Consider the following 127391-nt stretch of genomic DNA (forward strand, 5'->3'; position numbering starts at 1 on the left):
TAATGCATTCTAGATTCATTCCTATGATAGTTTTTAACTATGATCTACTGTTCTTTCTTTCCTAAAGTGAATTCTCATTTTCTCTAGTCTTTCCGTAGAATCCACGGATTTGATTTCGATAGAAGCCTAGTTTATGATTAAATTAGAATTCTATTCCAATGACCATTGTTGATGCTTAGACTATGCTAGATAATCTTAGTTTACTATTTTAGAATTTCCATTAAAAATTCGGAGTGTTTCGAATCCCGGAAGATGAGTTTCGGATAAAAAACTAGAGGTTCTATCCATACAGAACTGCCTTGGTCGATCACCCTTGGTCGATCAGAGCGACCAAACCTGACTGACCAACAGAGTCAGCAACAGCAAGGTTGCTCTGTTTTTATTTGTTTCACTTTCAATCTTTGGGGATTTGTTCCTAATGCCTAATCTATGTTTGTTTAGGGTTTCTTTGGTAACTTTGGACCTATCCTCATACTTTTCTCCGGAGTTTTATGAAGTTAACTAAGGTAAGGACGTTTGTTCTCAAATAACCTAAAATACATGAAAGCTTATATTGAAATTGAATTGCATGATCATACTACTATTTTAGGGACTTGCTTATAATTATATTGCTACTGTAACTATAGTAGAACATTGCTCATGTGATTCACTTATTTATCTTGAATATGATGATTGATTATTACTCATGTGAATGGTTTGTCATTTATGATTGTGAATGACTAAATTGAGATGTGTTTGCCTAAGTTGTAACTGGGGAATGGAGAATGTCCTTTTGACATTTCTGTCGTTAGACACCAGTGGAGGTGGTATAGGACGCTTTCCAATGGTGCCCCTTGACTCTTTCCCTAATTACTGGTTGACATACTTAGGGCTTGTCTAGCAGTGTTTGGCTAGGTTACCCTGTTTTATCATACCCGATTCGGAAGGGAATTGAGACCAAGTGACCCGTGGCAACAATGGAAATATGTGGGCACTCAAGACCGATAACCAACCTATGAGAGGACATGAATCACATTGTGAGCGGCCATTCATTGGTAGGGTTGCATTTAGTAGACTTGGACTCATGGGGGCTCAAGATCGGTTACCAACCCATGAGAGGACATGAGAGCTTCCCGATTACTATTTGTGGATGGCCAATAGGGTTAATAAGTTCGTAGTCCGAGTTGGTCAGTGCCATAGGATACGATGACTCTAGTGGGAAGGATAACGGAAAGGATCGGGAGAGGCAATGAATGAAAGTATCTAACCCTGACTTGATATAACTAAGTAGATGACTTGCATTGAGCTAAGACTTACCCTGACATGCGCCAATACTCAGACCAATGGTGGTGAGCGATAGTGTTGACCTAAACCCTAGCCATGGAATGTCCGAGAGGGATGCATGACCCAATTACCACCGGAGAACCCAAGATACCGAGATGGCTGAGGGAGAGTGATTTGAGACCTACCCAAAGGAGTATATTGCTATGACTTAAAGCATGTCTGCCACTAGAGACTAGCATACATAGAGTTAGAAGCATATTTGCATATCTGTTTCATATCAAAATACATCATGTATGTCATGTTATCATGTTATATGTGTTATTATGGAATAAATTGCCTTGCTAAGTTCTTTTGAACTCATCATTTTTGAACAACTTTGTTAGATCTTTCTGCAGGTACATATGACTATGAGAACCAATACTATGAAATCCCGACAGATGACTCATACGGTACCCAAAGTACTGGCGGTTATGACTAAGACTATGAAGACTACTAGTATGAAGATGGAACTTATCAAGATTAGTCAGACTTTGGTGCTGGTGTGTCGGCGATGGGATATTGAAGCCTTTACCTTTAAACATACTATTTATAGATTTGAAGAGACTTATGTTTAGACTTAGTTTATTCCTTTTCTTATACTTTTAAGATGGTTGTAATTTCAATTATGTTTTGATCTACTTTTCCGCTGCTATTATAGAGTGATTTTCCGCTACACTCTATATTTGATTTATTCTTTTGGTATCATTTTTCACACTCTGATTGGATTGTAATCCTACCATGAATCTTTCCTTGATATTTCATATATAATATTATAAATGTGGGAGGTTGATTTCCACGAACTGATCTTTGGGGCTGTGGATCACACACCTGGGTATTGCGGTTAGGGTACGGGTTGAGTGGATGTGATAGAAAGTAAAGGGGAAACCTTAGTTTCCACGTGAACTAAAATATCAAGGTTTATTCGGAATACAAGAGAGAGGACATACTTTTAACTGAGGCAAGATCGAGAGATGAACATAGAACAGGAATAGGTAAGTGATATTGACTAACCTATGTATGTTATAAGTGGGTGATTCCACTTAGTAAACAGGTAGCGTTCACATGTTAATATAAAATTTACCTTATTTGTGAAATCCAGCCCAAACCCTAACCCTAACCCGGAAACCCATTTGTTTGTAGGTACGAAGACCCGAAGTGAAGGTAGAAGGCAATTGTGGGCCATCTCAGTGGAAGACATGGTGTTTGACCCAAAACCCATGGAGATTGATGATAGAGTTCCCTACTTGAAACCTTGTCTGATTTGGAGAAGAAACTACATCTTGATGTTGTAGAACTTGGTTGATGGACTTGAGGCCTAGTTGGACATATTTTGGAAGGTCCCTCAATGCTAGATAAATCACTTGTTGAGTTGGGAGGAACCCCATCAAAAATTTTGAGGTTTAGAGCTTGAATTCCTTGTTTTTGGGCTTGCTGTCAGCCTAGGTCGATCAAGCAGAGCTACCCAACTGAGTGACCCACAGTGATAGGGGCTTATGTGTAAATTGTTGGATTTTAGGTTTTTGAAGCTCTATTTAATAGAACTTCGTGGTAATCAGCCCCACATTGTTCTAAAGCCTCTAGAGAACATGGGAAGCCTCTCTTAAGCATTCACATTGGAGTTTTGGAAGATCCTCATCGAATCCTCAAAGCTTTTCGGCGATTCTTCTTCTTTAAGATTGGCATTCACTACCACCCACACTTCATCTTCTATTTCTTTTGATTTCTTCTATTCTCTATGATTAGGAGGATGATCATATGTCATTCCCATGATTGATCCTCCAATCCTTTCTATTCTAGAGTGGATCTCCATACACTCTATAACCTTGTGAATCTCCATATGATGATTTCGAAGGGAAATCAAGTGTGATCTTCATGATTGAGTATCCTTTCTATGTTTTTGATTTCTAAGAATGCTAGAATCATTCACATGATTATTTCTATCTAATATCTACTATTCTTTTCTTTCTAGAGTGAATTCTCATTCTCTCTAGCCTCTCCGTAGAATTCATAGATTGATTTAGGTAAAATCTAGCTTTTGATTAATTTAGAATTCTACTCTTTTGATCATTGTTGATGCCTAATCTATGCTAGATAGTCTTAATATACTATTCTAGAGTTTCCCTTAAAATTTCGAAGTGTTTTGAGTCCCGAAAGTTGAGTTTCGGATCAAATTTAGGGTTTTTGTCCATACAAAACCTAGGGTTCAATTAGCTAGGTCGATCAGACTGAGCTACCTAGTTGAGCTGCCCATAGTGTCAGTAACAGCAAGTTTGGTCTATTTTGGTCTATTTCACTTCCAATCTTTGAGGGTTTGTTCCTAATGCTTAGCCTATGTTTGTTTAGGGTGTATTTGCTAACTTTGGACCTATCCTCTTTCTTTTCTCTGGAATTCTTCTAAGTTAGATAAGGTAAGGATGTTTGTTCCCTAATAACCTAAATTACATGTTTTCTTGTATTTGATTTGGATTGCATGATCATACTACTGTTCTTATAATTTTCTTATAGTTATATCGCTGCTGTAATTACTTTAACTATAGTAGTACTTGCTCATGTAATTAAATTGTTATTTTGATCATGTATGATTGGTTATTTCCCTACATAGTGATTCTTCAGTTATGCTTCTGAATGATTGATTTGGAATGCGATTGCTTAAGTGAAATTGGGGAATGGGGAATGTCCTTTTGACATTTCTGTCTTTGGACATTAATGGAGGTGATATGGGACACTTTCTTATGGTGCCCCATGACTCTTTCCCTAGTTATTGGTTGACATACCTAGGGCTTGTCTAACAGTGTTTGGCAAAGATTACCTTGTTATATCAGACCCGATTCAGAAGGGAATTAAGACCAAGTAACCAGTGGCAGCAATGGGGATTTGTGGGCGCTTAAGACCAGTAACCAAATCCTGAGATGACATGAATCACATTGTGGGGGCCATTCATTGGTAGGGTTGCAGTAGTAGACTTAGGCTCATGGGGAAGACCAGTAACCAACCCGTGAGAGGACATGAGAGCTTCATGTTTACTATTTGTGGATGACCAATAGGGTTAATGAGTCTGTAGTCCGAGTTGGTTGTAGCCATAGGATATGCTAACTCTAGTGGGAAGGATACATGAAAGGATCGCGCGAGGCGAGGAATGGAAGTATCTAACCCTGACTTGATATAACTAAGTATGTGAAATCTAGCCCTATCCAAACTCTGACCCGACCCAGATCCCTTGTCTTTTGTAGGTTTGAAGACCCGGAGTAGTGGAAGAAGAGACTTGTGGACCCTCATAGTTGAAGATTTAGTGTATGACTCAGAACCTATGGATATTGACAGTGATGCCCCTTACTTGGATGCACTGTCAGTGTTCAGTGAGAAACTGCACCTAGAAACGGGGAAGCTTAGTTGAAGTGCGTGATGCGTTTCCGATCTCGTTCCGAAGGTAATTCTATAATCTAGACTTGTTGATTGACTTGTAGGAGACAACCCAACTCAATTTGGATCTATTTGGCCTTCTAATTCCCTATCTAAAGTTGTTGTTCAAGCTTGGCCAACTGACCAGTCGACCAGCCAGTCGACCAACAGATTAATAAATGCGAAAATCATAAAGTTCTTTATTGTTTTAAGCCTACTTATTGAAACCTCGTGAATAGAATCCTATTATAATCATTGGGACTCCAGAGAACGAGGAGTGACCTTCCCAAAGCCCTTCCTTGAAGTTGGTAAAGATTCTTGGTCTCAATCATTGCATTCCATCTCCATTACTTCCTCAAGGTATGATTTCTCTCTCTCATTCTCTATTCTACTCATTCCTCTACAATTTCTTGCTATTGAGACCATGGCTAAAGTGCTACAACCTTGCAAACACTTGGTCATGTGTTTCCCCTTTCATTTCCATTGTTTTCCTCTCATTCTTGCTATGCTATGCTTCCATTACAATGACTAGCATTGCATTTCCTTGATTCCTTTCATTTCAACTTATTCTTTGATCTAAACTGATGTGTAGATGTATGCTAGGTCTGATTTACTATTGGTTTATGATTCTAATCTAGTTCTTATCACTTCCTTAGCTAATTCCCCATCATTCCTTGCTATTGCAACAATTTTCAATTTCCAATTCAATTATTAATGTTTAGCATATAGAGCATAGGGTTTCAATTTGGGTATTCCTAATTGGACCATTAGATCATGTTAATACTTGTTGTATAGTGTCCTTATACTGTTACAATCATTTCCTCCAAGTTTCGGATCGATCCAACCTCCGGAAGATCGGATTCGGGCCAAATTCACTATTCAGCCCATTACTGTTTACCTTGGTCGATTGAGTCAGTCAACCAGCCAGTCGACCAGATGAGGACAGCAACTCTATACTTGCTCATTTTGCTCTATTTGATCTCCGACTTGATTGTTTCCTTCTCTAATGTTGCATATATGTTGTCTAGGGTTCAAGCACTAAGTTGGGGGCTATTCTAAGTGGTACTTGCTATTATTTTCGATTCGATTAAGGTAAGGATGGTTATGGTCATAATTACATGAATTATGTGAATCTCGCCGCTATGTTTGAAATGTGGTAGATTTACTTTCCTAGTAATATGTTAGACATCATATGACTATTGTATACCTTTCGTAATAGTAGTACCATGCTATATATCATTTTGAGATACCATGCTTACTTATTTTGATAATAACATATGTGATCAATCGTGTTACATTGTATCTCTTTGTATATGATGATATGTCAATCATGTATGATGTGATGAAATTGAGCATGTGATTGCTTAAGTATGATTTGGGATTAGGAATGTCCTATTGACGTTTCTGTCCTTGGACATCGGAGGGAATAGTATGGGATGTTCTCCGAAGGTGTCCATCGACGCTTTCCTGAATTTTTTTTTTTCCCCCCCCCCCCCCCCCCCCCCCCCCGGGGGTTGTTTGGGCCCCCCCCCCCCCCCCCCCCCCCCCCCCCCCCCCCCCCCCCCCCCCCCCCCCCCCCCCGGGCCGCGATCAACCTCCCACATAAACAATAACATAATCATGAACAACCATAACAAGAGTGCGGAAGATAAGTCATTGATTCAATAAAGAAAGAATGAATCATAAACGAATCGGAATAATAGATATAATCAGAGTGTCAAACAGATAAGTAAAGTGAAGCAAAAATCCCACTTTACAACCAGCGGAAAAGTAGCTCGAAAGAATAAACTAGATAAAAGCTAATCCCAAAGAGCAAGTACATTGGGTAACTAAATTATTCTCCACTTTGTAGACGACATCCTTGTAGGTGTAGATCTCATAGATAGCACAAGGACGCTTCCACTCAATGGTCGGACTAAGCATCGTACGGAGCATAACCACCCGTGGAATCTTCAGAGTAATTGTGGTAACCGCAATCACCTTCCTGGAGATATGCCTCTTCGCCTTGCGCTTCTTCATAGGGACCGTCATAGTATTCCGTACTGCAGGATAGTCTAACAACATTGTACAATAAAGGAATGAGTTTCAAAGAAACTCAAGTAAGGCGATTAAAATCCATAATAACATAAATGGCAGGATTCCGTAACAAACATAAATGCAATATGATATGAGACAAACAATGAATGAATGATTCTAACTCTATGTATGCTGGTCTCTATTGGCGGACATGCTTTAAGTCATAGCACCGTACTTCTTTAGGAAAGTCCACTCACATCCTCAACCATTTAAGATATCTTGGATTCCCTCCAACCATTTAAGATATCTCGGGCGACCGATTGGTAATGGGTCCTTCATCCCTCAGGACAAACCTTGGCAGGGGTTAAGTCAACACACTCTCTCACAACCATTTGGTATAAGTATCGGCGCATGTCGGGTAATACCTAGCCAAATGCAAGTCTTCTACTTGGTTACATCAAGTCGATCCAGATACTTCCATTCCTCGTCCCCGACGATCCTTTCCGGTATCCTTCACACTAGAGTCCTCATAGTCCCCGACTACGGACTCACCAACCCTATTGATCATCCACATATGGTAAACGGGAAGCTCTCACGTCCTCTCACGGGTTGGTTACCGGTCTTAAGCGCCCGTGAGCCCAAGTCTAACCATATGCAACCCTACCAATAAATGGCCCCCACAATGTGATTCCTGTCCTCTCACGGGTTGGTTACCGGTCTTGAGCGCCCATGAATCCCCATTGCTACCACGGGTCGTTCGGTCTCAATACCCCTCCGATTAGGGTCTGACATAACAGGACATCCTAGCCAAACACTACTAGACAATCCTATATATGTCATCCAACAGTTTAGGAAGGTGTCCAGAGGGCATCTCCGGAAACATCCCATAATATTCCCGTAGTAGTCCAAGGACAGAAATGTCAAAAGGACACCTCTCCTTTCCAAACCATACGTAAGCATACACATGCATCAATTCATATCATCACATATATGGTAACTCCATATATGGAAAGAAATCAATAATTACAATCACTTGTATAACATTGGTAAGTAAATCATACATGAATCAATTTAATATGAATAAGTAATGCTACCGTAATCAAAGTTATGCAACAGTAGTATATCATTGTAAGAATCTAATTTAAGAAACATATTAATGATATTCAAATATAGAAACTAGATTCATGCTATCTATGTAATTAAGGAAATAACCATCCTTACCTTTTATAACTCGCAAAGAATCCTAAGAAATCAAGTAAGATCTTGGCAAACTTGAGAAGAAGGTCCTAAACAAGTATATACAACATATTAGGAAAGATCCCTAACAGAAAATATAGCAAAACATCCGAAACGACCAATTCTGAGTTGCTGTACTCATTGGTCGAGTGGATTGGTCGAGTGGTCCAGTCGACCAATCAGTCGACCAATGCAGACGATAGCTTAGAAAATCGAGTTTTGAGATATGAAATCCGAATTTGGTGGTTCAAAAGGGTACTAATCAAGGGGTAGACTACATCAGTAGTATTCTAGCATATAGGGGACCTCAAAACACTAATCAAATCAAGGTATCAAGATCCAAATTAGGAAACAAAAAGTTACCATAAATAAATCAAACATGGATCTTGATGAATTTTGAAATAGAAAACAAGGACAAGAACAATAGGAGGATGGATCATTGCTTTCGGTAATGAAAACATGAAAACATGCATAGGTCTTCATAGAATAAGGCTTAGAAGCATAAATCTAAATAAGGAAATAAAACCTACCATATATGTACTATCATGCATCATGAAGAACACATAGTAAGGTAGAAGAGAACAACTAGAATTCTATGGATTATGGATCATAGAAAGAAAACACAACCATTAACCACTAACATGATCAATGAAAGAAGATCCAAAGAGATCGGAATTCAGATTAGGAAATTAACAGAGATTAAATCATGGTTTGATCATGAATCCTTCAAAAGCTTGCAATGATCATGGTTAAGATCATTGTTCTAGCCTTAAATCCTTAGGATGATCATGAGAACATGTTCGTAGATGTTTGCAACAGAGGATGCAGCATCTCTTCTACCTGCCTCAACTCAAAAAGGAAAGAAAAACAAAGATGTAGGAGAAGAAGAGAGAGTAGACATACCTTTTGATGCAAAAAGAAGAGTTCCGACGAAGATCCGCCAAGAAAACTCCAAGGATGCAAGAGAGATGACTTGCAGAGGTCTTTGGTCCGCTCCAGAGGGTTTGGAGGCAGCAAATACGAAGTGGACTCGAGGTTAGACTTAAATAGAGCAAGAATCAACCTAATTGCCAAAGACAAGACACTCATTGGTCGAGTGGATTGGTCGACCGCCCAGTCGACCAATCAGCCGACCAATGCAGACAAAGAAGGCCAAAACAGGGAATTGAAGGCCCGGATCAAATCCAAACCTAAAGGGGTTTTGCACACAAGTCAAGTGACTTACCTAGTAGGTAGAAATGCCTTCAAACCAAGATAGAGAGCACTCCAAGTCCATCAACTAATTAGATCTTCATCAGATTCTGTTTCCATAAATAGAACCTCATCATCAACCTTCATGGATTCAAAGCCGACACCAAGTCCTCTACTGGGATGGCCCAAAGCTGACTTCTTACTTTACTTCGGGTCATCGGACCTACAAATAACAAGGTTTCCGGGTCAAGGTTAGGGCTGGGTTTCACATTCTCCCCCCTTAAAGAAATTTCGTCCCCGAAATTGAAAGCGTACCTGCTTCCAAAGAGGTAAGGAAACTTCTCCTTCATGTCTTCTTCCTTCTCCCAAGAAGCTTCTTCAGGGGTATGGTTCTTCCACCGAATCTTCACCAAAGGAATGGCGCGATTCCGCAGCTGCTTGTCCTTCCTATCCAGGATTTCGGCCGGTTCTTCATCATAGGTCAAATCAGCACTAAGTCCTTCAGTGCTTGCTGCAAAATGTGTTCCGGATTCTCTATGTATTTTCGGAGCATCGAAATATGAAACACATTGTGCACACCAGCAAGAGGCGGAGGTAATGCTAATCGATACGCAACAGTCCAACCTTTTCCAAAATCTCGAAAGGTCCAATGTAACGAGGGCTAAGCTTACCCTTAACATTGAATCTCATCACACCCTTCATTGGTGAGACCTTCAGAAAAACTTTCTCTCCAACTTGAAATTCCAAATCGGTCCTTCTCTTATCAAGCATAAGATTTCCTCTCGATCAAGCGGACTTAATCCTTTCTCTTATCATATCTACCATAGCACTTGTAGCTTCAATCATCTCAGACCTAAGACTTTTCTTTCACCTGCCTCACCCAAGACAAAGGTGTCCTACAAGTACTACCATACAAAGCCCCGAATGGAGCCATGCCTATTGTTGCTTGATAACCGTTGTTATAGGCAAACTCAACCAAAGCTAGGTGTTCATCCCAATTACCACCCATATCCACCACGCAAGATCCGAGCATGTCTTCCAATGTCCGAATTGTCCGCTCGATTGTCCATCGACCGTGGATGATGAGCTGTACTCAAGTTCAATTGGGTTCCCAAGGCCTTCCGCAAACTGTTCCAAAACCTTGAGGTGAACCTAGGATCACGATCCGAAACAATACTCAAAGGCACACCATGCAGACGAACCACATTATCCACATAAAGCCCGGCTAGCTTATCCGAGTATGAGTGATCTTCATAGGAATGAAATGGGCTGATTTGGTCAACCTATCAACAATCACCCACACAGGGTCATTGCCTTTACTTGTCCGAGGCAAGCTAGTCACAAAGTCCATGGAGATATCTTCCCACTTCCAACTAGGAATAGGAAGGGGTTGAAGTAATCCAGATGGAGGTTGTCGGACGGCTTTCACACGTTGGCAAGTCTCACACTTGGCAACAAAATCGTCAACATCCGCCTTTAGACCAATCCACCAAAAATGTTCCTTCAAGTCCTTGTACATCTTGGTGCTTCCCGGTGTACAAGAAAGACCGACCGGTGTGCTTCCTTCAATATTTCATTCTTAACTTCATCGTTTGCAGGCACACACACCTTCCTCTAAACAACAAAGCACCATCCATGGATATACCAAAGTCGGGGTCCGACTCAGATTCGAAGAAATCTTCTCAACTTTGGTCAAAAACTCTTGGTCGTAACTCTCAGAGCAACAATCCTATCTCTAAGACCAGATCTTGCCGTCATGGCGTAAAGAATAAAATCAGAATTCTCAGGACGATTTCCAAATCAAAATTCTCAATAGAAGACCACAATGGTAAACTCAAAGCATTCAAATCCAAAGTCTTCTTCGGTTCTTCCTACTAAGAGCATCGCAACAACATTTGCTTTCCCAGATGATACCGAATATCACAATCATAATCGGAGACGAGTTCCAACCATCTCCTTTGTCTCATGTTCAACTCCTTTTGGGTAAAGAAGTATTTCAAACTCTTATGATCCGTGAAAATGGCAATCTTCTCACCGTAAAGATAATGTCTCCAAATCTTCAAAGCAAAGACAACGGGGCAAGTTCTAGATCGTGAGTGGGGTAATTCCGCTCATAATCCTTCAATTGCCGAGAAGCATAGGCTACGACCTTGCCATGTTGCATCAAGACACAACCCAAACCAATCTTTGACGATCGGTATAAACCGTCATACCACCGGAACTATCGTATAGTCAAAACCGGGCACTTGTCAATCTATCCTTCAACTCCTGAAAATTCTTCTCACAAAGGCCGACCAAACAAACTTCTCTTCTTTCCCGGTCAACTTAGTCATAGGAGCAGCCAACCGAGAAAAGTTCTCAATAAACCTTCGGTAGTAACCCGCCAATCCAAGAAAACTTCTTATTTCCGTATCGACTTCGGTCTCTCCCAATCAGCCACAGCTTGGACCTTTTCAGATCGACACGAATACCTTCGGCTGAAACTACATGACCAAGGAAAACCACTCTCTTAAGCCGGAAATCACACTTGCTAAACTTAGCAAACAACTTCTTTTCCCGCAACCTTTGCAAAGTGAAACTTAGATGACTCGCATGCTCTTCTTCGCTCTTCGAATAGATCAAGATGTCATCAATGAAAACAATCACAAACTTATCAAGCACATCATGAAATACTCGGTTCATGAGGTCCATGAACACCGCAGAGCATTGGTCAATCCGAAAGGCATGACTCTAAACTCGTAGTGACCATACCGCGGTTCGGAAAGCTGTCTTGAAGATATCACTAGACTTCACTTTCAATTGGTGATATCCGGACCTTAAGTCAATCTTCGAGAACACAACCGCACCCTTCAACCGATCGAAGAGATCATCGATTCTGGGCAGTGGATATCTATTCTTGATAGTCAACTTATTCAACTCACGGTAGTCGATGCACAAGCGCATACTACCGCTTTCTTCTTGACGAACAAGACCGGAGCTCCCCAAGGTGAAACTCCCTTCTCTTCTTTAACTTTTCCCACCTAGTGTGTCACCTTGGTTTCCAAATCATAAGCAAGATATCCAAGAACATCATCAACAACTTGCTTCCACTCTTTACTTAAAATCATCAAAAATCCACTTGACCAAATGATTGGAAATCTTAAATCATGCTTAAATATATCCATATAGTCATCAAACAATATTCCATAAGGCAAAAATCACATTTTCCAAAAATTCAACAGCAAATGAGGTCACTGTGACCATTGGTCGAGTGGTTGGTCGAGGACCCATCGACCAATCGTCGACCATGGTATACGAAAATTCGCATTATAAGCCTCATTTCCACATTCCAACCTCATTCTAACTTCTTCCAAAGGTGAGAGAGCTCTAGGGAAAATATCCAAGAGTTCCCACAAGTGTTCTTGAGGTGATTTAGTGCTTCAACAACAACAACACAACACACCATCTTCACAAACAAGGTAAATCTCTCATTCTTTCTTCCATTTTCATCTTCTCATGCTTGCATTTCAATAAAACCATGCTTTACTTGTATCCAATGCTAGAAATCATGCTTAGGAATGCTTAGAAACATATTCCCTAGGTTTTAAACACAATGACATGCATAGACAACAAGTTTTAACACATTTGGTGCTCATCTCGCAAAGTTTTATACCGAAATCGATATCTTTAGAAAAATTTCGTTTTCTCTCAAACCGCTTGAAATTTTCGCACGAGATCAAATGCTACATGCTCAAGATGACATTGTAGATAGGTCCATATAATTTGATTTAACCAATTTCAACTTTTCAAAAATCCAATTTTGACCTAAATTGCAAAATCCCCAAATTTCTTCTTGCTGAATTTTTCGCTTTAATCCAAGTTTTCGACGATTTTCATCAAAACAACTTCATAGACATGAAATTCCAAGTATTGTGCACATGCTAGTATGTTCAAATCAAATTTCCCCCAAATTTGAAATTTTCCGAAAAATTACGAAAATACCCTTTTGGCTCAAATCTTGAAATAGCACTAATTGGAATTGTCTCTTGTCTCTTCCACGATACATCATGCAGAGGGGAGGACGAGGAGGAGGTAGAGGTCGAGGTCGCATCGTAGGTGCTCTCGGGCGGAGGTCGGTTCCTTTCGAGCCCGGAGAGGAGGTTAGGAGACCGGACCTATTTGACACACCTCAGCCGAGTTTCGTACGAGGCCTACTTCAGCTATTGTAACATCGAGATGGGGCGTCTACTTCACTTACGCCAGCTCGTAGCCTTCAGATCCGGCAGAGGTTCGACACTTTACAAAGGACTCACCTCTTCACCGAGGATTTGCCGGTATACCCGGAGCTAGTGAGGTTGTTCTTCAGCAACCTTACTTACACAGAGGAGGCTCGGGGCCGTGGACATCCACTCGACTTGTCCTCGGGAGCAGGGTCCTTCGACTCGGATTCGCTTCTCTACCCGGACACCGGCCGAGATCTTGCAGTCCCCTTACTACCCACAGCAGGTGTGTGGATACCGCAGGAGCAGACCGGACAGCCATCCGATGCCGTACGAGCTTCGCAGATATGCTCTACGCTATGGGATAGCCGCCGATGCTTCACACCGTGGACTAGCGGACGGATGACGGGTTCTGCACGTATTATCGGTCGCATAGTCGGCCGGAACATCATGCCGAAAGCCGGACATCACCATCGGGTCACGTGATGGAGGCCTTGGTCATTTACCGCATCTACATGGGCTTCGAGATCGATCTCTCCTACATCATTCAGCAGGTCATGCCGGACTTAGTTCTGCGGCCTAGCATGCGGAACCTTTGCTATGGGAGGCTTCGACTTTGATCTTCAGGCATTTCGGGGTGAGTTTCGAGGATACTCCGATGGACACTAGATCACGGGATACCCCATTGGGACTCGGACCATTCGACGCGATGAGACTACATCGCTAGAGAGATCTCCCTGGTCCGAGGGGGTGAGGATGATGATGAATCGAGGATGAGGATGAGGGATCGAGGATGGAGGAGAGGATATCGGTCCCGATAGTGATGATCAGGCCGGAGATGATACAGATATGCGCGAGGCCGAGCCCGTGCATCACGAGTTTCCTTCATCACACTTCGAGGCAGGTGGCCCTTCACATGCGGTTCCGGAGACTTCAGATCTTGGTGCACAGATGAGATCGATGACTTCCATGCTAGAGAGGATGGAGGTCGGACAGAGCAGATGTACGAGAGGATGGAGTCTCGACAGACAGGATAGAGCATCGGTGACTCAGCTAGCGAGGAGTTCGAGCATATAGAGATCGAGTAGATCACCTAGATAGACCGTACCTTAGGATTTCCCATTTATGCATTTCAGATGTAATCATTGTAAAAACTTTTGAAATTAATGAAGTTCATTTTGTTTCTCTTTAATTATTGTATGTTATGCACTTTTCTTTTCCTTGCATTAGTGTCATTTGTTCAAGTATAATTATGGTATGTTATTCGAAATGTTCGTTATGCCTCAAAGTTCAAGTTTCTAATTCAAGTGTTCTATTATTCACTTCTAAGAGTAGAAGAGTCACTTCAGATCAATGACTCAGAATGTTCAGTTGTTGCCTTTTGTGGTTAGGATCTCCTCGAACCTTGGGCTCGATACCAATCATCACGCCCTCCCAGCCGGTACCCTATCCGGCATACCCGAGAGTGTGATCCACAGCCCAAGATCGGTATCGAGTGATCAACCTCCCACATAAACAATAACATAATCATGAACAACCATAACAAGAGTGCGGAAGATAAATCATTGATTCAATAAAGAAAGAATGAATCATAAACGAATCGGAATAATAGATATAATCGAGTGTCAAACAGATAAGTAAAGTGAAGCAAAAATCCCACTTTACAACCAATGGAAAAGTAGCTCAAAGAATAAACTAGATAAAAGCTAATCCCAGAGCAAGTACATTGGGTAACTAAATTATTCTCCACTTTGTAGACGACATCCTTGTAGGTGTAGATCTCATAGATAGCACAAGGACGCTTCCACTCAATGGTCGGACTAAGCATCGTACGGAGCATAACCACCCGTGGAATCTTCAGAGTAATTGTGGTAACCGCAATCACCTTCCCCGGAGATATGCCTCTTCGCCTTGCGCTTCTTCATAGGGACCGTCATAGTATTCCGCACCTGCAGGATAGTCTAACAACATTGTACAATAAAGGAATGAGTTTCAAAGAAACTCAAGAAGGCGCTTAAAATCCATAATAACATAAATGGCAGGATTCCGAACAAACATAAATGCAATATGATATGAGACAAACAATGAATGAATGATTCTAACTCTATGTATGCTGGTCTCTATTGGCAGACATGCTTTAAGTCATAGCACCGTACTTCTTTAGGAAAGTCCACTCACATCCTCAACCATTTAAGATATCTTGGATTCCCTCCAACCATTTAAGATATCTCGGGCGACCGATTGGTAATGGGTCCTTCATCCCTCAGGACAAACCTTGGCAGGGGGTTAAGTCAACACACTCTCTCACAACCATTTGGTATAAGTACTGGCGCATGTCAGGGTAATACCTAGCCAAATGCAAGTCTTCTACTTGGTTACATCAAGTCAGATCCAGATACTTCCATTCCTCGTCCCTGACGATCCTTTCCGGTATCCTTCACACTAGAGTCCTCATAGTCCCTGACTACGGACTCACCAACCCTATTGATCATCCACATATGGTAAACGGGAAGCTCTCACGTCCTTTCACGGGTTGGTTACCGGTCTTAAGCGCCCGTGAGCCCAAGTCTAACCATATGCAACCCTACCAATAAATGGCCCCCACAATGTGATTCCCTGTCCTCTCACGGGTTGGTTACCGGTCTTGAGCGCCCATGAATCCCCATTGCTACCACGGGTCGTTCGGTCTCAATACCCCTCCGATTAGGGTCTGACATAACAGGACATCCTAGCCAAACACTACTAGACAATCCTATATATGTCATCCAACAGTTTAGGAAGGTGTCCAGAGGGCATCTCCGGAAACATCCCATAATATTCCCGTAGTAGTCCAAGGACAGAAATGTCAAAAGGACACCTCTCCTTTCCAAACCATACGTAAGCATACACATGCATCAATTCATATCATCACATATATGGTAACTTCATATATGGAAAGAAATCAGTAATTACAATCACTTGTATAACATTGGTAAGTAAATCATACATGAATCAATTCAATATGAATAAGTAATGCTACCGTAATCAAAGTTATGCAACAAGTAGTATATCATTGTAAGAATCTAATTTAAGAAACATATTAATGATATTCAAATATAGAAACTAGATTCATGCTATCTATGTAATTAAGGAAATAACCATCCTTACCTTTTATAACTCGCAAAGAATCCTAAGAAATCAAGTAAGATCTTGGCAAACTTGAGAAGAAGGTCCTAAACAAGTATATACAACATATTAGGAAAGATCCCTAACAGAAAATATAGAAAAACATCCGAAACGACCAATTCGGAGTTGCCGTACTCATTGGTCGAGTGGATTGGTCGAGTGGTCCATCGACCAATCAGCGACCAATGCAGACGAGAGCTTAGAAAATCAGAGTTTTGAGATATGAAATCCGAATTTGGTGGTTCAAAAGGGTACTAATCAAGGGGTAGACTACATCAGTAGTATTCTAGCATATAGGGGACCTCAAAACACTAATCAAATCAAGGTATCAAGATCCAAATTAGGAAACAAAAAGTTACCATAAATAAATCAAACATGGATCTTGATGAATTTTGAAATAGAAAACAAGGACAAGAACAATAGGAGGATGGATCATTGCTTTCGTAATGAAAACATGAAAACATGCATAGGTCTTCATAGAATAAGGCTTAGAAGCATAAATCTAAATAAGGAAATAAAACCTACCATATATGTACTATCATGCATCATGAAGAACACATAGTAAGGTAGAAGAGAACAACTAGAATTCTATGGATTATGGATCATAGAAAGAAAACACAACCATTAACCACTAACATGATCAATGAAAGAAGATCCAAAGAGATCAGAATTCAGATTAGGAAATTAACAGAGATTAAATCATGGTTTGATCATGAATCCTTCAAAAGCTTGCAATGATCATGGTTAAGATCATTGTTCTAGCCTTAAATCCTTAGGATGATCATGAGAACATGTTCGAGAGATGTTTGCAACAGAGGATGCAGCATCTCTTCTACTGTCTCAACTCAAAAAGGAAAGAAAAACAAAGATGTAGGAGAAGAAGAGAGAGTAGACATACCTTTTGATGCAAAAAGAAGAGTTCCGACGAAGATCCGCCAAGAAAACTCCAAGGATGCAAGAGAGATGACTTGCGAGAGGTCTTTGGTTCGCTCCGAGAGGGTTTGGAGGCAGCAAATACGAAGTGGACTCGAGGTTAGACTTAAATAGAGCAAGAATCAACCTAATTGCCAAAGACAGCACTCATTGGTCGAGTGGATTGGTCGACTGGCCCGGTCGACCAATCAGTCGACCAATGCGACAAGAAGGCCAAAACAGGGAATTGAAGGCCCGGATCAAATCCAAACCTAAAGGGGTTTTGCACACAAGTCAAGTGACTTACCTAGTAGGTAGAAATGCCTTCAAACCAAGATAGAGAGCACTCCAAGTCCATCAACTAATTAGATCTTCATCAGGATTCTGTTTCCATAAATAGAACCTCATCATCAACCTTCATGGATTCAAAGCCAGACACCAAGTCCTCTACTGGGATGGCCCAAAGCTGACTTCTTACTTTACTTCGGGTCATCGGACCTACAAATAACAAGGTTTCCGGGTCAAGGTTAGGGCTGGGTTTCACATTACTATTGGTAGGGTTGCAAATAGCTAGACTCGGGCACATGAGTGCTCGAGACCAGTGAGTCATATCCGTGAGAGGACATGAGTGCTTCCCGCCTACTATTTGTGGATGACCAATGGGGTTGATGAGTCCAGTGAGTAATATCCGTGACTCTAGTGTGAAGGATCCCGGGATGGGAGGAATGGACGTATCTGGATTTGACATGATATGACTAAGTAGATGACTTGCATTGGGCTAGGCTTTACCGTGACATGCGCCAATACTTATACCAATGGTGATGTGAGAGACTGGTGACCTAAACCCCAGCCATGGATTGTCCCGAGAGATGCAGGACCCAATTCCCACCGGAGAACCCAAGATACTGAGATGGTTGAGGGAAGAGTGATTTGAGACCTACCCAAGGAAGTATGGTGCTATGACTTAAAGCATGTCTACCCTAGAAACTAGCATATGTAGAGTTAGAATCATATTTGCATCATCTGTCTCATATCATTTCGCATCATGTTATGACTTGTATCATATGGTTTATGTATTATGGATTAACTGTCTTGCTGAGTTCTTTTGAACTCATTCCTTTTTGTGCAATTGTTTTGTTAGACTATTCCACAAGTTTTGAAAAGACTGATGGCACGTCCTTCGAGGCGCCCTACGATGAGTCATACTACCCTCAGGGTAGTGGCTACTACGAAGATCTCGATGAGGGTACCGAAGAGGATTATGCTCCACATCAGGATTAGCCCGACATTGGTGTGGGAGCAGCTATGGTGGACTTCTGATATTTTTAGTTATGAGGACATACTATATGTGACCGAAGAAACATTTATTTAATGTTACATTTTGAATTCTTATTAATACCGGATCTGTAATTTAACCTTCTTGATATACTCTTTAGAAGTTGGTTTTGTAACCTTAACTTGAATGATCTACTTTCCGCTGCCATTGAGGAAGTGACTTCTGATCACTCTCTCTCTCATTGTGAATTATCTTTATACACTTGGTATCATCTTTATTCCGCACTCTGATTATCTGTTTTATCTTATTCATGATTCCTTTATTATATGCTTTTACCTTGTTTATCTTTGTTCATGATTGTGTTATCGCGTATGTGGGGGGCATGGTTGCTCGATACTTGATCCTTGGGGCTGTAGATCACATACCGGGTATGCCCGATGGGGTACCGGCTGGGTGGATGTGACAGAGTGGTATCAGAGCCCAAGTTCAAGTGAAACCCCAACCATAGAAACGATAACGGAACATTCCCGAGTCATAGATCCAGAAATGACTCCTGTATTCTTAGAGTGAGTATAGATAACTCGGACTAGAAACTTAATTAATGAAGCATAAGTGATTGTTGAATAATATACAATAATTATAAATTAACAAACACCACATAATGAAATAAAAAGGAAGGTGAATAATGCACAATAATAAAGTGAAACAAAGTCGAATTTCATTAACTTAAGAAAGTTTTACATCGAGTTACATATGAAAAGCATAACTGAAATCCTAGTACAATAAGTCTATCTGGGAGACCGCCTCTGATCTCAAAATGCCCCGACGTCATCTGAAATCTGGGTGAGCTGAGACTGTATAAGCCCATGTCTAGACTCTATTTGTGCATGCCTCACCTCTTACCTCTCATACATCTGTGTAAGCTTCACATCCATCCTCTCATACATCTGTGTCTGCCTCGACATTATCCTCTCATACGCCTGCTCCTACCTGACCTCCATCCTCTCTAGCATGGAAGTCATGGAAAGCATCAGTGCATGTAAGTCGGATGTCTCTAGAGCGGCATGTGATGGGCCCCCTACCTCAAAGTGAGGTGCAAGAATCCTCTGATCATCCTGACCGGCATCACGCATCTTTGTATCCTCGTCATCATGATCATCAGAATCTACAGCATCATGTCCCTCATCTACTGGTGTCACCTCATCCTCCGGACCTGGTGACCTCACAGCATCATCCAGCTGCATGAGTCCAATGGTCCTCGTGCCAATCAGGTATCCCATGTTTCGGTCTATCACATCCTCACCATCGAACCCCACCCCGAAGTGCCTAAAGATGCATGTCAGTAGGCGTCCAAAACAAAGATTCCTAGTACTCCGGCGCTCTACAATATCGATCATGACATTCTGTACAATATATGCCAAATCGATCTCAAACCCCAAATAGATCCGATAGATGAGAAAGGCATCCATCACAGTGACCACGTGGTGATGTCCTGGTCTCGGTATGATGTTCCTCCCTACGATCTGTCCGATGACTCTAGCTGATGGAATCATCTCACCACTGATCCTAGGACGATGGCAGGGATGATCAGCCCATAGCGTAGTACAAATCTCATGCAACTCATATGGAAGCAAGTGTCTGCTGACTCCTCACCTCCTGATATCCACACACATGCATGTGGGTAATGAGGTACCTCAAAGATCTCTGCCAATGTGCTCGTGGAAAATCTTATCTAAGTCCCTGTGACTTGACTCACTATCACTAACTCCATCTGACCACCCTGACCCTCCTTGAATGAAGTCAGATTGCTGTAAAACAGCCAAACTAACTCCGAGTACACTAGTAGATCCTCCGTGAATAGGTGTGTCCATCTCAAAGTATCGAATCTCTGTCCAATCCGAAATGTCCTCAACTCTTGTGTTTGTAATAACCGTCCGTACTCGATGCAGCAATGCCCGAAGTATACCTCATAAAGAAACTCGGCCAATGGAGTGACAAAGCGGTGTCGATCTATCACCTCCGCTCGTGGCTGCAAAGGTACCTAACCACCACCTCTCTTGGCTCCAACCAATCTACCTCGACCACGACCACCTCGTCCTCGTCTCTCCATGATATCTATACCTATAGAAAAAAAAGAAAAAAAGAAAAAAGATCAACAAGGCAATGTTAGAAAATTACCAAAAGACTAGACAAGAAGGGCATTTTCGTAAATTTTTGGAAATTTTCGATTTTGGGGAAAATTAAAATTGAACATACTAGCATGTGCGTATTACCTTGAATTTCATGCTTATGAAGTTTAATTGAAGAAAACCTCTCGAAATCGCGGCCTAAAGCAAAAAATTCAGCAAGCCTTTTCTTTTTTTTTTTTGGTAAAGAAAAATTTTTGGAAATGGGATTTTGGCTTCTTAGGTCAAAATTGGGGATTTTTGGAAACGTTGAAATTGGTTGAGACAAATTGCTTGAGTACCTCTAGCATATCATTCCTAGCATGTGACAACTGATTTCATGTTAAAATTCAAAGCGGTTTAGGAGTAATCAAAATTTTTCTAAATTTGGGAATTTCGGCTGCGTTAGCGAAAGCAAGTTTGTGTTTTTGTGTTTGCTTGATGTTTAAGGATTTTTTTTGCATGGAAACTAAGGGATTATGTTACTAAGCATGCATGAACATGTTTCTAATCTAGAACAACAAGTTAAACATGGATTTTCGTGAAATCTAAGCAAAGAAACCAACTTGAGAAGACGATGAATAGTGTTTACCTTGCTTTTATGTGCAATGTATGTTGTCTTGATGTTGTTGAAGCTTGAACTCACTTGGAATCTCTGTGGAAACACTTGCAAGAATGTTCTCCAGAGCCCTCCCACAAGAGAAATGAGTTAGAGTGAGGTTTGAAGTGAAAATTGAAGCTTAAAAGCCAATTTTTGCATGTTGTTGAGCTTGGTCAACTGCTTGGTCGCCGCATACCAAGTTGATGGAGAGTTTTCTAAAACTGCAAGTGACATCTTTCACCAGTGTATCAAAGGATGCTTTATTCCCTAACAAATGGCTAAGGGAATTAGAGAAGGCTTTCCAGCACTTACAGTGTACAAATGCCCAGAAAGTACTTTTCGCCTAGCAGAAGCTTCAGCATGAAGCGGATGCATGGTGGACTTCATCTCGCCCTATTCTTGAAGCCCTCCATGCTGGTGTTGTCTCGTGGGAAGTATTTAAGGAAGCCTTCTATAAGAATTACTTTCCTGAAGCGGTAAAAGATGCCAAAGAAGCAAAGTTTATGGCATTGGTTCAAGGTTCCTTATCTGTGCTGGACTACCAGCAGAAATTTGAAGAACTTCACTTTTTCGCCCCTGATTTGATCAAGCCTGACAATGCAAAGGCGAAGAAGTTTTTCAAAGGACTGCGGCCATCTATAAAGACATATCTCACCATTCTCCCTCCCGAGAGCTATGCCCAAGTAGTTCTGAATGTGAAGAAGTTGGAAGAGACAGAAAGAGAAAATGTGCGTGTCCAGAGGCCTTAGTAGCCAAGGAGCCCTGGTTATGTCGATCGCCCTTATCGTCGATTTGTGAGACCTACTCCGTATCCACTCCTACTTTTCAGCCAAGGAGTGTTGGACAGAGTTTAGGTGTTAGACCTACGGGCCAGCATAGTCATCCTGGTGGAGTTAGACCTGCGGGAGCTGTTTATCCTTCTCGACCTGGGATTGCTAATCCTAGACCTGCATTCCAGAGACCTCCCACTGTAGCGACTCCCGTTGGATAAAAAGATTCTACTTGTTTCTTTTGCAAGCAAACAGGCCATTTTGCTCGCTTTTGTCCGAAGAAACCTACTCAACCTTATGCCCCAGTTGTGAAAAGTGCTCCTGTCCCTCCCTCTGGCAGAGTATTCAGCATATCTGGTGTTGAACAGGACCCTTGTCATGAAGTTGTCACAAGTACATTGTTAGTTGCTTCATTCCCAGCATTTGTTTTGTTTGATACGGGTGCATCTCATTCATTCATCTCATCTACTTTTGCTTTGAAGACTAACCTAACACCCAGGTGTTTATCTAGTTGTTTGTCAATTAATACCCTTGTTGGGTCTGTTGTAAAGCTAGATAGAGTGTTAGAAAAATGTCCTGTGTTGGTTTGTGGAAAGAATTTGAAGGCGAACTCAGTGTTGTTTGATATGAAGGATTTTGATTTAATTTTGGGAATTGACTGAATGACATCTCACAATGTTGTGATCTTGTGTTCTTCAAAGAGAATTCAGTTTCAAGTTAGTGAGAATTCAGTTTTTGAGTTCCAAGGTGAGAAGGGAAGGATTTGTAAGAAGACTTTGACCGCATTAATGCAAGTCCGTGCATTAGTGGAAAGTGCTTTACCTGGAAGCAAGGTCAAGGAAGGAAAGAAGCTTGAAGATGTCATGGTTGCTTGTGATTTTGCTGATGTGTTTCCAATGGATCTGTTAGGATTGCCCCCTAATAGAGAAGTTGAGTTTTCCATAGATTTAACTCCTGGAGCTGCTCCGGTATCTAAAGCTCCGTATAGAATGGCACCTACAAAGTTAGAAGAGTTGCAAACACAAGTGAATGAGCTCTTGGAGAGAGGTTTTGTACAGCCAAGTGTATCACCTTGGGGAGCCCCAATCTTGTTTGTGAAGAAGAAAGACGATAGCATGCGTCTATGCATTGACTACCGGGAGTTGAACAAGTTGTCCGTTAAGAACAAATATCCGCTGCCCCGGATTGATGATCTTTTCAATCAGTTGAAAGGTGCAGCCGTGTTCTCGAAGACTGGTCTGAGGTCTGGATATCATCAGTTGAAAGTGAAGTCAGGTGATATCTTCAAGACAACGGTTAGGACAAGATAGGAACATTATGTGTCACATCCCCCCAGCCGGTACCCTAACTAGCATACCCGGGAGTGTGATCCACAGCCCCGAAGATCAAGTATCGAGGAAATCATCCTCCCACATATACAATAACATAATCATAAACAGGAAATAATCAAGGTTTAAACATTATAAACAAAGATTCAAATCAAGAAATGAATAAACAATATAATCAGAGTGCGGAAAATGATTCCAGATATCCGAAGATATCAAAAGAAGTAGAGCGAGGCGGAAACTCACTCCACGAATACAGCGGAACGTAGTATGTAAGTCTAAAAGGAATTACAACTAAATCAAAGGAAATAAGAAAGATAAACTAAACTTAAGAGTCTTCTATCCTATAGATGACATCTTCAAAATAGTGGACTTCATCAATCCAACAGAGATGTTCCAATTCCACGTTGCCTCTAATCGTAGTACGAAATGTGATCGCCTGAGGGATCATCAGAGTAATTTTGATTGTCGCCAACACCTTGCGTGTAGTACGCTTTATCGGCTTGCGCTTCATTGTACTGTTCTTCATAGTAGTCAGTACCTGTAGAATAGTCTAACAAGAGATTGTACAAAAAAAGGAATGAGTTTCGAAGAAACTCAGTAAGGTAGTTAATCCATAACAACATAAATAACATGTGGCAGAACATAACAAGATGCAATGCAATATGAAACAGATAATATATGTATGCATCTACTCTAAGTATGTTGGTCTCTATTGGCAGATATGCTTTAAGTCATAGCACCATACTTCTTTGGGTAGGTCACGCGTACGGCTCCTGTTGGTAGTGGGTCTGGCATCCCTCGAGACAATCCATGGCTGGGGGTTAAGTCACCTCTCTCTCACATCACCGTTTGGTCTAAGTACTGGCGCATGTCATGGTAAAGCCTAGCCCAATGCAAGTCATCTACTCAGTTACATCAACTCAGGTCCAGATACCTCCATTCCTCACCCCGGGCGATCCTTTCCGGTATCCTTTCCACTAAAGTCCTAATAGTCCCGGACTACGGACTCATCAACCCTATTGGTTATCCACATATGGTAAACGGGAAGCTCTTATGTCCTCTCACGGGTTGGTTACCGGTCTTAAGCGACCATGAGCCCAAGTCTAGCCATATGCAACCCTCCAATAAATGGCCCCCACAATATGATTCCCGTCCTCTCACGGGTTTGTTACTGGTCTTAAGCGCCCGTGAATCACACTGCTACCACGGGTCATTCGGTCTCAATACCCTTCTGATTTGGGTCTGATATAACAGGGACATCCTAGCCAAACACTGCTAGACAGCCCTAGGTATGACAACCAATGATTCTGGAAAGCGTCAATGGGCAACCCCGGAAACATCCCATACTATTTTCGATAATGTCTGTCACGCCCTCCCAGCCGGTACCCTATCCCCCATACCCGGGTGTGATCCACGCCCGAGATCGGGTTCGGTGTCAACCTCCCACTAAACATAACATAATCATGCACCTACAGAGTCGGGTAATCATAGATCCATAATGTGATCTCGTGGATAATAGTATTCGTGTCCGTGTGTGGCTCCCACTTTCATCCGCGGGTGCTCGGTCTAGTGCTTCCCGTCGTCTTGGGTCTTTATTCTCCACTTTGTGCGCATCCTTGTGGTGTGTCTCATTAGCACAGGTGCTTCCACTCTGGTCGCTAGCATCGTCGGGCTCCCCCGTGGTCTTGGTTTGTGGTACCCAATCACCTTCCGGGTTGCCTCTTCGCCTTGCGCTTCCTCTGGGCCGTCTGTTTCCGTCTGCGGATAGTCTAACAACTTGTACATGGTGGTTTCGCTCGTGCGTTAATCCATATAACATATGGCGTTCCGACAAACATTGCTTGATATGAGACAAACATGTGTGTTTCTAACTCTTGTTCTGGTCTCTGTTGCGCATGCTTTGTCATGCCCGTCTTCTTTGGGTCCACTCACTCCTCACCATTTAGATATCTTGGATTCTCTCACGGATCATTTCACCGGTCTTGGCGCCGTTGGTTGGGTCCTTCATCCCTCGGACAAACCTTGGCGGGGGTTGTCACACCTCTCTCACAACCATTTGGTTGTCGGCGCTGTCGGGGTTACCTAGCCAAATGCGTCTTCTACTTGGTTACATCGTCGGATCCGGTCTTCCATTCCTCGTCCCCGCGATCCTTTCCGTATCCTTCACCTGAGTCCTCTGTCCCCGCTCGGACTCACCAACCCTATTGATCATCCACATATGGTCGGGCTCTCCGTCCTCTCCGGGTTGGTTCCGGTCTTGCGCCCGTGAGCCCAAGTCTAACCATTGCAACCCTACCAATATGGCCCCCACATGTGATTCTGTCCTCTCACGGGTTGGTTCCGGTCTTGGCGCCCATGATCCCCTTGCTACCCGGGTCGTTCGGTCTCATCCCCTCCGTTGGGTCGACATCGGACATCCTAGCCAACACTACTAGCAATCCTATATATGTCATCCACGGTTTAGGGGTGTCCGGAGGGCATCTCCGGAACATCCCATTATTCCCGTAGTAGTCCAGGCGATGTCAAGGCCCTCTCCTTTCCAAACCATACGTAGCTACACATGCATCAATTCATATCATCACATATTGGTACTCCATATATGGAAAGAAATCAATATTTACAATCATTTGTATAACATTGGTAAGTAATCATACATGAATCAATTCAATATGATGTAATGCTCGTAATCAAGTTATGCCGTAGAATATCATTGTAAGATCTAATTTAGGAAACATATTAATGATATTCAATATAGAACTAGATTCATGCTATCTATGTAATTAGGAAATAACCATCCTTACCTTTTATAACTCGCAAAGAATCCTAAGAAATCAGTAAGATCTTGGCAAACTTGAGGAGGTCCTAAACAAGTATATACAACATATTAGGAAAGATCCCTACGATATGCAAGCATCCGAAGCAGCCATTCGGGTTGTCTCATTGGTCGAGTGGTTGGTCGGTGGTCCGTCGCCACCGTCGACCAATGCGGCTGCTTAGAAATCGAGTTTTGGATATGAATCCGTTTGGTGGTTCAAAGGGTACTAATCAGGGGTAGACTACATCGTGTATTCTAGCATATGGGGACCTCAAACACTAATCAATCAAGGTATCAAGATCCAAATTAGGAAACAAGTTACCATAAATAAATCAAACATGGATCTTGATGATTTTGAAATGAACAAGGACAAGAACAATAGGAGGATGGATCATTGCTTTCGGTAATGAAACATGAAAACATGCATAGGTCTTCATAGAATAAGGCTTGAAGCATAAATCTAAATAAGGAATAAACCTACCATTTGTACTATCATGCATCATGAAGAACACATAGTGGTGAGAGAACAACTAGAATTCTTGGATTATGGATCATAGAAGACACAACCATTAACCACTAACATGATCAATGAAAGAGATCCAAAGAGATCGAATTCGATTAGGAATTCGAGATTAAATCATGGTTTGATCATGATCCTTCAAAGCTTGCTGTCTGGTTAAGATCATTGTTCTAGCCTTAAATCCTTAGGATGATCATGAGAACATGTTCGGGATGTTTGCCGAGGATGCGCATCTCTTCTCTGTCTCAACTCAAAAGGAGACAGTGTAGGAGGAGAGAGGTAGACATACCTTTTGATGCAAAGAAGAGTTCCGCGAAGATCCGCCGAAACTCCAAGGATGCAAGGAGTGACTTGCGAGGTCTTTGGTTCGTTCCGGGGTTTGGAGGCGCAATCGGGTGGACTCGAGGTTAGACTTAAATAGAGCAAGAATCAACCTAATTGCCAAAGCAGCACCCATTGGTCGGTGGATTGGTCGCGGCCCGGGCCGCCAATCGGTCGACCAATGCGTCCGGGCCAAACGGGAATTGAAGGCCCGATCACATCCAAACCTAAAGGGGTTTTGCACACAAGTCAGTGACTTACCTAGTAGGTAGAATGCCTTCAAACCAAGATAGAGAGCACTCCAAGTCCATCAACTAATTAGATCTTCATCGGATTCTGTTTCCATAAATAGAACCTCATCATCAACCTTCATGGTTCAAAGCCGACACCAAGTCCTCTCTCGGGTGGCCCAGCTGACTTCTTACTTTACTTCGGGTCATCGGACCTACACATAACAAGGTTTCCGGGTCAAGGTTAGGGCTGGGTTTCACAATGTCCAAGGACAGAAGTGTCAAAAGGACACCTCTCAATCCCAAACCATACTTAATCAAACACATTCTCAGATCAATCATGACATACACAACCAACAATTCATCATATAAAAGAGAATGTAAAAGCATAAGCTAATCGTGATTCAATATAGTAATAAGCAATTCATATAAGCTTAAATAATAAAAAGAAAACATAAGTGAAGTGCTACTGTAGTTACAGTAGTACATCAGAAGTATAAAGTACAACAACAGTAAACAAACTCATAGTTTCATAAGGTAGAAACCAGAGAGTATGCAATCTATGTAATTAAGGAATAACTGTCCTTACCTTATAACTCGCAAAGGAATCTTAGGGAATCAACTAAGACCTTGACTAAACCTGAGAAGAAAGTCCTAAACAAGTGTATACAACATATTAGGAAAGATACCTAGAAGGAAAGATATCAAAACAATCAAAACAGACCAAAAATGAGGTTGTTGTACTCATTGGTCGATTGGATTGGTCTACTGCCCCAGTCGACCAATGAGTCGACCAACCGAGACAGTAGCTTTCAAGAATCCAAATTTTGGGAAAATAGAACCGAATTTGGTGGTTCAAAAGGGTACAAAATCATGGGAAAACTACAATGGCAGCATACTAGTATATAGAGGACATCAAAACACCAATCGAATCAAGTTTTCAAGTTACTAATAAGGAACCAAAAAGTTATCCTAATTAGGTTAATCATGGATTATGAAGAAAGTAATGGTATGATCAAGGATAAAGAACTAGAGGATGATAGGTTACAAATCTTATAAAGAAAACACATTGATTGGATATTAACATGATCAAAATATGGGTTCTTGATTTGACCCAAGAAACTAGGGTTTCAACCTTTATGGCTCTCATGAAAAGGTTGTGATCACAGGATGAAAGGGAATAATTTGTTTGGTAAAAAACAACAAGAAAATCATTCAATGATCAAGTTTAGATTAACATAAATATTGCCCATGAGGTTTCCCTCGCATGGGAGGTTACCAAAGGTTTCCAGAAAGATCATACAAGGGTTAGGGTTTCAAGAATTAATTCAGCTAGGGTTGAGATCATGACGATGATCATAGATCTCAAAGAATAGAATGAGATCATGGAATAGATGGTTGCAAGAATGCAGCATCTCCTTCCTGATCTCAATCAAGAACAATATTAAATAAAAGAAATTCAGAGATGTAGAAGAAAAGAGAGCGTAGACATACCTTTGTTGCAGGAGGAAGGAAATTACTTGAGTTCTTGCGAGATATCAACCAAGGATGCAAGGAAATTGATTAGAATGAAGTTCTAACTTGTTCCAGAGGCTTAGGAGGCAGATGAGGCGGAGTAATCCCGAGATTAAACTTAAATAGAGTAGCCACAACCTAATTAGCAAAAACAGAACCAATTGGTCGATTGATTGGTCGACTGGTCCAGTCGACCAATGAGTCGACCAATCAAGACAGCAAGTTCAAACAGTGGATTTGAAGGCTCAGATCAAGTCCAAACATAGCGAGGTTTTGCACACACCTAAAATGACTTACCTAGTAGGTAGAAATGCCTTCGAACCAATATAGAGAGCACTCCAAGTCCATCAACTAATCCGATCTTCAATAGGATGCAATTTCCATAAATGGAACACTGACATCAACACTCATGGATTTCAATCCAACCACCAAGTCTTCTACAGAAATGGCCCAAAGCTGACTTTTTGCCTTACTTCGGGTTGTCGGACCTACAAACAACAAGGTTTCCGGGTCAAGGTTAGGGCTGGGTTTCACATTATGAGTTTAGAGTTATGGCTTTTGGTTTAACTAATGCTCCTGCCGTGTTCATGGATCTCATGAACCAAGTATTTCATGACGTGCTCGATAAGTTTGTGATTGTCTTCATTGATGACATCTTGATCTATTCGAAGAGTGAACAAGAACATGTGAAACACCTAAATTTCACATTGCAAAGGTTGAGAGAAAAAAAGCTCTATGCTAAGTTTAGCAAGTGTGACTTTTGGCTCTCAAGGGTAGTATTTTTCGGCCATGTTGTTTCAGCCGAAGGTATTCATGTTGATCCTAAAAAGGTGCAAACTGTTGCCAATTGGGAAAGACCGAAGACTGTGACTGAGATAAGAAGTTTCCTTGGATTGGCAGGATACTAGAAAAGGTTTATTGAGAACTTTTCTAGGTTGGCTGCTCCTATGACTAAGCTAACTAGAAAGGAAGAGAAGTTTGTGTGGACCGAAGCTTGTGAGAAGAATTTCGAAGAGCTGAAAGTTAGATTGACAAGTGCTCCGGTTTTGACTATACCTGATAGTTCCAGTGGTTTGACAGTCTACACTGATGCTTCCAAGATTGGTTTGGGTTGCGTGTTGATGCAACATGGTAAGGTAGTGGCGTATGCCTCTCGGCAATTGAAGAATTATGAGCGGAACTACCCCACTCATGATTTAAAGCTTGTCGCCGTTGTCTTTGCTTTGAAGATTTGGAGACATTACCTGTATGGTGAGAAGATCGCTATCTTCACAGATCATAAGAGTTTGAAGTACTTCTTCACCCAGAAGGAGTTGAATATAAGACAAAGGAGATGGTTAGAATTGGTCTCTGATTATGACTGTGACATCCAGTATCACCCACGTAAGGCTAATGTTGTTGCCGATGCTCTTAGCAAGAAAAAGTCGAAGAAAGTGTTGGACTAGAATGCTTTGAGTCAACCTTTGTTGTCTTCAATTGTGGGTTTTGGCTTAGAAGTTGTTTCTGAAGGTTCGGATTTTGTTCTCTCTACTATGATAGCAAGATCCACCCTTAGAGACAGAATTGTTGCTTTGCAGAGTTCCGATCAAGAGTTGAAAGAGAAGATTGAGAAGATTGTTTTGAATCCCGAGATGGACCCTGATTTTAGTATGAATGCGGATGGTACCTTATTGTTTAGAGGTAGACTTTGTGTGCCGGCTGTTGAAGAAATCAAGAAGGAAATATTGAAAGAAGCACACCAATCAGTCTTTACAATACACCCTGGAAGTGCCAAGATGTACAAGGACTTAAGGGAACATTTTTGGTGGAATGGTTTGATGGCTGACGTTGAAGATTTTGTTGCCAAGTGTGAGTCTTGTCAGCGTGTGAAAGCCGTTCGTCAACCTCCGTCTGGATTGCTTCAACCCCTTCCTATTCCTAGTTGGAAGTGGGAAGATATCTCCATGGACTTCGTGACTAGCTTGCCTTGGACAAGTAAAGGTAATGACACTGTATGGGTGATTGTTGATAGGCTGACCAAATCAGCCCATTTTATCCCTATGAAGATCACTTATACTTTGGATAAGCTAGCTAGGCTTTATGTGGACAATGTGGTTCATCTGCACGGAGTGCCCGTGAGTATTGTTTCTGATCGTGATCCTAGGTTCACCTCAAGGTTTTGGAATGGTTTGGAGAAAGCCTTGGGAACCCAATTAAATCTGAGTATAGCTCATCATCCATAGTCTGATGGACAATCTGAGCGGACAATTCAAATCTTGGAAGATATGCTTAGATCTTGTGCAGTGGATATGGGTGGAAATTGGGATGAACACTTAGCTTTGGTTGAGTTTGCCTATAACAACAGTTATCAAGCAACAATAGGCATGGCTCCATTTAGAGCTTTGTATGGTAACACTTGTAGGACACCTTTGTATTGGACTGAGACTGGTGAAAAAAGAGTCTTAGGTCCATAAATGATTAAAGTTACAAGTGTTATGGTTGACATGATAAGAGAAAGGATCAAGTCTACCCAGTCTAGACAGAAATCTTATGCCGACAAGAGAAAAACCGATTTAGAATTTCCGATCGGAGAGAAAGTTTTCCTCAAAGTATCACCTATGAAAGGGGTGACGAGATTCAATGTGAAAGGAAGGCTTAGCCCTCGTTTCATTGGACCTTATGAGGTTTTGGAAAAGGTTGGACTTGTCACATACCGTTTGGCCTTGCCCCCATCTCTTGCTAGAGTTCATTAATGTGTTTCATGTTTCGATGCTTCAAAAGTACATAGAGAACCCGGAACACATACCATAGCAAGCACCTGAAAGACTTAGTGCCGATATTTCTTACGATGAAAGACCAGTTGAGATCCTAGACAAAAAGGACAAGCAATTGCGAAATCGCACCATCCATTTGGTGAAGATTCAGTGGAAAAATCACACCCCGGAAGAAGCTTCATGGGAAACAGAAGAAGACATGAGGGAGAAGTTTCCTCATCTTTTTGGAAGCACAGGTACGCTTTCAATTTCGAGGACGAAATTTATTTTAAGGGGGGAGAATGTGAAATCCAGCCCTATCCTAACCCTGACCCGACCCGGATCCCTTGTTGTTTGTAGGTCCGAAGTCCCAGAGTAGTGGAAGAAGAGACTTGTGGGCCCTCATAGTTGAAGATTCGGTGTATGACTCAGAGCCTATGGATATTGACAGTGATGCCCCTTACTTGGATGCACTGTTAGTGTTCAGTGAGAAACTGCACCTAGAAAGGGGGAAGCTTTGTTGAAGTGAGTGATGCGTTTCCGATCTCATTCCGAAGGTAATTCTATAATCTAGACTTGTTGATTGACTTGTAGGAGAAAACCCAACTCAATTTGGATCTGTCTGGCCTTCCAATTCCCTATCTGAAGTTGTTGTTCAGGCTTGGTCGACTGGTCAATCGACTGCTTGGTAGACTGACCAGTCGACCAGCCAGTCGACCAGCAGATTAATAAATGCGAAAATCACAAAATTATTTATTATTTTAAGCCTACTTATTGGGACCTCGTGAATAGAACCTTATTCTAATCATTGGGACTCCAGAGAACGAGGAGTGACCTTTCCAAAGCCCTTCCTTGAAGTTGGTGAAGATTCTTGGTCTCAATCATTGCATTCCATCTCCATTACTTCCTCAAGGTATGATTTCTCTCTCTCATCCTCTATTCTACTCATTCCTCTACTCTTTCTTGCTATTGAGACCATGGCTAAAGTGCGGCATCTGTTTACCTTGGTCGATTGAGTCTGTCGACCAGATGAGGACAACAACTCTATACTTGCTCGTTTTGCTCCGTTTGATCTCCGACTTGATTGTTTCCTTCTCTAATGTTGCATATATGTTGTCTAGGGTTCAAGCACTAAGTTGGGGACTATTCTAAGTGGTACTTGCTATTATTTTTGATTCAATTAAGGTAAGGACGGTTATGGTCATAATTACATGAATTATGTGAATCTCGCCACTATGTTTGAAATGTGGTAGATTTACTTTCCTAGTAATATGTTAGACATCATATGACTGTTTTATACCTTTCATAACAGTAGTACCATGCTATATATCATTTTGAGTTACCATGCTTACTTATTTTGATAATGACGTATGTGATCAATCGTGTTACATTGTATCTCTTTGTATATGATGATATGTCAATCATGTATGATGTGATGAAATTGAGCATGGGATTGGTTAAGTATGATTTGGGATTGAGGAATTTCCTATTGACGTTTTTGTCCTTGGACATCGGAGGGAATAGTATGGGATGTTCTCCGAAGGTGTCCATTGACGCTTTCCCTAATTATTGGATGACATACATAGGACTTGTCTAGATGTATGGCTAGGATGTCTCTGTCGTATCAGACCCGAATCGGAAGGGTATTGAGACCAAACGACCCGTGGTAGTGGTATGGTTAGATGGGTCTCAAGACCGGTAACCAACCCGTGATAGGACATAAATCATATCACGGATACCTAAAAAGGGCCACTATTGGTAGGGTTGCAAATAGCTAGACTTGGGCTCACGGGCGCTCGAGACCAGTGAGTCATATCCATGAGAGGACGTGAGTGCTTCCCGTCTACTATTTTTGGATGACCAATGGGATTGATGAGTCCGGTGAGTAATATCCGTGACTCTAGTGTGAAGGATACCGGGATGGGAGGAATGGACGTATCTGGATCTAACATGATATGACTGAGTAGATGACTTGCATTGGGCTAGGCTTTACCGTGACATGCGCCAACACTTATACCAATGGTGATGTGAGAGACTGGTGACCTAAACCCCAGCCATGGATTGTCCCGAGGCATGCAGAACCCAATTCCCACCGGAGAACCCAAGATACCGAGATGGTTGAGGGAAGAGTGATTTGAAACCTACCCAAGGAAGTATGGTGTATGACTTAAAGCGTGTCTACCCTAGAGACAAGCATATGTAGAGTTAGAATCATATTTGCATCATCTGTCTCATATCATTTCGCATCATGTTATGACTTGTATCATATGGTTTATGTATTATGGATTAACTGCCTTGCTAAGTTCTTTTGAACTCATTCTTTTTTGTGCAATTGTTTTGTTAGACTATTCCACAAGTTTTGAAGAGACTGATGGCACGTCCTTCGATGCTCCCTACGATGAGTCACACTACCCTCAGGGTAGTGGCTACTACGAATGTGAAATCCAGCCCAAACCTAGCCAGGACACCCTATTTGTTTTGGGATAAAGAAAGACTCGTTTGATGTTAGACCTTAAAGTTGGACCTTGATTTCACTGTTATTATCTTTGAAAGCCTTAGGAAGTCATGCCAGGCCTTTCCCTTAGGGTAGATTTGTAATATCCGGCCTTATCCTAACCTTGACCTGGCCCAGAATCTGTTATGTTTGTAGGTCCAAAGACCCGAAGGGGGGGACAAAGAGACTTGTGGACCCTTTTGGTTGATGATTTGGTGTCGGAGCCCAAGACCATGGACATTGACGATGATGCCCCTCACTTGAGAGCATTGTCAGTGTTAGTTTTGAATCCGCAGCCTGAAGAAGGTGAGCTTAGTTGGTGGACCTACTGAACTCCCATGCTTGATCAGAAGATATTTCCCGAAACTAGACTTCTTGATTGACTTGTAGCAGAAAACCCCACTCAATTTGACCTCGTATAGCCTTCCAAATCCCTATCCGAAGTTGTTGAACTATGTCTGGCAAATCCTGCTTGCGCATCGAAGAGGGATGAGTTATTTGAAGTACCTAATGAAATTCCATGCTTGATCCAAATGTATTTATAGAAACTAGACTTCTTGATTGACTTGTAGAAGAAAACCTCACTCAATTTGACCCCGTATAGCCCTCTGAATCTCTGTCCGAAGTTGCTGAAGTATTTCTGGATTTTCTGCTGAAACCTGTCTTGGTCGATCCTCTTTGGTTGATGCCATCAACAAACAAGCCCAAATTCGAGAAGAAAAAAAAGATGCTTTTTGGATATTATTTCCTCTTTTTAAGTGAAACCTAGAACCATATTTTACTCATTTCAACACCTGAGAACATGGGAAGGCTCCTCTTAGGCTCCTCCTTGGCTTGGGTGATGATCTTCTACAAGAATCATTGTCTCTCTTCTCTAATCTCTTCTCCAAGGTATGTGTTCTCTCACTTTCTCTCTATTCTACTCCTATCTACTATTGTTCTTGCTACTGAGTTCGTGAAGAAGGTGCTGCAACCTTGCAACCACCTCTTCTACAAGCTCTTTTGCTTTGATTAAACCTCTCTTCATTCTTTCCATGCTATGTTTCTTATACTTGATGTTCTTGCTTTCTTATTTTGATTCCTCTTCATGGCAACATGAGTCATCTTTTTAATCTGATTTTCTTTAGCAAATAGGGCTGATTATATGTTAGTATGTATCTCTAATCTATTGCCCATCACTCCCTTAATTGAATTCCTAAGTTCTCTTGCAATTGCAATTGATTTCATTGAGGAACATGATTCTTGCAAGTTTGAACCTAAGGTTTCAAATTAGGGGTTTTTCAATTCATCCATTGGATTAGGCTAATTCTTGTTATGTAGTGTTCTTATACTGTTATTAACAATCCCTCCAAGTTTTGGATCGATCCGAGCCCCGGAAGACCGATTTCGAACCAAAAACCCCAAAATCCACTATGTAGCCCCGAGACTATCTTGCTCGATGCCATCAACCAATAACATCAACCAAACATACTGCTGAACTATATTCTTGTCCGATTTGACCAGTTCCACCTCCGATTTTTCCGATTTCTTTTCTTATCTTTCATTTATGTTTGTCTAGGGTCTTAGGGTTTTAATACCATCTTTGGATCATTCTTTTGAGATTATTGGATTATTTCATCGCGACTTAAGGTAAGGACGGTTGTTACCATAACTACATAGATGTGATTCTTGCTTCTATGTTAGAAATTTAGTAGATTTACCTTCTTTATCGTATTTCCTACAGTATATGACTGTTATAAGTACTTCAACTATAGTAGTGCCATGTTTACATATTCTTTTGTTATCATGATTATGTATTCTTAATAATTTCATATGTAATTGATCATGTTATGGTATGTATCTTTCTATATGATGAAATGTCATTTATGTATGATATGATGGGATTGAGAATGTGATTGAATAGGTATGATTTGGGATTGGGGAATGTCCTATTGACATTTCTGTACTTGGACATTGGAGGGAATAGTATGGGATGTTCTCCGAAGATGCCCATCGACGCTTTTCCGAATTATTGGATGACATACATAGGACTTGTCTAGATGTATGGCTAGGATGTCCTGTCGAATCAGACCCGAATCGAAAGGGCATTGAGACCGAACGACCCATGGTAGTAGTGTGGATTTGTGGGCGCTCAAAACCGGTATCCATCCCGTGAGAGGACATAAATTGCATTGCGGATACCCTAAAGGGGCCATTTATTGGTAGGGTTGCAAATGGCTAGACTTGGGCTCACGGGCACTCGACGATCGGTGAGTCATATCCGTGAGAGGACGTGAGAGCTTCTCGTCTACTATTTGTGGATGACCAATAGGGTTGATGAGTTCGGTGAGTAATATCCATGACTCTAGTGTGAAGGATACAGGAAAGGATGGCCCGGGGCAAGGAATGGACGTATTTGGATCTGACATGATATGACTAAGTAGATGACTTGCATTGGGCTAGGCTTTACCATGATATGCGTCAATACTTATACCAATGGTGATGTGAGAGAGCGGTGACCTAAACCCCAACCATAGATTGTCCAAGAGGGACGCAGGACCCAAGTACCACCGGAGAACCCAAGATACCGAGATGGTTAAGGGAAGAGTGATTTGAGACCTACCCAAAGAAGTATGGTGCTATAACTTAAAGCATGTCTACCATAGAAACTAGCATACATAGAGTTAGTTTCATACTTGCATTGTTTGTCTCATATCATCTTGCATCATGTTATGTTTTGGATCATGTATCTATGTTATTATGGAATAACTGCCTTGTTGAGTTCTTTTGAACTCACTCCTTTTTGCAATATCTTCTGTTAGACTTTTCTATAGGTACTACTACTATTGACTATGATGGTCAACACTATGAAGACCAAATTGATGACTCATACACTACTGATCATGGTGACTACGTCGATGAAGACTACCAGTTCAAGACTGATATTTGTCAGGAGCAGTTTTCGGCCTGGTCTAGTTCTTATGATTATCTTATTGAGGAAACATTGTATAAGTTAGAAGAAACTGTAACTTAGTTGCTTACCTTTTCTTTCCCTTCTTTCAAGAACTGGTTGTAACCTTAACTTTACTTCGATCTACCTTTCGTTGTTATTGTAGAGTGTGTTTCCGCCTTATTCCACATTTTGATTATGTATTTTATTGGTCTCTTTTCCGCACTCTGATGTTCTTTTGTGATCTTTCTAAGATCCTTTATTGACTTTTATTATTAAATTATTTGAATACAAAGATTTGTTCTTGCTTCTAATTATATTATTGTGCTAAGTGGCTATGATCGTTCCTAAACTTGATTGGCGGGACCGTGAATCACTCCCCTAGTAATCCAGATAGGGAACCCCCTAGGTGGATTTAGGGCGGATGTGACAACGAAGATCTCGGTGAAGGTACCAAAGAGGATTATGCTCCACATCAGGATTAGCCCGACATTGGTGTGGGAGCAGCTGTGTTGGACTTTTGATATTCTTAGTTATGAGGACATACTATATGTGACCGAAGAAACATTTATTTAATGTTACATTTTGAATTCTTATTAATACCGGATTTGTAATTTAACCTTCGATATACTCTTTAGAAGTTGGTTTTGTAACCTTAACTTGAATGATCCACTTTCCACTGCCATTGAGGAAGTGACTTCTATCACTCTCTCTCTCTCTCTCTCATTGTGAATTATCTTTATACATTTGGTATCATCTTTATTCCGCACTCTGATTATCTGTTTTATCTTATTTCATGATTCCTTTATTATATGCTTTTACCTTGTTTATCTTTGTTCATGATTGTGTTATCGCGTATGTGGGGGGCATGGTTGCTCGATACTTGATCCTTGGGGCTGTGGATCACATACTCGGGTATGCCCGATGGGGTACCGGCTGGGTGGATGTGACAAAGTAGAAGACTTGCATTGGGCTAAGTTTAACCCTGACATGCGCCAATACTTAGACCAATGGTGATGTGAGAGAGAGGTGACCTAAACCCCAGCCATGGAATGTCCGAGAGGGATGCAGGACCCAAGTACCACCAGAGAACGAACCCAAGATACTGAGATGGTTGAGGGAGAGTGATTTGAGACTTACCCATAGGAGTATGGTGTTATGACTTAAAGCATGTCTGCCACTAGAGACCACATATGTAGAGTTAGAAGCATACTTGCATGATTGTTTCATATCATATTGCATCCTTTATGTTTTTCTATCATGTGATATATGTTATTGTGGAATAAATTGCCTTGCTGGGTTCTTTTGAACTCACTCCTTTTTGCAACAACTTTGTTAGATCTATCTACAAGTACATATGACTATGAGGGCCAATACTATGATGCCCAAGCGGATGACTCATACGGTACCCAAAGTACTGGCTACTGTGACTACAACTGTCACATCCCGCCCAATATCCACCCAGGGGGTACCCTATCTGGGTTACTCGGGAGTGATCCATAGCCCAACAGATCCAGTTTAGGAACGATCATATCCAATTAGCACAATAATATAATCAAAAGCAAGAACAAATTATGGTATTCAAGTAATCTAATAATAAAAGTTAAGAAATGATCACAGAAGGATCACAAAGAACATCAAAGTGCGGAATAACAAGTACCAAATCAAAAGACAACTATAGAGTATAGCGGAAATATACTCTACAAACGTGTGCGGAAAGTAGATCGAAATAAGGTAAAGGTTACAACCAGATCTCCAAAGAAGGGAAATAAAAAGGTAAGCAACTAAGTTACAGTTTCTTCTAACTTATACAATGTCTCCTCAATAACATAATCATAAGAAACTAAGTCAGGCCGGATCTACTCCTGACAAATATGAGTCTTGAGCTAATAGCCTTCACAGATATAGTCACCGTAGCAAAAGTGGTATGAGTCACCAACTTAGTCTTCAAAGTGTTGACCGTCACAGTCAACAGTAGTAGTACCTGCAGAAAAGTCTAACAAAATATGTTGCAAAAAGGAGTGAGTTCAAAAGAACTCAGCAAGGAAAGTTATTCCATAATAACATAAATCATATGATGCACAGCATAGCATGATGCAATATGATATGAGACAATGATGATATATGATTCTAACCCTAAGTATGCTAGTCTCTAAGGTAGACATGCTTTAAGTTGTAGCACCATACTTCTTTAGGTAGTCTCAGTCACTCATCACCGGGGGGAATTGGGTCCTGCATCCCTCTCGGACAAATCCATGGTTGGGGGTTTCGGTCACCACTCTCTCACATCACCATTTGGTCTAAGTATTGGCGCATGTCACGGTAAAGCCTAGCCCAATGCAAGTCATTTACTTAGTCATATCATGTTAGTTCTAGATACGTCCATTCCTCCCCTCTCGGGATCCTTTCCGGTATCCTTCACACTAGAGTCACGGATATTACCCATCGGACTCATCAACCCTATTGGTCATCCACAAATAGTATACGGGAAGCTCTCACGTCCCCTCACCGGTCTTGAGTGCCCGTGAGCCCAAGTCTATCCATTTGCAACCCTACCAATAAATGGCCCCTTTCGGATATCCGCAATGCGATTTATGCCCTCTCATGGGATGGTTACCGATCTTGAGCGCCCACAAATCCACACTACTACCACGGGTCGTTCAGTCTCAATGCCCTTCCGATTCGGGTCTGATACGAAAGGGACATCCTAGCCATACATCTAGACAAGTCCTATGTATGTCATCCAATAATCCAGGAAAGCGTCGATGGGCATCTTCGGAGAACATCCCATACTATTCCCTCCGATGTCCAAGGACAGAAGTACCAATAGGGCACTCCCCAGTCCCAAATCATACCTAAGCAATCACATGCTTATTTCCATCCATTACATATCAACAATACATTATCATATTGAAAACATGTCATAACATCTCATAATACAATGTATAAATAAATGACAAGAATAAGTAAACATGATAAGCCAAGTAATTAAGCATGGTGCTACTGTCATAAGGTAACTACAGTAGTCATATGATGTCTAAAATCAATTAATAAGTTAAGTCTACTAAGTTACCAACAACAGTGTAAAAGTCATACAGTCTATGTTATATGGCAATAACCGTCCTTACCTCAAATTGTGAAGAAGATGATCCGAAGTTACAAGAGAATGGTCCAATTATAGTCTTAAAGCCCTAAACAAACATACATGAAGGATTAGAGAAGAAATCAAAACAATCGGAGATCGAATGGATCAAAACTGGGCAAAAGTTTCTGACAGCAACCTTGTTGGTCGATACCTTGGGTCGATGGTATCGACCCACTGTATCAACCCAAAGGGTCTCGAACAGCAAGTTGGGTTTTTGGCTCAAAGTTGGTCTCGGATCGATACAAAACTTGGGGAGCAGCTTAAACACAATATAGAGACACTAATTATCAAAGAATTAACATCATCCAATGGTCAAATTAGAAATCCCCAAATTGGCATATCAAGTTCAAGAGTTGGAATTCATGGTCTTCAATGGAATCAATTGCAAATGCAAGAGAGCTTAGGAATTTAATCAATAGAATGATGAGCAACATAATATAGATAATTACTAACATATAATCAGACCTCATTGCTAAAGAAAATCAGATTAAGAAAATGAACTCATGTTGCCATGAAGAGGAATCGAAGTAAGAGAGCAAAAACATCAAGTTTCATAATGAAATCAATGCAATTGCAAGGGAGATCAGGGATTCAATCAAGAGAATGATAAGCAATAGATTAGGAATGATTATTAACATATAATCAAACTTAGCATACTATAGGAATCAGTTTAGGAGATGAAATCATGTTGCTATGGAGGAATTTCATAAGAAAGACAAGGTTAAGAATCGATATGAGATACATACCATTGATAGAAAGAATGGGGGTTTATAGGAATCACAAGAGACATTAGAAGAAGTGGTTGCAAGGTTGCAACACCTCCTTCATAGCCCCAACAGCAAGAATAAGGTGAGGTAGAAGTAGATTAGAGAGAAAGTGAGAGATTCCATACCTTGTAGAAGAGATTAGAGAAGAGAGACAAAGGATTCTTGAAGAAGATCAACACCCAAGCCAAGGAGGAGGCTTAGAGGGGCTTTCCCACGTTCTCAGATGTTGAAATGAGTGAAATAATGTTTTAGGTTCGAGGTTTCACCTAAAAGGAGGAAGGAATATCCAAAAAGCACCTTTTTATTCGAATCTGGGCTTGTTGGGTCGATGCTCTTGGTTGATGGTATCAACCCAAAGTAGTTTCAACAGAATTTTCAGGAATAGTTCAGCAACTTTGGATGTGGATTCGGACGGCTATAAAAGGTCAAATTGAGTGAGGTTTTCTCCTACAAGTCAATCAAGAAGTCTATTTTCCAGAAATACATTCGGATCAAGCATGAGAGTTCATTAGGTCCACCAACTAAGCTCACCTTATTCGATGCGCAAGCAGGATTTGCCAGACATAGTTCAGCAACTTCGGACAGGGATTTGGAGGGCTATATGGGGTCAAATTGAGTGGGGTTTTCTCCTACAAGTCAATCAAGAAGTCTAGTTTCGGGAAATACTTTTGGATTGAGCACAAGAGTTCATTAGGTATTTCAACTAATTCACCCCTCTTCGGTGCGCAGATTCAAAACTAACACTGACAATGCTCTCAAGTGAGGGGCATCATCGTCAATGTCCAAGGGCTTGGGCTCCAACACCAAATCATCAACCAAAAGGATCTACAGGTCTCTATTCCCCCCCACTTTGGGTCTTTGGAGCTACAAACATAACAGATTCTGGGTCGGGTCAAGGTTAGGATAAGGTCAGATATTACAAATCTACCCTAAGGGAAGGGTCTGGCATGACTTCCTAATGCTTTCAAAGATAGCAACATTGAAATCAAGGTCCGACTTCAAGGTCTAACATTAAACTAGTCTTTCTTTGTCCCAAAACAAAAGGGGTGACCAGGCTAGGTTTGGGCTGGATTTCACATTCTCCCCCCCCCCTTAAAATAATTTCGTCCTCGAAATTGGGAGAGTACTAGGCTTTCGGAAGAGATGGAGATTCATCGCTTTTACCTTGACTTTTCTTCTCCCAAAATCTACGGGAAACAAATAACAATAAGTCTTTATTAAGAAAACAAGGAATAAATCTAACATGCTTTGAAATCAAATGGAAAGTATGATCATGGCTTCATGAAGACTTCACAAGGATCATGGCAAAGATCAATATGAAGATCATAAAACCTTAAGAGTGACAGGAGATTATAGAAGAGATGGTTGCAAGGATGCAGCATCTTCCTCTAAATCTCAATCACAAAGGATAAAACATAGTAAGAGTAGATCAATACAATACAAGAGAGATTACTAACCTTTGATTGAAGAACAGGAGATGAAAAGCTTGAAGTCTTGAAACAATTAGAAGGAATAACAAATCATAAAGATCACACTTGATTTCCCTTCAAAATCATCATGTGGAGAAATCACAAGGTTATAGAGTGTATGGAGATTCACTCTAGAACAACAGGGATAGAAGGATCAGTCATGGGAATGACTTAAGATCACCCTCCTATCAAAGGGAATAGAAGGCACAAGAAGAAATAGAAGGGAGAAAATATCAGCTTCGAGGTAAACTTCTACCAATTGAAACTAGGTAACTCGTACGACAGAGAATAAATCGAACAATGTATATGGTAGGTATGCATTTGGCACAACAGCAAGGTTAGGATTAGGTGGGATTTCACAACAACTGTGAAGACTACTAGTATGAAGTTGGAACTTATCAAGATTAATCCTACTCTAGTGCTTGTGTGTTGGCGATTGGACATTGAAGGTTTTACTTATGGATACATTATTTATAGATTTGAAGAGACATTAGTTTAGATTTAGTTAACTTATTTTCTTTTCATTTTTGGAATCGGTTGTAATCTTAGTTTAGTTTTTGAGCTACTTTTTCGCTGCTATTGTAGAGTGATTTTTAGCTATACTCTATGTTGATTTATTGTATTGGTATCATTTTCTGCACTCTGATTTTACTATAAACTCTCTTTGAATCTTATCTTGATTATTCAGTTACAATAGTTAAACATTGATTTAGTCTTGTTCGTAATTGTATTATTGTAAATGTGGGAGGTTGATTTTCTTGAACTAATATTTGGGGTTGTGGATCACACACTCGGGTATGCTAGATAGGGTACCGGCTGGGTGGATGTGAAAAAGTGGTATCAGAGCCCACAGTTCAAAGACAATCCTAACCACAAGAGACAATAATGGAACATCTTTGAGTCATAGATCCAAAAGTGACTCAAGTTTTCTTAAAAGCGAATAATAGAGAACTTTGGACTAGAAACATAAATAATGAAGCATAATATGTTTATTGAATAATGTACAATAATTATGATTGAACAAACATAACTTAATGAAATAAAAGAAAGGCATAATACACAATAAGAAAGTGAAATAGAATAGAACTTCATTAATTTTTAGGAAGTTTTTACAAAGAGTTACATCAACGAAAGTATAAAAGGAAATCCTAGTACAATCTATCTAGGAGACTGTCTCTGATCTCTGAGGGCTATAACATCCTCCACGACCAAAGGCAAGCTGTCGTTCCTTTGCCCGATTCCCTTCCAACTGATGTTTGCAGAGCCTGCGTCTTCAAGTATTTACACAGTAAGCCATTTGTTGATATGCTGAATGCTTATAACTTGCAAGCGTACCGGGATGGTGAGAACAAAGTATGGGAATCAATATTAAGGAAGGATCCTCATTTTGATACGACTCCCTACAGTGCTGTTTGCCATCCTGAAGTATTTACCAACCTGGGCCTTCCTCCTCCTGACTAGACCAAAAATAAGATTGATCCTCCAAATGATGCGTCCAAAATCTGCTCAGCCCTTAGATCTTCTCGTGATGACCTGCAAAACGAAAGCGTCAGATGTGGCCCGACCACGGGGGTCGGGAGTCCACCTCCGAAGGCTAAGTCAGTTGATGAACTTAATCACAAAAGGCTCTACTAGAAGCACAGAGCTAAGGAATGAAGAACTGGGAAAGGTGATCTAGATTGTGAGCCCCTGATAGTTTACTTCTACTAGTGTGTATAAGAATCTCTGTCCTTCACCTCATATAGTAGTGAGGTTTATATAGAGTGTACCTTCAAATCTCCTTCGTCGGATGCACTTGAGCCTTCTTCGGGTAGTCATTGGATCTTAACAGTTAGATCCGTTGAGTGATAGACTTCTACTAGTTTGGACTAGTAGAGGACTCCTGAGATAACTTCTAGGTTATGCGATGATTATCCCTTCGATAATGATTAGCCGCAGCCGTCAATTTGAGTCTGTCATCATTAGGGTAATTAACCTAATCCATAAATTGGATTAGGGCGTGCTTGTGGCTGAATAAATTTTCTTCCTCAGCAAGCTATCTTCTGGATCCGGTTCGCTCGGGAGCGAGTCGATTCCCTCTGCCTCGACCGAGGGTCGAGGGTCGAACCAAGTATGAACCCGGTTCGATCATATTTTCTCCATATCAGAGACCAACATAGGCAAATGGTTGATTCTTCTTGTGGTGGGACCTTCATGCACAAGAATGAGAAAGAGGCATGGGAACTTTTTGAGACCCTTAGTGAAAATTCCCAATACCATGCTTCAGCAGCTTAGACTGAGATTCCATCCATTGGGCAACCAAAGAGGAACGATCTCTATGAGATAAATCCTACTATTGAGATGAGCACCAAGGTTGACTTGCTATCAAAGAAATTGGACTATCTCTTGTCATTAGGACAACAAACCCCATTCCACTTCCTACAAGTTTCTCTCCAACTAATCGGGTTGAAGCATGTGCTTTATGTTCTAGCCTATCCCATCATGTCAGTGATTGCTATTTGGCTACACAATACCCTGAGTTTGTTAAGGAGCATGCACATTTGGCCCAAAGAGTTTCTAAATTGAGCAATGACCCATTTTCCACTACCTACAACCTAGGATGGAGAGACCACCCCAATTTTTCATGGCGAAACTCAATGCCCAATCCCTCTAATCAAATACCTTATAGGCCACCTCCATTTAATATGCACCAAAATGCCTATAGGAATGAGAAACCATCATCTCCACAACCCTCACATAATTCATCATTTGAGGATAAGGTACTCAAAGCACTTAGTGGATTAGAGCACAACACTCAATTGTTACATTCTCATTCTTAGTCTATCAACAAATTAGAAACCCAACTTGGTCAACTAGATTAGATGATGCCATTAGTAGGAGGGAGGCGAGCCAATTACCTAGTCAACCAATAGGTAACCCTAATCATCAAATTGGGTCTAGGAAAGAACAAGTCCAACCAGTTTCTGTTGTGACACGTAGTGGGAAGGAATATTATTCACCTTTGTCCATGCCTAAGCCATTGCCCATCGATCCTGAGAGTCGAGAAGAGGTTGATTTGACCCATGAGACTGGTGATGATGCACACAAGCCTAGTAAAGAGACACCACCTATGAGTATTACCCATCAATTTCCTTGTAAGGGGTTGCACATTCCGATTGTAGATGGTCCTACTCCTAAATCTTACACTCCCAGAGCCCCTTTCCCTGAAGTTCTTGAGTCCTCAATTCCAAATCCTAGAAAGAATGCTAAGATGCAAGAAATGATTGATTTATTCCAACAAGTTCATATCAATCTCCCACTATTGAATGCTATCAAGCAAGTCCTAACTTATGCTAAATTCTTAAAAGATCTATGCACCCAAATGCATAAGTTGAGAACTCAGACTCTTAAAATTGTGCACCTAACTGAACAAGTTAGCTCTATAATTTCCAACCAACTGCCCCCTAAACTTAAAGATCCAGGTACACCTTTAATTTCATGTGTCATTGGAGATCTATCCATAAGCAAAGCATTGCTTGATTTGGGAGCCAATGTGAATATTTTACCCGGTTCAGTTTATGATAGGTTTGGCCTAGGAGATTTAAAATCCACTGATGTGATACTACAATTAGCAGATTGCTCAATCAAACGACCTCGTGGGCTACTTGAAAATGTTTTGGTAAAGGTTGATGATCTATATTTTCCTATAGATTTTTTGATCCTAGATATGGATAATCCAACTACCAATAAGTTACCACTAGTCATTCTTGGACGACCCTTTTTAGCCACTGCAAATGCTTGTATCAATTGTAGATCGGGTGTCATGGATATATCATTTGGAAATAAGAAGCTTAGAGTCAACATCTTCAATGCATCCTTAAGCCCAAATAGAGATAAAGAGTGCTTTGCGAATAACCTTATTGATGAGGTAGTGGCGGATTATACTCCAAACATGCTTATTGATGATCCCCTACAACATTACTTGACATCTGGAGAATCTGACCTGAATGTTGAGGAAGTCAACACATTGTTGGACTCTTCCACTCCTTTGGAGCAGCCACCATTTACAAATAGATTTGAGCCTCTACCTCCATTAGCTGCATCTCCCCAACCCTCATCCCTCATTTCTCCCCCTAAGTTGGAACTTAAACCTCTCCCTTCCAATCTAAAGTATGCATTCTTAGGGGAAAATGAAACATGGCCTGTCATTATTTCTTCTGATCTATCACATAGGCAAGAAGACCACCTTCTAGGAGTGCTTTTTGAATTCAAGTCAACCATTGGTTGGTCCTTAGCTGATCTTAAGGGCATAGACCCTTCCATATGTATGCATAGGATATATTGTGAGGATGGAGAGAAACCCCATAGGGATTCTCAGCCCTAATATGAGAGAGGTGGTGAAAAATGAGGTGATTAAGTGGTTAGATGCCGGAATTATTTACCCAATCTCTCTGATAGTGAATGGGTCATTCCTACCCAGGTTGTCCCTAAGAAATCCGGCATTACTGTGGTTCCGAATGACAATGGTGATCTCGTCCCAACTCGTACCACTACAGGTTGGCATGTCTGCACCGATTACCGAAAGTTGAACACAGTCACCAAAAAGGATCACTTCCCCTTGCCATTTATTGATCAGATTCTAGAGAGACTAGCCGGGCAAAGCCACTATTGTTTTCTCGATGGTTACTCTGGTTACAACCAAGTTCCCATTTGCCCTATTGACCAAGAGAAAACAACCTTCACTTGCCCCTTTGGTACATTTGCATTTAGACGCATGCCTTTTGGATTATGTAATGCTCCAACCACCTTTCAAAGGTGCATGATGGCCATCTTTTCTGATATGGTTGGCCAATCCTTAGAGGTTTTCATGGATGATTTCTCCGTCTTTGGATCTTCCTTTGACGAGTGTCTCAACCGGTTATCACAGGTTCTAAAAGATGTGTAGAGACCAACCTTGTTTTAAGTTGGGAGAAGAGCCATTTTATGGTTCAAGAAGGATTTGTCCTTGGACACATAGTGTCTGCACATGGTATTGAGGTTGATCCGGCCAAGGTTGAGGATTATTGCCAAACTACCCCCTCCCACTTCTGTTAAGCAAGTCCGATCGTTCTTAGGCCATGCTGGATTCTATAGGCGTTTCATTAAGAACTTTAGCTTGATTTCTAGACCCTTATGCAATTTACTTGTAAAGGATGCCCCTTTTACCTTTGATGAGAAATGCCTTCATGCTTTCCATACCCTTCGAGATTTATTGTCTAAAGCACCTATCTTGAAATCACCTTATTGGTATCTGCCTTTCAAGATTATGTGTGATGCATCTGATTTTGCTCTTGGTGCTATTTTGGGTCAAAAGGTAGATGGGAAGCCAGTCGTTCTTTACTATGCTAGTAAGACCCTCTCAGATGCTCAGATGCATTATACAACTACTGAGAAGGAATTACTAGCAGTGGTTTTTGCCCTTGTTAAGTTTTGTTCATATCTTTTGGGCTAAAAGGTGATTATCTATTCAGATCATACAGCTCTTCAGCACCTTCTCTATAAGCCTGATGCCAAGCCTAGGCTCATCCGTTGGATTCTACTCCTTCAAGAGTTTGACCTAGAGATTAGAGATAAGAAAGGCTCGGAGAATGTTGTAGCAGATCATTTATCTTGGATTCCTCTTGATTCTATCCCCTCTAAGTTGATTAGTGAGACATTTTCTGATGAGCAATTATTAGCTGTATCCTCTACATCTACGCCTTGGTATTCTCATATTGTTAATTATTTTGTTAGGGGAGGATTCCTTCGGATTGGGATAAGGCTGCTAAAGACCGCTTCTTCTCCTCACTTAAGTACTATTACTGGGAAGATCCTGAGCTCTTTCGTTATTGTTTAGACCAAGTCATTCGTCGTTGTGTCCCTGAGAGTGATATTCAGAGTATTTTATCCTTTTGTCATACTCTCGCCTGTGGGGGACACTTTAGTGGTAATAAGACCGCAGCAAAGGTGTTGCAGAGTGGTTTTTTTTTTTTTTTGCCTACATTGTTTACAGATGCCCATTCTTTTTGTAGAGCATGTCTTAGATGCCAATAGGTTGGCAATATTTCCCGCAGAAACATGATGCCCCTTAGCCCCATTGTTGTTGTTGAAGTTTTTTATGTATGGGGTATTGATTTTATGGGACCTTTTCCTAAATCATTTGGTCATGAATACATACTTGTAGCAGTTGACTATGTCTCTAAATGGGTAGAAGCTAAAGCTACAAGGACCAATGATCATAAGGTAGTGATGTCCTTCATCCAGAGCCATATTTTTAGCCGCTTTGGCTTTCCTAGAGCTATTATTAGTGACGGCAATTGTCACTTCCGTCATTGGCGGGTTGGATCTTTGCTGAAGAAATACTCCATTACCCATAAGGTTGCCACTCCTTACCATCCTCAGACATCTGGTCAAGTGGAGGTTTCTAATTGTGAGATCAAGCGCATCTTAGAAAAGACCGTTAGACCTGACCGCGAAGATTGGTCTGTTAGATTAGAATATGCATTATGGGCTTATCAAACTGCTTATAAAACTCTTATTGGTATGTCACCATAACGTTTAGTCTTCGGTAAAGCTTGTCATCTTCCTGTTGAGTTAGAGCATAAGGCATTTTGGGCGATTAAGACATTTAATTTTGATATGTCTGACGCTAGTTCTACTAGCCGTCTTCAATTATTTGAATTAGAAGAATTGCGTAATGATGCTTATGATAATTCTCGCATTTATAAGTGTCACATCCACCCAGCCAGTACCTCATTTGGAATACCCGGGAATGTGATCCACAGTCCAAGGATCAAGATTCATAGGTCCATGCCTCCCACATACACAATGACATAATCATGAACAATGATAATCAAGGTAAAAACAACTAATACTAAGTATCATGAATAAGGTAAGATTAAATAACTCAGAGTGCGGAAGACAGATAATATTAAAGTGTGAACATAATCATAAATGTGAGAGAAGGTATGATAACTACCCTCTCAGAGCAGCAGAAAAGAAGTAAGATAAAGTTAATTACATGTCCAAGTATTTAAAGATAATCCAAAGGTAAGGTAATTACAGTCCAAGTATTTAAAGATAATCCAAAGGTAAGTTAATTACAGGTCCAAGTACTCCAAAAATACACCAGGGAAATGGGGCACTAAGCTAGGGTTTCCTCTACTCTAATAACAGTCTCCTCAATGGTACGGATGAAGTAAACCCAGCTTTGCCGCTCTCTCACAACCGTGGGGCTAACCCTGGTGCAAATAGTAATCCTCCTCGGCACCAACACTCGGATCTTCACAAATGCCACTACCCGAAGGGTAGTATGTGGAATCATAGTCCGTCTCAAAGGGGGTGCCATCATAATCTTCCGTACCTGTAGGATAGTCTAAAAAAACATTTGTACAAAAGGAATGAGTTCGAAGAACTCAGCAAGGCAGTTATTCCATAATTAGAAACCACACACATACAGAACATACATAATGCAATGTGATATGGAACATATGATGTAGTATGATTCTAACTCTATGAATGCTAGTCTCTAGGGTAGACATGCTTTAAGTCATAGCACCATACTTCTTTGGGTGGTCAGTCACTCCCCCTCAATCATACAAGATATCTTGGGTCTGCCGGGGAGTTCGATAAAGTCATCTCAAAAACCATGGTAAGGGAATAGGTCACCGCTCTCTCACATCACCATTTGGTACAAGTACTGGCGCATGTCACGGAAGCCTAGCCCAATGCAAGTCATCTACTCACGGTCAAGTTAGGTCCGGATCGTCCATTCCTCGCCGGCGATCCTTTCCGGTATCCTTCACACTAGAGTCAACGAAATCCCGGTTTCGGACTCATCAACCCTATTGGTCATCCACAAATAGTAAACGGGGCTCTCATGTCCTCTCACGGATTGGTTACCGGTCTTGGCGCCCGTGGCCCAAGTCTAGCCATTTGCAACCCTACCAATAAATGGCCCCTTTCGGGTATCCGTAGTATGGTTTATGTCCCCTACCGGATTGGTTACCGGCCTAGAGCGCCCATCCAACCATACACTACCATGGGTTGTTCGGTCTTAATGCCCTTCCGATTCGGGTCTGACACGACAAGGATAAACCTAGCCAACCAACTAGACAGTCCTATTTATGTCATCCAATAACCCGGGAGAGTGTCGATAGGCACCATCGGAGAACATCCCATATTATTCCCTCCGATGCCTAAGGACAAAAGTGTCAATAGAACACTCCCCAATCCCAAGTCATACGTAAGCAATCACATATTCAAGTTCATCATCTTTCATGCATCCAATGCATCTTATCATAAAAGTTAAATCATGATATTGAAATGAATCATCATAGACATAAATAAACAAGAATAGTGATGTAACATGACAAAAGTATGAAGATGTCAATACTACTGTTCTAACACATATATATAACAGTCTTATAAAGATTTAAAAGTAATCAAAAGGTTCTATTCATAATCAAGAACATAAATCATAAGTTGGTGATCTATATGTTTATGGAGATAACCATCCTTACCTTGGGTTGAATTGATGATGAATTGAGAATACCAAGAAATAGTCCAAAATAATTGTTAAGGCCCTAGACAAACATCAATAATAAGTTAGAGAAGAAATTAGGAAGATTGGATATTAATTGGATCACAACTGGCCAAGGTTGCTTTCAGCAACAACTTTGGTCGATGTTTTTGGTCGATGGTATCGACCAAAAGGATCGACCAAAATTTCCTTCGGGACAGAATGGTGGATTTTGGGTGTTTTCACCCGAAATTGGTTTTCCGGTGTTCGGATCAATCTGAAACTTGGAGGAATACTTAACAACAGTAGTAGAACACTATAAGTCAAGAAATTTACCCAATCCAATGGTCCAAACAAAAAGCCCCAAATTGAGCTAACAAGTTCAAGTGACAAACATCATGGCATGAGTTGGGATTGATTGCATTGTCATGGAAATGGAATGTAATAGCTAGAGGAACTAATAGAATTTCGATTGGAATCATATAATAGTGATAAACATGAACATAGCATGCCCTACAACTCAGTTTGGTACAAAATAACATGATGTTAATAGAAAAATTAAGGAATACATATGCTAGGCATGAGATGGAGGCATATCATCAATGGATGGCTAAGAAGATCATAGGTTAATCATGTGTAGACACTTGGAGTGGTGGTTGCAAGGTTGCAGCACCATTTCCAATGTCTCACCAGCAATATGGGAATAGAAAAGAATAGAAAATGGTAGGATAGAGAGTGGAATGGTGATTCATACCTTGGTGTGGAAGATGTAGACAAGAATCAATAGTAAACAATGAGCTTTTGATGAGGTGCCCTTCACATTAGCCAAGGAGATGCTTTGGGAAGCTCTCCCCACGATTTCAGGTGAGAAAATGATTGCAAAAGGGCTCAAGGCTCGAGGTCATAATAAATAGAATGGGAATATTCCATGGAATCATTAACTTGGCAGACTGGGAAACTTTGGTCGATGGTTTTGGTCGATGGCATCGACAAAAATGTTTCTCAGCAGAAAAACAAGTTTAGTTCAGCAACTTCAAGTAGGGATTTGAAAGGCTATACAAGGTCAATTTGAGTGAGGTTTTCTTCCACAATTAAATCAAGAAGTCTAGTTTCGGGGAATACCTTCAGATTGTGCACAGGAGGTCATTAGGTACATCAACTAGATTAATCTTCTCCGATGCGCAGACTTTCCTTAAACACTGATAATGCATTTAAGCAAGGGGTATCATCATCAATGTCCATAGGCTCAGTCTCCGAATCATGATCATCAATCAGAATGGTCCATAGGTCTCTTCTACCACTGCTTCGGGTCTTCAGACCTAAATACAACAGTGGATCCAGGTTAGGGTCAGGGTTAGAATAGAGCTGGATATTACAATAAGGACCAAGCCAAAGCTTTTCATGATAAACATATTACTCGGAAGTCCTTTGTGCCTGATCAGCGAGTGTGGTTGTTTAATTCTAAATTGCGTTTATTTCCTAGTAAGCTTCAATCTCAATGGGATGGTCCTTATGTGATTGTTCAAGTATTCCCCATGGTGCGATAAAGATCCGTAACCCACTAAATGGGCAAACCTTTAAGGTTAATGGCCAACGACTAAAGCCCTATATTGATAGCCTTGCTGATGGTCAACTTATTGAGGAGTTGGACCTAGAAGACTTGCCTCAAGACTCTTCATGAGTCTCTCACTGAGTCTGACTGAAGACTCTAAACTTAGCGCTTTATGGGAGGCAACCCATTTGTTTAGATGTTATTTCTTTATCTTTTTCTTCTCTTTTCTTTGTTTGTTGTTAGGTTTTATTGTTGCATGCTCTATCATGATTTCAAACATCGGGTACACTCTTTCCTCTATTTGCTTCTATCATGTTTTTTTATATATATATATCTTGCATGCACTGAGGTCATTGCATAATTTAAGTGTGTGGTGGGGGGGGGTGTCAACTCGAGTAAGACTTGTTGATAGTTGGTAGAGCATTGTCACAAAGATAAAAAGTGCCCAATTTTTTCTGGCTTTGGTAAGATAAATGTTTTAATTCCTTGCTTAGATACAAAATGAGAGTTTAAGTGTTTTAGAAATCCCATCTGATGTAATGAGCACCCTCTTGAGAGAATAGTCATGGGTTTTACATTTTGAGACTAAGGTTGAATTGGAAAATAGGAACTCCAGGTAGTCCAAAAGGTTTGACCATCTAGTTGTATTGTATTGCCTTGTGCTTATGATGACAAGTTGAGACCGATTTTAGACTATTTAAATATGAAGTGAATTGAAGTATAATATGAAAAAAAAAAATGCTGAAGTTTAAAGGTTAGACCTCCTTCTTAGTACCAACGGGGGTTGGTCCAAGTGGTAAGCAGCTTGGTTCACTTAAGCAAGGTTCCGGAATCGAATCCTTATGGATGCAAAAAATCCCCGCTAGGAGACTCACCCACCACAGCCAGGTGTGCGACGTGGGTTGAACCATCGGTTTATAAATCGGGGTTGGCAAACAAAAAAAAAAGACCTCCTTCTTAGTTTTTTTTTTTGTTGGTAAACCTCCTTCTTAGTAACCGGGTCTCGGTGTCACCAACATCGTGCTTCGCGTCAAACAGTTGGGGTGTCTTTGGTCTAGTCTTGGCCTGTAGCCTAGTTGGCTTGAGTAAGTAAGTTCGAGGGGTATTCTACACCTAGACCCTTAAGGCCATCTGGCTTGAGAGTGGCTGACCCAACACTCGTTACATAGGCCATCTAGAAAGCTTAAGAGGCAAGACATTGCACGGACTAGAACTGTGACCATTAAAGAAAGAAGTGAATTAATGTGATTATAAAGGTGAAATGTCTAAGAAGGTCAATATTGCTTAGATCTTGAGTTCTTGGTATTATTTGGTACCTAGTTTAGTCTTATCTGAGGGTGAACTGGTAGACTGAAGATAAGAGGAGACTTCTCGATTGAATTGTTTTCCTAGAGCTAGACTCAAGAGAGGGTGTAAAGAGCTTAAGTGTGGGGGTGCCTATATTCCCTTCAATCTTTAATGGAGTGTCTTTGTCTTGGAATCTGTCTTTTTACTCTTATTATTGCCAGAATAATTAGAAGAGCACTTAAGAATTTTGTGTGTATATTCTCTGCAAACACTCACGAGACACAACTCGTCCACTAGGGTAACCTAGGGGTTTAAAGGCTTGTTGCACATGCTAAGTGCAACCGTGATTCCTACGAAAGTGAGTTAGATTTTTCTTTCTTTATTTTCCGTATTACTTTTAGTGTTTTGTTTTGCTCGAGGACTAGCAAACACTCAAGTGTGGGGGTATTTGATAAGCATGCATTTACCATTATTTATTTGATTTAATTCCCCATACTTATTTAATTAAAGAGAGCTAATCGAGTATTTTTGTGTATTTTTCAGGAATAAGGTGATTTTGGTTATTATAGATAATATGGAGTAAAGTTGGAAAATATTTTAGATATTGGTGGATTTTAAATCATGGCATTCAATCTTGCTGCCCAAGAAATCATGAAAAGTGAGATCTTAGTCAAATTGGAAACATGTGGAGGTCTAAGGAACAAAATTGGTCATAAATCTGAAAATTGGGTAAACAGACCTACCTTCAGTATTTTGAGCATATCTCTCTCGTATGAGCTTGGATTTCAGTGATTCAAGATTCTATGGAACAATATTCAAAATATCTACAACTTTTCAGTTTTGAGTTTTTCCAAAATCCGAAACAATAAAGGTCAAATCGACAGGTAAAGAGAAGGGATTCATTGTGTGTGGGAGACATAAAAGAGAAGCTAGCCACAGAGAAGAAAAGAAGATGGCGAATGCGGCTCTCATCTCTCATTGCTGAATAAGAAGACCACATCTCTCTCTCTCTCTCTCCCCCTATGTTTCATCTTTATTTTTTTTATGAACTTTGTGATAATGAGTAGCTAGTTCCTTTTATTTGGGATGTAGATGAACCATGCTTATTTCATTAATTTGATTGTTCTATATCTTCTAGTTGATTGTGTTTGAATTTGGCCAAAGATGTTTTATAGCTTAGCGAACTAAGCGTGCCAAGCTTCGGCGAAGGACTATAGTCTTGCGAAGATAGGGCATATCTAGGAAGACCATCTCTAATTTACTTTGAAGTGTAGAGTTATATCGGTTAGGGAAAAGCATTGGGGATTCGAAATCCCAAAGATCTTCACGTATTCATAGTTAACGTTTTTGCATTAATTAGTAGATTTAGTTTAAATTTAGTTTTGTTGAATTCAATCTTAGTGATTTAGACTTTTAGTTCCCCATAGTTCGACCCCGTACTTTCTGCTTGCTAGATTAGTATAGGATTTTATTTTTGATTGGTTAACGACACGATCATGTAGCCAAATGGGGGGGGGGGGGATAAAGCAATGGAAAGTGGAAAGTGGAAAGAAAATGGAGGAAATAATAAGAATAAAGAAAGAAATAAAATGTTAATGGCTTCTGTAATTCCTGATACTTAATGTATCCAAATGGGAGGAAATGAAGCAAGACTAAAAAGTGGAAAGATAGTCTAGATTGATGATGACCTCTTTCGGATAACACCTAACCTTATTGCCAAAAGACTGAAAAGAGAATCTCCTAATGAGAACCTCTAAGACTAAGAGTGATGCCACTTGTGTGGTTTAGACTGAAGGTGTCCTCTCTATAGGTAGTGCTTAGGTTTGGTTTAATAAAGAAAAAGAAAAAGGAAAAGGAAAAGAAAATTAGAATGCATAATGCTATACGACTTTTTTTTTTTTTTTTTGTATGAAATGCTATATAACTTTGATGTGATAGATGCATGATGAATTGATTGACTTACTTACATGGTTGTCTATATTACTTACTGGGCCACAAAGCTCACTATTGTAAATGTTGACAGGTCCCAGATACATGATAAGGGCTAGAGTGCTGCCACCCAACAACGCCTTTAAAGTAGAAGATGAAAATCCTTTTTTTTTTTTTTTTGCAGATGATGTTTGTTTAACTGTATTGTGAATGTATATATTACTTTTGAGGGTGTATGTACTTAACTAGATATTGTTGAAAACTCAAATGTAAACATAACAGGACTTTGGACTATATACATATGTATATGAGTCAAATTGGCAAATATGTTATCTGTCTTAGTACTTATAAATGTTTAGTTTAGCATTGTTTTTAGTGGCTATAAACAGGTTGATACTGAGAGGAATTGTCGCGTGCCCTGATTGGATGTCTGTAAAGTGGGCCCCACCAAGCCTGTGAAAACTGGGGTCATGACACCTGAGCTTATGAAATATAAAATGGAATTGAGATAATTACTATTGGCCTCCTGTACTTTGATTTTATTACTACTGTATTCCCTGTACTTTTCAAAATTACTAATCCAGCCTTCAACTTTGCCTATAATTACTATTGCCCCCCTACCTTTAAGTTCCGTTAGTTAATTGAGTGGCATCTTTATATTTTATCAAAAACTCCAAAATACCCTTATACTTATCTCTTTACTTATTTACCCTTTTGTCAAGTTACAGTAGTACCCTTAATTAATTGTGGACAAAAAAAAAAAAAAAAAAAAAAAAAGAATGAATGATTGAATAAAACTCAAATAGAAACGGAAGAGGAACGAAAATCGAATTCAACTCAAATTGGAAACTGAATATCACCTAAATTTTTTTCAAAATAAATGAAGTTTAGTGAGGGTGGGAAACCAAATTGGATTTGGATTTTGTTTATTTCTTTAATTCAAAATAAATGAAGTTTAGTGAAGGTGGGAAACCAAATCGGATTTGGATTTTGCTCATTTCTTTAATTCAAAATAGATGAAGTTTAGTGAATGTGGGAAACCAAATCAGATTTGGATTTTGCTCATTTCTTTAATTCAAAATAGATGAAGTTTTGTGAAGGTGGGAAACCAAATCGGATTTGGATTTTGCCCATTTCATTAATTCAAAATAAATTAAGTTTAGGGTAAAATTGACATTTAATCTGGTTTTATAAATGGGGTAGCATCGTCTTTTGATTTCTTAATTTTAATGAAGTGTAAATTAGACATTACATATTCAAACTTAACGGCAACTTAACACCGTAATAAGGAAGGGGGCAACAGTAATTTCGTAAAGAATATGGTTTTATTAGTAATAAAATCAAACTACATGGGGCAACAGTAATTATCCCAATAGAATTTCAGTGTATTAAGACTTCTTTTTTCAGGGGGTGTCTATCAATTTGCTCAATTATTAACTTTGGTAGGATCTTTTATCTTTCGTGCTCTTTTTTTGAGTTTTATTTCATGCTCGGCCTGTTTAGTTATCTGAATCCAGAGATTTCAAATCCCTAGATTCATGAATGGGAGATTAATACTTGTTTGGTTGTAAAAATCCCTGGATTCATGAAGTCCAGGGATTTCACTTTTTTGCCTAAGGGTCTGTTTGGTTACATGAGTCTAAAGATTTCAAATATCTAGAGATTTCAAATCTATAGATTTAAAATCTATGGAGTTATAATTTATAAAATAAAATGTTTGGTTGTGGAATGAAATATGTGGATTCATCCTAAGAAACTATTTGATTGACGTGATTTTTGTGAATGTGCAAATGTATAGGTTTTTTGAAATCTCATACCGGATTTGCACCACCATTGCTTGCCAACCCATAAATCTATGAGAATCACGTTTCATCCACCCCGTGGAGTGTAAAAAGAAGTGAATCTCTAAATCCTTGACTTTCAATGAATCTCCAAACCGAGCCAATATTCAATTTGTCATCAACAACAAACGGGTAATCAATTCTCAAAAACGTGTTTCATTTTATGAAATCTAAAGATTTAATTGAAAAGTTGAATATTCATAAATTAAAGATGGGAATTTCCCTGATTCACCTGGATTTAACCAAAACAAGCAAACACTAAAATCATGAATTAAGCCATTATTGTGTATTGGGTGAAATCCATGGATGCTACTATAAATATAAAATTGATGAAATTTGTAGATTCACGATTTAATTTTTTCAACCATGACTCCGTAGATTTAAAATTTATATATTTAAAACCACACTTCATTCCAAATCCGTAGATTCACGAAACCAAACGGCCCTTAAAATTCAAACTTATTTCATAAGAAAGAGGAATAATTTTTCTTTTTAGTTTCCGTTATTAGTGTTACTGTTGTTTCTGGGTTTTGATGGCGATCGATTCCAGAGACGACGGCATCCAATCCTCTCTCCCTACATTGAAAACCCACGAAAATCCCTTACATGTTCTGCTTCTCTTCTGTAATCGAACGTCGCTTTCGATCTGTAAGTCACTCCCATAACGTCTCTTCAAATTTCTCCCCCACTTTTAAGCAGGTGTCTTTTGTATGTTTGTTTGTTTTTGTTGGTCTTCGACACACAAAAACTTTGTTCTCTGTAAACCAACAGAGGTGGGTTCTGTGGGGATAAGGGGAGAATCTACCTTTTTGACAGCTTCCCAGGGTCTCTAGGGTTTTTGTTGGAAGCTGCGGATCTTTGCATTTCCGGATTGTTAATTTATGCTTTCGTTGCGAGAATCCCCTTAGGGCTTCTAAAATGTGATTTGGGTGCTCAGGCGTGGTTTTGAACCAGCTACTGTCTTTTACAGGGTTTTACTTCTTGCCTCCCTAAGCAAATCACAGAATTACCAGTGTCGATAAACTTTTTGTTTTCTCTCATCTGTTTGTTTTCCAAGCCACTTGACCTGAAAATGTTTGTTATTTTGTTCGAGTGTTTTGAGTACCCATTTGTTTTGTTTCTTCAGTTGGGATTTATATTTTTGTACATTTGCATTGGTTTGTGCAGGTGTCACGAGCTTTTCTTTTTAGTATACGTTTGTAGGTTGTTTGAGAGTGGTTTTTGAAATGGCTGACCCAGTAGAGGCTATTTTGGATTTCCTCCGGAGAAATCGGTTCTCAAGAGCTGAGGCAGCTTTACGTGGAGAGCTAAGTAACCGTCCGGATTTGAATGGCTCACTTCAGAAACTTATCATGGAAGCAAACGAACTGGGTAATCAGTTGGAGGATGAAAAACGAGATTTAAGCCACCTGGGTTCAGGTCCTCAGAGTAGTGGCGAAGTTTCAAAGGAACTTATTGTAAAGGAGATTGAGTGTCAAACCAGTAGAAATGGTTCTGATAGTAAATGGAGAGCTACCTCTTCAGGTGGGGGTAGAAATGTGCATACAGAATTAGTGGGAATGACTGAAAAGAGCTTCTCTTTTGCTCAAGGTTCTGAGGACAATTCACCAGATCAGCACCCTTGGAAATTTAATCCCAGTAATGGTACTTTAGACGCAGTGAAGAAGGATGGTGATGTTTTTGCTACTAAAGTTTCAGGACTTAAAGTATCCGAACAATCAAAGGATCTTTCTCAGGCATCTGACAAGGGAAAGAAGGTTATAGGTGTGACTAAATCTGTAGAAAATCTGAGTGTAGAGCTGGTTTTGTCTGAGGAGCAGATAACACCATATCTTGGAGGTGCTAGTGCAACTAAATCCAGCTTCAATCTGAAATTTGACAATGGTAAAACAACTAACACCAAAGAACTTGGTCAGCAGTGCGGACCTTCTACATCCTCTAAGGATGGGTTAGTAGATGGCCTGTGGTCAAAGAATGATGAATCCACACCATCATCTTCAGATCCATGGGATGAATGCTCTGTCAAGACTGTATTCCCATTCTCCAGAGGTGATGCATCGACTAGTTGTGATAGTGAACTTGTTTCTGGTGACAATAGAAAAGGAGGAACAAAGAAATTAGAGACAAATGATATCAAGGCAGCCATGAAGGAGCAGGTGGATGAGGTTGGAAGAGCTATATATCTTGGTAAGTCTCTGGGAATTTCAGAGCAAAAGAATGTCTATATCGTAGGTTTACCATTTGTTTCTGAGAATCATAAGGAAGAGTTGCCAAGGTTGCCACCTGTTAAACTAAAGTCAGAGGACAAACCTGTAAACATTCATTGGGAGGAAAAGTTTGATCCCCATGGACATGTAGCAAAGCTCAACATGGATAACCCTTTCTTGATAGGATCTTTTTTGGATGTTCCAGTTGGACAAGAAATACATTCAGCAGGTTTGTTTTTAAAACTCTTCTGTTGGGTCACAATTTCACAATTAAGAGGTAGTTTTTCCTTTTTGGTCTTAACTACCAGCTTTCTTATTGTACACACCATACTTTCTTTAATCTGGTCTTTTAAAATGACTTGTTCCAGATCCTGCTACTCTTTTGGTATTCTTTATATTTTCAGTCTTTACTTAATGACTCTCCATGAGTTATGGTGGTTTCTTACATATATTTTCATGTTCCCAGAATTATTTACCCTTGTGTCTTGTAATTCTATGGTCATGAACTATTTCAAAATTGATATTTTCTTTATGCAGGAGCTTGTGTTCTGTAAGGCCGTCTATGAAACTTTTGGGAGGATAACTTTTAAGTGTATAGGTTTGAGATTAAATATTGAGCCAGTGTTTTTGTGAGATAAATCTGTTGATGCAAACAGTTTCATTTTACTTGTTCTCTCTTTTCTTGTTGGGAGGTGGAGATCCAATGGGGATGGTGAAATTCTCTGATGATAATTTTGCATTAGCGGGTAGGGGCTGAAAGATGAAGTTTTCACTCTGAGAATTATGAGGCATTTGCCTTACACCACCCCTCGCGCCCCCTGTGCCATTCTTGTTAAGCATCAATCCCTTTTTTGCTCCAAAAGAACCAATAACTGAATGTTGGATGTGATAGAAGTTTCTTCTTATGGAAATTGGATTATTTTGAGATTTACATTCTGAATTTGCCATTCCATGAGTGACTTGGTTTGCATTTGTGAAAAATATGGTCAATGACCTGTCAGCCTTTTTTTCTAAGTCAGAGAATTGTACTCTTATACAGCCATCCCACCCCACAGCCAGATGTGAATGGTATAAAGTTTGTTAATGAAGAGGTTCATAAGAGAAGATTAATATGGATTTTGTGGATTTGTTTAGTTTTCTTATCGAGATTGATTGTAGACTCGGAACGGATGATGCAACAACTCAGCTTCCTTTGTGTTAAACTACAGCGCCAGGGCAGGGTGTTTCTACTGTTCTGTGATGGTTCTTCATGATACCTTCCTAATTTCCCTCCTGATTAAGGATCGGGTTGAAGCAAACAGAAGGCTTTCTTGATGGGAAGTTGAAGGCAGTGGTTCATTCTTGAAGTTCCCAAAGGTTTGGTAATATGTTATTCTCTTTGCAATTTAACATGTTGGAGTCTTCCTAAGTGATGTAGCCTTAGACTGAACAGGTTAAACTAAGGGCCTTCTGCCAGGATCCTTAAATGGAACCAGCACAATTAGGGTTTGGGTGTAAAGGGGTGGGTAGACGTGGTTATGATATAGGGTCTTTGATAAGGCTGTAACTTTCAGGGACTGTGAGGGGGCTTGGAAGGTAACATGATCCAGGTATGGCTTGATTTGGATGGCCTGATATGGAACACTAAATTTAGGGCAGTTGAGAAAAGTTCAGGGTAAAAAGTCATAGTCCATGTCCATGCCATCATCCTGCATGGCATGGATTAATGACTCCTGGAGGGCTTAATCTAATGGTTTGGATTATAATGTGAGTAGGAACTTGTAGAAGGATGCAATAGATTGGATTATTTCTGACCATTTCTACTTCACTGGAGATAACGTCAAAGCTTATCAACGTTCTTTGCAGATCGATTCACTATCCCTTCAAACAAAGTCCTCCCCATTCTAGTCTCTCCTCTTCAAGGAGGCTCTTTGATGTAAGGAGGCCTACCTGCCCTTCTCGAACCCGCAAATTGGGCCCAACAGCCAAGCCCATTGGCGCGCCAAGTGGGCTGGCCGAACCCAATTGGAATCAATTTTGAAATGAGTTTCCTTTTGGATAATTTGTTATTAATTTTGCAAGTTTTTTTTTTTTTTTTTTGAAGATTCCTTTTTTTTGATTATTTAGTTATTGAGTTGTAAAGGGGATCCTAACCTTTAAAGGATTTCCTAGTTTAGTCCAACTTAGTTTCCCTGTTTAAGTTGAAATTTTCTTCCTCCAAGTGTAAAGCTATTTAAAGCCCCCACCTACTTGTAAAGAACTCAGTTGATGATTAATAGAATTGAAGCCTTGGAGTCATGGGAAGCGTAGCCTACGACCTGGATTCAGTGTGTTAGTGAATTTTCTGGATACAGTTTGTTCTTCATCCTTCTCAAGCTCGGTGGCAGCCTTCAACTCAAATTCAGAAATCAGACCTTCCTCAACAAGTACAACCCCAGCCCCCTCCCGTACGTGATTCCCCTTCCATACCCCATCGCAAGACCCTTCCCCTTTCCCTAGTCCTTGCAGCAGTGAGCCCCAACCTTCCCCACCTCTCCTAACCCTTGCGGTAGCAGGCATCTGCTGTCCTTCATCCTTCTTTCCCTTCTTGATCTTGCAGTAGTAGGAAAATTCAGAAAAGCAAAGGAAGAAAGAAGAAAGAAGAAAATAAAGAATGAGAGAAAGAAGAGAGGAAGATCAAGAAAGAAAGAAATGAGCGGAAGATCCATCCAAGAATTCAAGAACCCATTCAAGATCATCCAAGAACCTTGAAACACCCCCATACCTTCATCCATTCATACCTGAACCCTCCCTAGACCCAACCGCAGCTTCCCTTTCCTAACCCAGGGTGAGTTTGGTTAACCCAAAGCCATAATTCTTCCAAAACCCATCCCATATTTGGTTTTGTTAAAACCCTACTTTTCCAAGTCCTTTACTTTCTTAATTTAATCTAACCCATTTAGGTTTTATCAAACCTTCTCCGAATCTTCCCCAAAATTCTATCCTTCCCATATCCATCCATCCCACCTCTGTGATTGTTAAAACCATAACTTACCCTAAACCCATCCCGTATTGATATTATTATTTTCCCTACCCTCCCATAACTATCCCATTGAGGCTGGTGGAACACATGATTTCCCCTAACCCTTCCCTTGTTAGTTCTTTGATTGCTGGTTCTCAAGGAGAGGATACTGGAGTAACTCTAATTGTAGGAATTTAATTTCACATCTCAAAACCCTAGAATTTGGGTTACATTACTCCTGTTGTGCCGATGGTTTTAAAACTAATCACATGCATGCGATCTGCTTCATTATCTCTCTAAACAAACTTCTCTTCATTCTCCATTCTCACTAGCAAATTAACACAATCTTTCTCCTAATCTCTGCCCTTAAAGTAAGGACTGCTGTGAGTGCTTAATAATCATGCTGTCTGGGACATCTTTTGTTCTTAGACACACGATGATAAGTCAACTGAATACTCTTCCTCTCCATTTCCTATCACTTTATCAGAACCAAAGTCCTTTGCACCTTATCTCTCTAAATCCCAACTTCTTTCCCTTGCCATGTTGGGGTATTTTTTTGATTATCAAACTTTCAAATCTTTCTCCACTCACCCCTTCCCATCTTCTCATCTATTACTTGGTAAGAGATTAGTCTCCAAAGGACACCAGACTGAGATGACACTGGTCATCTGCAGGTGCAGTTCTTGATATACATGGTAATAGAACAAGTGGCAAATTCCTATCATGGAGGCCTGAGAGTATCTAAATTCAAGGTCAAGACTGGAAAGAGATTGGAGACATGGAGGAAACGTGCTTCTCAGTATCTCAACGACAACAATTAGCTTGTACAAAAAAATAATGTGCTAGTTAAAGATTGGAGACAATGGGGAGGGGCCATGTTAAGTTTTATCCACTTCTAGGCAATGACATTGAAGCTTTGATGCCGTCTCCACCAGTGGAGAGGAGCAGATTCAAAGAGGAGGCTCCTGAGAATGTCTACAACTTCATTTGGTGATTGAAGATGAAAACAATGAAATAATCCCCTCTCATTGCATCCCATGATAAGTTCCTGTTCCCATGATAATCCCAACCATTAAATTAAGAAACCTCCAGGTGCTGTTATTCCATGCTGTACTGTATGATTTGCAGCACATGGCTGCAGTGGAGAGGAGCCGAATCCCTGTTTTTATGCCCCTGATTTTTAATTTGATGGTTTATTGTTGTTTTTAAAAATTTCCTTATTACTTTAATTTGTTTGATCGCAGCTGGACAGTCCTGTTCTTGTTTTGATTAGTCTTGTAGTCACTTGCACACAAGTTGGGCTGAGTTAAACAGTTTTTAGCCAGTGGACTGCTGTTGTCAAGGAGACAATGCTGTTGGAAGAAGCGGGGAAGGGGGTTGTAGAAAAAGAAAGGTGACACAAAAAGGTGTCAAGGCACCTGCCTAAGTGCCCATAATGCCCTAGGAGTTGGGATGCTGTGGTGTGTCGCTTGTTCCAGCGCCTTAATAATAGTTAGAATAAAGTTATGGGGGCAGAAAGGGAACAAAATATGGGTCTCCTGATCAGTGTATTGCACTAATGCTCTGAGGCCCTGGTTTCTCAATATGCTTGGGATTTTCCTTTCCTTTTTGTATTGTTAAGAGGGCAATATTGGAAAAGAGAAAGGCAGATAGGAGAAATATCAAGTTAGCGCTAACTTGAGATCATTTATTTACTTGTTTGAGTGTGATTACTTCCTATTTTTGTAGTTTTCTATTCAGTTATATAATCGCTAGACTGCACTATAAATAAAGATTGAGGCTTAGGAGGCTTACATGATAGAGTAAGGCCTCCTTGGCTGTTCTTACTTCTTCTTCCTCTGTCTATCGCCTGCTCTGTTTTTCGTTCTTCAACTAATCTGCTCTCTGATTTACATGGTATCAGAGCAGTAGGTTACACTAAAGCATTCCGATTCCCAGTGTATTGGTTCAAAAATCTCTTACGATACTTGGAGAGGCATCGCTGCTGGTTTGAGAAGCTTTCGGGTTTTTGAAGGGGGGACAACACCTCACGCTGGTATTGGTCTTTTGATTGTTTGAATAGATTAGGAAGTGTTTAAAACTTTATTGAAGGATTCTGACCACGACTTCTGGATCTGGGGTTAGTACTCTGTTTTCAATTTATTATTAATTTTTTAATTTATTATTATTATAATTTTTTGTAATGGTCTGAAATAGGGATACTCTAGCATCGATCTGCCTAGATTAACCTACTTCTTCAAGTCCTTTGTGCTGCTGTTTTGGGATTCTACTTTAGATCAGAAGTAGTCGTATTTGACTGGTTTGTGCGTGTCTCTAAAATTTTAATTTTGGTTCTGCTGTTCTGTTTTGAGGATTGGTAACTGGTTCTGAGATTTCATAGTTCGATTTTCTGGGTTTGAAAATCTGATTTTGATTAATCTATTGTTGATTAGGTACTGGTTCTAAGAATTTTCGGTTTGATTTTGATGCGTCCAAAATCTGCTCAGCCCTTAGATCTCCTCGTGATGACTTGCAAAACGAAAGCGTCAGATGTGGCCCGACTGCGGGGGTCGGGAGTCCACCTCCGAAGGCTAAGTCAGTTGATGAACTTAATCACAAACGGCTCTGCTAGAAGCACAGAGCTAAGGAATGAAGAACTGGGAAAGGTGATCTAGATCGTAAGCCGCTGATAGTTTAAGTCTATCAGTATGTATCTGAACCTGAGTCTCAGATTGTGTGTTTTCGATCCCCCCCACCTCGTATGGTAGTGAGGTTTATATAGAGTGTACCTTCGAATCTCCTTCGTTGGATGCACTTGAGCCTTCTTCGGGTAGTCGTTGGATCTTAACAGATAGATCCGTTGAGCAACAGACTTCTACTAGTTTGGACTAGTAGAGGACTCCTGAGATAACTCTTTAGGTTATGCGATGATTATCCCTTCGATAATGATTAGCCGCAACCGTCAATTCGAGTTTGCCATCATTAGGGTAATTACCCTAATCCATAAGTAGGATTAGGGCGTGCTTGTAGCTGAATCAGTTTTCTTCTTCATCATGCCATCTTCTGGATTCGGTTTGCTCGGGAGCGAGTCGGTTCCCTCTGCCTCGACCGGGGTCGAGGGTCGACCCACGTATGAACCCGGTTTGATCATAATTTCTCCGTATCACGAGCCCCCGAGACCAAGCGTTCGGTCGATCCCGAGGGCTTGGTTTTTAACTGGGTTCTTCGTCAGGCGATAGACTCTGCATGCTCCATTAAATGTCATATCACATTTAATGCGGTGGTCACTTTTCCTCGAGCGTTGTGAGGGTAAGGCCACGTGTCACCTTGCAGTCGATCTGTCGTGGCTCACATAATCCAAGCGACGGTTTCCGAACGCCTGTTTCGGATTCGTGAGTTCAAACTTTCAAAACGTTTGTCAATCTCGATCGTCGATTTTGAATCAATCTCGATCGTTCAGATTCCCGAACACTCGTGCGGGTGTTTTAAAAGCGGTTCGTTGTCTTCGTAGGTTTCATTCTTCCTGTCTGGAATTTGAACCTTTGTTGTCTGCTTCGCGCCTTCTTGCTCTCAAGCTTCTGCCTCACTGAATCAGTAAGTTTACTGGTCTTTTTCTTTTTGTAGTTTACTGAAACAAGTAATGGCGGATAATGGGGCTTCTCTGGTACCCAGTGTTGGTAATAGTAGTGAAGCTTTTGCTTCTCCTGCTTCCGAACAGTCGGATAGTGATAACAAAACCCTAACTGTCCTCTGGCGCGAGTTTGCTGAAGTTTCTCAAAAAGGTTTAGAGAGAAAAACCGAAACTCCTCTTGCCTTCCTCGAGTCTGGATCTTCCAAGATTGTCGAGTCTTCTAGGCAGCCTCAAACTTCCAGGTCCGATGGTGGACCTGGCTCTGTTCCCTCCATTTATAATGAGGAAACCCTTCTTTCAGCCATCCAAGATTTTGATTTTCCTTCCTCTTATCAGGTTAGGGCTCCCCTTTCTGATGAGAGGGTTGATTCAACCCTTTCGAGTGAATTTTCTCTGTATATAGATGCACTGGAAAGCGGGGTTCGCTTTCCCTTTTTTAATCCTTTGTTTTCTGCAGTTCTGAATCATTGGGACATTTGTCCCGGAATGCTCCTTCCCAATAGCTGGCGTCTCATCGTCGGCTTCTTGGGTTTGTGTTTTGAACTTGGCATTACGCCATCTCTTTCTCTTTGTACATTTTCATGTTTTTTCTATCCCTCATCCTCCCGGATGGGTTTTTCTGTCCAAACGCAATAAGGCTGAACTTGATTGGAGGGGCAGCATCCTTGCCAAAGGAACTTGCCCTTCTAACCACAAAAGATGGCGCGAACGATACTTTTTTTGTCGAGCGCCTCCATCGGATCTTAACTTCCCAACCGCCTGGAGGCGGTGTACTTCTTCTTCCGAGAATAACCAAGGCCTCCCCTTATCCAAAGAAGACGAGGCGGCCATCAGGATGATCAAATCCATTCCAAGGTATCAAGAAATACATGGACTTGAGGTGGAGTATAACTCCATTCTTCAGTACTGGGCTTGGCTCATTGTGAGCTTCTAACCATCATCCTTTAATTTTACTGAAGTGATATGTCTTTAATTCTAACCCCTGTTCTTCTTTGCAGTGCCTCCAAGAATGAACCCCGAGAACCTGCGAGTGAAGGCCGCTAGGGCCGTTGCGACAGCTGAGCAACGATCACCCAGAGCCTTGACCGTAGATCAAGAGGCTTTTGCTCCATCTCCCGACCCCTCTTATAGGGGTATCAGGAATATCAGGCCCGTGGCTGATGCTTCGGGTAAAGGGAAGAAGCCAATGGTGGAGAGGTCCAATGTCTCCTCCTTCGCCCGAACCAAAAGGAGGCATGATACAATTGATGCTTCCTCCCATAAAAATTCCAAAGCTTCAACGGATTGTGAGGAGGTCTTCACCCCCGAGTGGACCCTGAAGTTGATCGACGGGGTGACTCGGGACCCCGAGAAAGGCTGCAGAGTGGAGCTCCCTCGCTCTTGTTCCTTCGATCGCTAGGAATTTGAAAACCGGGATGACGTTGCCCTTGTTAGTCAATCCACAAGGTACTGGTCTTCTTGCTTACTTATTTTTTCATAATTTCTTATGACTTCTTCTGATATTTTCTGCCTTCCCAGGAATGCTGTGTTGAGCTTCTATCAACAAATGGAAGCATTGAACCGGGTTGGCCGCAACAGCTCTTTGCTGCAAACCTGTGAAGAGAATTTGGCCAAGGCCAATTCTGAGATAGATTGGCTGATTGCAGTCTGCTGAGGAGCTGCAAAGAAAGCATGAGGAAGAAGTGATCTCCCTCTAGGATGCCCTTGATGCTTCGAAGGCTCGTGCCACTGCTGCCGAGCGCGAGGCCAGGAAGCAAAAAGAAGCTGCCACGTTGTTCGGTGACAGGCTTGAATTTCAATGTAGGAAGAACGAAGAATATTTGAAGTGGGCGGTCCCTAGCAAGCCCGATCATATCAAGCCAGAGCTTCGGAAGGAGTGTGTTCGGAAATACCTGAACAACCTACCTTTCTCCGAGCTGCTAGGTGCCTACAACATTCAAGCTTATCGCTTGGGGCAGAACGACGTTTGGGAGTGAATTCTTGCATCAATCCCTAATTTCGATACTGCTCCCTTCAGTGAGGTGTACCATAAAGAGGTCTTCGGGAAATTAGGCATGGATCTCCCGGACTGGGCTCGGGAAGAAGATGATCCTTTTCCAGCTGACCCTCAATATGAGGCATACTTGGCGGACGAGCCGGCGCTTCCAGAGGAGAAATCACAAGCCGAGTCTCAAGCTGCTGCTATAGAGGACTCAGCCAATGTCATTCTTGAGGAAGGCTCTTCTCAAGATCCTGAGAAAAGTCCTCCCGACCAGGGTCCCTCGGGCAACAATGAAGAAGAGGCTTAGGGAGTTATCTTTTTTTTTTTTTTGTAAAGATTGACCTCCTTGTTAATGAATAGACATTTCTTTTTCATGTTGGCCTTTCCATTTCCCTGTCTCCTGCCGAAATCTTGTCTTGAATATCAAAGTATAAATGATAAAACTTATCACTCAACTTCACATTCCTCGACGAATAATAATATTGTAGAAATATTGTGAAGATGCGTTTCGGAAAGATGCATTAATCTTCCCCACTACTTCATTTATTGCAAAGTCCACACGTTTCCTTCTGCGAAGTCCAAACGTTTTCTTGCTTTTGTATACCATTCACTGTTTCCAATGAATCGGAAATACTCCCATTATTATAATGGCGGTGCGACGATTGGAGGTATCTCTGCATCGGGTGCTCGCTTCCACATGTTTCCATGTGGCATCCCTCCGACCGTTGATCTTGCTTTCTGCAGATTTCGAAGCGTCATTTCGATCTGGGTCGTTGGTTGTCCTTAGCCTTCAACCGTCGTCTTAATACCTGAGGCTATTTAAAGCCTTCATGGGTACTCTCCATCTATCCTGCTATCTGTAAGTTAGATTTGCTAAAGTGCTAAAGCGACATTTCGTCCTTTTGCCTTCTTCCGTATTGCTCGTACTCCAACAATAGCTCTATCAACTTCTGAACAAGTGAGTTTTTTTTTCTCTTTCTTTTCTGGTTACTCATCTCTTTCCCCACTTCCCCCCTGAGTAAACTGCACAGTAGTAGTACTTGGGGTTTAGTTCGGGTTTTTCTGAAGTGATAATGAACTAGGGTTTTCCCTTTTTTTTTGTTGTCGTTGGATATCTGTACTGATACGGCTTTTCTGTTTGCATAGTGGCTCCCAAGATCAACCCGAACTTTATCAGAGCGAAATCTAGCAAGAAAATCATTCCGTCGGTGGTGGTTGGGGCCAGTGAGGTGGTTTTCGTACGGCTTTTCTGTTTGCATAGTGGCTCCCAAGATCAACCCGAACTTTATCAGAGCGAAATCTAGCAAGAAAATCGTTCTGTCGGTGGTGGTTGGGGCCAGTGAGGTGGTTTCCGCTAGTGAATCCTCCAAGCGTAAGGCAACTGCTGTTGGTGAATCTTCAAGTCAGATTCCCACAGTTTCTATTGATGCCGCCCATACGCCTCTTTTGCCCGAAGTGATCGCTCGTCTTTCCCAGGAAGATCTTGATCACTCCGTTGTTGATGGCGCTGCTGACGCCCCTGCTGCAGAGACCGTTGGTGCACCCCCAAAGGAGACTCTTCGGGCATCTGAGGCAACTATGTTGGCGTCTGATGAAGGTGTGGTCCCAGCAGGCGCTGCTTCTATTTCCAACTCCAGTGCTTGTTTGGCATCCTCCTCCTCTCCTTTGGAGTTGGAGGATTTTGCCACCAGGAAGCGCCATCGGGTGATAGGTGATGCAGCTCATCCTTCTCTTGATGTAGCTCATCCTTCTCATCCTTCGCCCGAATTAGTGTCAAACGAGTTTGACAAAGCTTTGGAATGGTGCACTGCTGCTCGAATGACTTCTGAGAGCGCAGTTCTTTCCAAACTTCCAGATGAAGTCTTTACGAAGTCACTAGTGATGTAAGTCTTTCTTCATTTTCTTTTGATTCTGAAAAATTACTCTTCTGCTCCTTTTTTTTATTTATTTTTATTTTTATTTTTAACTCGAAAGTTATTTGCAGGAGTCTTACTGGTAACTTCCATAACCAAGTGGAAGCAGCCTCTAGGCTCAATAGGTTGAGCAATGAAGTTTCCAGGCTTCGGGAAATCTCTGAAGCTAAAGATGCTGAGATTGCTCGCCTTCGGAAATTAGCTTGGGAGGTTGCAGGAGAAAAGAATTCGATGATCGGTCGTCTTTAGTCGGAATTGGATGATGCCAGGGAGAAGATCTGGCAACTGGAGCGAGCAGTTGGAAAGTCAGGAGCCAAAGGATCTGAAGCGTTACCACAAAGGCAAGCTGTCGTTCCTTTGCTCGAATCCCTTCCAACTGATGTTCGCAGAGCCTGCGTCTTCAAGTATTTACACAGTAAGCCCTTTGTTGATATGCTGAATGCTTATAATTTGCAGGCGTACCGGGATGGTGAGAACGAAGTATGGGAATCAATATTAAGGAAGGATCCTTCTTTTGATACGACTCCCTACAGTGCTGTTTGTCATCCTGAAGTATTTACCGACCTGGGTATTCCTCCTCCTGACTGGACCAAAGATAAGATTGATCCTCCACCTTCCGATCCGGATATTATGCATTATCCGGAAGATTCTCCTGTTTATTCTACCCTGGAAGAAGTCAATTATGACGAGCTGGTCTTGAATGCAAGTTTGGTCGAGGACCATACTTCTCCTAGACAAGCTGGACAAAGAGTATGAAATTGCGGAGGATTTTATGCATACCGAAATATTTTTTGTAATCCTCATTTCTCCTCTTCTTTTCCTTGAATCCACACCAATGGTTGACTCATGTTTGTTCTAGCAAAGTCGTGTCGATCTTGTATAACTTCTTAACAGTCACCGATGATGACTTTCTTTTTTGACCGAAGATTGTATCCAGCTCTTGTAATTGTTTTGATACTGGCCTCTTTCGATCTTTTGAAGAAATAAGAAATTAACTTCATCTTGAGCTTTGCTAGCCACTTGAATTGCTGTTGAATTAGGTCTTAGTTGTTTGAAACAATGCCTTTACTTAAAGATTTCCGGAGAAATGCAATAAATCTGAGAAGGAACTCACTCGGGTTTTAAACCGATGCCTTTACTTAAAGATTTCCGGAGAAATACAATAAGTCTGAGAAGGAACTCACTCGGGTTTTAAACCGGTGCCTTTACTTAAAGATTTCCGGAGAAATACAATAAGTCTGAGAAGGAACTCACTCGGGTTTTAAACCGATGCCTTTACTTAAAGATTTCCGGAGAAATACAATAAGTCTGAGAAGGAACTCACTCGGGTTTTAAACCGATGCCTTTACTTACAGATTATTCGAAAATTCAATAAGTCTTGAAGGAACTTACTCGGGTTTCAAACCGACACCTTGCAAAAGGAACTCACTCGGATTTTCATCCGATGCCTCGACTTAAGAAGATCCCAAAAAATTCCATAAGTGTTGAAGGACCCACACGAATTTTCATCCGATGCCTTATAGTTGGATCTTGTTCTTGAATGTGGTGTATGATGCCCCCAATCAAAAAATAATTTGTTGAAAGCCAAAAATTGCATTGATTGAGTTGAAAATGTTTACATCGCGAACAAAATTGAAATCATCATCAAGGATAAAACTTTTTGAGATGTCTGGCATTCCACGACCGATCCAACTCTTTCTGTGTGTTGATGTTCTTCAGCCTATAAGCTCCTGAACCAACTGGTTTTACAACCATATAAGGTCCTTCCCAGGAAGGGTCCAATTTTCTTTGGTGACGCGGGTTGGAAGCTAGGGTGTTTCTAAACACCAAATCTCCGGCTAAGTACCGGCGATTCTTCACTCGAGTATTATAATGAGACGCTATCCTTCTTTGATAATGTTGAGTTCGTGCTATTGCCTTTGCCCGAACTTCGTCCAACAGATCAAGACTATCAAGCAGTCCTTGTTCATTTGCTTTTTCCTCGAACTCACGATCCCGTAATGTCCCCACCGTTATCTCCACTGGTGCCAATGCTTCGGATCCATATGCCAACCTGAATGGAGTTTCTCCTGTGGGTGTTCGAACCGTAGTTCTATAGGCCCACAATACATTATGAAGTTCTTCGACCCAAGAAACTTTGTCAGCTTCGAGTCTTCTCTTTATTCCTTCCAAAGAGCGTTCGGTTAGTAACCTCTACTCGTCCATTGCTCGGGGGTATGCCATTGAGGACATACGATGCTCGATCATATATGTTCCGCAAAATTGCTCAAATTGCGGACAGTCGAACTGAGTACCATGGTCAGTGACGATAATCTTTGGAATCCCAAAGCGATATATGATTGATTCAAGCACGAATTTCTCCACTTTTTTCTCAGTAATTGCTGCTAGTGCACTGGTTTCAACCCATTTCGTGAAGTAATCAATTGCTACTATCAGATATTCCCGTCCGCCTGACGCCTTGGTGAATTTGCCCATGATATCAATTCCCCACATCGTAAAGGGAATGGGATCTAGAATTGAAGTCATGGTTTCCGCCGGCGCTTCGATACTGTAGCATGAATTTGACAGTTACCACACCGACGAACATATTCCATAGCAGCCTCTTGGACCTTAGGCCAATATAACCCAAGTCTCAGAATTTTGTGAGCCAGGGCTCGTCCACCCATGTGAGCTCCACAAATTCCTTCATGAACCTCAAGCCAAAGCTGATTTTGCTCCTTCGGGGCCTATACATCTCATAAGGGGTCTAGAATAAGATCTTTTGTATAGTCTCCCATTATGAATGACAAATCTAGCTGATCGTATCTTGATCAACTTTGCCTCTTTCGGATCCTCAGGTAATTTGTCATCTCTCAGATACTCGATTATCGGATCCATCCAGCAACGCTCTGCTTCAATATAAGAAATTTCTTTCTCATGATAACTTGGAAAAGTTATTTCTTCAATATAGACCGAAGGGTCTAGATTCTTTTCTTTGGCATTGGCTAGTCGGGATAGCTCATCTGCCACTGAATTTTCATTCCTCGAAATCTGAGATATCTTCAAATTCCGAAATTGGTTTTGAAATGCCTGCACTATCTCTTGATATTTCTGCAAGCGTGGTTCTTTAATACCATACTCCCCCTGGACTTGGTTGACTATAAGTTGAGTCACTATAAATAGTAACATCTGCAATAGACAATGCTTTTGATAATCGAAGTCCAACTATCAGAGCCTCATATTCTGCTTCGTTATTACTTGCTTCAAATACAAATCTCAAAGCATATCGAATAATAAATCCTGCTGGACTTTTTAATAGAATTCCAGCTCTGCTCTTATCTTTATTACTCGAACCATCCACATATACCTCTCAAGTGGTTGGTATAATGGGATCCTCGATGGTGGGTTCCACCGTGGCAATAGTTTCTACTACAAAATCGGCTAAAGCCTGAGCCTTGATTGCAGTTCTGGGCTTAAAGCTCACTTGGAACTCACTGAGTTCAAGTGACCAGGACACCATCCTTCCAGACAAATCAGGTTTATTAAGAACTTTACTAAGAGGAAAAGTTGTAAATACCTCAATTGGATGAGCCTGACAATATGGCCTTAGCTTCCTGGCGGCCATCATGAGAGCCAGAGCCTGCTTCTCAATCTGCGAATATCTTGTCTCCGCATCTAGCAACACGTGGCTTACATAGTAAATCGGCCACTGTTTTTTATCTTTTTCACGAACAAGTACCGCATTGACCGCTGAAAGGGACGTCGCTAGATATAGCTGTAATATTTCCCCCTTCTCTGGTCTGGACAAGATCGGTGGTTGTCCAAGTGCTTCTTTTAACTCCTCGAAAGCTTTCTGGCACTCTTCAGTCCATTTTGCTTCCTTGCTGCCCTTCAAGTCTTTAAGTGCCTTGAAGAAAGGCAAACATTTTTCTCCAGACTTGGAGATGAATCGATTCAAAGCAGCAACTCTCCCTGTTAAACACTGCACATCATGAATAGTTTTGGGAGCCTCCATATCAACCAGAGCTTGAATTTTGGCAAGATTAGCCTCAATTCCCCTCTGTGATACCATGAAGCCCAAAAATTTGCCCGAGGAGACTCCAAAGGCGCACTTTTCTAGGTTGAGCTTCATTTGATACTTTCGCAGTATTGAGAATACCTCAGTCAAATCTGCAATATGATTTGCTTTTGTAAAGCTTTTCACTAGCATGTCGTCAACATAAGCTTCAACATTCTTTCCTATCAGCTCTTTGAAAATCTTGTTGACGGCCCTCTGATATGTTGCTTCTGCGTTCTTCAGGCCAAAAGGCATGACCTTATAATAATAGCTTTCACGATCAGTCATGAAAGCTGTAAACTTCTCATCCTCCTTATTCATAAGGATCTGATTATACCCTGAGTAGGCATCCATGAAACTTAAAGTTTCATATCCTGCAGTCGCATCTATCAAGAGGTCAATCCGAGGCAACGGATAGCAATCTTTAGGGCAAGCCTTGTTAAGATCTGTGTAGTCTGTACACATCCTCCACTTCCCATTCACCTTTTTTACCATTACCACGTTGGCCAACCAAGTTGGACATTCAATTGGTTCTATGAAACTAGAATTCTTGAGTTTTTCAACTTCGATACGAACGCTTCATACTTTTCAATGGAGAAATTTCTCCTTTTTTGTATCACTGGTTTCGCCTTAGGATCTATCCAGAGTTTATGTTCTGCGACAGCCCGATCGATTCCTGGCATGTCTTCATGAGACCATGCAAATACATCTTTATTCTGTTGAAGAAATAACTTCAACTTATCTTTAAATTCCTCCAGCTGTTCAAACCCGATATAAGTAATATTTTTCTCATCCTTGGTACACAGTTGGATTTGTTCCAGCTTCTCCACTGGTTTGGGTCTTTGCATCTTTGCTTCTTCCCGATCGTCTCGAACTTCTATAGGTAGGGCAGTTACCTTCCTTGGGCTCTCCTTGTCTTTTAAATAGGCAACGTAACATTGCCGAGAGATCCTCTGATCAGAGGAGACTTGACCAATTCCCATATCAGTCGGGAATTTTATCTTCAGGTGTTTTGTTGAAACAATAGCACCTATCTTGGATAAAGATGGTCGCCCGAGGATAATATTATAAGCTGGCAGTTCCTGAACTACCAAAAAATTGATTCGGACGGTTGTTTCCTTAGGAAAACTTCCAATAGATAAGTCCAATTGGACCGATCCTTCCACCACTGTAGATGACCCTGCAAAACCATATAGATGTGTGGATGAAGGTTTCATCAAGTCCTGATCCACCTTCAATTTTTGATACACTTCGTAAGAAATTAGGTTAGTTGCAGACCCTGTATCAACCAAAACTCTATGCACTTCCCGACGTGCAATCTCTACCTTGATGACTATGGCATCATCGTGAGGTAAACAAACGTCTCTTTCGTCCTCCTCGCTAAAGGTGATAGAATCTTCACCATTAAGCTTTTTTCGCTTCTGCGTCTCTCCGGTTCCAACAAATTTGGATTTTGTTTTCAAACTCCGGAGTGATTCGGGCTCTGGTCCCCCGAAGATGGTAAGGATCGGTGACCGAGTAGCTTCAATCACCTCCTTGCCCTTCTTAGACTTCGGGGCCTCCCTTGATCGTTCTGAACTAACCGAATGATCCCTTTTAGGAGCAGCCGCACGTGGCTCCTCCCTCCTTCTGCTAACAAAACTGGACAAATGTCCCTGAGATATTAATCTCTCAATATCTGCTTTCAGATGACGACAGTCATTTGTATAATGACCATAGTCCTTGTGGAATCGGCAATACTTTTCTCGATCCTGCTGCTCTCCGGGTTTCAAAAGAATTTTAGGCGGCCACTTCAAGATATTTTTTCTTTTGATGATATTTAAAATATCAGCCCGAGGAACATTCAATGGAGTATACTCACTTTTACCGGGAGACCTTTGGCGCCAAGCCTGAGATTTTCCAACCCGATCACGGACATTTTTCTTTGGCTTCTGCTTCTGCTCAGGAGCCTTCATTCCTTTATTGGAGACTTTATTATCTCCTTGGCGCGCGTCTAGAATCTCCATGACTTCACCACGCTTCGGCATCTCTGTACCAACTCAAAGCATAAGTTGCGGGCATATCCTGTAGTAATAACTCCAGGAGTTTCCGATTAGTGAGTCCCGTGAATATAGCAGTTTTGGCTACTTGCTCATCCAAATTTTCTATCTCCATCGTTACTTTGTTGAATCTTTTTAGAAACTCTCCGATTGATTCGTTCTTTCCTTGTCCGACAAGTAAACAAGGTTTCTTCCGTTTTCTTGACTCGTATTCCACTCCGGGAATCGCCCTATGAATTTGCGCGCCAATTCATCAAAGTTTACGATCCTTCCGAGGGGAGGTTTGAAAACCACTTTTGTGCTTGCTCCGATTAGAGATGAACCAAAAACCTTGCATAAAATTTCATCGAATTACCCGAAAACGCCATGGTCTCGTTGGTAATAGCCAATGTGAGCTGTTGGATCTCCGGAGCCATCGAATGTAGAAAAGGTAGGCAAACGGAAGTTATGGGGAAACCGATATCCCGCAATTGGCTCGGCAAAGGGGTCTTCCGAATGACCGAGTAAATATCCTCGGCTATCCCGCCCTTAGCCAACTGCCCTAATTTCTCATTGATGTTGGCCAATTCTTGACCAATCTGGGTCGGGTGATCTTCAACAATATGATCACGACCTCGATTAACACGATCATCCCGTGCTATCCGATCATCACGAACAACCCGTCCTTCCCGAACATTCCGCTCGTCGCGAACTGCTCGATCATCGCGAACGGTTCTTCTGACAGTTGGTGAGTGAGTTCTTACCCCTGTATCCAACCTTGTATTTGAATAAGTTGTACTCTCTTGCGATCTGTCGAACCAATCGTCTCGCCTAGGTTGATCATCAATCCTCCTAGGTCCTCGGTCTCCTTCACGAAAATTCTGACCGATATTCCGGTCTTCAGCCAATCTTTGATCACGTGGTAACGCACGTCTCCCTGAATCGCGTTGATTAGGTTCTTGTGGTAAAACCACTCGTCTGGTGAGCAGGCGGAGTGCTTGGCTCACCTCCAAAAGTTGAATCTTTACCTGATCCAATTGATCTTGGAATGTATCAGGAGGATTACGTCCTCTCTGACCATCATCTACCTCGATAGGATTTTGGCTTCCCTGGGGAATATCTGGATTATTTGCTCCTGGGATCTGAACACCGGAATTGCGCTGTGCAGCGGCTGCTGATCTAGTCACCATGGCTTTTCAAGTCTTTCCCACAGACGGCGCCAAATGATGCGTCCAAAATCTGCTCAGCCCTTAGATCTCCTCGTGATGACCTGCAAAACGAAAGCGTCAGATGTGGCCCGACCGCGGGGGTCGGGAGTCCACCTCCGAAGGCTAAGTCAGTTGATGAACTTAATCACAAACGGCTCTGCTAGAAGCACAGAGCTAAGGAATGAAGAACTGGGAAAGGTGATATAGATCGTAAGCCGCTGATAGTTTAAGTCTATCAGTATGTATCTGAACCTGAGTCTCAGATTGTGTGTTTTCGATCCCCCCTCACCTCGTATGGTAGTGAGGTTTATATAGAGTGTACCTTCGAATCTCCTTCGTTGGATGCACTTGAGCCTTCTTCGGGTTGTCGTTGGATCTTAACAGATAGATCCGTTGAGCAACAAACTTCTACTAGTTTGGACTAGTAGAGGACTCTTGAGATAACTCTTTAGGTTATGCGATGATTATCCCTTCGATAATGATTAGCCGCAGCCGTCAATTCGAGTTTGCCATCATTAGGGTAATTACCCTAATCCATAAGTAGGATTAGGGCGTGCTTGTAGCTGAATCAGTTTTCTTCTTCAGCATGCCATCTTCTGGATCCGGTTCGCTCGGGAGCGAGTCGGTTCCCTCTGCCTCGACCGGGGTCGAGGGTCGAACCAGGTATGAACCCGGTTTGATCATAATTTCTCCGTATCAGATTTACTTGAGACTGTAATTCTGTTAGGTTGTTACCCTGGTTCTGTTAAGACTTTGTGACTAATTATAAAAGGGTTATGAAGGGCAGCATTGAATTGGACTAATTGTCTTTCTTTTTCTGGTATTTGATTGTTTCCTTGCTGTATAGTTTGTGGACAGCAAATTGGTACTCCATGGCTTTTGTTGAACGGCTGAAGCTAAAATAGAAAACAAAACCAGTATGATTGAGTTTCTGATCTCTTCCTCTCTCTAACACACTGAACATAAACTTGAAGGGGTTACTAACTTCCATCAGTGGAGGAAAATTGTTAGGTTAGTAATTATTGGGAGAGGACAACTGGCCAAAAAGTCTAATGCTAAATGTCCTAACTGAGATACGGTGGATGCCCATATCGTTGGTCCGATGCTGAATTCTATGGAGAAAAACAGTGTGGACCTTGTTTACAACCCATATTGATACTGTCTAGGACCTATTGGAGTATTTGAATGTACTGTATTTTTTTGTTAGAACAACCTTTCCCGCATATGTGAGCTATCCCAGAAGTTTTATAGAGTTGATTGGAAGGGCCGTCCTTTGACCCAATATTTTGTGGACTTCAAAAAGATGTATGAAGAGTTTGAATGATATACTTCCCGTTACTTCTTCTGTTGTTACTGAACTGCAGAACCAGCGTGAGAAACTTGCTAATATGAGTCTCTTAGGGTGATTTTGGAAGGAGTATGATTCATCAAGACTCCAAATTCTCTGTTGTGACAAGGTGCCACCTTATCTGACACCTTTTTGTGGGTTCTTCGGGTTTTTAGGGATAACTCTTATGATGCTACACCCAGTGACATGTCTACTTTTACCACATATACTAATACCGTGGTTCCAGTTCTGCAAATACTAGTGGTCATGGGGCTATTGCTGGAAGAAAACCCCCTACCTCTTCAGTAGTTTATAGATGCACTAGTTAAAACTTGTCATCATTGTGGTCGGCCAAAACATGTTCAGAGATTTTGTTGGAAGTTATATGGTAATGCAATACTGCTGCTGCTACAGAGACCTCTTCTACACCTCAAAGTTAGAAGATAAAATTGTGAAGACGTTTGTGGAAGATTTTATTCACTGCACCTAGTTTTAGGTAGCCCAGTCCCAGCCATTTATTACTACATTTATACACACAAGTAATGTGATGGCCTGCCTCTCATCCACCTCTTGTCCTTGGATCATTGATTCAAGTGTCTCTAACACGTGTGGCACCCCAGGTATCCTTTCCTCTTTGTGTTCATCCATGTCCATGGTCACCCTTGCGAGTCGTTCTTGTGCCACAGTTAAAGGCATTGGAATTGTTCCTCTTACCCCATCTCCAACCTTAGTTCTTTATTTACTAGGCTTTCTGTTTCTTGTCTATTCATTAACTTACCACTGAATAGAATTGTTTTGTTACCTTTTCTCCTAGATTTGTCCTTTTTAGGATCTTATGATGAAGAAAATCCTTGGTAAGGATTGAGAGTCTTGGGGGGATGGTACCTATTTGACACTTATGTGGCCTGTTTGGGAAGCTCTCATGGCACCAGATTCATTGTAGATTAAGATATACTTCTTTGCATTTTGAAATTTTTAGGTGGTCGTCTTCAACATACTACTGAGTTACAGTGTGAGTCGTGTCAATTTGGGAAGCTTCACCTTGTGATGACTTAGAAACCTTTTCCCTTGTTGCTAAGATGATGATAAGCCCCTAATAACCAAGGTATACAAGCGAAGGAATAAAAGGGAGTACGGAATATCACCTACAGCTGCTACAGGGATCCAAATGAGGAGAAGACAGATGGCAGCATCCAATTGGACAGCAACCACTAACCTGCTGTAAACAGAGGAGCAGAAGGAACAATCCAGGTGGCAACAGATGAGTGGCTGATTGTGTAAGAGTTTGTTATGCGTAGGAGTTTGTTAGAATTCAGGGAGTATGTAAGGGAAGAGGAGGAGAGGAAGAGGGGGGAAGAAAAGTAGACAAGCGAGTGCTTGGGGAGAGGGAAACCTCTGGGGAATGGCATAGCTATGGTGCTGTTCTTGTTTATCTGAGTTTTTATTTGGTTTTTATTAATCTCAGCAGTCCTTATCAGTTAGTAGAATTACAGTTTGTATTCAGGAGTTAATCCATCAGGTTGCTTATGAGTGACTGTAATTCAATTTGTCCTGCTGTTTCGGCGGCGCGTGTCCTATTGTTTGTGGACAGGGGTTAGTGGGGCACGGCTCGTCTGTTTTTCTGTGGTTGCTCTTGGCCTTTTACGTTCCCGGTTTCCCTGGTTTGGGCTCCGGGTGGGGCCGGGGTCTGCCCGTTTTGGGTTGTCTGGTCCTTCTTCTGGCATTTGTGTCCCTGGGGTTAGGTTTTTTATCTATATCCTAGATGGGATGGTTTTGGTGAAGCAAATAGAGAAATTTTAGGTTAACAAGTATCCTAAGGTTGTTGGTCTATTTGGGAAATTGTATCTTGTTTATGGAAAGCATTAAGAAAGGTTAGGATTTAACAAACTCTAAAGTGGGATGGTGGATATGGTTTTGGGATATCCAAAGCCACCTTGGTGGAATGGGTTTGGAAAATAAAGGACTGAATTAGATAGATAGGATTGGTTTGGGTTTAATAATTTAGGGAAAGGGTGGGAAGGTTTTGAGAGGCTTGCATTAGGAGGGAGAGGGGAGGGAAGCTTGCGGTTGGGAGGGTCTGGAGAGGGGTTCTTGGATGCTGTACTTGTTAGATGGAATGAAGGTGTTGTGATTGCTAGGCTGCTGCTGGGCTTCAAGAACTCTTGCTGAATTGACTGAGAACATCTTTCTAAATCCACCAGGGCCCTCCCAAGAGAATTGCGACTTGTTTATGTTGGTTGAGTTATACTAGGAGTTCAATTATATTAAGAGTTTGTGTTCATGTAAATTTCTATTTCTTGTTACCCAAGTAAGGGTATTGTTCTTTCCACTTTATTATAGATAGAGGGCTTGAGATCACACTGATCACAATAAGCCATTCTACCAACATAGTGTTATCTCAACATGGCATCAGAGCCTAAGTTCGATTAGGGAAGAGAGACCTACCTTCTTCTTCTGATTTTTTTAAACCCGTTGCAACCGTTGCAAAACCATCGCAATTCTTTTTTCTACCGTCTTTTTCTGGCTGTTCATCTGTTCAGTCTCGGTTCAACTAGGGAAGAATAAGAACAGAAACAAGAGGAAAGAAGACGAGAAGGAGAAATTCGATTCAGTTCCGTCTCAGTTCGAATAGGGTATTCGGTTCCGCCGCTGCCACTGCTCCTGTAATCGTTGCTCTTGCAATTGCTGCTTCTGCATCTGCCACTTCCGCTGCTGCTGCTCCTGCTCCTGCAATCGCTGCTACTGCGGCCGATGCTTCTGCATCTGCAACTTCCGCTGCTACTGCAATAGCTACTTCTGCTGCCGCTGCTTCTGCAACTGCAACTTTCGCTGCGCTGCCGCTGCTCCTGCAATCGCTGCTTCTGCGGCTGCTGCTGCTGCGTGTGCAACTTCCGCTGCTCCTGCAATAGCTACTTCTGCAACTGCAACTTTCACTGATCCTGAAACTGCCGTTGCTTTTGCAACTTCCACTGATCCTGAAACTGCTGCTGCTCATACACCTACAGTGAGTTCTTTCGTATTTTTTCTTTCTTTCGTCCTTCGTCTGAAAGAGAGACTCCTGAAGACCAGCTGCTTCGATCAGCCCAACCAAAAAACAGAAAACATAAATACGATGTTTGAGGGGTTCACTTTTAAATTTACAAACTTTTAGGGACTTATATATAAATTTGCATAGTTTCAGGGACCTAATTGCAAATTTACAAATTTTCAGGGGCTTATTTGCAAATTTATAATTTTCAGGGGCCTATTTGCAAGTTTACAGTTTTTAGGGCCTATTTGCAAATTTACACATTTTCAAGGACTTATGTGTAAATTAGCATAGTTTCGGGTCTAATTGTAAATTCAGATTCTGCAGGGACTTATTTATAATTTCCAGAAAAGAAAAGAAAAAAGTAAAAAGAAAAAAGAAAGAAAGAAAGAAAGAAAGAAAGAAAGAACATGGTTTGGCTATTTTACCTTCTGCGACGTTTCAATTATTGTTGAAGGGTGACGACTGAAGAACTGCCGCCAATTTTTTCAACATGGCAACCACCGATTGTACTATTGCTCCCACTGGTTCCGAACATTACCCTACTCTTCATCCTCTTTCAGTACGATTTGATGGAACAAATTATTGCCGGAAGAGGACTTGTTAGACACATTACGGGCACCACTATTAAACCTACTATCACATGTGTTTCACAGGATAAATGGATCTTAAATGACTCTTATTATGTCATTCCTTTTAAATTCCATGAATCCAAATATTGGCCGTGGATACTTATTACTTGATATTGCAGCCCAAATTTGGAAGGCTACTACTGAAACATATGAATAGTTAGGGAATGATGCACAGGTTTATGAGCTACGAAAGAAGCTTCATGAGTCTACCCAAAAGGAACTGACTGTGGCCCAATATTATGCTGAGTTGTGATCTCTTTGGCAAAAGTTGGATCATTATGGGGATTATCACCCCACTAATCCAGATGATGTGACTACTTATAAGAATCACGTTGATAAGATTCGGGTATATGACTTCTTGGTAGGTTTGAATGTGGAGTATGATCAGATCAGAGTGCAAGTATTAAGTCGTTCTACCTTTCCTACACTCGAACAGTCTTATGCCTTATTTCAGTACGAGGTAAGCTGTCAATTAGCCATGCTTCATGCACCTATTATGGAGAAATCAACCTTACAGTCTGTTAGCACTAAATCTGATTCGGCAAAGGAGATTGTCAAGCGCGAGCATTGTCACAAACCATATCATATCAAGGCCAATTGTTGGAAGCTCCATGGGAAGCTTGCTGGTTTTGAGCAAAAAAGAGCACAAAGAAGGGCAAACTTGAAAGCTAATCTATCTGAGACAGTTTCTTGGTTTTTCATAGGAGGAGTTAGCTACTTTACGATGTATTCTGCAGTCTTCTACTGCTGGTACAACCTCTATTACTGCTTCCTCCACTACCCATACCAACTCCTACCTTGTTATATCAGGTACAACTTTTGCAGGCTACCATGTTTCTTCAGTTTCTGCTCCCTGGATCATTGATACAGGAGCTATTGATCATATGACAGGTTCATCCTCTTTTTTTTTACATTATGTTCCAACTTCCGGAAAAGATAAAGTTCAAATTGCTGATGGCTCCTATTCTTCTTTTGCTAGAAAATGGACCATTCAACATTCTCCATCACTTTCTCTGTTTAAAGTTTTACACGTTCCCTCTTTCTTTACGAACTTGCTCTCTATTAGTAGTCTTACACATGCCTTGAATTGTAAAGTGATTTTCCCCCATCTTATTGTGTCTTCCAGGATCTGGTAATGGGGAAGGAGATTGGACGTGGTAAACTAGACAACGGACTTTATCTGTTGGAGCCAATTGGAGGATCTACTTCTGCTTTGACTGCATCTCCTAATCAGGACCATTCGGTAATATCAGACCTTCAGCAGTGGCACCGTAGGCTAGGTCACCCCCCCTAGGAACTATTAAGAAAGTGTTTCCCGATTTCGTTTCTTCTTGTAAGAAGGATGATTATTTTTGTGAAGCCTGCATTTTTGCGAAGCAGACTCGTTATACTTATTTACCTTCTCTTCATAATAGAAAATCTATTCCTTTTGGACTCATTCATACTGATGTGTGGAGCCTTTGCCAACGTGTGTCTATTACGGACCATAGGTATTTTGTTACTTTTATTGATTGTCACTCTCGTTCCACATGGATTTATCTTTTAAAACAAAAAAAATGAGGTATTTCGATGTTTTCGTGATTTTCATAATAGGATTAAGACTCAGTTCAATGCCACTGTGAAGATCCTTCACAGTGACAATGGCACAGAGTATATTGATGGTGTATTTCAGCGATATCTCTTTGACTCTGGCATAATACACCATACTAGTTGTGTTGATACTGCTGCTCAAAATGGGGTTGCTGAAAGGAAGAATCAACATCTTTTAGAGATAGCCCGTTCACTTATGATTGCTATGAATGTCCCTGACCAATACTGGAGTGATGCTATACTCACTGCATCTTACCTTATGAATAGGATGGCCAGTAGGATAGTTGGTTTTAAATGTCCTAATGAGCTTCTCTAGGGAACCTCTTTTTTTATTATTCCCCCAAAGGTTTTTGGATGTGTCTGTTATGTTAGAATCACAACCCATCAAAGTATGTTGGCTCCCCGTGGTCTACGTTGCATTTTTCTAGGGTATTCTGCTACTAAAAAAGGGTACAAATACTATCATCCACTTTCCAGGAAAACCATTGTTTCCATGGATGTCATTTTTAATGAGTCTTGACAACATAACTTATGAGTTCAAGAAGTGTTTCTTGACCGAGGGAGACTTCAGCCAATATACTTGAGGACTTTAATTCCCCCCTCCGTTTTTTGAACCATGTGAAGAACCTAGTCATGGGGAGACCACTCTTGTGAGGTACATTATTAAGGTATTTCAAAACAAGATTGACCAGAATAAGGAGGTGCAGACTTATCAGAGGAAGAATTACAACCGGCTAAAGCAGGTGGAGAAAGGTGACACGTTACCACTTTAATCTCCTGCTCCAGAATCATATTCTATTGTTCCCCTTGAGGTATCTTATTCTGATCTTCCTATTGTTGTTAGAAAATGAGTCCGGTCTTATACTCAGCATCCCATAGCTAAATATGTCTCTTATGACTCTTTGCTAACTCTTACCGTGCTTTTATATCCTCTCTATCATCCATATTTGTTCCTAAAAGTTGCCAGGAAGCCTATACTAATAAGAGATGGAAGATAGCTATGGTAGAGGAAATGCAGGTAATGAAGAAAAATGATACTTGGGAGCTGGTTACACTTTAGGAAAAAAACTAGTGGGCTACAAATGGATGTTTGTGGTTAAACAAAATATGGATGGATCAGTCAACAAGTTGAAGGCTAGACTAGTTGCAAAGGGGTTTACCCAGACCTATGAGATTGATTATCAGAAGACTTTTGCCCCTATTGCAAAACTGAACACTGTCAGAGTCTTGTTGTCTGTAGCTGTGAACAAAGACTGGAATTTGCACCAACTAGACGTAAATAATGCCTTCTTATATGAGGAGTTAGAGGAAGAAGTCTATATAGAAATCCCACATGGTTTCTCCGATGACAATGCTGCAGGGAAAGTTTGTCAGTTAAAGAGGTCAATTTATGGGTTAAAACTATCTTTTAGATGCTGGTTTGGACGCCTCCTGAAGGCAATGACTTCTATTGGGTCCAAGCAAAGCAATGCTGATCTGATCATACACTATTTGTCAAGAAGTTAGGTACTAACATCACACTTCTCATTTTTTATGTAGACGATATTGTCATCACAGGGAATGATGGTGAAGAAATTCAAAGTTGAAGGACTTTTTTGACAAAGAGTTTGAGATTAAAGATCTAGGGAAGTTACAGTATTTCTTAGGGATTGAGGTGGCTCGATCAAAGAAAGGTATATTCCTATCTCAAAGAAAGTATGTCCTAGATTTATTATCAGAAGTGAGAATGTTGGGGTGTGAAGCAGTTGATACCCCTATTGAAGCTGGAGCTAAACTTAAAGAAAAAGAGGGAGAACCAATGGACAAAGGAAGATACCAAAGGCCGGTAGGGAAGCTTATTTACTTGTCCCACACCAGGCCAGACATCGCTTATGTTGTGGGGATAGTGAGCCAATTCATGCATGATCCATATTTAGCTCATATGAAGGCTGTTATCAGAATACTACAGTATTTGAAGGGAACTCTTGGAAAAGGAATACTTTTGTCACCCACTGATAATCTTAAGAGTAGAAGCATACACTGATGCAGATTGGGCTGGATCTCCAGACATGAAGTCAATTTCAGATTACTGTACCTTTGTTGGAGGTAATTTAGTTATTTGGAGAAGTAAGAAACAAAATGTGGTAGCTTTATCCAGTACTGAAGCTAAATATAGAGCTATGGTTGAAAGGCTTGCTACAAGATATTGGAGTCCAAGTTCCAAACCCTATGATGCTATATTGTGACAACAATGCTGCTATTAGTATTGCTAATAATGCGGTGCAACATGATCAAACTAAGCACATTGAAATTGACAGGTTTTTTGTCAAAGGAAAGCTGAAACAAGGGCTTATCTGCATGTCTTTTGTGAGGTCTGGAGACCAAGTGGCAGATGTTTTCACTAAGGGTTTGAAAGAAGGAGATTTCCTTCCTATTATAGGCAAGCTGGGCATGGCTAATATCCATGCCTCAACTTAAGGGGGGAGTGTTGTTGAGTTATACTAAGAGTTCGATTCTATTAAGAGTTTGTGTTCATGTAAATTTCTATTTCTTGTTACCCAAGTAAGGGTATTGTTCTTTACACTTTATTATAAATAGAGGGTTTGAGATCACACTGATCACAATAAGCCGTTCTACCAACATAGTGTTTTCTCAATAGTTTCCCACAGTGATTGTTCAATCTTTATTCAATCTAGGCTAAACTGTACGATCATAGACTGTCATGTTTATAGCCTTACATCAAAAGAAAGAACTTAATTCAAACTGAGAGACTTCATTTGTACTCAACTGAAACTTAGAAACCAACTTAACTATGGTTTCCTTTATAAGATAAGATATCCTTCTACAACTAAATAACAATCTCCTAAATCAAAGGAACTCTTTTTGAAATAAAAGACTTAAATTAACTATTAGAGTCCTTTAAAGAAAGACTCTTGAGGACTCAAGAACTCAACCAACAAGTCAAAACAAAGTCTTCTAAATAAAACTTGACTCTGAAAATCAAACTGAAAATTCGAAATTTGAATTCCAGCAATTAATTAGGGCTGACCAAGTACCCTTTTTAGGGTTTGGTCAGCCCTAAGTGCGCCACCCCGCCGGGGGGGGCTTGGGGCCCACAGCAGGGTTTCGGCCAGGGTGGGTGACCATTGTTCACATAAGTTGGTTTCTTCTCCCTCCTGGTATCAGAAACTAAAGAAGATTCTTTTCTGCTTTTCTAGACCAGATGTTGTTCCTGTTTTATCATTAACTTTATTTTAAGTGAATCCTTTTGTTTGACCTTAATACTGTTATGCTGGACTGCTTTTAGAGGCTAATTCAGGTTTCTGGTTGTGGATGTTGTCCTCTTTTTCTTTCTTTCTTTATTTCTTATTTTAAGAAGTTTGGCACAAATGTGCTGTTGCGGTTGTCTTTTTTTATTGTATTAAATTAAATGTGCGTGTTTTGTATTTTTTATTAATATATATATATATATATATATATATATATATATATATATATATATATATATATATATATATATATATATATATATATATATATATATATATATATTTCTGAACCCTTGACTTTTAATGATAACAGGTGGAAGGAGGGCTCTTGGAAGTAGTTGGCTGTCGGTAAGCCAGGGCATTGCTGAGGATAATTCTGATTTAGTTTCTGGTTTTGCCACCGTTGGTGATGGCTTGAGTGAGTTAGTTGACTATCCTAATGATTATTGGGACTCTGATGAGTATGATGATGATGATGATGTGGGATACATGAGACAACCAATTGAAGATGAAACCTGGTTTCTGGCTCATGAAATTGACTACCCAAGTGACAATGAAAAAGGAACGGTGCATAGGGGTATTCCAGACCAGCATGAAAGTGGTCAAACAAAAGATGAGGATGATGACCAATCTTTTGCTGAGGAGGACTCCTACTTCTCTGGGGAACAGTATTTTCAGGGGAAAAATATTGAACCAGTTGTTGCAACAGATGATCCTATAGGGCTTTCAATGACCGAAATGTATGAAAGGAATCATGAAAATGATTTAATTGCTCAATATGATGGGCAATTGATGGATGAAGAGGAGCTAAAGTTGATGCGTGCAGAGCCTGTTTGGCAGGGTTTTGTTACACAGACAAATGATTTCATCACGATAGGCAATGGGAGAGTGCTCAATGAGTGTGAAAGGCCTCGACCTGATGATCTTTCTATGGATGATGACCAACACGGTTCTGTTAGATCAATTGGTGTAGGGATCTACAGTGATATTGCTGATATAGGCAGTGAAGTACGGGAAAGTTTGGTTGGAGGAAGCAGTGAAGGGGATTTGGAATACTTCCAGGATCATGATGTTGGTATTGGTGCATCCAGACATTTGCAGCATGACACTGATGAGAGATATTATGATAGATCTAGTAAGGATAAGCAGATGGCACTCAAGCAGGGTTCTGATAAATTGTTTACGGGGAATGACAAAGCTACCTTTGTGGTGACCAATAACCATGGTGATGTTGGCTTTTCTTTTCCACCTCCAACAGGCGTAGAGTCGATGCAGGCTAACTCTGGTAAAACTTTATTTTCAAGGAGAAATGCTGTTACTGGTGATGAAGCTGGTAATTGTGGCAATGGTTCGATGGGGACTGATGACTTGCTCGCCACATGGAAGCAGAGAAGCAGTGATTCATCATCCGTCAAGAGTTCTAGAGAAGAAAACATTGCTAATATCAGCAATTCTACTGCTTCGACAGTCTCAAATTACGAATATGCTGAAAGAGAACATATTAAAAAAGGTGAAGATGACAAAGCTAGTGATGTAAGAGAAGAAGATCCAGGGACCACATTAGAGGATGAAGAGGCAGCAGCTGTCCAGGAGCAAGTGAGACAGATCAAGGTGCAGGAGGAAGAATTTGAAACTTTTAACCTCAAGATTGTTCATAGGAAAAACAGGCAAGTTTTTACTCTAATTCTGATCTAGTGGAACTTCTACGGATTTTTTTTAAGTTTAAAAATGTAAGCCCTTGATAGTTGATATTTTCTAGTTATCTTCTGTTTCATTGTTTGATTAATTCTATATGGCCTGTTTGTGACCCCCCGACCCCAAACAGCAAAAGGAAGAAAAAAATGGTTTTAATGTTTGTGTTGTGTGTGGATGGGATGGTATTTTTGGACGGCGGTTCTTTGTAATCTATTGTTTCTTATTGAATCCATGTAATCCACCTCTTAAAGTTGGGTTAAGTCTTGGATGGTGTTGTCATTGTTGTGTACTCTGTCTGGCCTGTTCTATCAATATTTCTCTCTGATTAAGGGATGCTGTTCTGTAATTTCCTTTTGCTACTGGATCTGCTAGTTGGAGAGGCCCCACCACTTCTATTTACTTATCTTTGGTCTTATCTGACTTTTATCTGAATTTCTGTTACTTCTTTCCCCAGAACTGGCTTTGAGGAGGATAAAAATTTCAATGTTGTTCTTAATTCTGTGATTGCTGGGCGGTACCATGTTACTGAATATCTTGGATCAGCTGCATTTAGTAAAGCCATTCAAGCGCATGACTTACACACAGGCATGGATGTCTGTGTGAAAATTATTAAGAATAACAAAGACTTTTTTGATCAGAGCCTTGATGAAATAAAGCTTCTCAAGTATGTCAACAAGCATGATCCTGCTGACAAGTACCATATCCTACGCTTGTATGATTATTTCTATTATCGAGTAAGTCAGAATTATTCTGGACTTTTTTTTTAATATTTTTTAACTGCTGCTTTACCTTGATTTTAGACCTTTCTTATGATAAATATAATTCCGATCTAGGTTGTATAATGTTTAATAGCTGAAACATCATCTGAGCAAAATTTGCTGGGGTAAGACTGCATAGAAAAATTGTCCCCCTGGAATCCGCTTTTGCAAAAGCCTTCAGCACCGGGTTCACCCTTTTAATGTTTCAATTGCTATGTTGTACTAATGAAGTTTCAATTGTTAAGAATCTTAGATTTGTTTCCTAGTTACTTCTTTGCTACTTATTATAGGATATTTTTGTCTGTGTTTTTATCTAGTTTGGGCACAATCTTAGCTTTTACCAGACTAGCTCACATACACTGGCAGTGCCCCCCACCCAATTGTCTTTGGTAGTGGTCAGTGTAACGTGCCCACAAATCCTGGAGGCTTCTTTTTCTTGTGGTTGGGCCTTTGGCTCAAAGAAAAAACATTTTTTTGAATGTTAAAGATTGCTAATATCCATATAATACAGTGTCATGTATGCTGTAAATATACAAAAATTTGACTGCTTGAAGCCTGTCTGAATCTATAACTGCAAGAGAATCTTAGCACCAACAGTGTGCATATCCTCCAGGTCTTTCCACCTCACTTGGGATTTTTAATCTCTATGTTATTAAAAGAGAAACTCAAAGTCAAAATGTTCACTTTGTCTTGCAATCTGAGTTCAATTGTATAGAGATTTCCTACTGTCTGTGTCATACCAGATGTAGTAGGATAGAAATTTTTAATCCAGCAATGGTACTAACAAAAAGTGTACGAGGCTTTATTCTCAACAACCAGGACTTGTGAGAACAAAAGACAACAGTGGTGAGGGAGAACAGGAGAGAGAGGGTGCACACAACATGGAATGGATTGCCTCTATCATGGACTGCCCTCTCCCTTGTGCTAATCAAACAATTAACTCTTAGTAGAAGAACTGGGTGTCTAATAAAAAACAAAGGCTTACTATATTAGCTAACAACGATTATCCTAGACTATGACTCAACTTAGAATTGTCATAGACTATAACTCCTAAACTTTCCACCACTTTTGACTTCATGCTGACCCTCCACGAACAATGGAACACAATCAAGACACCCCCTGAAGTCTTTTTTTTTTTTGGGGGGGGGGGAACACGCGTATACGTCTTTACAGGACAGGAATATATGTATTAACACATATCCAGCGTGAATTCATCTGAAAAGAAAAAAAATAGATCCCGCTTGAACATATATAGCAGTCAGATACCAGTGAGTACACATAGAACTTCTCTCTTATACCAATTACAACTCAAGCACGCTACTCATCAAAAGCGACGATAGAGAAAACTCATTGTGTCAAATAAATCGAGTAGCAAAGATCAAAAGAAAGTTATAGAGGACATCAATCATGATCTATAATAGCAAGGTTGTTGCAAACATCAATTCCATAACTCTTAGGGAAGTTAAGTAGTAATTAGTAATCTTCGCAAATTAGGCAATAAAAAGTGCATCGTAGGTCGTTGCGAAAATCATCGTAACCCTTTCAAGGAAGAAAGTACTAGTCATCTTCACGAAGACAGTAAATAAGAATATGTATGTTAGGTTGTTGTGAACCACTAATAGAAAATGTATTATAGGTTACTGTAAACCACATACACAGCATAAGGTTGCTGGGAAGCCCAAGTAGCTGCATACAGTTATTGTAAACCACGAGTAGTAGGCTAGTAGCATAAGGTTGCTGAGAACCACCAGTAGCAGCATTATTTAAGGTTGCTTGGAACCAAAAGCAGCAGCCTAAGGGCTGAGGACCACGTGAAAAATTCTTGTTGCCGAATACCACAGCTACCTTCATAAATCATATGTAAATATTGTTTTGAGGAAATGAGCAGATAACACGAGTTTTCTTGTTGGAAATTCCGTTTTTTAATCCAACATCCTGAAAACTAGGCTTTGAAAGGATAGGTGATGATGTTTGGTAGGTATTGGTAGTGCTTGTGGATTGGTGATGGATAGCAGTGGTTTAAGAATAGCAGATGCATCTTTGTGACATGCTTTGTTGATTTGGTGCTTTCTCTTCCCTAATCAATTTCTCAATATCATTTGCTGAAAAATTTCCTCTGCAAGTCTGTATTCTATATGAAGACCTGAGTTGTTGCAAAACCATGTACGACTTACCCTTTGAATGTTTGCCTGCATCTTATGATTGTCTTTTTTGAGGATGCTTATGTCCTCCATGTAGTCATGTCGAGTTGTTGTGCATCATTGGCCTTGGCTTTTGTGGGTGATTATGCATGATTATCATTCATATGTTGCTGAACCTATTGCGTGGTTGGGGTTGCATTCATATATGTGCTGTGTGTTGGTTTACCATATGGGTTGTTGCTCTTTTGCTATTTTTTTATATTTTCCCCATGGGGATGGTGAAGAGGGTTGGGTGTCTGTGTCTAAACTAGTAATCTAGTGGATCAGAGCAACTTGTTGGTTTTGTCCTGACCTAGTTACCTTTTTTACATTTAGGAGATCTCCAAACTTGATTGTTTCTGGATTGTGAAGTTGTCTCTGACTTGTATTTAACGTGTCTAGGAGCATTTGCTAATTGTATGTGAACTTCTCAAGGCAAATTTGTATGAATTTCACAAATTCAATCGAGAATCTGGTGGAGAGGTTTACTTTACAATGCCGAGGTTGCAGGTATGTTTGATTGGAAAACTTGAATTTCTATGTATGCTGTTTACAATGCTGCTTTGCTGCATATAACTGATATTTTCTTGATTCTGTATGTGCAGTCAATTACTATTCAGTGTTTGGAGGCTCTCCAATTTTTGCATGGTCTTGGCCTTATTCATTGTGATTTGAAGCCTGAGAATATTTTGGTAAAGAGCTACAGTAGATGTGAGGTGAAGGTTATAGACCTTGGTAGTAGCTGCTTTGAAACAGATCATCTCTGCTCTTATGTACAGTCGAGGTCTTATCGTGCACCAGAGGTTATCCTAGGGCTTCCATATGATAAGAAGATAGACATATGGTCACTGGGCTGCATCTTGGCAGAGCTTTGCACTGGAAATGTAAGTTGTCTGTTCTTCGTCAACTCGGCACGGTTATTTTCTAATATTCTGTTCTTTTTAGAGATGGTGACTGTGTCTTTTTCGTATGATGAGCATGAGCAACAAATTTCATACAGCTGAAATCTTTTTCAATATAAAACAAGAAGTGATTGGTTCTCATCATGTGCAGGACTAATATTTTTCAGTTTTTTGTGCTTTCTGTACTGTAACCTATTCAAATAAATCACTGATTGTTGCCAAAACTCTTCTAGCTGCACATGTGAAATGAAGCATTTTTTGTGGGGTAAGCTTTGGCTGTTTTGGGTACTTGATCTAGTGGGTAATTTGTTTATGGTCTTGTTAGGCCTAGCTGAATGAATCCAGTGCAAGATTGAATCACGCACGAAAGGAAATAGAAGAGAGCACACCAAATTGATGATGGACTTCAGCCAGAACCAGCCCTACATCTCCGAAGCTCAGGATAGAGTTCGATTCACTATACCAAGATCAATATCCTTACATATGCTGTATAATAACGAATCAAATCAATGAACCTCATACCTGAGTCGCTAAAATCTTACAAGTACATGCAATAAACACCATGAATCACCAATTACAGCAATACAGCATACGCTGAACAGATAGATGGGAGGAGAAAAGGAGAAAAACCCTAAATCACAAAGCACTAGAGGAACCAAAGACAATTACATTTCAAAACCCCAAAATGAGATTAAATACTCTGGTCCAAACTCAGGTATGTTGGTGCTGGTTCATGTTTGGTATGAATCAGAGTGAACCCATCAATTCCTTCAAACCAAGCCGCCTTCTGATTTAAGAGGGCAAAATTACAGATTAACCCTCACAGGTCCATATGGATTGATTAGGGCCAATGTTATTGTTAATTAAAGAGAGAACCAGAGAAGAGAGAAGAACTCAACAAAGGAGGTTAAACACATTTACTTTTAAGACCTCCAAAGTACTTCTCAGAAATAGGAAATCATGTACAAAGGACTTGGGAATCCTAAAAAGAATAAAATATGATAGTAAAACCCAAAAAACCCAAAACCCTAGCAAGGGAATTAGAACACAAACAAACCAAACCCAAACTAGGGAATTAGAAACACATTTATTAGGAAACAGTTGGGGAAACCACTTGCTAAAACCACCCATACTCCCTGACCAAAACCAAGGAAAAAATATTGATCGATATGGAAATTTCGACCGAAACTGGATACTTTTTATCTGACTCTTGAAAAGTCAATTTCGAGCCTCAAATGCACTCAAATTGATTTGGATTTTTGCATACTACCTATTTCAAGCATAATAAACACTATAGAGCTACTAGTTTACTAAAAAACTACTGAAAATGTAACATCCAACATTCCAAGTATATAGTACATGAATCAGAGAAGAAGCGGGAATGTTATTACTTACAAGTCTATTCTATTGAAGCCTCAAGGTCTCCCTCTTCCGTCTGCACCCCATACAAATGACAATACAACTCCTATGATGTTTGCCCCATATAGTTTTTGACGTAGTCAACAACTGCATCTTTGTACGTGGCCTCATCCACATGCATAAGATTTCTTGACGGTGGGAAGTTGTGAATCTCCAAAGGAACTGGTGGTGGTGGGCCTTGTGGCTGTGGAATAGTGTGGAAGATTTGCTCAACAAATGAAAGAGCACCCTGGCTCTCAGGAGAAGGATAATGATACTGATAAGGTCCCAGTGGCTGACTCCGATAATTGACAGTGGGAGGGACACAACTATCTTAAAATATATCTTATGTATTTTAAAATATATAAAATACACACAAACTATCTTAAAAATATCCACAACATGCTCCAAAAATTGCATACATGCTTCCGCTAATACTCTGCTATTTTAAAATTTAAAACAAAAATTAATTAGTTTTTTTTTAATATTTAAATATATATTAAATACAGTAAAATCACATAATTAACAGAAAAAAAAAATAAAATTCAACACCATCACAGCAATATGGTGTCTCAACTCTCACATACATTCATTTGAAGCTTATACATGTACTATACATATACATTTTTAGCAATATACATAATTTAGTAAATAATTTTTAATAACAGAAAAATAAAAATAGTAGGAAGAATAAAAAAATAATTTTGACACTACAAATTCATAGATCAACACTCTAAAGTAAACATACATAAATTTTGAAGCAATCTAACATGATTTAAGGCACAAATGAAACAAAAATAAAAAAAATGAGGAAGTTGGTTACTTACCTTGCAAGATTTGAGAAAATGCACAAATGGAGGAGCAAATCAAGTGTTTGAAGGAAATGGAGTACTAGAAATTAGGTGTAGAAGGGGATGAAAGCAAGAGAAATCACCAAAAATTTCAAAAGGGGGTCAAAATGCAGAGGGCGATATCGCTTGAAATGACGATATAGCGTCGGTAGGTCAAAACTGGGTCGATTTTGGGTATTTTATAACCTGTGTAAGTAACATTTCGGCCCGATATGGTATCGGGCCGATATTTTGACTCGTATCGACCGATATATCGGTCGATACGAAACGATATTCTACACTTTTCGTTCCTACAACTACATTTCGTTTCGATTTCAAAATTTGCAGACATATCGATCGATATTTTGACCATATCGATCGATTTTTGTTCCATGACCTAAACCTTAGCTGGAATACAAGTCTAGCCCTAGAAACCGTTGAAGCTACAGCCCTATTTGAGCGTGATGCATCGGAGATGGTGAAGTGGTAGATGTAGTAACAGTATAAGTTCCTTTTGCATCCAATTATTGTTAATATACCCCCCACTCTTAAATCCTCTGATGTGAACAATGGTCTACCCCCTGGCTGAAACCTTGGAGTGGCCTTGGTGCCCACTCCAAGATGATGCACCTAGGGCTGGCTAAATCCTAGAAAAGGCATTTTGGTCATTTTTCTGGCCCTAATTTGCTTCCAATTTTATTTTCTGAATTTTAGTTTTAATTTGTAGAGTCCAGTCATGTTTTAAGTCTTAGTTTGAGTTCTTGAGTCCTAAGGAATTTTTTTTTTCCTTCTAAAGTAGGAGTCTTATAGATAATTAGGTCTTTTATTTCAAAAAGAGTTATTTTATTTTATGTTGTTGGTGAATTTAGTTGTAAAGGGTATCCTAACTTATAAAGGAAAACCTAGTTGAGTCAGTTTCTAGAAATCCTAGTTGAGTCTGTGTAGAGTCCTCCAATTAGAGTTAGATTCTTTCTTTGTTTATGTAAAACTATAAATAAGCCATTCTATCACTGTAAAATGCAGTCTGTATTGAATAAAGATTGAAGAGAACTTGTGGGGAACAGGTTGTGGTTTTCTTGGAAGGGCCACAGGGAATTTGTAGAGTTTTGATTCAATTTGCAGCAACCATTATTCAGCAGACCAGCAACCTTCTTCTCCAGCAGCATACCAGTTTAATACCAGCAACCCAAGCCCTATCACACCCCCCATCTCTATCTTGCGATAGCTAGGAGACCCCGACCCCTGCAAGCGCATCCCCTATTCCCCCTCCCCTACCCCCCTGCGACAGACCTGAACCCCTCCTAGCCTGCGACCCCCCTTTTCCTCTCTCTTCTCTCTCAGCTCCCTCTCTCTTTCTCTTTTCTGAATTGCGGCAGAATAGAAAACAGAAAAGAAGGAAAAGAAAAAGAAAGAAAAAGAAAAGAAAAGAAAAGAAAGGAAAGAAAAAAGAAAAAAAGAAAAGAAAAGAAGAGGAAAGAAAGAAAGATCCAAGAAAATAAACTGGCCAAGTCCATTCCTGAAACATTCAAATTTCTCTTGTCAATTGTTTCACCCAAAAGATTTATCCAAACCCTCCCATACCCAGCCGTAATTTTAGGTAATGACAGATCACCCCACCACTTCCCAAATAGTTTTGTTAAAACACTAACCCTTCCTATTACCCTCCCATAAATTCTTTAGGGATCCACTAACATCTCAATGTTTTCCTTTGCCTGCCAGGACTCAATTTCATCTTCCCCAATAATTGAATAAGTTTACCCTTAGATTTTGGGTATCTCAATTACACCCACTGGAGCCTTAGGTTGCAGTAGCATTCCCAAATCATTCTCAAGGACCCTCCCTTTTTCCATTGGAAACCGGGGTTGGCAACCAAAAAAAAAAAAAAAAAAAGAAGATTATCCTTGACAAACCCTTAATTGTAGGGAATTCATCCAAGAAATCCTAACCCTAAAATCAGGTTTACATCACCCTCCATCAATCTTCTTCCTTGTGTGAAGGTCTTGAATTACACAATAAGAAGGATGATATCTTTATATCATGTTGTTCTCCTAGAGTTACTTGGAGCATCTGTCAATGTCTAATGGCACAGAACAAATAAGAGATTTTATAAGTTGACTTCAAAATAAAAGCTTTCAAGGTAATTAGGAACATGAAGAACAGGACAGAAGGTCATAGAGGGTGTGGATGACATGGTTCTGCAGCTAGATACCTAAGTAGAGAGTCCATCAGTAAGAGTGGCGTTGGAAGAGGTTTGAACTTAATTCATTTTTTTGATGGCGTGAGTGTGTGTGTTCGGGAGTGCGCATGTTCTGGGTGGGGGCGGGTGTGTGTGGGGGGGGGTGTTGGGGTGAAGTGAGTGTGTGGATGGGAATGAAGCATTAAAATCAATAGACCTTGAGATACGACAGCAACTATAACCTTATTCCAAAGCCAGATTCAAGAAAAATCTCCCTATATGCGGTCATGACATGGGTCCTTACCCTGCACAGAACTCCATTTGTGGTCGGATGCATTTGTAGTCCTTTAACCATGCCTCAGTAAGTGTAAGAAAACATTCGCATAATGATTTTTTTCCTTTTTGAAACTGAAGTGTGTAATGGAGATTATTTATACATTTGGAAGATGTGCTTCTCTTGAGAAATCTTTCATGCAGATGTTCCACATATGCTTGGCCAGATTGTGAAATGTATCATTTGAAACCACGGTTTAAGACTGTTCCACTATATTTTGGTCATAAAGCTCTCGCACATCCATCACCACAGGTAGTTTTGGTAGAAGGTTCTTTTGGATCATCGATAATGTACTTTTGACTCGATTTCTGGCATAAATATATGCTTGTAGGGCCCGAATCCATAAAAGGTGGGGGTTGGAATGCCTGGAAAGTTCAATAGTAGTACTCTAAACTTAACTGTGCATAAGTTGTTTACGGTCACTGGTGCAGAATTGAGAAGGGCCTGTTATGATGGACTTTAGTGGGAGACGGAAGAATAGGAAGAAGGGGAAGTAGGAAAACATATTCAAACACAGACGCTCTCTCACCCTGGAGCTTCCCTACTAGTTCCTCAATAGTCAAACTGAATAATACTGAGTACTGTACGGTTACAGTGAAATAAATAACGCCATAGGCCTTGCGTAAAATAGAAAGCAATTGAAAAAAGAAATGTTCCATAATAACCCTCATTTGAAACATGAAACAAAATTAGAAGCTCAATGTGATTTACCAATATGGCCACCCCCCTGGTTTGGGTCTCCAAAGTGGGTCATCTTGGTCCAGCCAACCGAAGGTTGCTTAGTACCTCTCCCCCTTTGGGAAGAACTTGTCTCTGTCAAGTTTGGAAAGGGGCCAAGGAGACCATTTGAAACAACTCGCTGGAGGAGGAATGAGCCTACTACATTCTTGAGCTTAATGTCAGTAAGCTCCTTGGCAAGAAAAAACTTCATGGTTTTGTGCCATGCTCGAAGGTGTACTTTATTTGCATGGCCTAAATTTTGATCTTTTTTTCAAATAGCCTTGGTTGTACAAGAAGAATATGACAGACCATCAAGGGAGGGTTTTGCATTGTATTATTGCTAATACACCACTAGACTAGTTAACCAATCATCTACAAATAATCTTCAGGTTACTGTTGCCCATGCAACATTGTAGGGGTTTGGATGTGGCACTGCCTAAAATCCCAACTTACAGAGAGAACATTTGTGCAACGATCACTAGTGATTGCCATAGTGCATTCTTGGTATTTCATTACAAACGTGTCTGGAGGATGCTGCTTTGACATCGATGTTCATCTTCAATATTTTGTGAGTAATCAAAACAGGGTGAAGGACATCACAAGCATATGGGTCGTCATCATTATTATTACTGATACCTTCATTTGTTGGCTGCTTTGTCAGTGAATTCAAATTGTAATTATTGGATTGCAATTAGAATCTAAAATGCTCTTGAGGAATATAAGGGATTGAAGTTTCTTTATCAATGTTAGGACATTGAGTACTATATGTCCCTAGGGCTAATTGGTAAAACACTTGGCCATAGAATATTAAGTTGTCTGGAAGACTCAAAACCACTGAGAGGTGGGGAATATTGTTGATTAGGCCATTTGATAGGACTTGAAGATGTCATAGATGAACCTCTGACTTATGGTTTGCTAACCAAAATGGACTTCTTTTGTGTAGAAGGCTGCAGTGAACGAAATTTATTACTCCTAGAATGTTCCTGGAGACTCCTTCGATTATATGGTTTCCTCAAATTTCCTCGACCTTATATGCCATTTGGATTGCTTCCTCAATAGTAGATAGTGTGCTAGTTGCAAGTGTGGTACTAATCTGTGGACGGAATCAGTGCGGGCCACTGGGACTTCCTGATGCAAGTAAGAAGTCTACCTACCCCTGGCCGAAACTCTAAAATGGGCCCATAGGCCCAAGTGGCACGCCTAGGGGCTGGCCAGAAACCCCTGGGGGCAATTTGGTCAATTTCCCCCACTTGATTAGCTAAGTATTTTTATTCCAGAATTTTTGTGAGTCCAAATATGATTTTATTTCCTTGTTTGAGTCAGTTGAGTCCTAGTTAGACTTCGAATGCCATTAGGAATCAATTTTAAATTAAGATTCCTTTTGGATAATTAGCTATTTATATGCAAGTTTGCTTCATTATTTTGTGGATGTTATTTAATTGGTTGTAAGGGGGAGCCTAGTCTATAAAGGGTTCCCCAGTTGAGTCAATCTTTAATTCCCAGTTAGAGTTTTAAATATTTCCCTCCATTTGTAAGGTTATAAATGGCCCATCCATCTCATTGTAAAGGACGTTGAATTGAATAATAATCTGAATTTGGGGGAATTGACTTGTGGTCTTCTTGAGAGGGCCACGGTAGGTTTTGAGGGTCATCTTCTTCAAGATTCAGCGGGATCTTCCAATCTCCAGCATCAGTTCAACAGACCAGCAATTTCCTCAAGTAAGTAGAGCTGCACTACCCCCTTCCCCTTCCTTTTTTCTCACTGAACACCATCACCCACCCCTCCCTTTCCTTGTGCAAGCACTCCCTCCCCTCTCCCAACCCTTCGACAGCCCTAACAGCCCCCTCCCACCTTTGTGATTTCCGCTAGGCCCCTCCCCCACCCTTCCAGCAATTCTAAACAATACCCCTATCCTCCCCCTCCCCCTCCCCCTCCCCTTTTTTCTCCATTCGGCCCCTCTCTTTTCCCCTTCTTGCAACAGATCTGAACCTAAAAAAAGAAAAGAAAAGATAGAAAAGAGAGAAGAAAGAAAAGAAAAAGAAAGAAAGAAAGAAAGAAAGAGTGCCCAAGAATTTTTCAAGATCCCTAGAACCCTCCCATACTCAATTGCAAGCTTCCTTGATCACCCTAGGGTAAGACTAGGTATCTCTAAACACAACCCATGCTGATTTGTTACAACCCGTAGTGATTAAGAGTCTTAAACCAGTGCATAAGAATTTGTTAAAACCCTAGCCATCCCAAAATCCAACCATACCAAATTTGCCGGTCTCTAAGGCGTTGTATGGCAATGATTCTGTGCCAATTTTCCCAATTCGGCATAGAATGAACTTTTTATGCTTCAGTACCAAATTGGACAAATTGGGCACATAATCGGTACTGAAATCTTGTATGGTTGGGCACAGATGGGCACGTTTATTTGGCAAATGGGCACAAAATCTTGTATAATATGTACAAAATGAGCACTTTTTTTTTAATGAAAAAAATAAAAAGGTAAATACACATCAGTTGATACACAATTGTAGAGAGATTGGTTGTAGAGAGAGGGCTTCGGCTTTGGTTGCAAAGAGATGGCAAGAATGAAGGCTACAAAATGCAGAGATTGCGAATCTTTGCTTGCTTAGGGCTTGAGAGAGACGAGAGAGTCGAGAGAGAGAGGGTTGAGAGAGACACAGATGTGTTGTTTTAGGGCTTTTGAAAATAGATGGGCAAATGACATCGATACCTCGATTAACCGTCAGCTTCCCTCTTTTGCCCCGCGTTTTCTACCAGAAGTGCTTCTGTGCCCAAGAAGCTCCAAATTGGAGGCTTCTTGTTCGCACATAAATTGTGTGCCAAACACCCAGTTCAACACACTTTTGTTGATCCAAGTATCCAACACACTATTTTTAGACCGGTTTACCATACATGATTTCAGCGACTTCTGGTCCAAACTGGGCAAATGGCATAGAATTAGTGTGCCATTATCATTGCCATACAACCCCTAACCGTCTCAAACCATACCCATGTAGACCCAAATTCACCCCATCCCTTTTCTTGACAACCTTAGGACATCCCATATCTCTCAACAAAACCTTAAACCTATCCCACATATCTCTTTTAACCAAATTCTGCAACCCATTAGAATTTGTTAATTCCAATTTTTACCCAAACCCTAAATTTATAAATTTTATCCATCCCATTCCTAGATTTGTTCACTATTTTGCTGGACTCAAGAGGATTGACTCTGGCCTAACCTTAATTCTAGGGAACAATCACAAAACCCTAGCCCTAGAATTGTGATTACATCACGACCTCATCCCAATCTAACTTAGAATTAGAGGGCTAAATAGTAGAAGTCAACCACATACTTCTTTCCTACCTGAAGTACACAAAATTTGAGGTTACATGCTGGTTGTAATCAGTAGGTTGGAACTGTTGGTCCATTACAATTTGCATCTCAGCTTGTCTACTAACTTTGCCTAAGTACGGTTTTGTTGTTGGTATTTCATCACCACGAGTTGTACCTTTTAGTTTCTACATGTTGCTCTGCTATTCATGTTGCATTATATTGTCCATATGGTGGTGGTGATTTTTGTTTTCTATTTTTCCTCTTTCTTTTCTCTTTTTTTTTTTTTTTTGTGGGGGGGGGGGGGGGGGAGGGGGGGGTGGAATTTCCTTAATTTACTGTATTTAAAAAAAAGTTACTTGATAAGGTTGTTTAAGAAAATTTTTCCTTGACAAGTTTTTATTTTGAAAATATTTGCCTATTATTTATTTTAATGTTTTATGTTCCCACCTAATAAAAACTGTGGCCTTAACTACTCATAATATCCTTTTAGAGTTTTTTTCGTTCCTAAAGGTTGATTAATATTCCGCATTTTTTCAACTTATGAAATAATTTACTCTACATTAATTATCAATCATCAAGTTGTTAGGAAATTTCTTTTAAAATCAATTTGGATTTTATTTTCTTTATGTTAAACCAATTTCACAATATTTTTGTTATCCATTGTATCTTAATTTTGTTAGAAATAAATTATAAAAAATTCATGATAATACTTTTCCCCCCTTTTTTAGGATTAAGGTATGAAGAAAATTCTAAAATTTACAATATTTATTTTAAAAATTATTTAGACTTTGACAATGATTGTTATTATTCATTATTTTTTAATTATTTTCTTTTAAGGAGTTAATTATCTAAGAATTAAAAAAAAAATGATAATTGGTAACAAAGTCGTGGGAGTGAGTTATAAAAAAATATTTAAAAAAACATGAGGAATAAAATTGTAGGAGTAAATTCGTAAAATACTTTTGAAAAACATGAGTAGTGGTGGTGGTTAATAAATTTTAGGAGTAAATTATTAAGAAAAAACTTTAAAAAGATAATTTTGGTAATTAAGGCCAATTTTTTTAGGCAGGAACAAAAACATTAAAATTGGTGATAGGTAAATATTTTCGAAGTTAAACCCATCAAGGTAAAACTTTTTTTAAACAACCTTATCAAGTAAATCTTTTTTAAATACATTAGATCAAGGAAATTTTCCCTTTTTTTATTAATTTTTTTGTGTTTTTTTTTTTTTTTTTGGGTTGTAGTTGGAAGAAATCTCAGGCTGCATTGGATTATTCCCTTTATTTTGAAGCCTCTAAATGGTGCATGTTGATACGCCACTGATTACACAAGTGTATAAACGTAAGAAGAGACAGAGAAAAACAGTAGAAGCATTGGTTGGAACAGGGCAGAACATAGATGAAACAGGGGAGATGTGGTAGCTACACCAGCAGCGGGTGTAGAGGGAGGCCAAGTGGCAACCCATTAGTGGGCAAACACCACCATTTCTGTTATGAGCTAAAGGACAAAATTGTCAGGCCAGGTGGCAGCAAGACAGTGGTTAAGAGAGCCAAGTTTGTTAGAGTTGCCAGGGGAATGGAAGAAGGGATATAAGGGGGATAGCAGAGGAAAGTTAAGGAGGAGGAGAAAAGGGAATGACAAGTTGATCTTGTGGGGAGAGGGAGCCTCTCAGGAGAAGGGAATAGCCTTCTGGTGTTAGTTGCAGCTTTATCTTGTTTTTGTTTTATCATTCCAAGAATTAGTTAGCCGATGAATAGAATCAGTTGTAGTGATTCAAGTTGGATTGTTATCGTAATACATATGCAATGATAACCAGTTCTCCTGCTTTGTTAGTGTTCTTTATTTATTAATCTGAGTAATCTGTTGTTGCTGTTTATTAAGTCTGAAAGGAAGATAGGTTAGGCTCGTAAGGGGTCCTAACAATCTGCTATCAGAGCGCGTCGATTCAGGGAATGGTAAGGAGTAGAATGGAGTCCAGAGTTGAATTGTTGGAAGACAGTGTGAAAGACTTGCAAACCCAATTGGCATTGATCGACTCTAAAATAGACAAGGTAGAACAAAGTCAGGTAGCGTTCATGAATGAGCTAAGAACTTACCTGGCAAAGGGGAAAGCCTTAGAGACCGATAGCCCATCGCTTGAAATCACGTTGGGAAGACAGGCCGAAACGGCACCAACATCCGTGAGGGACAACTTGTAGAGTGCCATCGTACAGGAGACACCACGGACCACAACTTCCTTGGGACGTTGCGATTTCTTTTTGAGGCATCTGGAGTTACCTATTTTCAATGGAGAAGATCCGAATGGATGGTCAGCTAGAGCGGAGAGATATTTTGGGTTGCAAGGGCTTACTGATGCAGAAAAGTTACAGGCAGCACTGATATGCTTCGAAGGACCTGCAATCGGGTGGGTACAGTTCCGAGAACTACAGAATCCCTTCCATACGTGGGAGGAGTTGAAGCAGGAGTTGCGAAAACGATTCGGTTCATCACAGGCAAGAACACCACAAGAGGCGATCATGGAATTGCGGCAAGGAAATACGGTTGTTGAGTATCGCAACCAATTTGAAGCCCTTACTGCCGCTGCCGGAGCCAAGGAAGAAGAATGGTTACAAGGGGCATTTTTGTTTGGACTGGGCGATGAAATTAAGGCTGAGTTGCGCCTATTTCAACCTAAAAATTTAGCCCAGGCAATGGATATGGCCCAATCCATCGAGGCCAAAAACAACACCCTTTGTGGGCTTAAGAAGTTTCCAATAGCGCAGCCCATCAGTGGTTGGGGACAGAATACGGCCCAAAGAACTGTCACTGAACCGAGCAAACCCTGTTGGCTCACGGCCCAATTAATCAGGTCTAGTGACTCAATCCAGTACCGGTTCGACTGTGGTTAATTGACCCAATGTAGGGCAAACCACAGTGAGTAGTGCGTCGTCTTCAAAGGGTGTTTTGTTTGCTACATCCGGCGGTGCAAGCAGTAGTAGCAATGGCCGTTCGAAATGGTTGACACCTGAGGAAATAAAAATGTAGATGGATAAAGGCTTATGCTTCCGGTGTGATGGACCCTACACTCGTGGTCACCAATGTCCATTGAAGCAACTGAGAGTCTTGCTTCTCCACAAAGACGAAACTCAGGGAGGAACAGAGGCACTCGCAGAAGCACCTATTGAAATCGAGGAAGAGCCACCTGATCCATTAACGGAAATTGAACTATCATACACCTCTCTCGCAGGGCTTGATTCCAGTGGTGTTGCTAGTCGACTGTGGCGCAACACACAACTTTATCTCACAACAAATGGTGCAGCAGATTGGGTTGAAAGTTGAGGGGAAGAAGCAATTTCAAGTCACTTTGGGGGTCGTAAGCACGTACAAGGCCAGGGAGTATGTCGCGATATTACCATATGCATCGGAGACGTGCAGTTTGTACAGGAACTCTTACCATTCGAATTTGGTGGAATCAATGTGATTTTAGGGGTGGAATGGCTTTCATCGTTGGGGGATATTCAGAGCAACTAGAAGCTCCAGACTCTGCAATTCAAATGGAAGAATAAACAGGTGAAATTAAGAGGGGATCCTACACTACTCAGGTTGGAGACATCTTTACACCAATTATGGAAGATAGCACAACAAGAGGGAAGTGGAATTTGGCTGAAACCTATGCAGGCAGATGTTCCGAAGCCATTTAGTCTCGACAGCAGAGTAAGTGCTTTATTGGAATATTTTAAATCCCTATTTGCAGAACCCAGGGACTTATCGCCAAGAAGACAACAAGATCATTCGATACGCTTGATCGAGGGTAGTAACCCACCAAACCTCAGGCCATACAGATACCCCCCATTCACAAAAAAATGAGGTGGAGAGATTAGTCAGTGAAATGTTAACTGCTGGACTAATTCGACCCAGTGTAAGTCCATATTCCAGCCCAGTGTTTTTGGTGAGGAAGAAAGACGGAGGATGGGGGTTTTGTGTTGATTATCGGGCACTTAATAAACTCATGATACCTGACAAATTTCCTATTCCGGCGATAGACGAGTTACTTGATGAATTAGGGGGCGCAAAGGTGTTCAGCAAGCTCGATCTCAGATCTGGTTACCACCAAATTAGAGTTGCTGAAAATGATGAAGAGAAGATTGCATTCCGCACACACGATGGACATTACGAGTTCCTCGTAATGCCCTTTGGGCTTTCGAATGCACCAACGACTTTTCAGGCACTAATGAACGAGGTATTCCGTGAACACCTACGTAAATTTGTGCTAGTGTTTTTTGATGATATTTTTGTCTACAGCAGTACCATGGAAGATCATTTAGATCACTAACGGTGTGTTTTATACATTCTATCAAAAAATCATTTGGTAGTGAATAAAAAAAAATGCTCCTTTGCTGTAACAACATTGGATTACTTGGGGCACATAATTTCTGCAGAAGGAGTTTTAGCAGATCCATAGAAGATCCGTTGCATGGTTGAATGGCCACTTCCGAAAAATGTCCGAGCACTTAAAGGATTCCTTGGCCTCACGGGGTATTATTGGCGATTCGTTCGGGATTATGGGAAGATAGCCACACCACTCACAAAACTGTTGAAGAAAGATGCTTACCAGTGGGATGATTCAGCTACTACAACCTTTGAAGCATTGAAGGCCGTGATGACTTCCGTACCTGTACTTGCTATGCCTGATTTTTCGAAAGAGTTTGTGGTGGAAACGGATGCATCGGGCGTAGGGTTAGGAGCTGTCCTCATGCAAGAAGGGCATCCTATCGCCTATTGGAGTAAAGCCTTATCACCGCGAGCCCGTGCCACATCAGTCTGTGAGAAAGAGTTAATGGCAGTGGTGTTAGCAATTCAAAAATGGCGCCATTACCTCTTGGGAAGACACTTCAAGGTTCGCACCGACCAAAGGAGCCTCAAGTATTTATTGGATAAAAAGCTAATGGCCGAAGATCAGCAGAAATGGATTATGAAGTTGTTGGGGTTTGACTTCGAAATCCTTTACAAACCGGGGTGTGAAAACAAGGCTGCAGACACACTATCTCGACAAATGGAGGGCCAAATCCACTGTTCTAGTCTATCCGCAGCAATATGGGAAGGTGGAGAAGAACTAGAAGCTGAACTTCAGACATCTGAACACTATAGGCAGCTTATGCAATCATTACTTGGTGGTTCTACTGCATTTTCAGATTATAAGTTGAAGAATGGGACTCTTTTCTTTAAATATCGATTGGTCATTCTTGAGGGTTCTAAAATGATTCCTAAATTGTTAGCGAATTTCACTCTACTCCATTTGGGGGCCACTCTGGCTATTTTCGCACCTACAAAAGAATTTCAGCAATTGTGTATTGGATAGGTATGAAGAGGGCTGTCAAAAATTACATGGCAAGTTGTGACACATGTCAACGAAGCAAACATCAAGCCATGAAGCCAGCAGGGTTGTTACAGCCTCTTCCAATACCGGACCAAGTTTGGGAGGATATCAGTTTAGATTTTATCAGTGGATTATTTAAAAGTCGCGGTGGAGACACCATATTGGTGGTGGTGGATAGACTTTCGAAATATGGACACTTCATGGCACTCACACACCCGTATTCTGCAAGTGATGTGGCTGTAACCTTCACCAGGGAGATAGTAAGGCTCCATGGATTTCCAAGGTCCATTGTTTCAGATCGGGACAGGGTCTTCATGAGTAACTTTTGGAAAGAGCTGTTCAGTCTAGCTGGAACCAACCTGAAATTCAGTAGTGCTTATCATCCTTAAATAGATGGCCAAACGGAAGTAGTGAATCGAGGCCTTGAGATATATCTCCGTTGCTTTTGTGCGAGACAACAAAAAAACTGGATCACTTGGCTTCCTTGGGCTGAATATTGGTACAATACTACATATCATTCTTCCACCAAGATGACACCATTCCAAATAGTCTATGGATGTAAGCCCCCACCTTTACTCAAGTGGGAAGGGAGTTATTCCAAAGTAGCTGAAGTTGACATTTACCTGCGTGAACAATCTCCAACCGAAGAGAGGCTAGCTCAAGACCGTATGTGATCTTCTTCAAATCAACACCGAAGAGAGGTGACTTATCAAGTAGGGGAGGAGGTTTTTCTCAAACTCCAACCATACCGCTTCAAGAAGTTAGCCAAATGTCCCAATGAGAAGCTTAGCCACCGATACCGGTCCATACCCCATTGAAGCACAAATTGGTCCAGTTGCCTACAAGCTTACACTCCCACCGGACTCCAAGGTACATCCGGTCTTTCATGTTTCACAATTAAAGAAGGTAGTGGGTCTCAACATCACAACTCAGCCCTTGCCAACATGTCTAACCGAAGATGGGGAACTTCAACTTATCCCACAGACACTCCTAGACATTCGCTACTCAACTAAGGGGTCATTGGAAGTGCTGATTCAATGGCAAGAGCTGCCAAGCTGTGAGAACTCCTGGGATGATTTTCGTGAGCTCCACAATCAATTTCCTGAATTTCACCTTGAGAACAAGGTGAAACTGAAGGGAGGGAGTGTTGATACGCCCCTGATTACACAAGTGTATAAACGTAAGAAGAGACAGAGAAAAACAGCAGAAGCCTTGGCTGGAACAGGGCAGAACATAGATGAAACAGGGGAGATGTGGTAACTACACCAGCAGCGGGTGTAGAGGGAGGCCAAGTGGCAACCCATTAGTGGGCAAACACCACCATTTCTATTATGAGCTAAAGGACAGAATTGTCAGGCCAGGTGGCAGCAGGACAGTGGTTAAGAGAGCCAAGTTTGTTAGAGTTGCCAGGTGGCAGCAGGGCTGAATGGAAGAAGGGATATAAGGGGGATAGCAGAGGAAAGTGAAGGAGGAGGAGAAAAGGGAATGGCAAGTTGATTTTGCGGGGAGAGGGAGCCTCTTAGGAGAAGGGAATAGCCTTCTGGTGTTAGTTGCAGCTTTGTCTTGTTTTTGTTTTATCATTCCATGAATTAGTTAGCAGATGAATAGAATCAGTTGTAGTGATTCAAGTTGGATTGTTATCGTAATACATATGCAATGATAACCAGTTCTCCTGCTTTGTTAGTGTTCTTTATTTATTAATCTGAGTAATCTGTGTTGCTGTTTATTAAGTCTGAAAGGAAGATTGGTTAGGCTCGTAAGGGGTCCTAACACATAGATTCATCATGATCTAAAGGAAAGTCATTGTTGTAGTGAGAATGTCAAATTTGCCTTCTGTTTAAGCTATACATGAGTTTAATTGCTGATGCACTTCACTATTGGCTACCAAAAACCATAAAACAAAATTCGGTTGAAACTTGCGAAATTTTCACCGAAATTTTTCATTTTGGGAACCTCGAAATGAAAAACTAGGGACTGAAAAAAATCTCAAGTTTCGATCGAAACAATTGAAATTTCGTTGAAATTCGAAACTTGTCGAAACCTGGTTCATGAGAGAAAAAAAATTCTCAATTTCATGGGAAACATGGAAAATTTCGTGGAAACTTGGGAAATTTCTTGCAAATCTAGGAACATGGAAACCTGAGACTTTTTCCTGTAAGTTTTGTAGTTTTCCCAAATTTTCAATTTTTTTATTTCTTTCATGTTTTCCCAAATACCACAACAAATACCCCCTCCATCAGGACTTCCCTATCCAAATTGTGTATTCCCTCAGACTATTTATCTTAGGTATGTTGATGACCAGACTTATAGTTATAGTTGTCGATTACCTTGACAGCCATAGGCATAAAATGTCATGGGATGTCTATGTTCGTTGGTTGGAGGAGATGATGTTACAGGCATAATACTACTCTGTTCACAAGATGGATCCACTCTTGGCACTCCTCTTGGCACTAAGTTGTACTTTCCTTTTATTGTCTATTACTTTTTATTTGATGTTTTGGAGTTAGAAATTATATATTAAATGTTATGTACTTAAGTAGTTAAGTTTATAGTCTACTTTTTGAACAATTCTACATTGATGTTATGTACATTGAATGACATATCTACATTTGACTTTTTTTGCAAAATACAGTCAATGTTTTCTTTATACTCTAATTAGCTTAAATGCAAAGTCCCACCCTAAAATACTCCCTAAAATCTGACGAAACTTCATGTCAAAACTTGCACGAAAAATCTTTAAGTTTCCTCGAAATTTCTCAGTTTCCCACCTAGGTTTCCCATTTTCACTTGGTCAAAACTTGATTTTCACTTTTTTTCTATGCCAAAAACAAGAGATTTTTCTCAAAAGAAAAGGGCTGAATGGCAAAACAATGAATAAACCATACTTCTTGAGTAATTGCAAACTTGTGATCAATGTAAACCTTTGAAGTTGATGGCATAATTGTAATTATTGGATTGCAATTAAAATAAAAAATAGAGTGTATTCAACAATATGTTTGTGATGTAGATCCTGCACAAAATTGGCCAATTTTTCCTTGGAAATCAACTTAATGTTGCCTGTTGGTGTTGGCCTCTCTTCAGCAGGTTTATGTGGTCATGGGCCTATTTGATGGGCCCATAAGCTAAGTATGAAAAAAAGGAAATTTATTTTGTTTAAATTAGGTCAGGTCTATTATGAATAATGTACTTAATTAAATAAACCTTATCAGGCCCTGATACACCTTCGTTAAAAATCCTTATCAAGGGCCTAACACACATGAGTAAACAGTCCTTAATAGGTTATTAGTAAGAGTCCTAATTAAATTCAAGTTAGTTTCTATTTATGGGTAAAACTAGAAAAGTTAGTTCAAGGTTATAAATACTAGGCATCTACATGTAATATAATTAAGTTCTCAGACTTCAAAATACAAATGAGCGGTGTGTTGCTGTTTAAGACCTAGGTGTTGTAGAGATTCTCATCAATGCTAAGGGACATCCACATGATCGAGGAAGCAACCTAGGGTTTTCTATTTGAAGTGTTCTCCTTCTAGTGCTCTGTTGACTCTCCTCCGATCATCTTTCTTCTTCCCTTTCTGTTTTTGTAAATCCCTAAGTGCCTTCACTACATCTTGATGGGCCTCTGTGTATGTAGTCACATCCTTTGAACTCCTAGTGATGTGACCCTTGAACCTGCTGATGCCACCTGAGTATATTCTTCTCTCACAAAAATTACACTGTGTTTTATTTTTGTCTCCATCAATAGCCACACACAGTATTGCCTTGCTGGGTCAGTTATCCCTCCTACTGCTGCTCTCTCAGGCTGTCCCTGTGGCTGGGCCTGTCCCTGTGTCTGTCCCCGTCCACCCTGGGAAGACCCAGCTCCCCTCTGACTCCCACCAGCAGACATGATGATTGTTGCATTCAAAATGATGGCATAACCGCATAAGTCACTTAACAAATAACAACATCAAAATAATTTTCTATACACAAATAAACAATCATATACGAATATTGCATGTATGATGTAAATATGTAATCATGTATTGATGTACCTAAGCATAAGTGCATACTGTATAAGTATATAACTATTAAGTATTAAATACAAAGTATTAAGTATTAACTAGCAATTCTTCATCTTATTTTTAAATACAAAATAATTTTTTACAATTTTCTCGGCAAAAAAAATAGGCTGCCCATATCAAAACCGGCGATGAAGCCACATGGGCAACACATCCAACAGTTGAAAAATACTTACATAATTATTCCATAATTTTCAAAACATTTTTTCCCATTTCCCCCTATTTTTTCCATTTTTTATAATTATTGATATTTTTATTAATATTTTAATATTTTTTGAAAAATAAATTAATTATTTATTGGATCAAAAAAATTTCAATTCCGTGAATCCGTGATTCTGTATATCGGCTCACGAGTTCCACATATGTTTTTTTCTATACCCATACAACATTTATATCACTTAAAAAGTAATCATACAAGATAATCAAAATATAATTTTCTACTCACAAAAATAAAAAAATAAATTACTTTGTGGAAAAAAATTCCAACTCCGTGAGATCATAGATCGGCTCATGGTATTCAACATATATTAATTTCATAATCATCCAACATCATTATAAGCATGCATTTTGTCAAAAATTAGTTGGAGAAGAATGATTTCATGTTTGATGAAAAAACTCCCAAATTTGTGCGAACCCCCTCCTGATCGACAGAAACAACGTGATATCCGGCAATAACGAAGCAAGATGTACACGTAGATGTCGAAGATCGGACCAAAATATGGTGAAAAGTGCGAAAAATAAGAGAGAGACCCTTGGAGCTGAACCAACAAAGCATTCCATTGAATGAAGCCCACTTCCCTCCGTCAGAGCTACTTTCGGGGGAGAGCTCTTGCTCCCTAGCTCCCTGAAACCAAGAGACGAGACAGAAGATGCATAAGAAGCTGAGTAAACTATAGATGCAGAGTGAGCCTCTATCCTATGTGACGGAGTAGAGAAGAGAGCACCTTCAATCGACAACTTCGTTGCCTGCTCTTCCTGCTCGATGTGTTAAATAGAACCTTCTTCATAAATGTCTGTAAAGGTGGATAATGATACTTTACTACTGGTCTGCTGCTTTGACTCTTTATTTTTCCACCTACTGTGATGAAAGAAAGCAAAGAAACTCAACTTCTTGCATGTCCCAATAAGCGGTAACTGACGAGTAAACCTCCTCACTTTTATCCGCGAAGGCCAGAGCTGATTCAATCAATGCGACTTTGTCCCACCAGTCGAAAAGGAAGGAATATTTATTGGCAGGCAAAGAAGGAAGAGGCAAGATATGTCGTCAGTGTAGAAAGAGAATCTTTTCATTCAAAAATGCCCTTTTTTTAGCCCACTCTCTTTTTACGTAGCCAACTAGTTGGTGTACTCTCCCTCGACGCTGACCTGATAGAAACCAAGACATGGTCTCGATCTTTTTCTTTCCTAGCATTATTGTCAACCATTTGATCCTAGTCGTCTTGCGTGGAAGGAGAGAAGCTCTGGAGAAGTGGGACAGGAGAGAGAAAATTAAAAAAACTCGAGTTAGAAATTCGGGCAAAATTCGCCCGAATTCCTCTATTTATTGCCAATTTCTCAGCGATATATCGCCGATTTATGGAGAATATCGTGTCGCTGGGGGGTTTCGTGTCGCCCCCAGCGACACCTCAACGTATCGCCGTGTGTCCGTGATATATCACCCTAATGTGCCCTCAACATATCGCCGTGTGTCTGCAATTTTTGGACTTTTTCCTGGACCTAAAATTCAGGGCCAGATCTATGGCAATCTAACTGTTAGATCAAACTTTAGGAACATTATCCCCCAACCTTGGTGACCTCCCGCCCCAAAAAAAAAACAGTTTCAGCCCGATCGGACCATCTAAACGGTATTTCCCTGAGGTCTGAAAATTCTGCACTTCATCTTCCCTCACAAATAATCCAGACCTTCCCCCACATCCAAGAATACCTAAACGTAGGTTCTGTAAGTGTGGAACAGCTTCTCAATCAGTTCAGCACTGCAAGACAGCAAGACCCCTCCCCTTCCCTAACCCTAGCCGAGCCTACCAGAGCCCTAATATGTGCTGCTGGTTTTTTTTTTAGATGAATAATATGTGCTGGTTCTTATTTAAGAGGATCCTGGAGAATCTATAACCCAGAGACCCTGGGTTACATCACCCTCCGATCCCAACCACAGCCCCTTTCCCCTAACTCAAACCCTAGACTTCTGCAAGTTGTCTTCGCAGAAACACTAAAACCCTAAACCTTTGAACGCCAACATCTCTTCAACCATTCACCTGAATCCAATTTCCTTTTGGATTCAACTCCCCTACCCCCTCCTGTACCTTTGAGTCTTTGACCCTAACCCTAGCCACCCTCTAGAAACCCTAGAATATTAGGAAACCCTAATTTTAAAAACCCTAGCTTTGGGAATTAATTCTGAAAATAAATTCTGTCAAAACCCGAGGTATTCCCTTCCATCCCCAACCCTGGTTGAACCCCATTCTTTTTCCCCCCATCAATACAAAATCATTTCTAGATCTGCTGAACCGTTAGCTGCAGGGTTTATGAGTTAAAACCCTATAGCCACAGGGTGTTTTAGCCCTCAAACAGCTGCTCTCCATCTGTCCACTACCCTCGGTAGCCCTAATTACAGGGGTTAAGATCCTAATTTACTGCTGAATACAAATTTGGGTGATCCTATTATTTGGTCCTGGATTTGGGGGTTACATCACCCATTGACTACTAACCATAGTTGCTTCTTTTCCTGTGATTTATATATGATCAAGAGTTGTTGATTATTTGATTCTTTAAAGAATTTGTTGAAAATGATTTATGTCCAAACATGGACCACTATTTTTTTGTTTTTTGCTTTTTGACCTTGATTATCAAGTTTTTGAGTCATTATAAAAATGTGCGGAAAGTTGAGAACTTATGTGAGTTTCAACTGCTCTTAGTCTTGTTACCCACTAACTTGTGTTTAATTCCTTTGAAGAATTGTTATTATAATCAAGCTGGATGTATCATACTCGACATGTGATGATGATAGTAGTATTGCTTCTTTCATCAATAAATATCCAGATTACCTTGTTTACTCTGTTTCCTTGGAATGATTTGTCATGAACTTTAGGTTTCAAATGGCAGTAACTTTGATTTTTTTTTCTCTGCAGGTTCTCTTCCAAAATGATTCGCCTGCAACCCTTCTAGCACGTGTAATTGGAATCATTGGTCCTATTGACCAAGACATGCTTGCAAAGGGACGAGACACACACAAATATTTCACCAAAAACCACATGGTTTATGAAAGGAACCAGGTGACCTCTCCCCCCCCCCCCCCAAAAAAAAAAAAAAAAAAAAACCCACAGGCGAGTGCCTTTCCTTTTGATGATTATCTATTGAAACTGGTAATTTAATTGATATACCACTTTGTACCTATTTATTTTTATTCTTTAAATATATAAATGTACATCAAAGGTTGAGAAGTACCATCATAAAAATAAGAGTGGTTATTTACATTAGCAAATGGACCTAGTGGTACAGGTTAACCATATGAACAGTGTTTTTACCTTTTTTGGCCCTTCTGGAAGTTTAAGTCAGCAACTACGGTTGACCAGAGTACCCCAGGGTCCTTGCCAAACAGCATGGCATCCACATCAGCAAGAGATGGGGTGCGATTAGGTTTGAGTTTTATAAAGTTAAAGAGGCCCATGACAGGATGAGGCAAGTTAACCTGTACCACTATGACACTGTTCATATGAACAGTGTTTTTACCTTTTTTGGTCCTTCTGGAAGTTTAAGTCGGCAACTACAGTTGACCAGAGTACCCGAGGGTCTTTCTTGCCAAACAGCATGGCATTCACATCAGTGAGAGATGGGGTGCGATTAGGTTTGAGTTTTATAAAGTTAAAGAGGCCCATGACAGGATGAGGCAAGTTAACCTGTACCACTATGACACTGTTTATATGAACAGTGTCATATCCAACTTTTTTGTCTTGGTTGTGAATGAATTATGGATGATTTATGGGGTCCACTTGCATCTGCTGCTTTAGAGGACTGAAGACCTATTTTTACTTGGGTCCTATTCTGGTTATTTTCTAAGTTGCTGTGAAGTTGTTTCTATTTTTAGAGCTGAGGATCAGTTTATTTATTAGAATATCTGCTTTCTATTTTAATCTAGGATGTTCTCAGCTCCAGAATTTAGTTTACTGCTTATTTGGAGTTCTGCTTTGAGTTTATTCTTTTGTTTCTTGAATGAGTGATAAAAGGCCTAGGGCCTGCTATTGAGAGCTAACACCTAGGATTGAGGATGTCACATCCCCCCCAGCCGGTACCCTATCTGGACTACCCAGGGAAGTGATCCATAGCCCAAAAGATCAAGTTTAGGAACGATCATATCCATTTAGCACAATAACATAATCAAAAGCAAAAACAAATCATTGTATTCTAATAAGTTAATAATAAAATTCAAGAAAAGATCTCAGAAGGATCACTAAGAATATCAGAGTGCGGAATAAAAAGATACCAAACAAAGACAAGTGTAGAGTATAGCGGAAATATACCCCACAACTTATGCGGAAGGTAGATCGAAATCTAAGTAAAGCTCTAAGCTAATACAAGTAAAGTAAAAGATAAGTCTAAAAGAAACAAGAGAAATCTAATCCACATTTTCAGTCGGCTCTTCTTCATCTTCAGTCTTCATCTTCTTCACCTTACCCTTCCTTATATGGACCGTCATCATATTCCAAACCTGCAGAGAAGTCTAACAAAAGATATGGTACAAAAGGAGTGAGTTTCGAAAGAAACCCAGTAAGGCAGTTAAATCCATAATAACATAAATGGCAGGATTTCAACATAAACATAAATGCAACATGGTATGAGACAAACAATGAATGTATGAATCTAACTCTATGTATGCTGGTCTCTATTGGCAGACATGCTGTAAGTCATAGCACCGTTAACATCATTTTGAATTCATTCAATTTGAATTGGTATTTTCTCCATCACGATTATTGTGAAGAGACATCCACAATAATTAGCTTGGGACGATTTATTTGTGAGAATGGATGTCTATCCAAAAAAGGACCACATTTTAAATCCGGCCAAGTTCTAATTGTTCATGTTGACTCTTTAGTAATAAGATCGGCTAAGTCCTAAGTCACCCCCAGCCATGGAATGTCCCGAGGGATGCCGGACCCACTACCAAAAGGCGTTGTGTGATGAGACATTCTTAAAGAAGTCACCTCTCTCTCACATCACCGTTTGGTCTAAGTACTGGCGCATGTCAAGGTAAAAGCCTAGCCAAATGCAAGTCTCCTACTTAGTTACATCAAGTCAGATCCAGATACGTCCATTCCTCGCCCCTGGCGATCCTTTCTGGTATCCTTCACACTAGAGTCCTCATAGTCCCTGACTACGGACTCATTAACCCTATAGGTCATCCACATATGGTAAATGGGAAGCTCTCACGTCTTCTCACGGGTTGATTACCGGTCTTGTGCGCCCGTGAGCCCAAGTCTAACCATATGCAACCCTACCAATAAATGACCTCTTTCGAGTATCCACAATATGATCCATGTCCTCTCACGGATTGGTTACCGGTCTTGAGCGCCCACGAATCTCCATTGCTACCACGGGTCGTTCGGTCTCAATACCCCTCCGATTAGGGTCGGACATAACGGGACATCCTAGCCAAACACTACTAGACAGCCCTAAATATGTCATCCAACAGTTTAGGAAGGTGTCCAAAGGGCATCTCCGGAAACATCCCATAATATTCCCGTAGTTGTCCAAGGACAGAAGTGTCAAAATGACACCTCTCCTTCCCAAACCATACTTAATCAATCACAATCACAAATCAATCATATCATATACATTTACAGTTTATAGAAAATATACCATAATAAGATCCATCTCATATACAGTTAACAAATAAAGACATTCATAAACTAAAGAAAGCTAGTAAATAATACTATTGTAATTGAAGTAAATACAACAGTAATATGTTCATAAAAGAATCTAATTATGGTAACAAATCCGAAAGATTCTAATATAGAAACTAAAATCACACAATCTATGCTATTATAGAAGTAACCATCCTTACCTTATATAACTTGAAGAGAATCTCCAAGGATCAAGGAGAATCTTCCCAAACTTGGCAAGAAGGTCCTAAACAAGTATATATATCATATTAGGAAAGAAACCTAGAAGGTAAGAGATCAAATCATCCAAAACAAACCAAATATGAGGTTATTGTCCTCATTGGTCGATTGGATTGGTCTACTGGCCCAGTCGACCAATAGGGTCAGTGACAGACAAAAACAAGGATTTTTGGTCCGAAATCTGAATTTTGTGATTCGAAACGCCACCAAACAAGAAAGGAATCATCATGATAGTATTCTAGTGCTAAGGAACAACCTAACACTATCATTGATAAAAAATCTAAAGACACAAATTAGGAAACAAAACTTACCATAAATATATCAATCATGGTTTTTGAAGAAAGCATGGTATGATTAAGAAGAAAGAACTAGAGATTGATAGGTTACAACTCTTGTAAAGAAAACACAGCGATTGACTACTAATATGATCAATAAAACAAATCTAAGAAGATTAGAATTTGAATCTAAAGATGAACGAAGACAAGATCATGATTTAGACCATGATTCCTTCAAAAGCTTGCAATGATCATGATTAAGATCATTGCATTAGCCACTAATCCTTAGGAAATCATGAGAGACGAATAAAGGGATGTTTGCAACAGAGAATGCAGCATCTTCTCTACTATCTCAACCCATAAAGGAAAGAAAATCAGAGATGGAGAAGAAGAAGAGAGGGTAGACATACCTTTGATGCAAGAGGAAGAAGATTACATGAGTTCTTGCGAGGGATCAACCAAGGATGCAAGGAAATTGATTAGAATGGAGTTCTAACTCGTTCCAGAGGCTTAGGAGGCAGAGGAGACGAAGTAATCCCGAGATTTGACTTAAATAGAGCAAGAAAGACCTAAATCTGCAAAACAGATCTCATTGGTCGATTGGATTGGTCTACTGGCTCCAATCGACCAATCAGTCGACCAATGGAGACAGCAAGGTACAGATTGCACTGTTTTGGTCATAACTTCTTCGTTTGAAGTCCGATTGATCCGAAATTCGAAAGGGAACTTCACACAAACATACTAAGATTATCTAGCATGAATTGGGCATCATCCATGGTCCAAAAATCAGTACTTTATAAATTGGAAACAACATGGTTCTCATAGCAAACTCATCATGGATTCAAGGGAAGAATTAGAGAGAACAAGGCTTCACTCTAATGGAATATCAAGAACATATCAGAGGCAAGAATAACTAAATAGAAAATCAAAAGAGTACTAATCCTAGAATGAGAGGAATCAAAAATAGAAACTTATTAGAATGCTTATATCAATGGTCAACATAGAAGGCTAAAATGGCTAGAAAGAAAGGGGAATTGATTCAAATAGATGAAATACATTAGAACAGCAGTAAAGGCTAAGATCAAACATGTTAAACATTAATTAGAAAAGAAGCTACAGTAGAATGATCATGCTGTCCAAAATTCAATCAAAATTAGTGAAGAATTGAGGAGATTCACCATGTGGTTTCAAGGAATGCATAGAGTGATTGGGGGTTCACTCTGAGACATAAGGAGATTAGAGAATAGGTAGTTACAGTAGTGTAACACCTTCTCCACAATCAAAACATCAAGATAGAACAGTAAGAAGAAGAAAAGAGAGAAGGAGATAGAACACTGAAATCAAGGTCCAACTTCAAGATGTAACATTAAACTAACCATTCTTCACCCAAAATAGATAGGGTGTCCTGGCTAGGTTTGGGCTGGATTTCACAGAGGAACCTAGCTACCCCCAAGCCTTCTATTCCCTACTTTCTATTTTATTGCTGCTGGCTTTTTCCCTGTTTGAGTTTCTACCTTTTCTGGAGACTAAAATTTGTTGCTGAGTGATGAGGTCACCATCGAATTGCTTGTACTGGTGGACTGAAGAGAACCTTCAAACTGAGAACAGACTCTACCCAAACTGGTGTGTTATATTGCTGCTGGAACCTTTCATTTGACAGGTGTGTGGTTACTACTGTTTTGACTGATTAAATTGAATCTCTTCTTCCATTTCACAAACCCTGTTGGGTTAACTAGCCTACTGTCTCATCTTACCTTCCCTTCATTTATCCATCCAACCATCTGTCCACTTATCCCGCAATTAAAACATAAAAAACTTTTTTTTTAGTCCATCCTCACAGCTGGAGATCCAACCATCATATTTCACCTTAAATTCACAGCATAGTTTCATCTACCTTCCTGAGGACTCCACGTGATCAAAGTTTGAGAGTCATCAGCTTGCTAGATTGTTCTACTGCATAGAACTTCTAATTTCTGAGATTAGTTTCAATTTTGATGACCACCATTATACCTTCCATTCCAACCATTGAAATTGATTGGAACTTACAGTTGTTGTTACCTTACCATACAAGGTACAATTAAAACCAAGGCTGATCATAGTTCTGGTGGTTGGTTTATCTCTGACCCTTAAATTACTAACTTCTGTCCTTATTTTCTACTTTCTGTTTGTGGGTTCATTGGAGCTAAACTACTTCCAGTTTCAGCTTTAGCTTACTCAGATTTGTTGCATGCATAGTGTAATGTGTGTGCGTGTGCATGGGTGTGTTTCCTTTTTTTGGCTGGGGGGTTGGGGGCGTTGGGACTCTGGTAAACCTCCACACCGTGGCAGAAAATTGTTGACCACATGCATATGGTATCATCTAATGAGAAGTTATCTATGTCCAATTTTAATTGGCCTCAATTAATCCATCGTACTGCCCAGAGAATAAGTAATAGGTTAGGATGACAGGATTTGAACCTGTGACATTTTGTACCGAAAACAAACGCTACCGAGCCATGCTAAATCCCTTTTTATTCGTCTACCATGTCATTGTAGAGAACCCTGTCTTGTCCCAAGAAGAAAATAGGTGAAATCAATGGAAATTTCTGTCAGGGAAAAAAAAAATGAGAACTCAAGGTTGCTAATGCTGTCTTCAATTTCAGAACACATACAAGAAACATACCATAACCATTTTTTCCTTAAAAAAGACTGGAAGCTTCTCATGAAAATATGTTTCTTTGTACTGGTTGTATCCCTTAAGAGGGTTATCAATTGGGCCATTTATTAACTCTATCTATTGGATGAATTGATTGAGTAATTGATCTCAAGTGTCATGCTTGTGTCTCCCCTTGTACTCCATGAATGTTTGTGTATTGAAATTGGGTTTATATTTCTCTGTTAATTTTTTATTTAACCTGGAATTGAAGGACCCTATGGCCCTGAGCATCTTGCTAGTAAACCCTGCAAGTCTTTTATTTTTTGTTTTTATCTCCCATTATGCTCTCCTCCAACACACCCGAACTCTATATTAGAAAAAGAGTAGTCACATTCAAATAAATAGTGAAATTATTTTTGTTACGTTGTTGGGGTTTTGTGATCATAGCATTTTGTGATTTTGCCTGTTATTTTTTTCAGGAGACCAATAGACTGGAATACTTGATTCCCAAGAAAACATCCCTACGGCATCGGTTACCGATGGGAGACCAAGGTTTCATTGACTTTGTTGCCCATCTCCTTGAAATAAACCCAAAGAAGCGACCAACAGCATCTGAAGCTTTGAAGCACCCATGGCTTTCTTTTCCATATGAGCCCATCTCATCTTGACTGTTCAACCCCCGATGGTGTATGCGTAATGATCACCTGTTACCCTGGGTAACAATCAGAAGGTCGATTTACCACAGTTGCATGGATTTGGCTTTAGTACATGTATGGGATTTATAGGAATGCATATGTGGTTGGAATCCTTCCCTCTCCTGCTGGAATGAAATTGTCAAGTTGTATGTTGACTGCTGTAACTTAGAATGTGACTTTTGCTGCTTCAAGTATTCTAGGTTTTATTGCTGGCTTATGCGGTGGGAGCAATCTTCACTCTGTTGTATATGATGTGATTATTCTCTAGGGGTTTCTAGAATTTGCTTTTGCAAGCAACTTTCTGGAAGTGGCAGTTTCAGGTCGAGGTATTCAAATGCTCTAGTGCATATCATGAGTTCTTTTGCCCTTTCATGAATTGTTGGATGTATTACCTTAAGGTAAACATGTGGTGCAGCTCCTTGGATTCAGTTCGCAATGAAGCCATGGTTCTTTTGTGTGGGAAAAACCCCAAAGAAGTGTAGCTTTCCTTTTATCTTCTTGTCAGTTTGTTATGCCAAAAAGGGAAGGAAAAAGAAAAACCTTGTCTCACTTTGTGGTTGTCTTTTTACAGTTTTGCAAGTCTAGCTTATTCATTAATCTTGATACTTGGGATGACATACGGTCTTTTATTGTAACTTCAATAACAGTGATATAATGAAGCCATGGTCTTTTCTTGTGTGGGGAAAACCCCTAATGAAGTGTTGCATTGATCTTTTTTATGTAGAAGAGTTACAGACTATTTAAAAAGAGTGAAGGAGACGGGGAAGGGGGCTGCGTTGGAATTATGCTAACATTTGTGGGGTGTCTATGTTGGCTCTTGTCTGAGGTTTTCCACCGTGAGAAACGGAGATTAGATTGGATAGATATATTAGGAAGCCTATTTAGAACACACTGGGGTTGAAACTAATTCATAAGGCCATGGTTTCTTGACCAGAAAAAAAGAAAAAAAAAAAAAAAAAAAAAAAGGCCATGTTTTAACAGGTCCAGGGAGCAGTTTCCTCAAAACAAATGGTTTGTACGTATTAATATTAAAAAGTGAACTATACTTCCAACAGGAGTCATAAACCACGACTTCAGAAAATTTTTAAATTTTTAAATTTTTAATTTTTTTTTTTTTATACTTCCCAGAATCAGAAATCCTTCTCCTGGAAACCTGTGGCATCCCTGAGGCAGACTTGAATGCTGCGCATTGCTGCCAATGGTCGAATATTGAGATTTCGATCTTGAATGTTGACAGCATAGTACTGGGCATTAACTGATCTGTTGACAACATCTTTTTTAACTCTAAACTTCGACCTAAAGACTTCTTTTCTTATTAAGATACTGTCTTCCAGCCGCCAGGTTAGCTTTTGGAAATTGAACTTTCTGAGGTTTGCAGGAAGATGGGTTTTCATTAAATCTGTTCTAGCCTCTCTTCCTTTAATTTTGGTTGAATTCATAAGCTTTGCGGGAAGATGGGTTCCCATTAAATCTGTTCTAGCCTCTCTTCCTTACTTTATGTTGTATTCATATTCCTAAGAGTATTTGTAATTCTGTGTTAGGTTTAGTGATTGGATTCTTAAGACTATCAAAGCAATGCAGAATGCAGAACACAAGAAAGAAGAAGAGAGAAAACGCCACAAACTTTGATGATGAAGTTCGAGTAAGAACACATCTCCGGGGCTCATAATGAATCCAATGCACTATGAAACCCTACAGTCGTTACATCAAAATGGCCAACTACAAGTATCATGGATCTACAACTGAGAACTCAAGCCCTAAGGACTACAGACCAAGAACGATAAAATCATCACTATGCACCACAGAGCAGAGGGAGAGAAGAGAGACCCCTAAACATGAAAGAGAGGCAACCCTAGCATCATCAAACAAACCAACCCAAAAGGAACCTTGTACCCCCTTCCAATAGAGAACTGAATTGGTGCCGATTCAAGATGGCACTGGACCAAGATATAAGTGAATAACAGAATGAGCCAAATAATAAACCAATGAAACCAATGCAATTACAGATTCATCTCCACTAATCTCCCTCTTAATCTAGAATGCCAAAAACACCATTCCATATAGAACATAGGGTTTCAATTTGGGTATTCACAATTGGACCGTTGGATCATGATAATATTTAGTGTGTAGTGTCCCCATATTGCCATAATCATGCCCTCCAAGTTTCATGTCAATCGGAGCACCGGAAGACCAATTTCAGGCCAAATCTTCATTTCTGCCCGTTCTTGTTTGCTTTAGTCGACTAACAGTCAACCAGCCAGTCGACCAAGATATGACAGCAACTCTGTCTTTGGCCGAATTGTTTCGTTTGACCTCCGATTCGATTGTTTTCTTCTCTAATGTTGATTATATGTTGTCTAGGGTACAAACACTGACTTTTGGGCTATTCTTGGTGATTCTTGGTATTATATCCGACTCGATTAAGGTAAGGACGATTGTTACCTCCAGTACGTTGATTATGCAAATCTACTTCTACTTTGGAAACTTAGTAGATGTACTTCATTTGTGTATTCCTTAGCCATGTATGACTGTTGTATGCACTTTATATCAGCAATATTATGTTACATATCATTCGAAATATCATGCTTAATTATCCTTTATGAGTACATATATGATTGATCATGTCATACTACGCATTTGTTTATATGATGAATTATTGATCATGTATGATATGATGAGATTGAGTTTGTGAATGACTAAGTATGACTTGGGATTGGGAAGTGTCCAATCGACACTTCTGTCCTTGGACATCAAAGGGAATAGTATGGGATGTTCTCCGAAGGTGTACATCGATACTCTCCCGGGTTATTGGATGACATACATAGGATTGTCTAGATGTATGGCTAGGACTACCCTTGTTGTATCAGACTCGAATCGGAAGGGTATTGAGACCGAACGACCCGTGGTAGGGTATGGTTTAATGGGCGCTCAAGACTAGTAACCACCCCGTGAGAGGACATAAACCATACTGTGGATACCTGGAAGGGGCCATTTATTGGTAGGGTTGCAAATGGATAGACTTGGGCTCACGGGCGCTCAAGACCGGTAACCAATCCGTGAGAGGACGTGAGAGCTTCCCGTTTACCATTTGTGGATGACCAATAGGGTTGATGAGTCCGTAGTCCGAGTTAGTTGTAGCCATAGGATACACTAACTCTAGTGTAAAGGATACGGAACCGAGTTGGTCCATGCCATAGGGGAAGTATCCGGATCTGACTTGATACGACTGAGTAGATGACTTGCATTGGGCCTACTTCGCCGTGACATGCGCCATTACTTATACCAATGGTGATGTGAGAGAGTGGTGACCTAATCCCCAACCATGGTTTCTGATGAGGACTTTACCCAATTAACCCGGCAGACCCAAGATATCATGTATGATTGAGGGGGAGTGACAGACGACCTAAAGAAGTATGGTGCTATGGCTTAAAGCATGTCTACCTTAGAGACTAGCATATTCACAGTTAGAATCATATTGCATTATTGTCTCATATCATCTTGCATCATATTGTGACTTGTATCGTATGATTTGTGTATTGTGGAACGACTCGCCTTGCTGAGTTCTTTGAACTCATTTCCTTTCTTTAATTGTTTTTGTTAGACATATCTGCAAGTACCGAAGACATTGATGGCTCCTTCTATGAGGCGGCATAGGATCCCTCATACTATAGTGAAGGTTTTGGCTATTACGAAGATTATGGTGAAGGTGCCGAGGGTGATTACCCTCCGTACTAGAGTTAGTCCGACCTTGATTTGGGAGAGGCCGTGCTTGGTCCCTTTGTGTACACATACGAGGACACTTTATACAAGACGGAGGAGACCCTAGTTTAGGCCCTTTTTGTCATTTTGGAACCTGGATATGTTGTATTAACTTCTTTGGATTTACTCTTGATATTGCGATTGTAACTTAACTAATCAACCATTTTCCATTGCTTTTGAGGAGTGACTTCTGATCACTCTCTCTCTCTCTTGAGAATTTTCTTGATATGTACTTGATACTTGATGATTTTCCGCACTCTGATTGATTATCTTTTCTTATCCATTTGATCTGGTTATTACTTGCTTAAAACATTGATTATATTGTTTGTGATTATGTTATCGTGTATGTGGGAGGCATGGCCGCTCGTTCCTTGATCGTCGGGCTGTGGATCAAATTCCCGGTATGCCAGATAGGATACCGGCTGGGTGGATGTGACATTTCGAGCCGGTGCGGTTTGGGTTTGGGCTGACTAACGGTTTGAGCTAACGGCTTAGAATTGGGTTTACTAACGGTTTGGGTTCAGGTTTACTAGTGGTATGTTTTGAGTACCTTGTTGATGTGTGGAATTTATCAAGAGTATGTGAAAACATATAAGCAAGGTTTAAAGTATCGGTATCGAGTATCGTATCGGTCAAGTGATTTTAAGAGACGTATCGTCCTGTATCGAGTATTGTATCGCTCTGACTAATGTATTCTAGTGTAATTCAATGGAGAGACGTATCGAGATGTATCGTATCGGTTGGGTCAAATATGGATACGTATCGGCTAGTATCGTATGGTATCGTGGGATACTTTAAACCTTGCATATAAGCATTAAGTTCTCTCCTAGTCTTTTGTGTTGGTGGGTGTTCAAAACCAAAAACTTTTTTTTCTACAAAGAAGTAAAAATTATAGAACTAATATACAAAAGAAAGTTGGCATCTTGATGAATTTTAATGGGTTCTCTGCTTATTCTCCTCCCCCTTCTTGACACTTGTAAAAATGGATTAAAATAAAACACTAAAATATTTTCAAATGATAATACACTTGCTAAATATTTACTAAACACATATTCCAAATGGCGAAGGCTTTGACATGCTTGTTGTTTTCATATTCCAAAGCAAAACAATTAAGGAAAACAAATGGATACTTGGGGGGCTTTCTTGTCTTTTACCTTTAAATTAAATTTATTTTATTTATTTATAATGGGTTTAACAGGTTGGTTCGAGTTCGGGCTGGTTTTGGGCCAAACGGTTTGGGCTAGCGGGCCACACACTGGCTGGCCCGACCCAGCCCGAACCAGTGCAGGTTGAGGTTGTTCAGCCCAAACAATGCCCATTAAGCTTCGGTTCGGGCCGGTTTAGTCAGGTTTTAACGGTTCGGGTTAGGTTTTGACACCCTTACTTAGATGGTCTCGTTCAGTTTCCCTCGCTGTTTGTGCTCGTGGTCTTACTGGCCATCTTGATGGGACTTCTATAAATCTTCCACACTTGGTCTGCAACTTTTCAAGTGGTATACAAATGAATGCTTGGTCATGGGTTTTCTCATCAACTCCATTGAATCTAGCATAGCAGAGAGTTATCTCCTTCCTGATGCAACAACTATTTGGAAAGTTGTAAAGATACATACTCCAAAGTCGGCAATGATTCACAGTGCTTTGAAATTAGACGGAAAATCAATCAATTACAAGAAGGACCTTACTCTTTCTCAGTACTATAACTGTCACATCCACCCAGGGGATACCCTATCTGGAATACCCGGTGGAGTGATCCACAGCCCAAAAGATCAAGTTTAGGAACGATCATATCCACTTAGTACAATAACTTAATCAAAAGCAAGAACAATTCATAGTTTTCAAGTAATTTAATAATAAAAGTCAAGGAAAGAATATAAGAAGAATCATAAAGAACATCAGAGTGCGAAAAGATACCAATAAAATAAATAACTAAAATGTGGGATGAGACGGAAATCCACTCTACAACAACAACGGAAGGTAGGTCGAATAAAAGTAAAAGTTACAACCGATTCTCGAAAGAAGGGAAAGAAAAGGTAAGCAACTAAATTACAGTTTCTTTTAACTTATACAATGTTTCCTAAATAACAAAATCATAAGAAACTAAGCTAAGCCGAATATGCTCCTGACAAATATCAGTCTCGTACTGCTAGTCTTTATCAACGTGTTCACCACAACCAGTGTGGTAAGAGTCACCAACTTGGTCTTCAGAGTGTTGACTGTCACAGTCAACAGTAGTAGTACCTGCAGAAAAGTCTTAACGAAATATGTTGCAAAAAGGAGTGAGTTCAAAAGAACTCAGCAAGGCAGTCATTCCATAAAACATATGCCATATGATACAGGCCATAACATGATGCAATATGATATGAAACACATGATGCAAGTATGGTTCTAACTCTATGAATGCTGGTCTCTAAGGTAGACATGCTTTAAGTCATAGCACCATACTTCTTTGGGTAGGTCTCAATCACTCAAGCCGGTGGGAATTGGGTCCTGAAACCTTCCGGACAACCTTGGCTGGGGTTTCGGTCACCGCTCTCTCATATCACCATTTGGTCTAAGTATTGGCGCATGTCAAAGTAAAGCCTAGCCCAATGCAAGTCGTCTACTCAGTCATATCATGTCAGATCCAGATACGTCCATTCCTCGCCCCGGGCGATCCTTTCCGGTATCCTTCACACTAGGTCAGCATAGTCCCAGACTACGGACTCATCAACCCTATTGGTCAACCACAAATAATAGACGGGAAGCTCTCACGTCCTCTCACGAGTTGGTTACCGGTC

At 40.4% G+C, this 127391-nt stretch overlaps 1 protein-coding gene across 2 annotated transcripts; it reads left to right on the forward strand.

Annotated features, from left to right (window-relative positions):
• Window positions 1-58006: 58006 nt before the first annotated feature.
• On the forward strand, window positions 58007-121588 carry LOC149011263 (uncharacterized). 2 transcript variants are annotated; one of them, XM_089163915.1, is made up of 8 exons: window positions 58007-58272; window positions 58792-59811; window positions 87716-89069; window positions 89552-89831; window positions 92438-92545; window positions 92641-92919; window positions 114264-114407; window positions 120641-121588. In XM_089163915.1, the coding sequence occupies exons 2-8, from the start codon at window positions 58851-58853 to the stop codon at window positions 120827-120829; spliced, it is 3315 nt and encodes a 1104-aa protein (XP_089020041.1). In that variant the 5' UTR covers window positions 58007-58272; window positions 58792-58850; the 3' UTR covers window positions 120830-121588. The 2 variants fall into 2 exon arrangements, with proteins under 2 accessions (XP_089020041.1, XP_089020039.1); XM_089163913.1 differs by having other exon boundaries at window positions 58792-60060; window positions 120641-121587.
• Window positions 121589-127391: the final 5803 nt, after the last annotated feature.

The sequence above is a fragment of the Hakea prostrata genome, chromosome 7 (genome assembly GCF_041222555.1).
Source record: "Hakea prostrata isolate BN-2017 chromosome 7, UWA_Hpros_2, whole genome shotgun sequence".
NCBI lineage: Eukaryota > Viridiplantae > Streptophyta > Magnoliopsida > Proteales > Proteaceae > Hakea > Hakea prostrata.

Coding starts and splice junctions, on each gene's coding strand:
- LOC149011263 (XM_089163913.1), top strand. CDS start 58,851: ATGGCTGACCCAGTAGAGGCTATTTTGGATTTCCTCCGGAGAAATCGG. Junction 89,070..89,551: donor ATTGTTCATAGGAAAAACAG/GCAAGTTTTTAC, acceptor TTCTTTCCCCAG/AACTGGCTTTGAGGAGGATA. Junction 89,832..92,437: donor ATGATTATTTCTATTATCGA/GTAAGTCAGAAT, acceptor TAACGTGTCTAG/GAGCATTTGCTAATTGTATG.